The 112328-nt window shown below is 45.8% G+C and overlaps 1 protein-coding gene across 1 annotated transcript; it reads left to right on the forward strand.

The window, feature by feature from the left end:
* The first annotated feature begins 318 nt into the window (after positions 1-318).
* On the forward strand, positions 319-109317 carry M6PR (mannose-6-phosphate receptor, cation dependent). The gene is made up of 7 exons (XM_086932988.1): positions 319-487; positions 23666-23827; positions 47481-47650; positions 47929-48038; positions 56682-56812; positions 57192-57318; positions 104131-109317. Exons 2-7 carry the CDS (start codon positions 23667-23669, stop codon positions 104251-104253), a joined length of 822 nt encoding a protein of 273 aa, XP_086789114.1. The 5' UTR covers positions 319-487; position 23666; the 3' UTR covers positions 104254-109317.
* Positions 109318-112328: the final 3011 nt, after the last annotated feature.

The raw sequence follows: 112328 nt of genomic DNA on the forward strand, positions 1-112328 counted from the left end.
AGATCTCACATAAGAACTACCTTTTAATAATACCTACGAATAAACTATCCCGTTCCAAGATGGCTTCCAACCAGACGTGCCCTGTTTACCGTCTGTGCGCTCTTCTCACTTCCTCATTTCGGTGTCACGGGACGTCCCGTGAGCAGCCTCCTCGTGACAGCCCCTCCCATCACACTTCAGAGTGAAACAGGGAAATCCTGCTGGTAGAAAGCCGGCGCCACGGGTTGGATTGACACACATGTTAACCCATGGTTGACATCCGCGAGCGAATCTCGCGCTGCGATTGGCGCAGAACGCCTCGACAATTGATCCCGCCCCTCTTCTTTCGGATCTCGCTTCCTAGTTCCGGTGACACCATAGGGACAGGTTGCTGAAGGGGCAAGGAATGCATGGGCATGGTGGGGAAGTGAGCAGTTTCTGAGCACTGCTGGATCTGCTTTCCGGGCGGTGCCACAGAAGAATCCAGGAAGGGGACGTTGTGCAGAAGGTGAGTTTCGGGGCATCCTTGATACCAATTTCTTTCGCTGTAGCCCCAGGGCAGATGACATTATCACTTCTGATCTGAGACCATACTTTGGGCATTTTTTTTTATTGGGTGGTGGCTGTTCCCAGGTATGTTATCTTTCAGCATTTACTGATTCACTCTGGATTCCTTATTTCTTGTCACTGTGACTCGTGTAGACCTCGATGCATTTATTCTTTTATGTAAAAGGCTTTAGGCATCCCATCGACCGTTGCTTTAAATTGGAAAAAAAACAAGTGCAGGTACTCCTAAATTGATTAACGGTCTGGGGCGGGGTTACGATGTGCATATCTAATGGGAGGAAGGTTTCCTTGATGTGAGACATTTCTTGTATAGCTAGAATATAATGTATTATTATTGTCCTTGCATGTATAAGCTCTTCATATACCACTTAAAAGCCATTGTGACTTTTTATATTATGCACTGTAATCAGTAGCGTGAGAACTTTAAGAAAAACACACTTTGAAAATGAAACACTTTGATCTCATCTTGTTTAACAGCAGTCTCAACTATTTAACAAATATGTTTTACATATATGTTCGGTGTAATAAAACTATGCCTACGAGAGGCAGGTTAATCCACTCCACAGCCTGTACATTGTACAGTAACCCCTACTTAATCAATCACTTGCACCACCAAGAATGATCTGGTCCTTTTATTTAATATTAAGATAAAAAGTACATTCTTACAGAAACCCCAGCATCACTTCCTTGACAAAGTACCGGGATATGTCTATTTATAGACTTTGTAGATTCCAATAAACAGACTCTGTATTTAGCCTATTAGCGCAGGTTAATCAACAAAATTAACACTTTTAAAGAAATGCCTTATTCAAAAAATGCAGTTGTTGGTGTTGTCTTTACAAACAAGACGTTGCAACTACCCCTAAAATCCATCTATCAAAATTAGAATAGCAAAAGTTTGTGAAACAAAATAGGAATAATCTAAACTTTGTATGCAAGTCCCTGATGCCAGTTCATAGCTCACATTGCTATATTTAAAGGGCTGTAACTTATGAACTGTAACTAAAAACAGACGTGCACATAAAATCTGTGATATCCATGTTACAAGTTGTACTTTTCAGAAGACACATTAAACCTCTGTGCTACTTTATGGCGGGTTAAAACTGTGAGTAGACAAAACACACAAATATTTCCAGTAAGATCATGCGCCACTAGTTATTGTTAATATCACCCCATTAAAATTGTTCGGCACCCAAATGTCTTTGCAGCAGGTGCCTTAATCACTCTAGATATTTTAAAATGCAGCAGGTTTGTGACCAATTAAGCATGCCAGATCACATTTATGGTCTGTTTTGTCTTTGTTTCCAGTTTCTTTGTGGGAGAGTGTTTAAAAATATTTATACACCCTTTCTGCTGTCACACTTTGACCCCCATGTTGTGGGATCCTGAAGTATGTTTTTTTATTAGGTTTGCGCAAGGTATTTCCCTTAACATTTTTGGTAAATAGTTAACTACATGTAAACCCACCGTCGCAGTGCCAACCAATAGACATCACCCAGTCGTTCCGAGCTGGCACATATTTTCCTGAAAGCGCCTGTTGGACCCGGCCCATTAGGCAGGTTCACCCCTAGACTTTTTGCGTTTTCCTAGCCTATTTATGGAACCTGGTATTGGTGATTTTAGGCCTCTGCGCACTTTTTCACTGTGGTACAGTGTAAAGTGCTTGAGCTCTCTGTGGATGAATGGTGAGTGACCTGCCCTCCCATAGGAATGAATGGGGAGTATGTATTCCCATGGTAGTTCCTGATGTGTGGGGAGTGCAGGGGCGAGTTTGGTATGTATCAACTCGTGAGAGTGAATGCTGCAAAATGATGTATGCGACATGACTGTGTCTAGTCTAGAAGTACTACTTTTGGAAGTTGGCATATTTGTGTAGGTTGTTGCTAGCGTGTGATTGGCTGGTGAGCCTGGCCCAGAGTGCATGGGCCTGCTTGTGGATTGACTGTCTGGTTTGAGGATGATTTCACTCCACTTGCTTTACTGCCTCATGCGTACCTGTACTTGTCGGCCAAGGAGATGTTCGCTACTCACAGAAAATCCAAAAGTGCCGGCGAGAAGCGGCCCATTCAAAGCACTGCCATGTACACTAGTTGTAAACCCCTCCATTGCATTTACCGCCCACCTTTCGGATGCCAGGTAGTCGTCATTCATAGATTCAACTGTGAAACTGACGTCCACCTGGAGCTCCAAAAGCAGGTGAGGCTCTGTTGAATTTATTCTCTCTGTCCTCTATTTTAGGAATAAACACTTCTCATTCATTATTTTGTTCAATATTAAGTATAAAAAAAAGTAGTTTGCCACAAACAGGAAACATATGTTATTCACCATAATAAAGATTAGAATTGCAAGGGATTTCCATTTCAGTTCTTTTAATCTCTGTGATTCATATTGGGAAGAAGGCCCAGGCCTATTTTTTTTGTCCGCAGTGGTACATATTGGAGAACACAAGGCCTCGCGTTTCTCTCGTTTCTTTTCCATGAACATTGTCGAAAGCTTGCCCGTTGTCCCACTCATGCTTGGTAGACCTAACTTGAGTAAGAAGCATGTGATGCTATCTGTAGGGACCCATTAAGGTGCCTGACTTCAACTCAGTTGGCCAGAGTTCTCATAAAGAATGGTAGTTTGAATCCTGTATGTTAACCGCGGTTGTAAGAATCCTTACATTGATTTGATACGTGTGTGAGAAGTTGGCCTGATATATAATGTTCACTATTCTAGTGAGCACTTTGTATCAGTCCAAACAACCCTTATGGTGATTGGTTGTAAGTCAACCTTATAGACCAGCTATCCTAGTAGCGTGGATACGAGCAGTCTTTGGGCTAAACTCTAGAGGGCGTGTTAAGCCAGCTGTTATACCATCACATATACCCCTTGAACACCAAGTGAAAGGACACCACACAAGTGTTATGAAAATAAACAGTGGATTTATTTAGATCACAACAGCCCTGTACTCTTTATGAGGACAGGGTACTAAGCACACAACAAAACTCTTACGAAAATACTTTAAGTTGCACAATTTACACAAATGCCCGAGGGGCACGACAAACCATATACTATGGAAGTGGAATGCGAAATTACTAGCAGGTAAGTACTGTACTAATAGGCTTTGGAATCACTAGGACTATGTTACTGAACCTTCAGATTACTAGTAGGAGGCCTAGGGGACTCGGGTGCAGAGTGTGTACTCTCACGCGGGATGCGGGACAAAGTCTATGGTAGCTAGAATTCACAAAGTTAGTGTTCTCGGGCGAACCCGACTAGGTAGATCGAAAACGACAGTGGATCCTGACCCTTGGATAGTGAGGCTATGCTGGGGCACCGAAATGCCGAGTTTACCTAGCCCAGGGGCTGCAGCTGCATAGGTCTCAAAAGACGTCGGGAATCCTCGTAGACGAACCAGGAGCCTGAAGAAAGAAGTTGCTGGCAGGCGACCAGTGAAGATTGTTCAAGTGATCCAAGCCTGGATCGAAGATGGATGACACCTGAAAGCAGAGGGGACCAAGTTCGTAACTACTAGCCAGTAGTCAGGTGGCACCAGGAGGGCACCGGATGGTAGTCACCTCGACTAGGTGAGTGGGCGACGCTGTGCTCTGCAGATCTCACGGACCAGGAGGCGTTGTCGGCGACCAGGATGGAGGTGCGAGCTGTCCCACGATGGATGATGCTGTCGACGTTGCTGGACCCAGGATTGGGGCAACAAGCCTTGGCAAATTCAAGCCCACGCGGTGGACCTAAAATGGTGTCTTGAGTGGACCAGGAGGGTCCGGGGTGCTCCTCTTTTGGAAGGGAGCAAGGGCCAGTCTGGAGCAACCAGACCAGCAGCAGTGATGTCGTCGGGCGTCGTTAAGAAGGCCACAAGCCAGCGGGCTAGTAGCCAAACAACGCGGTGAGCAGCAAAAAGCAGAAGGGCCCCACGCAGATCGTGGAGATGCTGGGAGGCTGGACTTCGGTGCTGGAGCTGCTCAGGGTCGGGGCTCCTCGGACCCCAAAGCACTCACCAGAGGATCCCTCGGCGGTCGTGCTGGAACGAAGTCGTGCAGTTCTGATGATGGCCGGTCCCTCGAGGTCTCGTCGCACCTACGGTTCTCAGCTTAGCTGTAGAGGTAGGTAGAGGTCAGAGGTGCCAGGGAAGCCGGGTCTCGTCGTGCTGGTCGGTCGGATTCCTGAGGAAGGACGTGCAGCAAACCGCAGAGTTCTTAGATGGTGCCTGCGGATGCAGGGTGACTACTCCTTAGCCACAAGGGAGAAATCTTGAGAAGAAGTCGAGAGTTCCTTTCGTAGAAAGTAGTTTTTGATTCAAAGATGATCTAATTTGGAAGGGTCCCCGCTCCTGCCTTTATCCTAAAGAAAGGGGTGGGTAAGCGACTAGGTCCTGCCCTAGGGGTGGGACCAGGAAGGGGGTGGTTACACCCCTCTCCCATGCCGGACTTTCCCCAGGCATGGGGCTGGTGTGCCCCTGGAACTGGTTCTAGCCGGCAGATGCGTAGTGAGCACCGGGGTGCCACTTGCAGTCACCTTCCTGTAAAGCCCTGCCTACCCAGGATACACAAAACCCTGTCTGGGATGGTGCTAGCACCGCCCCTGACAGGAAACCCTTTGTCCAAGCTCTCCTCGCTGGAAGGACTCCCAGCAGCAGGAGGTCAGACTCGTGTCTGTGGTGGCAGCATCCATTTTGTGGAGCTGAGGCTTCAGTTAACTTTAACCGGGGTTCACAGTTACATACATGTCGTGTCCCTCTAGAAGGGTGGAATGCTAACCCCGTCGCCAGAATTGGCGAGGGGTTAGTATTCCAATTCGTATGACACCTTACTCGACATGTTTTGATAAAGGGATACCAGAGATAGCATTTAACCGCGAGGATTATAATGCATTTAAGAGTATATGGTATGCGTTATCATGGAACAGCTATTAGGACTTGGTTCCGCAAGCTGCAAATGGGCTCAGCTCATGCCAGAGCACCATCTCACACAATTCCAAGCACTCTGCCTTCAGGATTGTCAAGGCCTGCCATAGGAGTGACTGATAGGAATCTGTGTGTCCATTTTTAGGGTTAGATATAGGTATACTATATCTATAGCAGGGGTCTCCAACCGGTCGATCGCGAGCTACCGGTAGCTCGCCTAACCCCCATGAGTAGCTCGTGCCTCGCGTTTCAATTTGGTAGCCTGTTATTGTCATTTATTGTTTTTAGGCCTTTTTTTGTAGCCGCTCCTGACGTCACCAAAGCCAGCTGCTCAGATTGGCCTAACTGAGCTCAGCTCGGGCGGGGCGGGGCAAAGATGATGATGCTGTTGTTGAACTGGTTACCTCGCTACCTGCCTTTCAGAGCCTGCCTTTCAGAGCCTGGCACCACAGCCAACACGTGTGCGGAGCAAGCGCCAGGCGGGTGGGATCGGAGGAGCAGGTTTCGTAAAGCCTGGCACAAGCAGTATTGAACTGCTACGAACCCCCACCGCCTGCCTTGTTCTGTCTGGATTCGGAACATATTTTATCAGGAGCAGATCAAACGGTAAGCACTTGCCTGGCTAGTAAACACCATAATACACTGTTCTCTAGACTAGAGCTGCGAAGTGCGCCTTCTATACTTAGCCGCTGGTATGCCGAGGGCTCTTGAAAAATGGGGAATGTCTTTTTCTCTGTGGCCCGGTCACTGACAGAGCACAGGCATGGTCATCCAAACTATACACGTGTTTGTAGCTTTCTAAACTTCGAAACTAGCGATTCACTCTGTGCCGCAGTCACCCCTCGGGTCTTTAGATCACACCATCTTGTGTTACTAACTGCTAGGTGTTATGCTCTTACAACAGTAATTATGAACCTGAAATTACGTGCATGCATGCACAGTATTGTTTGTAAAAAAAAAAAAGAATCCTCCGGGTGGGGGGGAAACGCATGACGGAGCGCTGGGCGGGCAGCACTGGCTGTGGTGGTCTCGAGTGTTGTCCTTTTCCCAGTTTAGCCGGTGTCAGTGTCGGGATGATGCGGCCTAACAAAGGACCCCCGCTCTGTTACACCGATGTGATGACACGCGATGCTTGACTGTGCGGGGCTCTGTCCTGCACGTGTCGCAGGGGAGTGATTTTGCTCTCACGTGGTTCTCATTGTGGGGCATGCATAAGTGAAGTGAATCCTGACTTTAGTGTTACTCACACGGCGCCACAGTGCATGTTTGCTTCAGTCGCATATCGGCTGAGTGACCATATCCAACATTCAGGGACAGTCACGTGTGTTTTCAATATCTAACACAGCAGCAGCTCACTGACATTACTGCAAATAGTCTCTGTGATGCTGTCCCATTTCTAATATGTAATATTCTGTTTCGATCAAAAGAATAATTTTTATGGATATTGCATGAAACAGAACCCGTCCCACACTATGTTAATCTGCACATCCATAGGCCCACCTGCAGCCTTCTATATTTTTGCAATTTTTTCCCACTAGCAAAATTCTGCGCAGGTCCAGCTCTCTGCACTTTGTGGCGGTTGCAAGTTTTCCCACTTATCTCTTCTCGAGCAAAGTTTTTCCCTCGACATGCAGGATAATTTTCATTTCATAAGCCACATAGTTTTCTCTGAAAAGTGCTCTACTAGGGGTAACAAAGCAGAACAGCTGCCACCCACGCGCAGCCTCGTTTTACCCATATCTTGCCAAATTCATCTGCCTCTTCATTGCTGGCGCTCACCACTGACTATTAACCCAGATCACCGCCCACAAACCCCTCTGTACCTCCTCAGGGTTAAAGGTCGCTGCCCTCCTGGCACTTTTTCACCAGAAGACACTTTTTCCAACTTAAGGCTGGCTTAAGGCCTGCTGTATCACCGTGCACCTTCAAACATATCCTCACGCCACACATTCTTCAGAGTGACTTGTCACATCTTCCCTCTCCCCACGATTCTCACCTGATCACCAAAGGGACTGGGGCTGGGCAACATTAATGCGCGTTATGAGCAGAAAAGTAACTTTTAAAACCATGTCCATTATGGGGAACATCGACTTCGGGGAGGTGATGGTATTTATTTAATTTATATTTGTGGTTTAATATTGTTCTAATGAGGCCCAACAAACCATACCAATGCAATGCAAAGTATAACATGTAAAACTTTATAAAAAAGAGTATGTGGTGAAGGAGAAATAATTAAGGTTCTTCTTACTAAAATTAGTCTCTTTTTTTTAAACTAATGACCACATCTAAGTTAGACTTTAATAAATCGCATTTGGTAAGGAATATATGTTGAGGTTTAACTTTTGCAGTGTGTGAACAAGTTGATTGAGGATCACAAAAGGAGTTCATAGACTTGTATCCTGCAGTAGTTCGTTATACTTTCCAGGAATGCTTCCAAGCAAGACAAGCTTTTGCTTCAGGTAGCACAACCTGCATCTTTCTGTCACTTTTAAAGAGGGAGTGCGGCCCCTTTTGTTCAAATGACAGTAAGGGCTCAAAAGAAAGGCTCAAAATCAATTAAACTGGACGTGTGGCGTCCCTCAAAAAAATGCGCGAGTTGCTTGGCCTTTTAGTAGCTCACGACGATTTTCACTGGTCAGAAGTAGCTCTCACTACAGAAAAGGTTGGAGACCCCTGATCTATAGCAAAGGGTGATTACACCACCTTGCCCCAGCTGTCGTGCAGCCAGTTGTGTCAGATTTAGATGGCCATCCAGGGGTGGCATAATACATGCTTCAGCCCCTGGTAGGCCCTGGGTACACCTATGCCCTGAGTTACAGGGTCTGATAAGGTGGCCCAGTACCAATTGGAAATGTACCTAAGGTGCATGGAATCCATTTTAGAGAGAGAGCAGTGGGCCTGGGGTCCTGAATAGCAGGGCCCCAGGTCAACTAAGTCAGAAAACCAGCAAAACACCAGGAAAAAAGTTGGGGGTAACCATAGTCGGGTATCTACCTTCCTACAACGTGCACACCTTCAATGAAGGATATTGGTTCCAACCCAAAAAAGCTTCTATCAGTTGTGAGCACCTATAAACCAAAAAGATTAAAAATGGAGCAAATTGTTCATACCAGAATAATCGAGAGAGATCACAGTGACCTGTACTATTTCAGTGACTCTGACTGAAGCCACAGACCTAGTGATTTCAGGATGGTCTGACAATAAGAGCACATAGCGAAAAGGATGCAAACACCCATCTCTGATACTCCTGGTATCCCCCCGTTCAGTGTTGTGCTGCTCTCTTGCTATCAGTGCTTCAAGTGGTTATGAAAAGAGGGGTGGGGGCTTTAAAGGGTATGGCCAAAGAAGTATGACTTGTAATTCTTTACAGGATGCATGCTCTAAGTAACTAAGGGCGTGGCCTAAGACCAAGCAAACCTAACATAAGATGTGGAAATATAGATATGACCTGCATATTGCATGAACCGGGGTATTAAAGGTACTGTTGAGGGACCACAGCGCACCCATTCTTGGACTGTATAAATCACGGTGTGCTCCATACAAAAGGAAACCGACATAAATGATGTGTTTTCTTCTGGCTCCTCTCTCCCTTGTGAGCTTCTCCCTCGTGAGCTTCTCCCTCATGATCTGTTTTGCTGATACCCTCGTCTGCTGATTTTTTTTTTTTGTTTGTGTTGTAATGAAAGTCTGGTAGCAAGGTGTAATTTATTGAAGATTTATAGGCCTTAGTTACAAATTAGTATATTAATTGTAGGCTCTTTGTTTAGTCCTTAGAATAGCCATGAGTATATCTAAAGAAGGCCCCTAGAATAGCCCCACCACTAGTAACCTCCCTGCTTCTCAGCCCATACTCCAATTGACACTCCCCACCTCACAGGCATCCAAACATTCCATTGCATCACCACCACTCCAACATTCCACACAGCACATTCATATTGGCTGAACAACTAGGTCCAAAGCACCTGGGAAGATGCATAGATAAGCACACAAGATATAACACCTCCTCCCCCTTTGTAAAACACATACAAATATATGAATGCAAGATTCAATTCAGCATTTACATGAAGGAATGTGCATAGTGACACTACACCCAATGTAACACACCTTCCCCCTTAATAAAACACATACAAATATAGCGGATGCAAGCTGGTTACAAAGCATTTACTTTAAAATCGCAAGTTGCTGGACAAAAGACTGAGGAAAAACCCTATCCGTCCTACATCACCATACAACATTAAAAGAAACCGCATAACACAGCACAGCACACCAACCAACAGTAGAAAACACTCCCACAATAAAAAAAACTCTCCAAGTCAAATACTCAATTACAGAACACTCATCCTCACACAAATATCCCCAAGCAAGGGCAGCTAGTGTAAAACGTAGAAACGGGTTGCTACCACCCTATTCAGTCATCCCTCATGTAAGGGCTTCTAGTGTAAAACGTAGAAACTGGTGACTTCCACCCCATACGTCATCCCTTATGTAAGGGCATCTAGTGTAAAATGTAGAAACTGGTGACTTCCACCCCATACGTCATCCCTTATGTAAGGGCATCTAGTGTAAAATGTAGAAACTGGTGACTTCCACCCCATACGTCATCCCTTAATTAAGGGCATCTAGTGTAAAATGTAGAAACTGGTGACTTCCACCCCATACGTCATCCCTCATGTAAGGGCATCTAGTGTAAAATGTAGAAACTGGTGACTTCCACCCCATACGTCATCCCTTAATTAAGGGCATCTAGTGTAAAATGTAGAAACTGGTGACTTCCACCCCATACGTCATCCCTTAATTAAGGGCATCTAGTGTAAAATGTAGAAACTGGTGACTTCCACCCCATACGTCATCCCTTAATTAAGGGCATCTAGTGTAAAATGTAGAAACTGGTGACTTCCACCCCATACGTCATCCCTTATGTAAGGGCATCTAGTGTAAAATGTAGAAACTGGTGACTTCCACCCCATACGTCATCCCTTAATTAAGGGCATCTAGTGTAAAATGTAGAAACTGGTGACTTCCACCCCATACGTCATCCCTCATGTAAGGGCATCTAGTGTAAAATGTAGAAACTGGTGACTTCCACCCCATACGTCATCCCTTAATTAAGGGCATCTAGTGTAAAATGTAGAAACTGGTGACTTCCACCCCATACGTCATCCCTTAATTAAGGGCATCTAGTGTAAAATGTAGAAACTGGTGACTTCCACCCCATACGTCATCCCTTAATTAAGGGCATCTAGTGTAAAATGTAGAAACTGGTGACTTCCACCCCATACGTCATCCCTTAATTAAGGGCATCTAGTGTAAAATGTAGAAACATAGCAATGCAACATGACAGTAAAATAATTGGTGAGTCCCAGGTAAAGAGAACTTGCACACCAGAAATGTTTTTCCACACACTGGAAATGAATGTCACTGCAGTACCTCGGTAGGGACACCAACCCAAAGGAAACTTGTGCTCAGTAGGAAATGACACCTACACTGAAAATAATCCATCACAGAGTAAACACAGTAAAGATATCCACCTGTAAGTATCGCAGGGTATTTTTACAACCACATTCCCACTCAGATAGGGAATCTTAGAAAAGTGTAGATGATAAAAAAAAAAAAACACTAAAAAAAAAACCTTCCAAGCCATACGCCTCGCACGCTCTCAAACAAGGCAGCAGTAGGAAATCGCAGGCACTCAAGAATTCATGGTATAGTAAGCCATACTATTGAGGAAAACAATATTATGAGATTAAGACATGAAATTATGGCATACAACGGCATAATATTGAGCAGTAAATGTATCACGACCAAAAATTAAACAAACACTAGAGCAGCCAACATGTCTTGAAGAAACCGGACTGTATCCAATTGTGACACTAAAAGTCTCCTGTGAACGAGATCTCACAATTGCCACGCAACCTCACTAGTCCAGAAAACTGCTGAACTAGCCAAGTTGAAGTCTGGGTAATAGGTGCAGTCTTGCCAGCACTCACAGGTAGAAAAGTATTCCGGTGGTAGCGTGTAAACAGCAGAATGCTAGGATTGTAGAGGATATTCTCCCTTCATCACATCCGGGTTACAAAGACGTGTGATTTTTTCAATAATGCTGCCAGAAGACCTCCAGTGTGTCCACCAGTTTGATCAAGGACGTATTCCAGTTTTTGGCAAAGACATGTCAAAGACAGCCAATCACAAGAGTGTGGCGTTCCACGTGCGCATTCTCCAGTTACCACTAATGATCCTGCTGACTATGCTCTGCCATGCGGCTGCACTAAACAGGGGTGTGGAATTTAATAAAATAGCTACATGTCCATGGGGCAAGTTGCTTCATAAATCTACTTGTCCTGTAACAAAATTCACTTCTTCCTTTTGTGCCATGTAATGCGGTGACAAATTATGGCAACAATCTCATTATAAAAGAGCTCTGATATAACCTCACTGATTATGCCAGGGCTCATGTCATAGTATGGGTTGAACACTAGCAATTCCCTGATGTTGTCACGTTTCTGCAGATCTACATACTGGGGCTCAAGATAGTAATAAGCGATAGTTCCAGGGTTGGAATGCCATTTTGAGTCTGTGCAAACCTACTAACTTTCATGTTTTACGGATTTTCACCGACTCTTCTCAAATCTTCTCCTATACTGAGAAAGGTTGAAAATTTACTCCAGACAATGACAGACGTAAAACTTCCAGGGTTGTGAAAAAAGTGGTTGGAGAGAAAGCGAACTTGCAAACACTCAGATTTTTGTATGAGCAAATTTGCACGTGTATATTTGCTCAAGCTTAAGTGCAGTTCACAAATATTTTCTAGGAGTACGATTTCTTGGCCTATTTCTGTAAACTCTTGTGAATTCATAAACGCCATGTATCTGCACTTAACACAAGGATATATACCATGGGTTCACTTTTGAGACTTTCTTTAATAATTAGGTCCTGCTTTAAACATGACCTTTTGTGTTTATGACAATCCTGTCTCTCTCTCTCTCTCGGTCAATCGGCTGGCTTCATTGTAACAGCATTCTGCTCTTTCACAAGGAGCATATCGGCACACAAAGTAGTTTTGCTCGGTGCCAGGAACTACTGTGTGGCAAAGTGTGCTTTATGAGACCAAAATGTATTTTGCTTTTTCCTGTGTTTGTTATAATAATTTGCCAATGCTTGTTTATTTTGATATTTCCCATAATCCTATTGAATTTGGTTACACTTATTTTACATTATGAATTTTTTTGGGAAATACGAGTGTACATCATAACATTTTACAAAATGATGCTGCAAAGAAATGGTACCTAAACTTTTACAGTACTTTAGCTATATGTGTTTTCCTACTTGCATTTTTTGTGTGAACATTTTATTTTGAAAGCAAAGTATAATCAATCTTGCTTTCAAGCTTCTACAAATATTTGAATCTTATCAGAGAGCACACTGTGAGCATTATACATAGCCTCATACTGCTAAACTTTGAAAACGTGTGAACACATTTTTATACCAGAACCACTGTCAGTAGGTCAGTCGGCGCTAACATCATTTACTTCGAGCAATCACCCCAATAATAAAGGCTTTGCGTTAAGGAACCATAAAAACAAATCTGAACAGCATTTACACATGGATACAAGTATTACCTTAACTGCAGACAATGCCTTTCCCTGATCCATAATGGGGTACAGTAAACTGGCAGCCAAAGGGTTTGTGCTGTAGGGGGTTGTGCCTACTTGTCCCAAGGACAAAATGCACATGAAAACGTGTTGGCCTTGACCCCAAACAATATGTCCTGGACGTCGGGCTATAGGTTTTCTACATTCCTGACTGAATACCGCTGTTTTGCTGCCACTCACACGCACCAGAAGTGCATGCAGCAGTCTACGTAGGAAATTTCAAAAGTCGCATCATATTACAGTAAGTGGACATCACTCCGCCTATCACGGCAGCCCCGCGGCCCATACAAATGCAGTACAAATGCAGCGGCATGAGGCACACATGCTCCACCCCAGATGGCATCCTGCACAGAGACACGCTCACTCCTCAGCACAGTTTTGGCTAGACACCTACAAAACGTAGCTCAGCAGCTTAGCTTAATCCTTCTGCTGAAGTAGATCACATAAATGTCGGTGGTCTCGCAACTGTTTTTTAAAGTTCAACCCTGAAAGTTTATAACTCTGCTGGTTTCCCACAGAGACAATCCAGTTGAAAAGCACACCTACCACGCACCTGCCTATTCCCTTAAATGAAACAAAAATTCTTACCAAGCACGCTGCCGATGATTTGGTTACAGAATACTTGATGCTGGCGCCTCCTTTGAACAATCGCATCCAAGCACTGACCAATCCTTCCAAAACACAATGTTGCTTGTCAAGCTCAGTGCACTGCAGGTTGTCTCCATTCACATGAAAACCAACTCATGTAAACAAGAGAAGCACATCCTGGCTGGGCTGTCCTATGTAAAGGACACTGGTGGGGTATGCAGGGTGTTCTTCTACTGTCTGAAATCATATTTCTTAGTGCTCTTAGATTCATCAGACCGTCAATCTTCAGAAGTTACACCAGTTTACACGCACCGCTCAGTCTCCAAATCATCGCCAACATGTTGTAATGAGTCTGGTAGCCAAGGTGTAGTTTATTGAAAATGACTTATTGGTTTTAGTTGCAGAATAGTCTATTAAAAATAGGCTCTTGGTTTAGTCCTTAGAATAGCCACAAGGGTCGCTAAGGATGGCCCCTAGAATAGCCCCACCTGGAGCAGCCACCCTACTTCTCAGCCCATACTCCACTTGACACTCCCCACATCACAGGCATCCAACCATTCCATTGCATTACCAGCACTCCAACATTCCACGCAGCACATTCACATTGGTTGAACAGCAACGCACCAGGGAAGATGCCTAGATAAGTACACAAGATAGAACGGGTTGCTCCTGCCCCTTGCACTCCATGTTGTTCTCTCCTGCGTGTTCTTCTGTTTTTCCTCCCAGGCCAGCTGTTGTGGGACGGCCTGACATGGATGTGTTCTTAATTCTAGATTAGATTGTATTACTAAATGCACGCAGTTTAGCCATTTGAAAGCGTATGTAAATCCAACTCGAACATTAGGGGGCGCGTTTAATCATTCCTTACGCCATTCCATAACACTTCAGCGCTTTCTCTTTAAATTGTGTTTATCATCCTAATTATTGGCCGAATGTGCAGCTTGCAAGCGAGGCAGCTGACGCAGGTCTTCCAAACCGCAGATGTAACGTCCTGCTGCAACAAAACCCTAACCTTCTGGGCAGCGGTCCACACGAGTGCCACGTGTGATCCTCGCCATGGGCACTTCTGGGGAAGGCCAGGTGAAGCTACTGTTTATATCTGGATTGCACTGGGCTTTTGAAACGACTCACTTGGATGAAGTGCAAGATTACATTCAATCTTGCAAACGCTGCCGATGACTTGAGTGTGTAAAGCGAGTAGCTCCTAAGTATACATTACTGTTTTTTTGCTCGCTTTATTATGGCAGCCTGCTTGGGAAGAAATAATTCCTGTTGAGACTGTGGAGACCTCTCCTGATTAATTTGAGTGTTACAGCAGACCAAATTGCGGCAAAGCTGTGCAATCATGCTTTTTTGCCTTCCGCCATTCAACGCAAAAGTTGAAAATAACGTCCTGTGTGCATACCCTCTCTCAGAACAAGGTGTTATCATGCGAAGCACGTGGGCATCTACAAGATAATTAGTAATCACATTGTTTCTTTAATTACTTGAGGGCATTTACAATGGTGATCCTAGTCCGGGGGAATTACAAATGCTTCAAGCAGAACAAGAAACATATTCTGAAGCATTACCCACTTACCATGTGCCACTTACATGCTCCAAGCATGTGACATGCTCACACTGCTTCACAAACCATTACAAACACAGCCAATTTAACTAACACCCATCATATAATTCATGCAGCACAATGCCACAGAACCTCTCATGAGCACACTTCTCTCAACACACCCACAATAATGTAACCTTATACACAGCAGAACATGTACCGTTACACATACACCATTATTCTATAACACACACTCTTGCATAAACAAGTCCCATCCCACACAGTCGCACATATACAGGCTCACACACCTTTTAATGGTAGCTTTTAGTCTTGATCACATATTGCACGTACTGTTCTTTTGCAGTATGTGATGAATTGTACACTCACTGCTACCTGAATTCTGCAGGCGGAGGGGTTGGGTGTGTGTGTGTCCTCTTTGGCACTCTTAATGCTGCCGCCTGCCTGTACATCTTTGTTTTAGATAAACTTGTAATGTTGCTGCCCATGGTGTACCCGTGTTCTAGGTAATGCTTGGTAAAAAATATAGTGGGAGGTTACCCAGGAGTATGATTTTGGACTGATTTATTCTGTGGCACTGAACCGGTCTTCACCAGAAAGGAGACAAGACCGTTAAAATCCTTGGATAGTGTCTTTGAGTGATGATGTTTTAGTTAAGTATATTTAATGTATTGTTTACCTCGGAAAAGGTGACCTATGCAATATTTAGCTGGCATATTTTGAGTCTATTTGAGTGGATTTGGCATTTGAAGCACACTAAACTCTTTGCTTGTTCCTGTTGAGCTGAAAGTGCCACTTTGGGTATAATGCTGCGTATGCTCTTTTTTAACATATGTAAAAGGAATACTTTGGCTTTTTTTTAACATCTATAACCAAGGTAGAGAGTAAGGAATTTCGTCCAAGGTAGCTGGACGGGGAATACTCCTGATCCCCTGATCAAGGAATTGTTACAAACAAATGGAGGAGTACCACCCGATGAGAGAAGAGAAGAGAAGCCTTCTCTTATCTTCTCTTCTCTCATCGGGTGGTACTCCTCCATTTGTTTGTAACAATTTTTTTTAACATCGACACAAGTAATACGTACTTGTCAAGTGGCAATTTCCAAACCTATCGCCCAATAACGCACAACAGTTACATCAAAGAACACATACTGCTAAAACGAGGCAGACCTATTGGCGTTGCCCGTGCATGTTTTCTATGGTCCCTGAAGAGCAGATTTTTTGTTACCTTGGTACATATTTCTATATAACATGAGCCACCTCTAAGATGAAGGTCACAGGTTTTACTTCCCACTGACTGTTTTTTTTTAGGTTTCGTCTAGCGTTGCGGTGTATGCGCTGCTCGCTGTGCGAGGCATCCTGTATTAGGGTATTCTTTAGATGTGGTGTGGAAGCCCCGCCCATATTTTTCATTGGCTGGCATCATCCTCCATTGTAATCGCTGGCTTCCGATTGATAATGAGGCTTCTTAGTCCCTCCTTGTTACCGCCCTGTCTCCTTTCGGGACTGCCCAACCAGACTGGATCTTTTACTTGTGGCGTTACACAGTCTCCTTCATAAGTCGGTAAGCACTCTTTTCTTTTTAGTTTCAGCGCGGCCCACTTCGTCCGCACTTGTTTATTTATTTAATCAATTTGTCTTGCAGTCGAAAGGTAGCTTTTCTCCTCACAAATGCAGTCTGCTTTTATTTTCAGCGCGGTCTGCTTCGGCCGCGCTTGTTTATGTATTTAAATATTTTCTCTTACAAGCAGACCACAGGGCATGCCTTCCTAGGCGTTACATCATCCCTTCTTGTTAAGCTGAAGGGGAGAGACTGCTGAGTCAGTCACTGAGCGGGCTTTAATATGTGACTGTATCACTGCCATACGATGTTGCTGGGTCTGGAAGGGCGCTAATCGGGGCCCAGCTCACCCAAGCTCATTTTTAATCCCAAAACATGCACACAAACACATTCACTATCACCCGCAGCTCTTTCACAATACGGGCAGACTGAGCAGCGCTCATTAATCTGTTGTTTCGTTATCAATGGAGGGCCCGCCCTGTCACTCGCCTCCGCCCCCTTTCTAGCTGGGGAGCTGCCCTTGCACTAGGAAGAGGAGGCGCTGGGCTCGTGCCTTACTGCACCATTACCTCCTCTCTGGTGCCAGCGCGCATTCCTACCCACTGTGTGCTATCCACATCTCTTGCGCCCCTTTTCTCCCTGCCGCTCTGCCGTCGTATCACAGTGTAGCAATACCCCAGGCTGGACATGGCCTCAGTGCACAGGCAACGGATCACGGAGAACCCCCACCCCGGCACATTGTTCCACTTCCAGCCCTTACATGCGTGTATCTAGTTACCTGTGTCTGGATGAGGGGGGCGTCCTACAGCTTCATTGACTTGTTTGTACCACTGCCACACGGGTACTTGTCCAATGCATTTCTATGAACAGAAGTATATGCATTAAATAACATTAGGCCTTGCACACATGAGCAGTCAGTCAGGTTTCCTATCTATATGTGAGCTGGGGGGGCGCCATATTTAGATATTGGCTAAATGGTACCTATTCGTAAGCAACGCAGAAATTGCTATATATGCGCAGTCAGCCATTCCTCCGAAAGACACCCAATGAAGTGCCAAAAAGCTCTTCATGCGCACACACCACGTGTTAGGGCGCTATATCGATGATACAATGCAATGTACCACTCGCTGAGCAGGAGATGAGGAGCGACTCTGGAACACCGACTGTAACTTCCAACTTGCTGAGTGACCAATTCACGCTTTCATTTAAAATAAGAATTCATGCAAATAACAATGCCTTTTGTTTTTAGAACATAAATAAAAGACTTTATTTACAATGCCAATAGCTTAAACTCTCATAAATGCGAGACCTATTGCATTGCAAATGCTTGGTTTTTTTACTGATCGATATGATGCAGGAGTTTCGGTTGACAGTCTGACCAGCCTGGCTCCTGCTGGGAGTAATACTTTTGCGTCACTTGCAGTACCAATGGTCCGCACTTCATAGAGTACACTAAGAGCAGGCAAATCACCAGTGAAAACCCAAAGATGCACACCTCTTTTAGGTCTTGGCAAATAACTTACTGTGAAGGAAGCCGAAGCCAAATGTATCACCTGGGAAAACAGTGAACAAGGATCTGTGCCCTCCCCTTTGAGTGCACAGCAACCCTGTTGCTGTCCTGCTAAACCGGTTTGGCAACCTGTTTTCTGTCCAGTGTTTATATGAATATTTGCCACCCTTAGAAACCAGTTCAAATTTCATGAAAAAGTGCTCAAGAAATGCAAACCCGCAGCATCCACGCACATATACAGGCTAAATGCATAAGACAATCGCTCTTTTGGGAGCCTGGAACTCACTTGAAGGCTATTATATTTTATTTTTATTTTTATTTTTGTTTGTGTCAGGGTAAGGCACACAAAACTAAAACTTTCTCTTTAAGGCAATAGCCTGTACCCTAAGTATCTTCTTTAACCTTTATATTGTTGTGTTTTTTTTCCCTTTTTATTTGTGTAGTGCGCCTTCTTATAAAATACTGTTGTAGTGCATAGTTCAGCTTCATAACTATATTTTAACATGACCATTCTTGAGTATACATTTTATTTAAATGTTATTAAACACTACCTAGCTTATTGTAGTTTCTGATGGACCCTGGTCCAAAACATGGACCAAAACATGAAGTAACAAATAGGAGTAGACCAATTCATGCAAAAAAAGAAAACCATCTATAATGTCAAGATTTGTTTTATTTATAGTTATCACAACCCGTTGTTTCAAACACCCTAAGTTTTGATGGTATCTTATTTGCAAATGGTAACCTGTCCCAGTGGGGCATCTTCCCAGTTGTGGCTCTCGGGTGAATGAGGGGAGTCTGATTTTTCACCGCTTTTGTCTCTAGACACATTAGCTCTGGAAGTGAAACAATTAAAGCTGTTGCTTGCCGAGACCTAGAGAGGAGTGCTACTACAGCTTCGAGTCAATAAAATATTTAAACAATCTTATTTGTCTCTTTTACTTCTTTCTCTTCTCATCCTTCTTGCTGAAGGAAGTTCTGCTACTCCCCAAAGATCCACTATCCCTCTAGTGATGTTCTTTTTTTGTTGCAGTTTTCTTTTTTTGAAGTTTTATATAGCGCGAACTTGGCCCGAATGTATTGGAGCAGTTCACATGAGCACCAGTTTCCTTACACAAGGACACATTCATTTTAAGCACGGGGAGATTAAGTGATTTGCCCAGAATCACAGTATGCTTGAGCCTCCTTCATTCTAACTAGAAATGTAGATTTTGGAAACAAAATCTACACCCACCAACAAACGCGCCATGTATGTATCTCCACTTACAGCCATTCCTATTGAAAGTGTGATGGGTCTAAAGAGACTTAGGAAAGTCTCTGTGTGGCAAACCACGTGGGTAAATGGGAACATGGGCACAGTGGCCTTTTCCTGCTGTCGCCATCTATGAATGCTAGTTCAATACTTTGTAGAAGGTGTTTGCTACAGTCTGAAGCCAGTTCTTGGTTTATATATCACTTCATTCTTGGAAACATAAAGTGTCTTGGAAAGAGACCTGGCAATACATAAAATACTAAAACAAACCAAGCATGCAGACCTAAGCACTGGCAAAACCAGCTGGTGTGTCCTGTTTGTTTCCATAACTATCCCAACCCAGGCACCATCACAGCGAACTTCTTAAAAAAGATATGACCCCATTTGTGCTCTCCAGGCCACTGGAATCAAGCTATCCGGGCTGATGGGGTGGTCTGGTGTGCAAAATAACGATGGATTAAACCCAGATCTGGGGGTGAATGTTCTGCCATTGTGCAACATTCTGTTTGTTGTTTTTACCATTTTAATGCAAAACAAATTATCTTATTTGTTTTTTTAAAAAAAAGGTACCTCATGAGTCAGCACCTCCAACAACTGACTCAGCAGAAATTCAGCCGTTGTTTTTTGTAATCTTCCGCCTTTCTTTCTTAAAACTCTCATTTGTATTTTTACTAATCATATCTACATACATAACGGCCATTTGCATGAGAAGACCAATACTTTGCATTTTCTTCGCCTCTAAATTGAATGTGGTTCCCAAACAGCCATTCTCCTTTCTAGTGATGTTACTGCCTCAGGGGGTTCCCGTAACCTATGTGCAAGAACTCCTGCACAAGAAGTCATGGAACATAATCTCAGACCAGCTATGAAAAACCTTCACCTATCGTACTGTTTGTGCTGTATTAGCAATTGCAGCACATTTTTTGTGTGCATTTTACAGTAACTGTTCACCCGTGGTACTAACAAAAGATTAGAGATCGTGTTACAGTGTATTTGTGCCTTGTTCATCTTGTCGCCGTTTCTCTGTGATCCTGTGTTCGAAGGGGGAGGGGGGTTATTTACTGTGAGAGCCGTTCCTGGGGCCACAGTCAAGCAGTTTTATTTAAAAATGTATTTATATTTTTGTATGAAACACTGATTTTCAGAAGTAGTCTTCTCCGTTCATTCAACACATTTGTTGGCTTATAAAGTAAAAATTCTGAAAAGCGTAATCATTCCGTAATAAATAACTGATCGAAATTTGAAAATAAATCCGCAGTTCTCTAGAAGTAATGAAAGCCACTAAAGACCCAGGGTCTTGTTGCTGTTCATAATATATACAACTGTTTGCTTTTGCGAAATCTGCACCATTAGGTAATTCACATGCCTTGGGCCATAGCATATTGTTCCACTGCTAGGTTACCTTCCACTCTTCCGATGTCATTCTAGTTTACTCAGCCCATGATTGAAGAATTAGTAACTTTTCTATGGATCAGTAAAACTCGCCCAATAAATAGTAAGCAGCAAGACCTGGTGTCTCCCTCCCCCACCCTAGTCCTTTCATTCATTACCAAGTCCTAATGCAGCCTAAACTTGTAGGCCAGATAATGCTAAATGAAGGGAAGTGATGTCAATTCTTGTCATTGAAATATATCTTTCACTCTGTCATTCATTTCAGTGTTTGAGATAGGCTATTACCGTCTCGTTAATCAAACGTTTATTAACTTACCATCCCCACCGAGTGATTATGGCGCGTATCCGCTTTGCTTACGACAAAACATTCCCTTATCAAATTTCGGCTACCTGTGGTACTTTTCTTCTCTTCCAGAATGCACACACTCTTTACTTGGGAGCGACAAACGTGTCCAGAAATAGGTGCTTTCTGGACTGGAGGACATTTCAGTGTATGTGAGGCTGATTTACTCATTCATCGTCCCAATGGTATAAAAAATATTCACAGAAGAACATGTGTCTGTGAATGCGCTAGTACACGCCTATTTTGAGACATTTAATTCTATTAGCATATTTAAAGTCACAAGTAGGTAACGTTTTAGTCTTTACAAAGCTCTTCCCTGCCTAAGCTTGCAATTAAATTGCCCAATCAATGTAGAGTAGGTCCTTATAGGTGAAAAATGCATTTAGGGTTTTGTAGAAACGCTTGTCTTCCCCCAAAATTTGGAATGATGAGGGGGGGGGGGGGGGGGGGAGACTTTTTGTTTGCTACCTTGCCTCGCCCCCTCTCCTCTAGTCCATCCTCAACAATGTTACTCCACGGTCTTCAATCAATATCTTCTTATTTGACCCCTTAGGGCTTTGGTGCCCTCTGATTTCCCTGTTGAGCTACTTCTGACATGTCTAGTCGAGCGGGAGTACTGTCTCTTATTCTGGCACTGGCCGCAACTCCTTTTTCTCGTCCTGACCAAAGCTAATTCGTTCTGTACATCTCGCAGGTTCTTGTAACGTCCAGCTTCTTATTAATCTTGTGGTCTACAAACCTACATGTGGCTTCCTCGTCTTGCAAGTTTCCTCCATTTCCTAGCACAGTCTCTGAAAACCTTTCACATTTCAGCCTCTTTGTACCAAGGGCTGTGTATCACTCAATTTCCTCTTTCTACCTTACTCACTTAGCTGTTTCTCCAGCTGCAAATTTCCTTTACGTTTTAAATTTAATTCATGGAAACCCTCCACTTTGTAGACATTTTAGATGCCTAAAGTTAATAGCCACCGGGTGGATCACCCCCCATGTAATGTTTATATGAGGTGACTGCTCTTCATCCAAACTTTTAACTGGTGTGATGCTAATTTGAGTCTGTTGTTTATATGCCTCTTCTACATCCCACACTGCTACACATTTGTTTCTGAGAATCAGGCTATTGTCTTTGATTTCTCGGTGTGAAATGTTCAGTGTTATGTAAAGCGCTATAGCTTTTTGTGCAGGTATGCTACAACACTGTTACATTTGTTTTTAGGTAGCACCGACGGTGGACTATCTTTATTATTTGCTAATCCAGGCCTCCTTTCTCTCTTTCCCAATTCTAAAACAAAAGTACATGGTAATCCTCAAAAGAACATTATACGTACTGATGATTGCCATGTCGTGAGGCAGGTCTTGTTTTGCTCTAACTGCCTGGGCAACAAGCCATGCAAGAGCTCTAGGAGCGGTGTCACTGCATTCAGACGCTAAGATTCAAGGTGTGGGCAACTTTCCCTGGGTACTAGTGAACAATCCAATCATTGGATAGAGGACGGTGAGACATTTGTCCTTCTTTGCCTTAGAAAACTTTTCAATATTAAAGTGGCTTATTTCAGCGGACTTTGTTCACAAATTCATTTTGAGGCAACTCAAAAAGTATTGAATGCTGTGAAACTATGTTTACCTGAAAGATAGCCAACTGGAATATTGTGCAAAAAAGCAAACTTATGACACACACTGCAGGAGTTGTAATGCACCGGTAAAATTCCATGTTATTGGAGAGATGCACCCTCCTTCTATAAATATTCAATGCATTTGAGAACAATAACAAGAAAATTGACAGAAAAAATGCCCCAAAGTAAAAAGACTGTTGTGAAAAAAAATCTGTGCAAGATTACATGCGAGTAAGAATAATGCCCCAAAATACCATATTATGAGAACATTCTGAGGCAAAAGTTTGCACAAAATGCTATATTTGAAATGGTGCCCAAATAATACTGCTCTGTGCCAAATCATGCCAGACTAATTATGTGCCCGAATAAACCTTTCTCCAGACCGATCGGTTCAGAAGAACAGAGATCTGTGGATTCGAGTCATGAACCGAAAGGATAACTTGAAATCAGAGCAATAGATGGAAAATCTCAATAGTTCTGAAATGAACGCCCATGAGTCAGTCATCTGCTCATAATTGTTAGTTTTTCTAATTCTCAAACAGCTTTTTGTTTTCCATTGTACTCTTTTATGGCGTGAAATGGTGCGGGTGGATGTTTATCTTTCCAAAATTGATCCTTTTGAAGAACGAAGCGCATGACAGGTGAAGTCGAGCTATTGACTGAGTTGAACCTGCTCTTCACCTTGAGGTAGGTTTTCGTTGGGCTGATGGATTCATTTTCACTCCACTGATATTTTACTTCTCCTCAGGATGGCGCACTTTGCGTGCTACAGCTGGTTGGCAGTGCTGCTCCTTACGCTAGCAGCAAGAGCAATGGGAGCCATTGACTGCAACTTGGTAGGAGAAGGCGAGCAGGAGTCCAAGGCGGAGAAGGCGGTGCTGGCATCTCTGGCCCCCTTGAGAAATAGAGTGTAAGTGGCATCCGTCTTGGGAGAACTGGTAATGAGGAGGGGTGGAGGGGCAAGGTTGTCAGTCGGCAGGATATGACTGGAGTGAGATTACTGCAGAGCAGGGTCACTTCTCCCTCAAACCTTTGGCGGGCTGTTATTCTCTCCCCTTCTTTGTATTTCATGTTTAGTCCCTGCAACCACATTCCTTTCCCATTCCATACATTGCATATGTTCTCCAGAATACACAGCACTGAGTGTCCTTTTCTAGAAAGAATTGTCACTAGATGACTGCCCTTTTCCTATTGACCAGTAATAGGTCTGTGACCAGTTGCACTTCATGTGTTTGCTTTCATGTTGTTTTTGGGAGGTCCTGAGGAGGGAGGGAGGTGAATGATAGTTCTGAGTTAAAAATGAATCCTAGGGTCCTCCCATTTTGTCCTAGTTTTGAGGTTTTTTTCCACTGCTTGTGCCCTTGTCAATGGAATTGTATTGGTTTTTACTCCACCCAATAGTAGACGTTCAGGTTTTTTATATATCTTAATTTTATTGGAATTTTGTAAAAACAAGGTACCCAAAGTAACATTTGTATCACTGTGACATGTAAAACATTTCATTACAAACCCAAATGTTATCTCCCCATCAGTTGGCTTAAAAAGATATTTAAAAAAGGAAAGGGCCCACCCTTAGCGCTAACAGTAATCAGTCCAATGGTCAGACTTTCAGTTTTAGTGATGCATGTGGTTCATGCTTTCTGTGATGGTGGTTTTCTTTCTGAAATTTTTATTCAAATCGAGGGGGGTTTCGGGTTTTCTGTACAGCTAGATTAGAATGCAAATGTTATTCAATTCGTTGAGTTATTGGGTATATATATATATATATATATGTATATGTGTGTGTTGAATATTGATTGTATGAGTGAGAAGTGAGGCTCTGTGCAAGATGTTCTTACAATTAACTGCACTTTGTGGACTAAAATTGTGTTTGACTCAGATTGTAGATGAAGAATTTGAACAATGCCAGTCCTCTGTTTTTAAGGGGCAGATCATGGCCTACTGTGCAAGGGCAAAAGAGTAGTGAAACAAATGGCGTCTGATCATATTTGTTAAGGGTAATTAAATTGTCCTCTTTCTGCTACGCTGGTTTTTGCGGCCCAAATGGTCTGAATCTGGTCTAGTGTTGTAGAAGTTTGGGGTTTTCACCTTTCATTTATTGTAGCCATCTGAGAGGCCTGTTGTCTGTCTCAACTAGGGAATGGTGCCAAACAGGTGTGGCCTCAACTTCTTCAAGGCACAGAAGGCTTCCCCCTCTATGGCACTCCGATGCTGCTCTCTGGGGAGTAGTCTCCTGCTTATTAAAGCAACGGGTTGGTCATGTCCATCATTTGTTTGGGCTAGGGGTGCACCTATCCCATGCCCAGGGTGTTATGTCTACACAATGAACTACTTGGAGTAATCTGGAGCTCTCAGGACTTGGGCAGAGCACATTGCACCCTTCACTGTACAGTTCACTTTCTTTAGCATCTTCTTGGAGGTGAGTTCTATGAGGGGGGGGACACGATGGACCCATTATCCTTCAAGAACTTCCTGTAATACCCAGTCAAGCCAAGGAATGCCCTGACTTGGGTCTGGGTTGTTGGAGTTTACCAGTCCAGAATTGTCTGGATCTTGGATTGGAGTGGCTGAACTTAGCCTCCACCTACCAGCCCTATCTGGCAGTTTCCTGCACCTTTCAGAGTCTCAAGAACCTTCCCAAGGTGGATCAGGTGATGCTGCCAGGTGGAGTTATAGACAGCAATGTCATCCAGATAAACTGCACTAAAGGATTCCAATCCAGTGAGGACCTTATTCACCGACCTCTGGGAGGTGGCAGCAGCATTCTTTAAGCCAAAGGGCATCACAGTAAACTGAAAGTGCCCACTTGGAGTGGAGAATGCAGATTTTTCTTTTGCTCCAGAGATCAGAGCGATCTACTGGTACCCAGATGTGAGATCAAAGCTACTCGTATATTTGGCTGCCTCTAGCATGTCAATCAACTCATCTGCTCTAGGAACTGGTGTCATATGTATGTGTCTTGTAAAGCGCACTGCTGCCCTGAGGCGTCGTGGTGCTGTAGCCCGCTGTTTCCTGGCTATCCCTGTGAGATGGTCCCTACTGGGTATCTCCAAGGTGAAACCAGGCATCCCCGGCGAATGTGGGGGGCCGTTGTAGAGATGAGGCAAACTAATGCCCAGATTTGCCGAGTGTGATCCCTGGTTAGAGTAGGCACCAAGGCGAGAATTATCGAGTCCGCTGACCCTGGTCCACGACCATGCCGTGTCGGGAATTGAACCCTGGTCCCGGGCCGTTCTCTGCTTCCGGGTCTGCCGCCTCTAACCAGTGAGCCACACCACTCTACTACTCTATATAGATATACTTTGCCTATATGCTGTGTTAAGTTAGCATGAGCTTATTAGGAGATTAAACGCCATTTTACCTTTCTGCTGCTTCTGCACACAACACATATGGAGAAGTGTGGCTCGCTGGTTAGAGCGGCAGTCCCTGGTGCAGAGGTCTGGCCCGGGGCCAGGGTTCAATTCCCGCCTCGGCCGCCTCAGCTGATTTCGGTGGTTCTTGGGCTCATAATTCCTCAGACCTGATTTCTCGCCTCGGCGCCTACTCTGAACATGAGTCCCACGCTGCAACTCTGGGCAATAGCTTGCTTAGTCTCCACAACAGCCCCCAACAGCGCTGGGGATGCCTGGTTGCACCCCGGGGGTGCCCAGAAGTGGACATTTCACGGGGAAAAGCCAGGACGGGTTCCCTAGCGGTATGAGTACAGCGCCAGGATACACTGGTTTCCGGGGTAACAGAGCACTTTACAAATACGTTTACATTTATATTTACATATCTGTTGCTTTAGCTTTGAGCCTAGTAGGGTGTTTTGATTTACGCAAGAATAATATGTTGTTACTCTGATATCAGCCTTGCTTGGTGAGCTGTGTCTGTACAGTGAGTGCTGAAACCTTCCAGGATATCTCAACACAGTGGTTGTTGTGAGATCTGATCTTCGCACATTCCTAGACATAACATACATGCAGCTGCGGCCAAATTCTGGCTTTAGGCTTTAGGCGCGTTTGATGGTGCTTCGCATGCAGAGAGCTGGTGGAAGATGATGTGATCCCTTAGCACTAAGATCTTGAGGTATGGGGCCGCCCTGCTAAAAACTCAAAGAGACCTTCTTAGATATAATATAATATACTAGCTAGGGAGGGTGAGAATTAGGTAATACTGAACCCTATTCGTTTTAGCATTTTACCATGCTTTCACCTTTTATATTCTATGGACTAGTGACTATGCTGATTACTTCGTTTCTTATAATATGTTTGTTTGTATTAGCGAAGATACTGCGTTTGAGAACATTGCATTAGTGAATAAACATTTCAAATATGCACGCGTCCTCATTTACTCCTTGTTCTGGATTGAAATGATTGTATAACGAAAGAGTGTTCATGTGTTCCACGTTACCTGAGGTGTACTAAGTCCATGTTCTGGTTTGTCTAAGCATTGGGAGTTTGTGATAACCAATAAAACACTGTAGCTAGTCTGGTAGGAGATTTTGGGTACTAAGGTGAGTTTTGGCACACCCTAATTCACTGAGGTTCCAAGTCTCTATGTACAGTTCTGAATGAGAACGGAATCCGTGCGACACTAGGTGTGCAACAGTTTTTGTCACAGCATTGAGACCCCTATAGTCTACACAAAAACGTCTTTCTTTTCACCCTTGGAGTGAGGTTTTGGAACTAACACAATTGGGCTGGCCCAGGGGCTCTCTGAGGGTTAAATGACGCTCAATTCCAGCATCTTGCTTACCTCAGTTTGGATGCTCTCTTTGACATAATCAGGCTGCCTGAATTTTCTTTCTGATAGGTTGGCTGTCACCAGTGTCCACATCATGGGTACACCAGCTAGTCTGACCAGGGGTCTGCGAGAAGAGCTCAGCATACTGATTTAGGCCTTGCCTGCTATTGGCCAATGAGGGTGTCTGACAAGACTCCGCCATAAACCGACCCATCTTTTAGATTGGTGGAGAGGAGATCAGGGACAGGTTCACTCTCCGCTTCATGTCCCTCATCTGTAACCATGTGCATCATCACATCAGCTATGTCATAGTAGGGCTTCAGGCGGTTGACTTATATAACCCTTTTAGGATATTTGCTACTGCCAAGGACCAATAGATAGGTGACCTCTTCTTTTCTTTCAAGGACAAGATAGGGCCCACTCCACTTCTCCAGGATAGCACTAAGTGCCACAGGCTCCAATAGCCATACTCTCTGCCCTGGTTTAAATTCAACCGTAGCAGCCTTTTGGTCATACTATTGCTTCTGAGGCTCCTGGCTAGCCTGAAGGTTTTGCCTTGCTTTTTCCATGTACTCACCCATCCTGGGGCGAAGGCGAAACATATACTCCACTATGTCTTGTTTTGACTGTCTGAGAGGTTTTCCCCCATCTTTCCTTCACAAGACTCAGAGGGCCACTAACAGGATGCCAAAACAGAAGTTCAAAGGGGGAGAACCCCACTCCCTTTCGTGGAACCTCCCTGTAGGCGAAAAGCATGCATGGAAGTAAAACATCCCATCTCCTTCTGAGTTTTTCGGGGAGTCCACCAATCATGCCTTTTAATGTCTGGTTAAATCTTTCAACCAGGCAGTTGATTTGTGGGTGGTAGACGGTAGTAAACATTTGTCACTCGGCACTCCTCCCACATGCTTTTTAAAGTATCCAGTCATGAAGGTTTTTACTTCTGCCTGATAACTCCTCCTTAGGAAACCCAACCCTGGTAAAGATACCAAGGAGCGCTTTGGCCAATGCAGGGGCAGTGGTTGTCGTAAGGGGAATAGCTTCAGGATACCTGGTGGCAGGATCCACTGCCTCCAGAATATATATGTTACCTAAGGCTGTTTTGGGATCTGGGGCCCAATCCTTTCAAAGAGTACCCCAACCACTGGAAGTGCAATTAAGGGGGCCCTTCAGGCAGTCTCCTGTATTACCTCAGGCTTGGCAGGAGACTCAGGACTGACTATGACAAAAGTCCTACACCTTCTGGGACATCCCTGGCCAATAGACGTGATTGACTAATCTACTCCATGTTTTATCCCGACCAAGGAGCCCAGCTAAGGGGATATCATGAGCAAAGGTGAGGAGAAACTTTCAAAACCTCTGAGGTACTAACACTCTTTTGGTGGCACCAGGTTTGGGGTCTCTGGCCTCAGTGTATAGAAGTCAATCCTCCCAATAGACCCTATTGTTGCCACTGATATCAACTTTTTCCTGTGAAGCAGCTTGCTGCCTCAGGCTTTCACGAGTGAGACTGGTTTCTTGTTCCTGGCACAGATTCTCCCTAAAGGGCCCCCCTGGGCCCAAGAGCTCTGCCGTGTAAGGCCCAAGCTTCTCAGGCTCACTTCCCTCCTGGGCTAACCGGTCCTCTTCCCGAGAAGAGGGGTTCTGATCTGGTATCTGTGTAGAAGCTGCCCCCAGTCTTCTTGCAGTTTCTCTTAGAGGGATTGTCCACTCTTTCAGGATCTAGCACCTCTTTTTCACTCAGGGCGCTGAACTCTTGTTTTACACAACCACATTCTGGGATCCCTAGCATTCTTGTATGGGTCCTCAGTTCGACTTCAGCCCAAGGGGAACTCTCCAGATTATTTCCAAGCAGACATTCCACAGGGAGGGTTGTGGAAACTGCCACTTCCTTCTAAACAAATATTCCTCTCCCTCTCTAGTCACCCCTAGTCAAAATATACCAGAACCATGGATGGATCTTTGGGACATTGTCAGCATTGGTGACTGGATAGGTCCTTCCAAGCAGATACTGTTCTGAGTTAACCAGTTCCTTTGTCATCAGGGTGACACTAGCACCAGTATCCCTCAGGGCCTTTACTCTGTAAAATGTAAAAATGTAAATTGATACCTGTACCATTAATGAAGGGGTGGTGCCTGTATTTTCTCATATTAGTGAGCCAGGCAGCCCAGGATAAGTGTACCCGTCCCTCAAAGTCTAGAGTTGCCTCAGTGGGGTTACTTACATGGTCAGGCCACACATGGGATCCCATCTGGACATTAGCAACTGCTTATTCTGAAGGTTGGCTTGATGCATTTTTCTTATTTGTATAGCTAGGGTCTCCCGTTCATCTTCACAATGAGACCAACCCTTCTTGGGATCCCAGTTCCTTCCCTGGTACCTTCCCTTTGAATGTCTGTCTCTGGGCCCACCCTCCTAAGGAGATTTTTAAGACTTTTTTTGGGGGGGGTTACCCTCTCTCCTTTAGGGAGGCTATTTGGCCTCTTTCGTTTGGTCTCCCCCCACCAGTGGTAGCCTTGGTCACCCTTTGTCTTGACCCAGTGGTCTGCCTTCTTCCCCAATTCTTGAGAAATTGAACCTAGGTCTACCAGGAATTGATATAGTTCCTCTTTGTGACAATTACTTTAAAGATACTCCTTCTTTATCAAACTATAAATCCCTTCAAAGGCATGTACATTATTGCCATCTAACCAACCTCATGGTGATTTCACTGAGTAGTCTACAACATCTACCCAGGTCTGGCTCTGGGTTTTTTTAGCCTCCCTGAATGTGATCCTATGTTCCTCAGTACTAAATCCAAAGCCCTCAATCCTCACCCTTCATGTGGTAATGGGATGTAGCATATTTGTCATTAAGTGTCAGGAGTCTATCCCTGCAATTCCCTGAAAACAATTTCCACAGGATAGCACTCCACAGCTTCCTGTGGTCCTTTCTGCCAAAACAGGCTCTCTCAAATGCAATGAACCACTTACTGATATAATCACATACAAAGAATTTTTGGACAATCCCTTTAGGGATGTTAGAGTCAAAAGATTGTACTTGCTCCCTATTTATTATTTTGCTGACACCTGAGATGTGTCCCAATCCCATCTCGGCTCTCTCTTTTTCTTTGGCATGGAGTTGAGCCTAAAAAGTTATCCCCTTAGCCAGTTTCTGAAGATCTGCACATTCAGTGTCTGCCTCTTCTAGAACACTGCTCTAGTCACTTCCAATGGTGTTGCTATCTGAAGGGGTAGTGATGAAGTCCTAGTCCTACTGCTTCTCCTCCACCACTTGGGATTAATCATCCTCTTTAAAAGTGGTGGAAGTTTTACTTGTCATTGACTGCTGCAATTGCTTTTTTTGTGGGTTTAGGACCTATGGCAAGGTTCCATGCCTTGCACAGCTCTTTGAGTTGCTGAACTCTCACATGTGCATAGGGGGTCAGGATGAGCTCCTGACAGATTCCTGGGTTCTCAAACATGGTGTTTTAATGTAGTTGGGAGCCTACAAAAAAGATGCTATGGACCTAATTGCTTTACATTCTTTTGATTTCTAAACGATGAGGGACTCGACCAAGGCCCCAACACTAATTTAATTAAATTGGGAAAAAAACGAAAAATATTTAAACTTAAGACAATTTTGTATTTCCGCTTGTGAAATCACTTCTTTAATCAAGGTGTACAACAGATGTTGGGTCTTATAGCCCACTGATGCACCACCAATGTAGGAAGCTGGCTGTATATATGTTATACCTGTGAGTGGCTGGCCTAGATATGATATCCACTTATGTAAGTGGGCACCCTGCACCAGTCCAGACAGCCATTATGGTGAGTTAGAAGGTCTTAGACAGCCCTAGAAAGCTCTCGAAGTGGTAGCTGTGGAGAGCAACCTTCAGGCTTAGTCCAGAAAGAGTGTAAAGCAGCTTGTTTTACCAGAATGCAATGTTATAGGTATCAATTAAGTGAAGAAGAACCACACAAGGTCTATATAAAAATATGCATTTATTATACAATACTCTCTAACACATACAGATATCTCCTACCTGGAGATATGCACAATGCACAGAACCATTTGCATAGAAATCAAGTACATAGCACGGAATAAACAATGGACCCCGGTGGGGAGGGGGGCAGACCATATAATAAAAGTGGTATAAGAACCACAACTCTTGTCAAGACCTTGTCTAGAGGATGTATAAGTGCCGGGGTCCCAAGTAACCACCCACGATGAGTGACTAGGAGCCTCACAGAGATCGTGCGCAGTGTTGGGGCACAACCTCGTTCTCCGTACAAATCAACGTGTAATTCATGGTTGGGTTTTTAAAGATTAAGAACCCGTCCCAGTGGACCCTGAAGAAACACGTGGGAGACAGAAGGTTGGAAAGCCACCCTACCTGTGGATAACCTACTACCCATGTTACCTACACCAAGGAAGCCGGGTGCATTGGTGTGCAGTAGTGCAGGAAACCGCTGTCAAACCCTGTGGAGGACTTTAGGAAAGTGCTGATGCTGGAGAAGGAGAAAGTGTCCGGTGGAATCTGAAGGTGGATTCAGGATGAAAAAAGTACCTGCAAGCAGAGGGGACAGAGTATGTTATTCAGGAGTGACCAGGAGATCTGCAACACCCGACATCGGTGGGGATTTGTCTTTCAGGAGAGCCAACGTGACCTTGCAGCTGTGTGGACCAGGCGATGCTGAGTAAGACCAGGAGACTTGCACAATCTATCCCACGTCTGATGTCGAGAGCTGAGGGGTCGGTGACGTCGGGAGCACCAACAAGCCTTGGCAACTACAAACGACATAGAAGTCAAAGAAGGTGCAATATCGGTACCAGCAAGGTCCAGAGGACTCGCCACTAGGAGGGGAGTCGGGGCAGGCCCAAGCAATCAGGTGAGCCCAAAAGAAACAAAGGTGACCCTCAACAGGACCCACAGGCTGGAGTTTATGGAGTCACAAGAGGACCTCTAGCAGCTCACGAAAAGATGCAGGCCACGATGCAAACCATGCGGTGTGGACTAAGATTCTGCGGTGCACAGGGGTTCGGTTCCTGCGGCTCCGACGAGGGAAACTGGCCTCCAACTTGGTGAGAAGGCAGTCCTTGAGAGCTGTGGAGAACCACCAACTGTGTTGCAAAACCTTCCTAAGTCCGTAGGAGCTCAGCATCAGCAGACCGGTCAGCTTAGTTGCAGTGTCTGCTAATGCAGGGAAGTGACTCCTTCTCTTCAAGGGAGCTTCCTTCAGGTGTCTTGGATGTCCGCTGGCCTTGGGAAGTTGCTGTATGTTGCACAGGCACGGACGATGCAGCAGACTGGAAAGTAGACTCAGTAGAGTCCAAACGAAGTCCAGCTAAGTCCAGAGTGCCCAGGCGCTCAATGTTATCCAATGGAAAAGTTAAAAAGTGAGCAAAGGCTGCAGGCTCGGGGACGGAGATTCTTCTGGTGCGGCCACCACTTCGAGAGGTAAGTTGGGATCTTGGACAAGAGGTAGGTACCCCAAAGTAGGGCACAGGGGGCAGCAAGGCGCCGGGTGCAGGGATGTCTTTTGGGGTCGAGAAACCTTACCCTCTGCTGGTCGCGGTTGGAGGGGTCCCTGGTTCTGAGGCTGCAGGCGTCATCTGGTTCGTCGAGGAGGATCTTTGGGCACTGGACTTCGGGTCCCAGTCGCCTGGGGGACGTCCTCGTGGTCTTGAGTCACTCAGACACAGGCTGGGCTTGTCTGGTGCAAAGTGGGCTGGATTCGCAGTTCCCGGCTAGCACCAGGGCTATTGCTGTTGGAGCAGGACCACTGCTCGTGGGAGTCCAAGTCTTTTGGAAGGTTCAAGGCAGGCAGGTCCTACGGGGTTGTCGAGGTTGCTGTCCGCAGGAAACGCGGAGTTTCACAGGAGCACGTTCAAGGATCAACAGGCCTGTAGGTTTCTGGGGCCAAGTCAGTGGGCGTCGTCCTTTTGTTAGCAGCTGCGCGGCAGGTCTTCATGTTTCTTGGTCTTCTTGTTGTTGCAATCTAGATCTGAGGAAGGATGGTTCAGGGTGCCCTTAAATACTAAATTTAGGGGCGTTACATGTGGGGCAAGGGCAGGGTCCAATGTGTCCCTTCCCTGTGGCGGGTACACCCCCTAGCCTGCTGCTCTCCTGTGGGAGGAGGGCAGGAGCCTAGCTGTGATTGGGCAGGGCTCCCCATCTTCAAGATGGCCGGAGCCCGGAGTCGTGCTTCACCTCTCCCACCTGAGGGGTGGCTTGGCATAGGCTGGCACACACCCCCTTTCCTCACTTAGAGTTTGCTGCCGTTCTTCCCGACTGTGTGGGGTTCAGAACCAGTGGGGGCCAGTTGCTAAGTACAGCAAGAGGCCTGGAGACGCTCACAAGGGTGGTATGCCTTTGAAGATTCCCTGTCCATCCTGGGGGAGGAGGCCTGGCACCTCGTCCCAGGATGTGCATTGTTTCAGGCCCCCGAAAGCGGCAGCCTCTAGACCCAGGGGTCTAGAAACGTCTGGTGGTGGCAGCCTTGGTAGCCACACAGTCAGGACACTGGGAGTTGGTTAGGTTTCAGGGGGCATCTCTAAGATGCCCTCTGTTGTGCATTTTACATTAAATCCCACACTGTCATCAGTGCGGGTTTAATATGCTGAGAAGTTTGATATCAAACTTCTCAGTCTTCAGTGAAGCAATCATGGTGCTTTAGAGTTCGTAATGACGACCTCCCAGCGCCATATACTCTTAATGGCAGCACTGCACTTACAGTGCCCAGGAATGGCCCTGGGTACTGTAGGGGCACAGGGCTTATGCACCTGTGCCCACACCACTGGCATAGGGCATCCAGCTAGAGGGGTGACTGATGGATGCCAGGGCAGTGAGCTTGTGGGCATGGCACACAGGGATGTGTGCCATATCGACTCTCTGTTTAGTTTTGTACTTGGACACTCAGCCTGCAAAGGCAGTGTGTGGGTGTCGGGGTACAGGGCCCCTAAGGGTGGCACAGTAAGTGCTGCATCCCTTAGGGGCCTTCTCTGGTCACCATGCCCTGGGTACCTAGGGTACCATTTACTAAGGGCTGACAGGTGGTCAGAGAGGCCAATTGGGTTTTAGTTTCAACACAGTTTTAGGGAAGAAACACAGGCCCTGGGCACCTGGTTGGCAGGAGCCCAGGGCACACTCAGTCCAGGCACATCAGCAATTCAGCAAAAAGTGGGTACATACACATGCAAGAAAGATGGCACTTTCTCACACATTGGTCAAGCTCCTCAAGGCTCAGGGGCTTCGGGTGCAGGGGTGCCCTTGAGCTTACCGTGCAGGTCGCGGTCAGGGGGAGTCTTTGAATTCAGGCTGCAGGCGTCAAAGTAGAGTCCAGCAGGGGCCAGCCCACGGTGGATTCGGGCTCAGAAGTGCTGGGGAACCTTTTCAGGACCAGTGGGCTACTTGGACCCGGACTGTGGATGTCTGGTGCAGAGGTGGGTCTGGAGGCGTTTTCGCGGTCCCTCAGAGTTCCTTTTCTATAAAGTTGGTTTATGCTAGACAGGTCCGCTGTACACAGGAAATGTTTATCTTTGTCGAAGACAGGCAGTCCTACCAAGGCTTTGGAGGTCGCTGGGCTGCAGGACAGGTCATCTTTTGGCGCAGGATCGTCAATTGCTGCAGACAGACCGGTAGGCCTGGGACCATGTCAGTTGGTGTCAGCAGTCTTCTCTGCTGGGGAGACAGTGTAGTGTCTGGGCCTTCATAGGTTGTCAGGATTCTGATTTCAGAGTCTGGGGGAGCCACCAACATACTAGATTTAGGGGTGTTACAGGGGAGTAGCAGGTAGAGAGCAATGGGTTGCTTACCTGGAGTGTCTACACCCACTATTATGCCACCCACTTGTGGAGCTAGAGGATCATAGCCCTAGCCCTCATTGGATAAGTCCCACCACCTTCAAGATGGTGGGTACTGAAAAATGTGCTTACTTTCGCCTCCAGCACCCTTGGAGTGGAGTTGGTGAAGGGAGGTGGCTCGCCTCCTATTCTATCTTGGTTGTCCTGCCGGTTGTTCCGCCAAAAGTGGGGGTTTGAATGGAGGGTTGCCATTTGCTGCTAGCCAAATAGTGACCCTATCGAGCTCACGCTATTCGTTATCAACTCAAGAACATTGATAGTGACCCCAAGTGGTGGTACATCATTTTTTAGAACACTTCTTTAGTCAATGGAAAACTGTTGACACATTTCGAACCCAATTAAATTTCTAAAAGGGTTCTCCTCAGGACACAGAACACATGTAGAGCTGAAAGATTAAACAAGCATTTGTAATGCAATAGGTCTCGCATTAGGAAAGTTTGAGCTATTGGTATTGTAAATGACACATTTTTTATTTATGTGTTGGTTTTGAAAATAGCGAACCTAATAGCTTTGTCATTTACAATGCCAATAGTTTTAACTTTCGCAAATGTGAAACCTATAACATTTGTAATGCAATATGTCTTGTATTTACGTGACTTAGATGTATTGATATTACAAATAATGGCTTTTAATTTTTTTAATTAATTAATACTTAAATAAAAGTGATTGTAATTTATAATGGCAATAGGTTTAAACTTTTGTAAATAATTTTTGTGAAGATTGTTAATTATATTTTATATTGACGAAAATCCAAGAACAGAAGTGAAATATTAACATCTTTTTGTGACATTTGTAATAAAGCTTGAAACATTGAGAGAACATATTTGAACCAGTTGTTGAATGGTTGCACAGATTGATGCTGTGGTGGCGCTGAGTGATGTTGTGGTGGCGATGAGAGATGCTGTGGCATTCAGTCTGCTGTGGTAGCGCCTAGTGATGTTGTATTTCCCATGAGTGATGCTGTGGTGGTGCTGAGTGATGCTGTGGTGAAGCGATAGATAGATAGATAGAGTGAGGGAGATAGATAGATAGAGGCAAAAGATAGATAGATAGAGGGTAGGCAAAAGATAGAGTGATGGCGATAGAGTGAGTGCGATAGATAGTGTATTTATGTTGCATTGAGTAGTGTAAGTATGAGGTGTGTAATTATATGGCACTGAGTGGTAATATGGGGAGTGTATGTTGTATTCAGTAGAGTAATTATGTGGCACTGAGTGGTATTTGGAGTGTATGTTTCATTGAGTGCAGTGTAATTATGTAGCATATCATTATGTGGAACTGAGTGGTATTGTGTGAAGTGTGTGTTGCATTCATTAGAGTAAATGTGTTGTGTAATTATGTGGCACTGAGTGGGATTTGGAGTGAATGTTGCATTTAGTGCAGTGTAATTGTGTGGTGTGTAATTGTGTGGCACTCAATGGTATTTGGAGTGTATGTTGCATTTAGTGCAGTGTAATTATGTGGCACTGAGTGGTATTTGGAGTGTATGTTGCATTGAGTGCAGTGTAATTATGCGGCGTGTAAATATGTGGCACTGAGTGGTATTGTTTGGAGTGTATGTTGCATTGAGTGCAGTGTAATTATGTTGCATATAACTATGTGGCACTGAGTGGTATTTGGAGTGTATGTTGTATTGATAGCTGTGTAATTATGTGGCAGTGCAGTGTGTGTGTGGCAGTGCAGTGTGTGTGAGGCAGCGCAGTGTGTGAGGCAGCGCAGTGTGTGAGGCAGCGCAGTGTGTGAGGCAGCGCAGTGTGTGAGGCAGCGCAGTGTGGGTGTGGCAGCGCAGTGTGGGTGTGGCAGAGCAGTGTGGGTGTGGCAGAGCAGTGTGGGTGTGGCAGAGCAGTGTGGGTGTGGCAGAGCAGTGTGGGTGTGGCAGAGCAGTGTGTGGGTGTGGCAGAGCAGTGTGTGGGTGTGGCAGAGCAGTGTGTGTGTGTGAGGCAGTGTGTGTGTGTGTGTGAGGCAGTGTGTGTGTGTGGCACCGCAGTGTGTGTATGTGGCACCGCAGTGTGTGTGTGTGTGGCAGCGCAGTGTGTGTGTGTGTGTGTGTGTGTGGCAGCGCAGTGTGTTTATGTGACAGCGCAGTGTGGGTGTGAGGCAGTGTGGGTGTGAGGCAGCGCGGGTGTGAGGCAGCGCAGTGTGGGTGTGAGGCAGCGCAGTGTGGGTGTGAGGCAGGGCTGTGTGTGTGTGTGTGTGTGTGTGTGTGAGGCAGGGCTGTGTGTGTGTGTGTGTGTGAGGCAGGGCTGTGTGTGTGTGTGAGGCAGGGCTGTGTGTGTGTGAGGCAGGGCTGTGTGTGTGTGCGAGGCAGGGCTGTGTGTGTGTGTGAGGCAGGGCTGTGTGTGTGTGTGTGAGGCAGTGCAGTTTGTGTGTAACAGTGCAGTGTGTGTGATAGGCCAGTGTGAGTGACAGACAGCAGTGTGACTACATAGTGTGTGACTACTCAGTGTGTGAGGCAGCGCAGTGTGTGTGTGAGTGAGGCAGGGCAGTGTGTGTCTCACAGTGCAGTTTGTGTGGTAGGACAGTGTGAGTGATACAGCAGTGTGGGACTACGTACTGTGTGACAGCGCAGTGTGTGTGTGTGTGTGTGAGGCAGCACAGTGTGGGTGTGAGGCAGCGCAGTGTGGGTGTGAGGCAGCGCAGTGTGGGTGTGAGGCAGCGCAGTGTGGGTGTGAGGCAGCGCAGTGTGGGTGTGAGGCAGCGCAGTGTGGGTTTGAGGCAACGCAGTGTAGGTGTGTGGCAGGGCTTTTGTGTGTGTGTGAGGCAGTGCAGTTTGTATGTAACAGTGCAGTGTGAGTGACACACAGCAGTGTGTGACAGCGCAGTGTGTGAGGCAGCGCAGTGTGTGTGTGTGAGGCAGGGCAGTGTGTGTCTCACAGTGCAGTTTGTGTGATAGGACAGTGTGAGTGATACAGCAGTGTGGGACTACGTACTGTGTGACAGCGCAGTGTGTGTGTGTGTGAGGCAGCGCAGTGTGTGTGTGTGTGTGAGACAGCGCAGTGTGTGTGTGAGGCAGCGCAGTGTGTGTGTGTGTGAGGCAGCGCAGTGTGTGTGTGTGTGTGTGTGAGGCAGCGCAGTGTGTGAGGCAGGGCAGTGTGTGTCTCACAGTGCAGTTTGTGTGATAGGACAGTGTGAGTGATACAGCAGTGTGGGACTACGTACTGTGTGACAGCGCAGTGTGTGTGTGTGTGTGAGGCAGCGCTGTGTGTGTGTGGCAGCGCAGTGTGTGTGTGTGTGTGTGTGTGGCAGCGCAGTGTGTGTGTGTGTGAGGCAGTGCAGTGTGTGTGTGTGTGAGGCAGCGCAGTGGGTGTGAGGCAGCGCAGTTTGTGTGTGTGTGTGAGGCAGCTCTGTGTGTGTGTGAGGCAGCTCTGTGTGTGTGTGAGGCAGCTTAGTGTGTGTGTGTGAGGCAGCGCAGTGTGTGTGTGTGAGGCAGCGCAGTGTGTGTGTGTGTGTGAGGCAGGGCAGTGTGTGTCTCACAGTGCAGTTTGTGTGATAGGACAGTGTGAGTGATACAGCAGTGTGGGACTACGTACTGTGTGACAGCGCAGTGTGTGTGTGTGTGAGGCAGTGCAGTGTGTGTGAGGCAGCGCAGTGTGTGTGTGTGAGGCAGCCCAGTGTGTGTGTGTGTGAGGCAGCACAGTGTGTGTGTGTGTGTGTGAGGCAGCGCAGTGTGTGTGTGTGAGGCAGCGCAGTGTGTGTGTGTGTGGCAGAGTAGTGTGTGTGTGAGGCAGCGCAGTGTGTGTGAGGCAGCTCAGTGTGTGTGAGGCACGAGAGAACCTGGCGCAGAGACCCAACACCGGACAACATGACTGCCCTCAAGCTCGCCACCCGAAAACACCACCAACTCATCCACGCCACCAAGAAAACTGCATTCAAGGAACGACTGGACAACAACGCACACAACAGCAAGGTACTCTTCAACATCGTCAAAGAGCTCTCCAACCCCAACGCCGGAAACTACATCACCCCTTCGCAAGACCTCTGCAACTCCCTCGCCTCCTACTTCCACAACAAGATCGCGGACATACACAACAGCTTCAGCACTCAACCGACGAACGCCACGACCGAACCACCGCCCCCCACCACCACCCTCCGCGCCAGGACTCCGATCAGCACCGAAGACACCGTCCGCACGATGAACTCCATCCACTCCGGATCTCCGACCGACCCCTGCCCTCACCACGTCTTCAACAAGGCCGACGCTGTCATCGCACCCCACCTGCGGGACATCATCAACACCTCCTTCGACACCGCTACCTTCCCGGAGAGCTGGAAGCACGCCAAACTCAGCGCCCTACTCCAGAAGCCATCGGCCGACCCCACCGACCTCAAGAACTACCGCCCCATCTCGCTGCTCCCGTTTCCTGCAAAAGTCATCGAAGACCGTCAACAAGCAGCTGGCCACCTTCCTCGAGACGAACGGATCCCTCGACCCCTCGCAGTCTGGCTTCCGGGCCAACCACAGCACCGAGACCGCCCTGATCGCAGCCACCGATGACATCCGAGCGCTGCTAGACACCGGAGAAACAGCGGCCCTCATCCTCCTCGACATTTCCGCGGCCTTCGACACTGTCTGCCACCGTACCCTAGTACAACGCCTCAGCAAAGTCGGAGTCCAGGAGAAGGCACTGGAGTGGATCATCTCCTTCCTCGCCGGAAGGACACAGAGAGTCCGTCTCCCCCCGTTCAGATCTGAAGCCACCGAAGTCATCTGCGGCGCCCCTCAGGGCTCCTCGCTCAGTCCAACCCTCTTCAACGTCTACATGAGCCCCCTCGCAGACACCGCACGCCAGCACAACCTCAACATCATCTCCTACGCCGACGACACCCAGCTGATCCTCTCCCTTACCAACGACCCCGCCAGAGCCAACCTTCACGAAGGGATGAAAAAGGTAGCCGAATGGATGAAGAACAGCCGCCTGAAACTGAACTCGGACAAGACGGAAGTCCTCATCCTGGGATCCTCACCCGCCGCTTGGGACGACTCCTGGTGGCCCCCCGCCCTGGGCAGCGCACCCCAACCAACAGACCACGCACGCAACCTGGGCTTCATCCTGGACTCCTCCCTCTCCATGACCAGACAAGTCAACGCCGTCTCCTCGTCGTGCTTCAACATCCTGCGCATGCTATTCAAGATCTTCCGGTGGATCCCCACCGAGACCAGAAAGACAGTCACCCAGGCCCTCGTCACCAGCCGCCTGGACTACGGCAACTCCCTCTACGCCGGAACCACCGCCAAACTCCAGAAGAGACTCCAGCTGATCCAGAACGCCTCAGCACGACTCATCCTGGACATCCCCCGTCGCAGCCACATCTCCCGGCACCTGAGACCTGCACTGGCTCCCGGTCAACAAGAGAATCACCTTCCGTCTCCTCACCCACGCACACAAAGCCCTACACAACCAAGGCCCAGGATACCTCAACAGCTGCCTCAACTTCTACGCTCCCAAACGCCAGCTTCGATCGACCAGCCACGCCCTCGCCGCCGTCCCCCGCATCCGAAGAGCCACCACAGGGGGACGGTCCTTCTCCTACCTCGCCGCCAAGACATGGAACTCCCTCCCCACCCACCTCCGCCTGAACCAGGACCACCTCGCCTTCAGGAAGCAACTCAAGACCTGGCTGTTCGAGCAGTAGCGGACCCCCCTCCCCCAGCGCCTTGAGACCCTCTGGGTGAGTAGCGCGCTATATAAATGCGATGATTGATTGATTGAGGCAGCTCAGTGTGTGTGAGGCAGCTCAGTGTGTAGCCGGGCAGTGTGTGTGTGATGCTGCGCTGTGTGTGTGTGTGTGAGGCAGTACAGTGTGTGTCTCACAGTGCAGTTTGTGTGTAACAGCGCAGTATGTGTCATAGGACAGTGTGAGTGACACACCGCAGTGTGACTACGTAGTGTGTGTGTGAGGCAGCGCAGTGTGTGAGGCAGTGCAGTGTGTGTGAGGCAAATGCAAAATTGTGTAGTAAACCTCTAATTGCTGCGGAGTCAATTCCACTGGCCGTGTGTGTGAGGCAGCGCAGTGTGTGTGGGTGAGGCAGCGCAGTGTGTGTGTGTGTGAGGCAGCTTATTGTGTGTGTGTGTGTGTGTGAGGCAGCGCAGTGTGTGTGTGAGGCAGCGCAGTGTGTGTGTGTGAGGCAGCGCAGTGTGTGTGTGTGAGACAGCGCAGTGTGTGTGTGCGAGGCAGCGCAGTGTGTGTGTGCGAGGCAGCGCAGTGTGTGTGTGCGAGGCAGCGCAGTGTGTGTGTGCGAGGCAGCGCAGTGTGTGTGTGCGAGGCAGCGCAGTGTGTGTGTGCGAGGCAGCGCAGTGTGTGTGTGCGAGGCAGCGCAGTGTGTGTGTGCGAGGCAGCGCAGTGTGTGTGTGCGAGGCAGCGCAGTGTGTGTGCGAGGCAGCGCAGTGTGTGTGTGTGCGAGGCAGCGCAGTGTGTGTGTGCGTGAGGCAGCGCAGTGTGTGTGTGTGTGAGGCAGCGCAGTGTGTGTGAGGCAGCGCAGCGCAGTGTGTGTGAGGCAGCGCAGTGTGTGTGTGTGTGTGAGGCAGCGCAGTGTGTGTGTGTGAGGCAGCGCAGCGCAGTGTGTGTGAGGCAGCGCAGCGCAGTGTGTGTGAGGCAGCTCAGTGTGTAGCCGGGCTGTGTGTGTGTGTGTGTGTGAGGCAGTGCAGTGTGTGTCTCACAGTGCAGTTTGGGTGTAACAGCGCAGTGTGTGTCATAGGACAGTGTGAGTGACACACCGCAGTGTGACTACGTAGTGTGTGTGTGAGGCAGCGCAGTGTGTGAGGCAGTGCAGTGTGTGTGTGTGTGTGTGAGGCAAATGCAAAATTGTGTAGTAAACCTCTAATTGCTGCGGAGTCAATTCCACTGGCCGTGTGTGTGAGGCAGCGCAGTGTGTGTGTGTGTGTGAGGCAGCGCAGTGTGTGTGTGTGAGGCAGCGCAGTGTGTGTGTGTGTGAGGTAGCACAGTGTGTGTGTGAGGTAGCACAGTGTGTGTGCGAGGCAGCGCAGTGTGTGTGTGCGAGGCAGCGCAGTGTGTGTGTGCGAGGCAGCGCAGTGTGTGTGTGCGAGGCAGCGCAGTGTGTGTGTGCGAGGCAGCGCAGTGTGTGTGTGCGAGGCAGCGCAGTGTGTGTGTGCGAGGCAGCGCAGTGTGTGTGTGCGAGGCAGTGTGTGTGTGCAAGGCAGCGCAGTGTGTGTGTGTGTGTGTGAGGCAGCGCAGTGTGTGTGTGTGTGTGAGGCAGCGCACTGTGTGTGTGTGTGAGGCAGCGCAGTGTGTGTGTGTGTATGTGAGGCAGCGCAGTGTGTGTGAGGCAGCACAGTGTGTGTGTGTGTGTGAGGCAGCGCAGTGTGTGTGTGTGTGTGTGAGGCAGCGCAGTGTGTGTGTGTGTGAGGCAGCGCAGCGCAGTGTGTGTGAGGCAGCGCAGCGCAGTGTGTGTGAGGCAGCGCAGCGCAGTGTGTGTGAGGCAGCTCAGTGTGTAGCCGGGCAGTGTGTGTGTGATGCTGCGCTGTGTGTGTGTGTGTGTGAGGCAGTGCAGTGTGTGTCTCACAGTGCAGTTTGTGTGTATCAGCGCAGTGTGTCTCATAGGACAGTGTGAGTGACACACCGCAGTGTGACTACGTAGTGTGTGTGTGAGGCAGCGCAGTGTGTGAGGCAGTGCAGTGTGTGTGTGTGTGTGTGAGGCAAATGCAAAATTGTGTAGTAAACCTCTAATTGCTGCGGAGTCAATTCCACTGGCCGTGTGTGTGAGGCAGCGCAGTGTGTGTGTGTGTGAGGCAGCGCAGTGTGTGTGTGTGTGTGTGTGAGGCAGCTTATTGTGTGTGTGTGTGTGTGAGGCAGCGCAGTGTGTGTGTGTGAGGTAGCACAGTGTGTGTGAGGTAGCACAATGTGTGTGTGAGGCAGCGCAATGTGTGTGTGCGAGGCAGCGCAGTGTGTGTGTGCGAGGCAGCGCAGTGTGTGTGTGCGGCAGCGCAGTGTGTGTGCGAGGCAGCGCAGTGTGTGTGTGTGCGAGGCAGTGTGTGTGTGCGAGGCAGTGTGTGTGTGCGAGGCAGCGCAGTGTGTGTGTGTGCGAGGCAGCGCAGTGTGTGTGTGTGCGAGGCAGCGCAGTGTGTGTGTGTGTGTGTGTGAGGCAGCGCAGTGTGTGTGTGTGTGTGAGGCAGCGCAGTGTGTGTGAGGCAGCGCACTGTGTGTGTGTGTGAGGCAGCGCAGTGTGTGTGTGTGTGAGGCAGCGCAGTGTGTGTGTGTGTGAGGCAGCGCAGTGTGTGTGTGTGTGAGGCAGCGCAGTGTGTGTGTGTGTGTGTGAGGCAGCGCAGTGTGTGTGTGTGTGTGAGGCAGCGCAGTGTGTGTGAGGCAGCGCAGCGCAGTGTGTGTGAGGCAGCTCAGTGTGTAGCCGGGCAGTGTGTGTGTGATGCTGCGCTGTGTGTGTGTGTGAGGCAGTGCAGTGTGTGTCTCACAGTGCAGTTTGTGTGATAGAACAGTGTGAGTGACACACAGCAGTGTGTGACTACGTAGTGTGTGTGTGTGAGGCAGCGCAGTGTGTGTGAGGCAGTGCAGTGTGTGTGTGTAAGGCAAATGCAAAATTGTGTAGTAAACATCGAATCGCTGCGGAGTCAATTCCACTGGCCCCGCCCAATGTTTACACATTATTTATGAAAGGTAATAGAAAGAAATCATAATTTCACGCAACGCAGGCCTCTGAATATTTCAAAATTCAAATTTTAAGAGCACGTCACTTGGAAATGTTCTTCCCAGGAGGTAACGGTAGCGGTCCCAAAATAAACAAAAACACTGAGCGGGAACATGCTGCAATCGCCTGTCATTTCCAAACCGGGCGAGCCTGGAGGGGGCACATTCACTGCAGAAATAGCATTCATCTGGCGGGAGGCGCTGTGCAGGGAGGGAATGGCGGGTTAGGGGTGGGGTGATCGAGCTTCATTAGGGTGCCCCAGAGGAGTTCTAGACACTGCTGTCCCAATCCTTTCATTCTCGCAGCGCCTCAGGCAGACAAAGGAATCCGACGTAGATCGCACGAGGCGCTCTCCTTGACCTCAACCTATGACGCGAGGCGCGGCAGCAAGCCTCCTCTGCCCCAAGATCCCACCTATGCCAATAACATCGATTGCTCAAGCGCCTAACTACGGGTCACAATGAAGCACTATATCAATGGCCTTATAAAAAAAAAAAAAGCAACCCATTGGTGCTCCGCATGGAGATGGGGTACCGTGAGGGGCTCTGATGCCTCCTGTTGCTGCTTGCGTTCTGCACAAGGCTTTCCCGCGCCCACCCCTGCTATGCCCACAAAGCGCGGAGCTAGTGCCTGTGACTGAGTAGTCTATTTGTGACCGTCCCCACTGACCCCCTCAATGTATCAATGCCAGCTGTTCAGGCAGTTTCGGATCCACATCAAGAAAATGTATAAGCCTCACAGTCTTCGATATTTTTAGCACTACGAAGCAATGCGCCACTTGCAGCCCTGTCCCGGATGCAATCGTATTCTGTGGACTAACTGTGGCTGTAAGCCGCCCCCACCCCGCGGTCCATTACTGTTAACCAAATAATGGCCTGTGCTCACCTCGTGATAACCGTTTCTGCCCAATACTAAACAGGGCAGGGGCTCAGAGATAATCATTCTTTGCCGCGTTGAGGCCTAAATAATGCCAAACTGGATTCTCCTCGTTTGAAAGCTAGAGCCTCCTGGTAAATCTCATGCTCTAGCAACTCTTCCAGCGCCGGAACAACTATACCCGGTACGCCAAAGCATTAACCCATGGTAACACTGTGCTCCCGTGACCTACGTTTTTAACTGGACCCTTGCTGGTGTGCTTACCTTCATCACATGATGTCCGGAGACATTGTCCTCAACCGTTTCGGGGGCACCAGCGCCCGCACCGACCTACAATGCATTGGATGGCCATCCTAAGGTAATGCCGCCCTCTTTTACTGTCACTGCCATACTCGCTACAGGCGCTGGTATGTTCCAAGTTGTGAGATCATGAGCCTTCTGTCCATCCATTCTCCCAGATCACATGAAAGGGCCATCCTTCAGGTTCAGCACTGACACGCATCTCTCCTGAGCTCGCCTCCATGCCGCTGCCCTCACCTATTGTTGGCTCTCCTCCTGCCCGCTCTTGCATCCGGCTCAGTGGTGCTCTCCCCGCCGGTTCTTTTTCACGCGACCAGGGCAGTGCACGCACTCACGCCACTGCCCGCACCTCACAAACCACGAGAAAGTACAAAATGCAAGGGCAACGGAATAATATTAAAACAAGGGACGCCCACCACGTCGGACCAGCGCGCGACCTCACAGGAACACACACGCTGTCCTTACGCACTGCGCATGCATGCGGCCAACTTTGCCTGGGGCATGGAGCGCGCGGCAGTGTCCGGAGCTCCCGTGAGTTGAGGGAGCCCCGCGTGTTGTAGCCCGTGTGATGGAGGCATGGAGCACTCTCATGAGAGCGTGTGCCCGGTGATGTGACGGAGCCTGTAGCGGAAAGAGCCCAGTGAGTGGGGGGGGGGGGGCGGGGAGGGTGTGTGCGCGTGTGTCTGCGTGTGCGCGTGTGTCTGCGTGTGCGCGTGTGTCTGCGCGTGTGTGTGTGTGTGTCTGCGTGTGTGTGTGTGCCAGTGTGTCTGCATGTGTGTGTGTGTGTGCGTGTGTCTGTGTCTGTGTGCGTGTCCTGATCCATTATGAGTGTCAACAGCATGCTGGAATCGGAGCGCGTGTTCACGCGCGTAACCTGATCCGATTCCGCCATGCTGCGTGTGCCCATCTCTTGTCTCCCTTTTGGCTCCTTGTAAGCAGAGCCGACAGCAATAGGTCTCGCTGCAACAGGGCTTTCGCCCTGTATCGCAGGTGCGAGACCTAAAAAGGAGAGCTATAATTAACCCCAGTCTTTAATCTCTTTCACGCTCATTGCTCTCATTCCAACATCACAAAGCCCAATTTATTTACCTCTGCCCTTGACTTCTAATAAATGCACCTTCTTCCCCCGAAAACCATCAAAAAACAGCGGAAGGCTCCCAACAGTAGCATCAATCTAAAATGAAAATTATATGACATAATCCGTAGTCATTGGAGTGCATGAAAGTGCTTAGAAAGAGTTAAAAGAAACAATTGTGTGGTAAGACACTTACTTGGAAGAGAGCCCAATCATGAACCCGCGCCTCTTCTTTTGTTCTCACGTATTACTTTTTTTCTGGAGAGAAAATAGAAGAAGAAAGAAACCTTTTATGACCCATGGTGCCTGCTTCATGCTCTTGTGCACTAGTTTTGAAAAGGAGCTTAAGTTAATAGGCTATCTTGTGCGTAACAAATGGACCTCACAGGTGTTAAAAGTATAGCGCCCTGAAATGACTCCCACCCATGTCATAATAAATCCCATGCAATTTTGTGGCATTCTCATGCGTGCGTAGCAAAGACACTTGAAAGCTTATACGCAGGGGCAGCACCTCGCCATCCCTTTGCATAGTTTTACTGTGAATGATATGAAACTTAGCTTAAAGGCTGTGCACCTAGTTGACTAATAATTGTTCCTTGATCATGTGAAATCCTTTTATGAGTCATGGTAAACTGTACGGATAGTTATGTGAAGGGCCGCTATGAAAGCTGAGCGAGAACTATTTTTAGAAGCAGCAGTTACGAGAGCATGGCTGTCATGAGAAAAAGGATTTGGGAAAATTCACGATCTAAGCGGATCCCCCTTGGCACCGGGGGTGTAGTCAATTCACTTATGTAGCGAATAAGGCAAAGTCTGAGCGTTATTCATCTCAAGAGTAGCTTTTTTATTCCTTCTACTGATATTATTTCAGCATGGGTCTTATCCTTTATATTATGCTGTATTTGTAGTAGGGACTTCCAAGGTCTGCTGCAAAGATCTCACTGTAAACGAAGACCAGACTGCTAGTTGTCACTGTGATTAATCTGCTTTTATAAATAATCAGCTACTTGAAGCCCCTGCATTATAAGGTTCTGTCCTGTAGCAGCTTACGCCAGTTTTTTCACATTCTATTTACCTTTCAGGTTCAGTCAAAGAATCCATGGAACTGACAATGACTACACCTACAAATTCACAGTGTGTGGCACCGTTGGCAACACTTCTGGGCCAGGAGCCGGTTTGGTCCAGATTGACAATAAAAATGGAAAGGAAACTGTAGTGGGGAGAATTGACGATACCCGCATCATCAAAGGGAGTGAGTGTTTCTTTGTTTTTGTAAGGAGATTGAATGAGAACCCAGATTTGATTCCTGAACTGATCTTGGTTAATAACTGTGTGAAAATCTCATACAGTGGCATGAAAGCCCCTATGGAATAAGTATGTTAAGATCTCTTCTGTGATCTTCTCTGCCACCAATAAGGTGAACTGGTACTGACTAACTAGAGGTCCCTACATCCAGTCCAGCATTGTTGTGTTCTTGTCTCTGCCTTCAATCTCTTTCTCTTCCCAAACTTTCCTTCTATTCTTTTGTAGGTGACTGGATAATGCTTATATACAGAAAAGGTGAAAAGTACGATACCCACTGCAATCAGGAGGAGCGCACGGCCAGGGTTATGATCTCCTGCAACCGGAATACGATAGGGGTGAGTCCTCACACTGGAAACTACTTGAGATGATGTTCCTGACACTTCAGGAATGGGATAAAGTAGTTTAATTCCCTTTGATACACTTTTATTTAGTGCATGGTGTCTGGAATCATACCTAGTTGGTGCCTAGTATATCTTATGCCTAGAGTGTGATGATGGTGGCCATGTTCTGTCCTTTAGGAGCTTTGGTTGCGAGTATTTCAGTTGCAATCTAGCAACGCTGGTGTTTCTCAAAGATACAGCAACTCCACTTTGATGCTCTAGAACATCTCTTTACATCGCAAGGAAATGCCCACTCAGCTACACCACGTTTAGTGTTGGGAATAGAAGCTTATCATTGTCCGAGAGTGCTTCACTTTCAGTAAGTTTACACCAGACACATTCCTGTTTTTAAACGTTGCCAGGCCCAGTGATGATACATTTACTATATATCATTATTATTATAAAAAACTGGATAAATCGCAAAGGTGCACCACTTAATAACAGAAAAGGATAGACACATCACAAAACATCAAGTCCGTGTTCAAGGTATTTTTCAAGTAGTATCTTCCTTTATTCACAACAAATATTTTTTTCTCATAAAAAGACCACAACTGACGCATTTCATCCAGTAACTGACTTCTTCAGGACTGTAAATTCAACAAACATATACATACATATAAATATATAGATATACAAAGACAATACAAACATGAATATTCATAATCCTGTTCAACTGATATAAAAGTGCACATTGTGTACAAAATATGTGACCTTGAAGACAGAACAGCTATATACAAGGATAATGTTACAACTAATAATCCTACAAAAATGTACTTAACAATACAAAACTACTTAGCAGGCATCTTACTTCAAAACAACCTCCCAATTTAACATAAATATACAACATTTAAACAGCCATACATCACATTCCATATACATAGTGGACCATCTACAAACAAACTTAAAAAAAGATAGACTAAAATGGAGTACAGATCAGAGAGGAATACAAAAAGCATTTGAGATAGAGTATATGAGGTAGCATAATATCTCCTCATATGTAGACAGCAAAAGATATAAAGGGAACAATATATTAATTACAAAAATAGTGTGTAGCCTGAAGTAAATAGCCAGAATAAAGCCAACAGAGGAAAAAAGCAAGCTATACCCAAGAGACAAATGAGGGGAGAGTCATTGCCTGCATATCATCAAGAAATACCCACCATTTGAGCAAAAAGAGCGGATACTCCTAGAGAGAAGTGAACATCGGAGTTGCCACAGTGGGTATGTGTTACAGGCAGGATTATACAAAGCTCATATCCGCTATACACTGTACCAAGAAAGAGGTTAAATAATATAAACATTAAGTCCTACTAAGATAATTTGACCATGTTATAATAGAAAGCGATGTGAAGTTACTTGCTTAATAGGGCCAGGATAGTTACTTCCTATTGGGCAAAGCAAGAGTCCCAGGCATGATACCCTCTGTGTATATTATTCAAGAGAGCGCCTCACCACAATAAGGTGGGCAAACAGTAGAATAGGGCAGTTTCTCATTTAGCCTATAAGGGAAACCATACTCAATATGGCAGGTCCACAAATTTAATAAAACTACCCTATATTGTCAGGGACACAATATGGGTTTATCAAATCAGAATATAATTAAAATTTCCTATGTTGATAAAGGCATAATATCCTCCCTAATATTAGCCTGATAATTCAACATCGCTTTGAAAAAATGAAGCACTTGCCGCAGGTTACAGTCTCCAATTGTCTTGAAACCATCACAATTTTGATTTAGGTATGGTGTATCACCACCGGTGGAAGCGTAACACTGCACATTCAGATTTAATGACTGTGGTAAATGAAGCCAATGATACTGCATTCAGCATCTTCGTCACATACATCCCAACTCTGTACATGGCAGAGCTAAGATGTGGTACCTCCAACTCATCACAGTGCCCAAATGAAGAGCAAGGAACCAACACACAATTGTGTACTAAAACACGAGTCCCCAAACAACATTATATAGATTAAGTACAAACCCCCCACGCAGGGGGGATTGTGCCCAGTTAAAGATTATAACTTCAAGACCAAATGTACGGTGCCTCCTTACCTTAATGTGGCTGCAAATCGACATAGGGCGACCTCCTGCCAAGCGAAGACGGTATGGAATGTATCCACGTACCGCTTCGTTTAAATAGCCCATGTTGATGCCCCAAATCATCTCCGCTGCAGATTTTTCGGAGACTCGGAAGTCTGTGTTAATTGCCCACGGGGGTGCCGTAAATCATCGCCATCTTAAAATGGACAATGTTTCAAGTAGGTCTATTTAATGTTCGAGACTAAATGGGCTCAAAGCCAGATACTTGACTGATTATTGAGACTTTCAACCCTGATAAAGTCGTCTGTTGGATAAAACATGTTGGCTGAGCTGAAGAATCAGTTCTAATTTATTGGATTCAACAATAAAAAAAAATTATGCATAACACTAAGGAGATCAAGACTAGACCATGAAACTTCTTTTGCACACTGATCAATCCGTGCTTGAAGGTTAATGCTCAAGAGTAAGAAATATTGAAGTATTTTTCTATCAAACCATACATGTAGTTTGTAGTTAAAGGTTAACTTTAAATAAATTATGTCATAGTGAACGGAGCATGGATAGTGAACACAAATTTTGTAGACTATTATGTACACAGTTAGATGTCAGGCTCTATGTCCTCAATTACCTTTTATGACTCGATTGCAACATTATCATATGTAAAATTTGTATCTTTGTTGGTTGAAAATAGGAGTATTTCATAATTGCCAAAGGGAATTAACGTTGTTGTACTCCCAAAGAAGGCCATTAAATGCCAGAAATGCACTGAGAATTAGAACACGGACACCAGAATTAAGAAGTATTCTAAATTCTGTGAAGTTAAACAAAACCGTGATGTGACTCCGGGTTCGTGGGATTTTAAGCAATTCAGCTAATACTGCTCTACATTTGTAATAAATGGAGTCATTAACCATTTGTGTTCTGATGCCTTGATACTGTTGAACTTTTAACTGAAATGGCAAAGTACCACTATTTAGCAGTGGACTTTTAGTTGTAATGGGGCAGACCAGCCCAAGCCTTACTTAAGGAGGTAGAAAGATGTAGATGCTTAGAAGACTGTTAACACAGCAATACCACAAAACAAGGCTACCCTTTAGTAAGTACTAACATTTTTGTATTATGAAAATTGTTTAATAAACTCTAACCATAATTCTGTACAGAGAGTAGCACTAGCCAAAAAGAAAACCGAACTCTAGCTGTTTTGTAGTGAGATCTTGTCCTAAGTGGTGTTATAGCACGTATACACTAAGCGCTAGAGGCTTTGGGCAACATTAGCTTAAACCCTGCTTCGCAATTACCATTTCCAGCTTTACAGACCGAAAGATCGATGTCAAAATGTTAAATCGGGACGATGTTGCAAAGTCGCATAAGTCCTTTACTATGTATTTGCATACCATATAGCTGTTTTTAACCTCTCGCAAACTATACTTGTAAAAGGGATTACAGTTCACTTTGCTATTTGTCTAAGTCAACTGTATCTTTGCTTGCAAAGCGCAGATTAAGTTCTAGATTTTGGTGTTGCAGTTTTTACGAGGTTTGTTCAGCTGCCACAAAACCTCTCCATACATGCCGACCTTTCATAAAACTTCACGTTCCTACCTATAGCCTGGCTAGTAAAAGTGTCCCATCAAGGGGCTGCACCAAATGCCAGGGCACATCTCCCTGAAGGCCACAACCCCTTGGCCATTCCTTTTGGGAACTTTGTGTTCTTCTGGTGAAAGTATACCAGAATGCACTCGACTTTTTATAAGGTCATCCGATTTGTACATTACTCAGTGTGCCCATAGGTTCAGGGACACACACTGAAGCCAGTGGACTGGGGATTAAAGTGTGCATATCTCTACAACTGTTTGGTAGCTCTCTCACAGAGCCTTCAACCATTTCATATTGTCACACACTGGTAAAGTTGAAACTGGTATCACCATGCACCCTGTTAAATACAGAGTCCAAACATTCCACCAGAAATAAAGACCTGCATATACATCCCATACATTTCCCTCACATTTGATATTTTGATATTTGATATTTATTGGCATTTGTAAAGCGCTACTTTCGCTCCGGAGGGAGCATCTTGGCGCTGAGCACACAGAAGGTCGACTATGGGGGGGCGTGGATCAGATAGCTGCGAGAACTGAGGAGTCAGATTGAGAGTAAATCCAAGTTTTCAGGGATTTCCTGAAAAGGCTTTCTGAGGGAGCATGCCTAAGGTTGGGGGGGAGACGGTTCCATGCCCTAGCAGCCAGAAACGAAAAGGTCTTTCCGCCCTTGGATTTTAATTTTATTCGGGGTTCAGAGATGAAGTTAGCGCCTGATGACCTCAAACAGCGAGTTGGAATGTAACGCTGGAAGCGCTTGGTCAGGTAGGATGGACCCGTGCACCTGGTAGCTTTAAAGACAGTAACTAGAAGCTTGAATAAGATTCTCTTGTGGAGGGGCAGCCAATGGAGGGCGTTGAGGGCTGCAGAGGCCGAGGACCTGCGGGGGAGTTTCAAAACAAGCCTAGCAGCTGCATGTTGAACACTTTGTAGTTTTTTAAGAGAGGATTTCTTGATGCCTGCTAAGAGGCCGTTACAATAATCCAGCCGGGAGAGGATAAGCGCCACCGCGACTGATTTCCTGGCTGAAATAGGCAGAAAATTAAAAAATGTCTTTAATTGCCTGATCAGGCTGAAACAGCGCCCTGCGGTAATGCGCACATGCTCATCGAAGCTGAGGGAAGCGTCAAATTGAACGCCCAGATTGCGGGCTGAAACGACCGCGCTCGGTGGTGCTTCGGAGTTATGAGGCCACCAGTCTTTGGGGGAAAAGAGTGTGCCTTTACCTAGGGGTATTATTTCTGTTTTGGCGCTGTTGCATTTTACATGATTCAGGTTGAGCCAGGAAAAGACTTCTGACAGGCAATTTTGGAATCTGATGGCAGCATCAGGGAGTCTTTTGTCGATAGTGACGACAAGCTGGGTGTCGTCAGCGTAGGATGTCACCAGAATCCCATGTGACTCGATCAACGTGAGAAGGGGGGCCATGTATACATTAAAAAAGAGAGGGCTCCGGATGGAACCCTGGGGCACCCCTGAGATGATGGATCGTTCGCCAGAAAGAAAGGGGCCTAAGGAGACCGTTTGAGAGCGGTTGGACAGAAATGAAGTTATCCAAGCAAGCGCGGAACCCGAGACACCAATCTCACGCATTCTATTAATTAGAATAGCATGTGAGATGGTGTCGAAGGCCGCGGTTAAGTCGAGCAGGATGAGGACAGCCTGCCTGCCCTCATCCTGCAAGAACTTGATGGTGTCTGACAACTCAATCAAAGCGGTTTCTGTGGAGTGGCCGGGGCGAAAGCCGGATTGCTGTGGGTGCAGGATACGTTTATTTTCCACAAAATTTTTTAATTCCTCATGGACTAGTTGTTCTGTGATTTTGCCTAGCGCAGGGAGAAGGGAAATTGGGCGCATATTAGACAAATCAGTAGGGGATTTATTTTGCTTTTTCATGAGGGGCTTGACTATGGCCTTCTTCCACTCAGTAGGAACAATACCGGAGTTGAGGGATTCATTCACAATCGCATTGATTAGAGGATTGACGGACTCGATAAGATGGTGCAGGATGACTGGGGGCAGGAGTCAGGGGCACCTGATTTGCAGGCCAGGATAGCTTTTTGCGTTTGCAGTAGGGAGACTGTTGTGAATTGATTTAGTGAGGGAATAGTTGTGTCAGGCTCTTGGGTTGGAATGGGTAAGGGGGGGGAAGTCCTTATGAATATTATTAATTTTCTCCTCAAAGAAATCAGCGATTTGATCGCAGAGAGTTTGTGAGGGGGGGATTTCAAGTGCCAGTGCTTTGGGATGAGTAAAAGATTTTACGATATTGAAAATCGTTTGTTGTTTCTGTTTAGCTGAGTCTATTGCTAAAGTGAAGAATGCCTTTTTTGCTTTTTTTATATTAGAAATATATTGTTTTCTCTGGAGAATGTATATAGATCTGGACGTAGGATCATAGGTTTTTCTCCATTCTCTCTCCAAAAGCCTACACTTAAGGTGACAATCAGTGAGGGCCGGAGTATACCAGGGGGCATTGGGTTTCTTTTTTCCTCGGACTGGTTTTTGAGTAACAGATTTTGAATTGACAGAGACTACTCTGTCAATCCACAGATGGAAGTTTGTGGAATCTAGTGAAGCGTCACCCATGATGGGAGGGGGGCGGACAGCCGGTTGTGGATTAAGTTTGATGTACTCAGCTACCTTCTTCCAATTGACAGGGAAGGGGGTGTGAGAGTGTTTAATGGGGGGAGGGGACAAGGTTTTGGTATTGATGGAGAAAGGAATGAGACAGTGATCTGTCCATATTTGTGGCAAAGGGATAGAAACATCTAGGGAAGTCAAGTTTGTGCAAATGCCGTCCAAGGTGTGCCCGGCACAATGGGTAGGATGGGAGACTAATTGGGAGAGACCAAAAATCTCAAGGGAGTGGCGGAAGTTGAGAGTGTGGGGGTCAGTACCGGATTCCAAACGAAGATTGAAGTCCCCAAAGAGGGTGAAGGTGGGGTAATGAGTAAGAAGAGCTGCCAAAGTTTCATCAAGGGAGTCCAAGAATGGGGTGGCGTTTCCGGGGGGGCGATAGACGAGTGCTCCTGAAAAGGCGGAGGAAGAACTGGTTTGGATAACAAATCCCAGGGACTCACAATCCTTGAAGGAGGCCAGGTCGAATGTATGGCACTTGAGTGCTTTCTTTACAATGATGGCCAGCCCGCCTCCCCGACCAATGGGTCTATCCCGCCTGAAGATGGTGAAATCAGGGGGGAGGGCGGTAGCAAGATCGGGGTTTGAGGCATCATGCAACCAAGATTCAGTAATGAATAAGGCATCAAGATCGGCTGATATAATAAGATCATGGATGTCTTGTCCGTGACGCGCTAAGGATCTGGCGTTGATGAGGCCACTATTAAAGGAGGTTGTCTTATGACGAGGGAGAGGGGGAAGGGGAGGAATAGGGCTGACGGGGCTGGAGGATGACCAACCACATGATCGGCAGTTGAAAGGGCCCCAGAGGTGGTCAGAAAAGGAATGAACACAACAGGAAGGACTAGGTAAGGTGGGGCGCATAGAAAGCAGCGCGGAAGAGTCGTACCTGAGTACTGGGGATGTAGGAGCAGCATGGCCCACGCCCGGCGCGGTCCTGGCGCGGACGGGCGCAGACGGGCTTGGCTTAGGCGCGTATCCGGCGCGCCCGCTGCGCCGTCTGGCTGCTTTGCACATTATATAGGGAGATAAGAGGGTGGGAGTAGGGCGCGACTAGAGCGCTCTCCCCGCCTGCCTCACTCAAGATGGCGCCCACCGCCGCCGAGTGTCGGCTGAGGAGCGGTAGGGCGGAATTAAAAGAGAATGAGAGGTGTTAAGGTGTCAGAGTGCCTAAGGTATCAATTCCCCTTCATTTTAAAGCCCCCAAAGATGAACTTCAAGCAATTTTAAAAAAATGTTAAAAACGCTCCAAATGCAATATTCACAATGCTGCTAAAATTGGGAATCCAGATGGCACGTTCGTGTACACATCAGCCGCTCGCAGCCCCAGTTCCCCTCACTAGGGAGAGCTTCTGAAAGGGGCCACATAGGGCGGTAAAGAATTTTTAACAAAAATAGACTGGCAGACCATTACACTGGTGAGGCCGTTAGGCCGTTCTCCCAGAAGATAATGGGTACAAAGGCCTGTTCATTCCCCACTAATAATGTTGCCTTCACCTCTAGTCCCACCAACGTTGTAGAGAGTGCGTTTGCCAGTCTCTGATAAAACATTGGATGTTGCCCCATGAACTCCAACTTCATCACTGGAGTCCCAAGCCATAAAACATAGAGGGCCTTCTCTGGACTTGAATGATTTCTGAACATGCTGAGGAAAGTGACAAACCACCAGGAGAGTAACACAGGATAGGCAGCACAGGTCTCCACAGGCATGCAAGGGCTTTCTCTCCCTGTAATGAATGTAAAACGTTTAAAAGAAAAAAAGATTTGCAAACTTGTTGGTATCATAATGAATTATGAAAGGCAGCATACTCTCGAGTAAGGCCCACATTGGACAAGGGAAGCCCTTCCCCAGCAAAAAATAAAATTAAAATCACACCCTACAGCTCAGCTCTGGGGAGTAATCAGCTGCCATACGTAGCTGAAGCTTGCGAGGGATGTTTACTACTTAGACTGAGGGCCACATTGACATCTTTATCCTTGATTTTCTTGTTTTTGGCTGCATTGCCATAGTGTACCAGAGTTTCCAACTGCTTGCCCTTCAGCATTGTTCATTTAATTTTATGTGTTTTAGTATTTTAAGTATAAATTATATTCTTACTTCAGAGATGCCCCATAACTGTATATAGGGAGTCTGTGATAGTGGCCATAAGGGCAATCTCCCCATTGAATCTACAGTGCTAGCTGCTTCTTTTGCAAGTACGGTTGACTGGGCCTATGCATCCCAGTGCCCTGTGAATAGCAGATGACAGTAGTGTGCTAGTCTGTTGTTTTGTCCTGCCACTAGTTCTCTTGCACTGCTGTTGTGATTCTCTTTCTTTCTAGGACAACTTCATGATATTGAATGAAGAGCGAGGCAAGGTCGAGGACTGTTTCTATTTGTTTGAGATGGACAGCAGTGTGGCCTGCCCACCTGTGGACGTGCGGCTGAGCGTGGGCTCTATTTTACTCATAGTGTGAGTTTGTTACATACAAATGTAAATGTTTGACTCTGGTTCCCTACTGCAATAGCCGTGCATGTGTGAATTCTGCTTAATTATTTTCTTTATTAGGGCCCATCCACCATGCCTGTTACTTCTTGGGTGCTAGACCGAAACCTTTGTTCCTGTGTTTGAATCATCATCTTGTCCTGTCTTTCCCCCGTACAAAAACCTTCAAGCTCCAACTCGTGATCCGAAGTTAACGCTAATTTTTGCTCACTTCCTGTCAAGACTCCCATCTTGCCCTTCATTTGTCATGCAAAGGTCCTTTTTCCCTGCCATTCGCCCTGACTGTGTTACCTTTCCCTTGATTTTTGTTTTGTTAACACCCGTCTTTCTCTCTCTCTCTCCATAGGTTTGTCTCGCTGGTTGCGTTGTACCTCATTGTAGGCTTTCTGTACCAACGCCTAGTCGTTGGAGCCAAGGGGATGGAGCAGATCCCCAACTACAGCTTTTGGCAGGACCTGGGCAACCTCATGGCCGTATGTATATAGGGGTATACATTTTAGGTGCAGATGTAGTAAACATCAACTGTGTATACTGCTTTTTTTATTCAGCTGGTCTTTTTTTATGCAGACTTCCCACCCCCTCCAATTCCTCAACTTTTCCTTTGTGCATATCTTGTCTCTCCTTCTCCCTCTTCCTGTCCTCCTTCCCGCTACTGTGCCCTCATTTACTTTCTCATTGCCCTATCTGTGTCTCTATTGCCTTTCATGTATCTTCACTCTGTCCTTCTGACTCTTGTTCTACTTCATCTATTGTTATGTATTCCCATCATCTATGCTCATCATTTTGACTTTTTTGCTGCCCAACTGATTTGCCCTTACTCTTCTCGTGTTACTTTCCCTCACTCTTTCAGCCCGCATGGTATGTCTCAACTTTCTCTCTACCCTTTTGTGAATTCCTCGTTCTCTGCAACTTCCCCCGCCTTTGTCTTATAAGGATTCAGATGTTCCTACTAGGAAGGAGTATTTGGTGGTTTGGAAGGGCGAGTGATGCCCTAAAAATATGTGTAGAGTTAATATAATAATCTCCAGCGTTTTCCATTTTGTAGATTCACATGATTGAATAATTCCCAGCCATCAAGCTGCTCGGGTGGAATCAGTTGAATAGCCAGATCTTAAGTCCCCTTCTGAACTCCTGTAGGGACGGTTCAGTCCGGAGATGGAGGGGGGGGGGGATGTTCCAGGGCTTCAGCGGGGTAGGAGAAGGAGGGTCATCCACTGCTGCTTTGGCGGATGTGAGAAAGGGAGACGGAGGTGTATCACAGGAAGGTTGGTGGAAGCTGAGGCGGGGGTTGATGTATGTTAATCTATAGTTGTTCAGTGCTTTGTAGGAAGCTGGCTTTTTCTATGATATACCAAAAAAAGAGGAATATTGTGCAAAGGGTCCAGGCATTTCCTTACTAGTGGGCAAAGGCGTGCTCTAGCAATCCCTAGGCGCTCTTCTATGGGGTAGTGTGGTCGAGCAGCCTTAGGCTTATCAGAGAGGTGGTTTGGACATCTGCAAAATAGACACGCAGTCAATAAATGATGCACACGCAGTCAATAAATGATGCACACGACTCAATAGGGGATCCACACCAATTTATAAAAATAACACATATCTTTTATATATATTTAGGCACTAGATTCAATACGATCAGGTAAGTACATTTCGAGATAGTCGTTGGTGCATTTTTCAGACGTTTGAATGTTGACCTATGGGATGAAAAACAAATATGGCATACAGGTAGAGTACAATGACTCATAAGACCAACCTCCTGGACTTAAGGTGAGTATGAGGCAAGGTCCAAGACAGCCCCAGCAGGTCACTTCCAGTGGCACTAGGGCGACCGGGTGCAGTGGTGCAATACAGCGTAGAGTGCTTCATGTTAGTCCATGAAGATCGGTCTTTGTGAAAAAAGGCTGCATGTTTTGACTGGGAGGCTAGTCTGGCTGAACCAACATAGGGGCTTAGCCCTCCTGTTGCTCAGACACACAAGGACTTCTTTGTTCCTTTTCTCCACAGGCCAGGGGCGATGGGTGCAGAGGTGGCATTAGGTTTTTGTCACCGGGAGCGATTGCGGTAGAGGCTGCCTACAAACAGAGGCTGCAGGCGGATCAAGAAGTTCACAGTGGGAAAACCCAAGGTGGGATTCAGGTCAGGAAGCTTTGGGGATCACTTTGGCACCGATGGCCCATTCCGCTAGGGCTAAGCGGTCTGGTGCAGTGGTGCCTTCTGGCATCATGTTTTCACGTCCTTATAGCTGTAAGATGCAGGGGAGCAGTTCCGCTATTCCACAGGAGTTCCTGGTTCTTGGAGTGCTGGCAGTTCTCGCCAGGCTTTGTAGATGCAGCAGCTGCAGGACAAGTCCTCTTTTGGCACAATTGTCACTCAGCAGATAGGCTCATGGGTTGGCGCTAAGTCAGTTACTGGTTCTTCTGTTCTTGCATCTCTTCATATCCGCCTTTTTCTTTCAGGCCGGTAGGATCTGATTCTCTGGTGCCAGGTACTTTCTCAAATACTGAATTTAGGGGGCTTTTAATGAGTGTAGGGTAGTAGCCAATGGGCTACCTATCGTTGGGTTCTCTACAGCACTTACATGACCATATCCAGTGGGAAGTGGGCATACCATGTCCCAATATTCCTTAGTATGCCATCACAAAGATGGTAGACTCGGAAATTTCAAATTCACTTCAGGTAGCCCACCATAGGGGTGGAACTAGCCTGAAAGTGAACACACCACTCTGACTACTAATTTCCTGCCTTGCCCAGGTGCCAAACAGGGCCCTGGTCAAGGGCAGTTGACATCCTCTTCTGTGAGGAAAGTCAGATTTGCATCCCAAAGACGGTGGGCTCTTTGAAGCTCCCTGGGTTGGAATACTAATTTGCAGCTATCCTGTGGGACGAAGTGTAAACATTGTTTGCCCGAGCAGCCTTTGTTCCTGACCTTCACAGAACAAAGGCCCACACACCTGGGGGACATAAACTTGTCTCCAGTGGCAGGTTGGCTAATACCAGTCAACTGGCACTCAGTAGTTGGTAGGTTTTCAGGGGGCACCTCTAAGGTACCCTCTGAGTGCTTGTATTAATAAAACCAACACCTGGTATCGGGGTGGGCTTACTGACACAATATGTTTGACAACAGACATCCCTGTTTTCAGTGAAGCCATCATGTATCTGGGGAACTCGTTTTCCACCAGTCTCTGGTACTGGTTCTTAAAATGGCTTTCCTGATCACTTGTACTGGCAGCAATTGAACTGACCAGCACTTCAAAATCAAAGGTGCCAGAAAAGTAGGCATCTTCAGAGGAACTGACATCCTCCTCTAAAGAACCATTTCAAAGAAGATTCCAAAAGACGAGTCAAACCTACTACTGTTGGGGTTCTCTCGGGGAAAATCAAAATTTGCCTAAAGTGCTGTTGAGAAGTTCCTTGTCTACCATGGTCAGACTGTCCAAAATTTATGTGACATTGCCATTGACAACCTAGTCCAACTGTACCTCATCTATAGGTAAGCAATCTTCTTTATCAGAGTTTGTTGTAACTGGAAAAAGGCGAAGAGTGTAATTATGGGAGTGCAGAGGCTTGTGATGTTGCTTAATCAAAAATAATTCATGCGCATTGGGCTTGAGCTCTTGACTAAGCACTTCAATTGGTGGCTCTGGAGTATTCACTAGAAGTTGGAAAATTCCCTGATCCATTTTAAAAGGAAGGAACTGAAGAATCTACTTACGTTCTTTGTAGCCTGTTCAGTTAAGGTGTTTCTATTTATCCACCTAACATATTTCATAGTATGTTCAAGTTATACTGCTTTCCATTCTTATTAAAGCATGGGAATCAATAAAAGATGCACCATGGCACAAGAAATAAGTTCCTTTCCTGTAGTTGCAGTTCACCTGCTTTTGTATCTTTCATAGATTCCCAGGTTGCCATCCCTCCTCCCATCAGTGAGGCTTACCCACTTGTGCTGCACAATTGAGGTGAATGTACCAATAAACACACCCTTTTGTTGCCGGAGGCATGTCCATGCTGTTTTCTGTTTTACATAGAATTTAAGGGTACAAAATGGAATGATTCAAGCATGTGAGTCTGTGAAAGATGCTGTCATGTGGTTACAATAGGCCTGAATCGGAAACCCGCCATGTTCATGCTCACGTTTTTAGGTTGCCTTCTTTTCTTAAACACGATGATATTTAACACACATTTCATTGTGTACCTGTACAGGATTATATTCTTTGAAACATCATTGCTTAATGTTCCATTTCGTAGGTATATTATCACAATACCTTGAATATTCTATACAAGGGCCAAATTCACTATGCACAATGTTCTTGTTGTCCATTCGGCGACAGAGCTATCACAATAGAATCCACTATAGAGGCCTAACTGGAACCTCAGCATGGTAACATGGGTGATGTTTATTATATAACCTGCATCACTTCCTTGTTTGGTTAGAGGAGCATTTAGCTGGCATTGTGAGGTCGCTACGTGCCGGAATTCCAGTCCTCCTGATTCCGGACTACCTCTTACGAGGGATCCTGCCCAAATTTTCACCAAGACGAGCATCACAATGACACTTAACTACAGGTAACGGGGAAGTTAGATCTCCCTACAGGGATTTGGCACATTCACCCACCCTAGGCATACTCTGATGGGTAGCGCTAGCTAGGAGTACAAAATATTTCTGTACTTGTATGCAAGCATATATTCTGTAACAGCAAAATGGTTGAACTGTTTCTTTTCACCATTCTCATAATGGTAATTATGTTAGTCTGTTTTTGTCTATTGATAATCGCAGCACACCTATTTTACTCAAGAATCACAATGCTTCAATAAGTATTGAAACTGCAGGCTGTATATTTCCGGTGTATCTCTTTGGGTATACATTAGTAACTAAACGAAAAAGTTCTAGATCTCCTACCGCAATTTCCTTGTGGAGTCAGAGTTCTAATGTTGCACAGTCCATTTATTACCGTGTCAGGTTAGGGGTACATATGGTGCAAAACTCCTACTATGCACGGGAAAGGAGTTAGCCAGCCAACCCCCCACTTGGCACGGTTCCTGCTTCTGAACCCAGCCAGGTCCGGAGAGCCTCCCCTGGCCTGATTGACCCTTCCATAGGCACCTGGACACTCGCCAGGCCGCAGGTCGGGGGATCCCGCACCACAGGGCCGCCGCGGTGCACTGTGAGCTAGCAGGATTACAGCCAATGTATCCTGAGGGTGTGCTCAGAATCAGTCTTGGACAATCCTGATGTTTGTTGTCCAACAAATGCAGAGTTTTACTTGGGAATGTATAAGCCATATGACATAGCCCCACCAACGTTGTAGCTTGGGTTCTATTTAGTGGATTGCCCAAGTTTTCTTTTACTTACTCAAAGACCCCTATTCACCTACTAACCAGAGAGATAGTGGCACCCTCTCCAAATTCCACATATTCATGTGGCTGAAGACAAAGGAGCAATTAACATAGCAGTAAACTGCAGACATGCAGTTACTCAGATGCTCCAAAAACATGTTGGTTGTTAACTTCATGATGGAGGCCCACAAATCATTTTGGACAGAGGTATTCTGTTCATGGGTTACATGAACGAACAAGACTTTTTCATTCCTACACTGTGCTGCAGTTCCTAACAACTACACAGTTTACAAGGTACTAGAAAGACCACTAACTTACCAAGAACACCAACATTGGTTTAAATGCGCCCTACCATACACAACTGATTAAGTTAGACTTGGTCCCCTCCGCAATAAGGGACCAACATGGCCAGACTTAGCTGGTTACACACCATACCCCAACATAACAAATCTGACCGGACCACAATTACCTATATTGTACACAGAATATATGGATGGATGACTATATGGATGTTTGACATAGTTAGTCATGCGAACCATGGCAATTAATCTTGCAAGGGCTGCTCAGGCTGCACATCCACAATTGGCTCCACCTGGAATTAGTCTAGTAACAATAAAAACAGTTATGGGTATAATCAGACCAGAGAAATTTCTTAAACAAACCGAGCCCTTGCACTGGATTTTGGTATAAACTGATGGGTAATTTTACCGCAACTCCCCACCATAAAGTTGAGTAACATTAAAGGGGAAGCAGCAGTGTTGGCTGTACACCAGTGACTCATACATTTAACTCTGGGAGCCCAGGAGCGCGAATTGCCTAAAATTGAGGAAACCTATCAAACCATAGGTAGAGACAATTTGGGAGCCAGGCTTAGTAAACCACAAACTAAGAGTAATTCTGAAAAGGATAACCTCAAGCAGGCATCAGCGTCTTATAAGAAGAAAAAGTGCGATAATAAAAAAAATTGAGAAAAGAGTAAAGCACTGGGTGGATCTCCTCAACAGAAGTCCACTTGAAAATGCTATAATTTTCATATCCGTGAAAATAATAAAACGCCTCACAGATATTAGGATACTGATACACATTCTTCTAGTTCCTTTCAGGAGTCCTCTAAAAAACTTTTGGAGAGAGGCTGTCAGGCGGAGCGCCCATCAGAGGAATATGTGAAACCAAAGAAGTAACTCACAACACTCTTCTGACTTTATAAAACAGGAAGACAAACCTAAAGTTCAAAGAGGAGACTGTAAATGAGTTTGTAGTTAACCATGCCAAGGTTATTGAGGACACTGCTTCTGAGCGGGGTGTGGGCTCTGACCATGCTGGACACCACAGCAGAAGCCACAATAGTTCGCCGGAATCTTATGGAGTGTCTGGTGGCACTAGCAATGAGTGACTATATCCAGGTGGAAACACCTGATAGGAGAGTGAGTGTCCCGCATCAATTATATGAAATGCAACTCCAAATTGAGGGGGATATACAATGACCATTACATGTTCTCTTTTGGGAGAACTTGTCATTCAGCTATGACATTTTCTTGGCTGAAAAGGATTGGCCACTAGAGTTTGCCATGGATGGCCCAAAGGGGGAGTAGGTAATTTTACCAGCCTTTTCTGAGCTCGTTCCAGAGGCAGCAAAACATTCATACGCTGAAGAGTGGTCCTTGGTGCAAGCTCCAGCGTTCTACTGCAACCATGTGGGGTGGGATGACGGTTCCCGTTATCACATCATACCTGAGGTCAACCCCACAACCTCAAAGACAATACCCCATTAAAAATGAGGCCAAAATCATGTCAGAGAGATTCTTACACAACTTGAATACCAAGGTGTAATATAAAGTAGCACCTCTTCTATGAATACAAAACAAGCTGGTGGAATTAAGGTGCTTCCATGTAATGTGACCAGCACAAAGTATCTGTAGAGTCCCAACTCAATAACGTGATAGTCCTAAGCTGCGACTGCCCATGTTATAAAGAAGACCTGTCACTCTGTGATGTTAATTGCAGACGACAGAAAGTTACCCAGAGAGTATATCCTGCTGGATGAGGTGGTCATACCATTGTCGACTACTGCCAGAGCCCATTCTAAAGTTGCCCTGTCAATTTCACACAGTCTCTCAGCAGCTTCCTGCTGTGAAACCTTCCACTCTTCATTGTATGTATCATATAGAAAGCTCTTTTGAGTTGGTTTTTGAGGACCTATCAAACAGTCCATCAGTAAGAATGGACAGGTGGTTTTTCACCGGAGACAACATGGAACATTTAAACCAATCAAGGCACAACTTCCCAATGCTGTAGGTTGGTACCACCCCCGAGTGTCGTTACTTCTTGTAGTGCGGGTCATGCCTACTAATCCTAAACCCGTTGTCAAGAAAACGTGCCTGACATCCGCTAGCGTTTAATGGCCACACCAACCATCCTTCCTGCTTGTTGCATAGAGCACTGTATGTGCCATTTCTAATTTTTCCTAAGTGTAATTTGTGAATTGTTGCCAGTTCGCAAAAAAGTGCAAATGTGGGAATGTTTGGTGCATTCAAATCTTTGACCTTGGCCAGGCCAAGTTAGGATGTCTGTTTCCCAACTTTGTTCAAGTAAACCATTTGATATGATATAAGGTTTACTCTGAAGAAAGCCTCATTCCCCTGAACCTTCCTATCTTTAGTTCCCCATAAAGATTTCAAATCTGCATTGTCTGTCCAAAAGTCAAAACCTTGTACAGATAGTTGGTGGTATAGGGCAGTGTTCCCATCGTGTGTAATTAAATACTAAACGTGGAGTACCTTTAGGCAGTAAATGGTGACCATTATAGTGAAAACAGAACATGTCATCATAATTGGAATTCCCATCATACATTTTTTCAGAATTCTAAACAGTTGAATCCTGTAAATCCTCTAGCATTTCATGCACTGTATCAATGAGATCTTTAGATATAAATCTCTAGTTTTCGCAGCCAGCAAGGGGTGGTAAAAATACAGCTCTGGTACCTTCAACTGCCAGGAAAGTGACAGACAGGATGGTCTGATTCCTTAGTGCCCACAATATTCTTCTTGGATCACCTATCTTTGGAATCCAACCAGGAGTAGCTGTTGCTTCCTTCGCTTAGTTATTTTGCTTCAGGCCATTGCTCTGTGCGACTCGGAAGTCGTTCAGTTCCTGTAAAACATCTACATTTATCATTGATGTCAAAGAGCGTTTCTGCCGCCACGTACTGAGACTGTTGAAGTCTGGAACCCACGTCTTAACCCCAAACAGGATCTCAGAAGGAGTCAGACCACCCAGGGGTTTTCTAAGCAAATTATTGAGGGCTCTCTGGCCCCATTATAGGTGGTGAACCCAATTGCGCCCTAAACCTAATACCCTAGCTGTCCAAGAATGCTTTAAATTTTGGTTCTTCTTTTCCACTACTGCGTTTTCCTCAGGATGGTAGTGGGAGGAGTACTTCAGTCACACCTAGTTTTCCCATGGTATCTCTGTAAACCTTGGAGGCAAAAGCTGGTCCTCAGCCCGAGTGGAATGTGGCTACTGTGTATGTCCCAATAAAGATTAGCACATCTCATAACCATTCAGGTGTCAGCCAATCGCTGTGACCAAACCCATAGGAATACAGAGTAGTAATCCACTGCTACCAAGATGTATTTGTAAGCTCCATCTGAGTGTAAAGGGCCATAGTGGTCCAGGTGGACACAAGTGAGAGGCTTTTCTGAGATCAATAGAGGTGTCTGTGGTAGGGGAGCTACGATGGAAACCTTTTGTTTGTTGGCAGATGTCACATTTAAGGACATAATCTTCGGTCTGCTTGCATAAACTCTGGCCACCAGTAGCGCTGCTGCAATAATAACATTGTAACGCTACACTTGCGCGAGCAGATGGTAGACCCTCATGTGCTGCTAGGATTAACCGTAACCTGTGATCTGAATTTGGTAATGCTCCATCCCCCCACTCCGAGAATATGAGCAAATAGTAGGTATTGCGCATTTAACTGGTAGGAGTGTTTTTTGGAAAGCCTTTCGATAAGTGGGTGCCATTGCGTACAGCATTGACAACTGCCATAATGTCCATCTATCCACATACTAGAATGAGTAATTGCACAGACTGCAGCAGATTGCACTGTTGCTTTTGCGGTTTCATCTGCCATGGAATGCGCTGCAACGTGTATCCCTACACGTTGATGACGTTTACGTGTGTATCATGAGTCGGTGGCAAACATGCTTTTAGTTTGGCCACCTGTCCCGAAAGCAGCTTGGGCTTTACTGCGTACACTTTGTAATCTCTGAATCAGTTCTGGCTCCAGTGCTGTAGGTACTAGTTGTAAGACTAGACATAATGATACAAATCACACACAATAAGTGTGGGGAATACAGGATCCTTAGGTGCCAGAATTAGAGCTTTCTGTTCAGCCAGCTGTGCCAAGCAGTCACCAAGAGACTGTGTGTAGGTTTTATGGAGATGCAATTATCCACCCTTCATACTACCCTTCACCGCAGCACACGCAGCAGAGTATTGATGTTGCGTCCCTACAGCTGACTTAGAAGAACCATCAGTATAGATGACATAATCCTACTGATCTAGTGACTTCATTAGGCAGAGGGTATTTGTGTTCATATTGCAGATATTCTTGTGCTTGCAGTGTAAAGTCAAAAATATAACGAGAATTGGCCACTTTTAACCATCTGGAATGTAAAGCTTTAGTGTTTGGAATGCTGGCCTTTGTAATAGCCTCTAAGGCTGGAACCGGAGTCACAACAATGAGTTTCCCCTGAGCCAATGATCATTCTCTTACCACAGCAATTTGTACCGCCGTCATAATCTTTTCAGTCGGTGCAAAACACATTTCTGCATTTGTATACAGATGCCATTTATATGGAATTGGTACTGTGTCCCCTTCATTGAATGTGACCTAAGTGTACCCTGATCTACCCGCGATTATAAAGATCACCAGGTTTGTGGTGTTAACACGTGTGTGTGTGTGTGTGTAAGTGTTTTGAAGCTAGCATGTCAGCCTGTACTGAACGTAGAATGTGTGTGTGTTCAGATGTCAAATGTGAATCTGAAAGGTCTGGACGTATCAAGTCTTAAAACAGTTTTACTGTCTCTGCATAATCTGGAATGTGAATTCTGGCAAAATTTAAGAAACCAGTTTTATATTAGAGTTTTTTCAATGTGTTAGGTGGTTGCAGAAGTGCACACTTTTTCAGGAAATGTGTCGCAAGGCGCGTGCCTTCCCACGACACTGAGGTAGGCTATTTTTGATTTCTTGAAATTAAATTTGTAGCCCATATGAGCAAATCCCAAAACAATGCAGTCTACTCTTGCAAAGATGGTGGAAAAAGTCATCATCGTTTAATAATATCAACAAGGCAAAACCTGGTCATTAAAATCGTGTAAAAGTTCTGTAACTCGTGCTGAAAACAGCCTATGACTGCTCTTATACCTTTGCGGTAATCAACAGAACTGCTTTTCAAAACCGAGCTTGCTAAATGCGGTCAAGTAAATGCATTCAGGCACTATATTTTGGCATAAAAATTCATTTGTGATATCTAGTGTACTTTTGTATTTTTTACGCACTATATTGTTTATAAGCGCAAAACGTGTTTTGTACAGCAAATGCACATGAAGCGGTGTTCAGGTCTCTGCAATCTAACACTAAATTATATGAAGGGTCTGCTTTCATTGTGGAAAGAAAGGCTATTCATAGGGGAACAATCTACAGTGCTGGGATGTTGTGCCTTGATTGGCTTAAACATTTCACGTTGTCTCCGGTGAAACCACACTTGTCCCTTCTTTCTAATGACATGGTACTTCAGGACTTTTTGTTAGGTCCTCGAAAACAATGTCAAAAGCGCTTTCTACATGCTACAAGCAATGAAGTGTGGAAGGTTTCACAGCAGGAAGCTGCTGAGAGACTACATGAAATTGACAGGGCAATTTTAAAAATGGCTCTGGCAGTAGTAGACAATGGAATGACAACCTCATCCACCAGGATGTACTCCCTGGGTAACACTGTGTTGTCTGCAATTGACATCATGTAGAGTGACTTCTCTTATTTTCAACATGGGCAGTCACAGCTTAGGGCTATCATGTTACTGAGTTGGACTCTACAGTCACTTCATGCTGGTCACGGTCCATGGAAGCACCTTAATGCCACTGGTTTGTTTTTACTAAACAATCTTAAAAAACAACCGGCCATCTTGGCTAAAAGGGATGCACCAAACACTGTTACATACAGAGACGTTCGAGAAATGACCAATCGCTCTTGTAGAAGTACCTTCCGCGGATTGGATAATCCATGTGTTTCACTTCCAATACTGCTTACAGCACCATTAAGTTGGCAGAAATGAATTGCTAAGAGAGGGGTAATGTACACTAGCCATGGATCTTGCCTTTCAAATACCGCTGTAGAAATGGTGGGACTGAGGGTTTTCTTAGCTGGACTGACTGCGAGAGTACCTTGGGACAGTACTTAGTTTTTAGGTAAGTGCATGCAGTGCATCTAAAGCACATTTGTTGTGTTACCTGAAGGGTTCTCCGGTCGCTGTTATCTGCCTGATTTTCAGATTACTTTCTAATGGGAGGTATTTGATATTGAATGATCAGAGCTGCTGTGGAATTAAACTGGGAATTGCTTATCTGGTAACTGTTTCTGAGGTTGTGACCAATTGTACGCAAGTACTGTTTCTACCTGCCTGAAAAGTTAGGGATGCAACAAGTTTGGCCTTCGATAAAACTTTTGAATGTACACTTTGATGCTTTGAGCAGACTGAGAGCCTTATTGTTCCCCAAGAATGTGGCCTTTACATCTGCAAGGGAGACGTTTGATCTTCAAGTTTCAAGGTCTTCTTCTGAGATGCAGTTGCTACTCCGCACTAATTTCTCACACCATTTTTGGGAGCTTGTGCACCACATTTTTAACATGTCTGGTACTGTGTGGTATGGCAATTTTTCCTAAAGCATTTGGCGCCAGGTTGTTTAGCCCCTTCCAGACCAGAGTTATTACCATCATTTATACACCCGTGCTTGGAAGCATTTTTGGAGGCTTACCGCTTGTTCTTTTCCTGGTTGTCGGGTCTGTGTTTTATTCCTTCTGCTCCGTAATAGATAACCCATCACGAGGCCAAATAAAAATGGCACTACCACACGTGCTCCTGTATCATGCTACAGTCCTTTGGCATACCCTTATTTCCAGAACTGAATGACCATTGGCTCTTGTCTTTTCGGCCTGTCTGGCTACCCTGTGTTCATCCTGTTTTCCGCTGTGTGCTGTACACTTTCAAGTACGCCTTGGACATATGCCTAGGAACGCAACTGGTTTAATCTCTGGACATAGAACCTATGGTGGTTCCCCATAAATGGGCAATTACACTGTTCTCCGTCGTGTTTGCTATTGCTTCTAAGCGCATACTCTGAGCCTTACTGGGATGCTTCGGCACCTGATGAGCTGAATCATGACTCCTCTGCAGCGGGTTCAGTGCCGGCTGTTCCTCCCTTGACAGACGCTGAGGGGACTGGACTAAGACATATTTGCTCTATGGATCTGATGCGTTGGGTGCCTCTGGGAACATCGTCTGCGGTTACTGAGGTACTAGGATAGTTAGCGCTAGGTAGGAGTACAATATATTACAGTACAGCATATATTCTGTAACAGTAAAATGGTTGAACTGTTAGGCTTTTTTACCATTCTCAAAATGCTAACTACTTTAGTCTGTTTCCTTCTATTGATTATTGCAGCACATGTATGTTACTCAAGAATCATAATGCTTCAATAAATATTGAAACTGCAGGCTGTGTATTTCTTGTGTCTCTCTTTGGGTATGCATTAGTAACCAAATGAAAAGGTTCTAGATCTGTTACCACAATTTCCTTGGGGTGTCAGGTTTGTCATTTTCTAAGGTTGCACAATTAATTTGTTACCTTTTTAGGTTAGGGTTACAAATGGTGCACTGTAAGCTAACAGGACTATGGCCAACATATCCTGAAGGTGTGCTCAGATTCAGCACAATTCTGCCGTTTGTTGTCCTACAAATACACAGTTTTACTTAGGAAAGTGAAAGCCTTACAACTATACCAAGGCCGAAAAACATCCAAGTTACAGCTAAGTAACTTATTTTATTTGGGGCGCATTATAGAGGATGTTTTGGGGGTTCACAAAAATGGGATTTGTGGGGGGGGGGGGGGGGCGGGGGGCGGGGGGTGTCTTGGACGGCAGAGCTAATGGCTGCCTGATCCCGTCGCATTGCGTGTGGAGGTGACAATTAGCCGCGTTATGAAGCTAAAGAGAGCGGTGAAAGACAGAAGAATAGGACATCCCTCTTTTAAGAGCGGCGGCGTTTGGTGTGCCAACTAGTGCCGGAGGAGAGCCTCTCCTTCACAAGTTATTCAAATGTAAAACATGGCAGGGTAGGACGGCTCCAATCCCACAAAATGGCGATGTCGGAAACCCGGATGAGGGATTGGTGACATTGATTACTTCTCATCAGCCGCAAGCGAGATATTCAGTCGCCTGAGAATCTACAGCACCCAGCGATCGCCGTAACATGAAGGTGTGTTTTTAATCCTCTCTATTGGCAAGTCTGCTATAATACCGAAACGGAGAGTCGGATAATCTCTACCTGACACCAAAATGGCGCATACTCCGGTCGTCCCAAAAGTTGTGATTTCAAAGTATTAAGGCGACGAAGCGTATGTTACTGTAGTTTATCGGCGCATCTGTTTCGAATTGCCAAGTGTCGCCACAAGATATCTGTACTCTGTTATGGTTGGATGGTGCTGATTCTGGTATCGGCGGTATCAACGCTGTAGACTTTCTCTCAGGGGTCCTGACCTCACTACAAAATGGCGGCGCTTATAGCTTAAACCGAAGAAAGCGGAAAAAAGCGGAGCTCGTTACATCAACTACTGTGTCACCACTAATTGCCTCCCAGGGCTAGAACAGCACTCTGGAAGGTGGGGATTGCCTCGCTGCAGCGCAACAGCAGGAGTGCATACTGTCTTTTGGAGAGCATGAAGACAGAAAGTGACCAATTGTTCCCTCCATACTGTTGCACGGGCTCCCAATACTCCCAACACTGCGATTACTATCATTATTATCATTACTGTCACAAGTTGCCAATACTAATACCTACCTACCAAGACCTCCCAGTACCTGCCGGTGCCTACCAGTATTTATCCACCTGCCACAGAGTGCCCAAAGGCAGAGATAACAAACCTTTCACTACCACTGCTTATGCTACCTATAATACCAATTTTGCCAAAAACTGACACAGCTGCCAATACCTGCCGGCTAATATAGTTAGTGTCTGCCAATACCAGACGTCTCCATCTAACAAGCAAAGCGATACCTGCCCACTCACTGGCCTCTAGTGGCACGGGCTACTGGTGCCCCACAGCTAAATCGTGGTCTAGTGGGCACTTGTGCTATCCCATCTATCGCTAAGCTCTGTGCGATATCCTTGCTGCACAGCGGCGGATAAAGAGTCCAGGGCACAACATAAAAAATCTAAGGCTGAACGTGCGCTTTCTGATTCACCGATCAAAGCCAAATCAGACATAAATGGCACCATGGACATGATCCTAAGGAAATTAGCCGATGTCCACGACCTGGCGAAGTCGACAAAGCGGAACACTGATTCCATGCAACTAGAACTCACCGCCATACGTGCCGACATGAGCACAATTAATGAAAACATTAATGACGCTAAGCAAAGAATACGCGATATCGAGGACATCGCTCCTCAGACCAACAAGAAAATACTGTACCTTCTGGATACTACCAGCGTTCTCAAAAAACATGCTGCTGAGTTGGAGGACCGCAATAGAAGAGGAAACATACGAAGATTTGGGATTCCGGAGGGCTCAGAATACTCTGCAGGGTCTTGCGTGCAGTTTCTGGAATCCTGGATACCTATGAACACAGGAATAAAGTTCCATCAAAACTTGGAATTTGACCGGGCACATAGGCTCCCAACATTTAACACCTCAACCAGGAAACTGACTCGCCCTACCACTGCGGTATCAACACACAGAAGCCATCCTTAACTTTGGCAGGAAAAAATCACCAAGTCCCCAGGGAAGGTCAAAGAATAACCTTTACGCAGGACTATTCAAAACACTGTGGATATACGAAAAAGGGATTTCTCTTACTGAGGGACAAACTGAGAGACAAGAACATCCAATTTTCATTTGCAGGTCCCGCAAAATTCTGAATCTGTGAAATTGGTAGACCACATTTCTTCACAAATCCCAAGTACCCGGCAAAGCACCTAGAGACATCACCAATTCATGAGATGGACCTATCGTCAGCAGACTCAAACAAGAGGAAGACTTGATACCCTTTTAAGTTTTATGTATGATCCAAGTTAAAATTCAGGGTTGGAAGCACCAATGTGGGTGAATTGGCACTATGTTTATTTAGTATATTTTATTTAGTATATTATATTGGTGCAAGATTAATACATTTTGTCAGTATATTGCTGTATATCATACTGAGTGGGTTTCTACCTTAAGGTACTGTTTTCCAGACTTTAACGGATGGCTCCATATATCTAGGATCCATGGAGATTTTGTTGCTCTGCTTCATGCTGAATTGCGCAGATTTACGGTTGTTTAGTAACAGGAGCAATTCTCGGATTGTCACAGAAGTGAACTCCAAAGTTAAACAGGTTATTTAGCTATTAGGTTGTAAATGTAGTTTTCTAAGTTGGTCAAAATGGGTATTGTTGGCCATGGAGATATTTGCCAATAACAATGTTCGGTGCGCATGTTGTTCCCTATTGATCGTATACACAGCTGTAAATAGTATACATTTAATGTTTCTGCGTTACTCCAGACTGCTATATACAATGTTATTACCCTCCATGCTGCCAGACCGACGATCCTGTCGTCGGAGCTCCTACACTCGAATCATTCCGGTAGGGGAGGGATGGGAGGGGGCAGAAGGATTGTGGGTAAGTTTACTCTTGGTTGTTTTTGTCTTAGTCTTTTTTTGTTTTCTTTACTTTTTCCAATATACTCTATTATGACTATCTTGATTCGACAGGTATGCACTGCTCTACATATGTTAGCAGAGCCACAGATTTGACTGGGTTCAACAAGAGACTCCTATATCGGTATAATACCCATATGGAGTTTAACACATCAATCAGTGGAATACCGATGGGGATAAACCTATACCTTATGAGCACGATTACTATCACCAACTCTTTCTTAGTAAATAACTCAGGTTAGATGTAATAGTATTGCGCAGGACCTTAACATTGTTTCCCTAAATGTGAAGGGACTCCATAACCCAATTAAACCTAGGAAAATCTTTGACTACTTGACCAAAACAAAGGTGATATATTACTTCTACAGGAGATGAAGCTATCTGAGAAAGATACAGCCTATATCTAAAACAACTGGATTTCACACGTAGCATGTTCGCCGGCAGACCATAAAAACAAGCATTGGCATAGCCAATAGGTCTCGCCTTTGGGACCTTATAAGTGCTTACCCATGCAACAGTTGATGATGTTGCACCTAGGATATTGTGCTGGATAACTAAACACTTATAAGGTCCCAAAGGCGAGACCTATTGGCTATGCCAATGCTTGTTTTAAAAATCATAGGGAGAGAGCATGTCTTGAGCAGGAAGGACAAAGCTATTTAGGAACATAGTTTCCGGAGGCTGTAATTAAAGCCTACCGGGTAACAACACACTTTACAGGGGGGGGTCTCCATGGGAGGTTACAAAATGAGACAAGACTGTACTAAAAAGACTACTGAGGCCGTTTGACCAATGAACAGCCATAGTTTACAGTGGACAATGACCCAATCCAATGAAAAAAATATGGCTGGAGAGTGGGTAGAGCTTCAAAGTCCCTACCTGAATACAATATGCCTCGCAGAGCAGCGCATACGGTGCCCAGGCTTGTTCTAAAAAGGCGCCGTATACCAATGTTAAAAGTGGGAAAGCACATTGCAGGTCTAGGAATAAAACCCAAACTCTTATTTAAAATAAATAAATATTGTGTTGCAAAAGGACGAGATGGAGCAGTTGAGTAAGAAAACTGGTGGTCCAGGGAGGAGCTAACACTAGAAAGGAAGCGAAGTCCACAGGAGCTTATCAATTTAAAGATTTCAAATGAGTGACAACCAAAACAACTAATGGTAGGCTGTGGGTTGGTTGTAAGCCCACTGATTTGTAAGCATTAGGTCTCACAGCACAGTGCAAGAGCTATGTAGGCAAGACCTAAAAATGTGGGGTCACTTTCTTGCTTTCTAATTCTTCCTTGCATGGGGCTAACTTTGAGAAGTTTGGGCACTAAACTTGGCAGCTAAGTAATGTATCCTAAGAAATGCAAGCTCACGGTTCTCTTGCAGCCTTCTGTTATTGCATCAGCAGGAAAGGCTCAGCCAATGGGGGAATGAGGCATAACTGTGGGTGGGACTACTAATAGTTTGCTGCCTGTTTATATCCTGTCCTCTGGGGCTTCCTGCCCATTCGCAGGTGTTTTCCATAGAGTTGCAGTGTGCAATATCACTGTATCATCTGTGCAGTTTTGCACCATGTTTTTTGGCAGGCGTTCCCCGGTACACCCGCGTACCACTAAAACAGGCCTGTGCTTCCTAGCGCAATGTAGGGCTCTAGGGGGAAACTGTAGGCTACCCGCTCGGGCTGGGTGTTAGGACGGTTTGTGGGAGGGAGGGGTGATTCTGGGTAGGAGGAGCGGGTGAAGTAGTGTGCATGTTTTTGGGGAACGGTGTGGTTGTGCATGAAATTCAAAGAAAAGTGTTGGTTAGTGAGACTTAAAGTAATGGTGTGAGAAACAGGAGAGGTGGTCTACCTTAAGCTTTCCCAGCACATAATTGAGAAAAAAGGGGGCAAAAACACTCCACAACGCCCTAATAACATTAATCCAAAGTGTCTTTTCAGAACAGTGTTTCATGTCGTTGTAGACCTATTAGGTAAAAGGCGTGGTTTGAAGAAGCTGTATAAGCAACCTGGGGATGCGCTGCTTCTTGTACTGGTAGTTTTGGGGTGAGAAGTTGGCCCTGGTGCACTGTCTCACCTCCCAGCCTCCGTAATCTTAATATTGAGAGGCGGAGCTGTGGGCGCCTCCAGAAAGCTCCCAGGATCTGGAGGCCTTATCGAACCTTGCAGTGGTCGCCGGGCCATTGTTTCTGATGTCTGTTATTTTCCCCTCTAATTCGGCTTCCCAGTTGATCCCATCTGAGCACCTAGAGTTCGCCTGTGGCCGGGGCCTCTGCCTGAAGTTGTGGGTCGGATGTACACGGAGGGCAGAGCTCACTGCTGAAGTGTTCTGCAGGCGCTTTACAACAGAAGGTTTTACAGCTTGTTGTTTTCTTAACCACAGATTAATAAAGCTGAATAAATGAGACGGTTTATCACAATAGTGAAGCTACGGGGAATATTATCATTAATTATGCAAATCTTGGAAAAAAGAGAGCAAGGCTGTTATCTCATTTTTTATATAGCGCAAACCAGATCCCTCGGGCACTGTTCACTACGGGGGCCTCGGGCCAAGGTGAGCTTGTTGTCACAACACAGAGCTACTCGCAGAAGTTTGCTTTGACACGTGGATAAGGAGGGCACTGTGGCTGCAGTAACACAGGGAGTGGAGGGTTCTAGATGCGTGTAGACGCTAAGGGCACCACTCAAGCGGGTTTGAGTGGAGCTGGCCGGAAACGCCATGGTAGGGAACGAGGGCGCAGCTTGGAGGCTCGGTCCATGTACAGCATTTACCTTGCGGGAGCAAGCAGCGGCGGGCGCGATAATTGCAAACAGATGGCGCCGCTGCTCGCTCCCACAAGGTAAATGCCGTACATGCACGAGTGCTCATTGGAAACAGTGCAGTACATGCACGAGTTTTCAAAAAAGTGTGGAGTGATTCCAAGAGGTCACTCCAAGGCAGCGTTTTCACGCTGCATAGGTGAGACCTAAAAAAGGAGTTATTACCCTTAGAGCTAGGAAATCTAACATTTCCATTGAATCGCAATCACATGACGATGAGGCAAGGGTTGTAGTTACGCATCTGAAAAAGGGTGAAGATCTAATACATGTGATTAATATATATATGGCCCTAATGCCGATGAACCCAATTTCTGGGAAAACATTTCAAAAACCATAAAAAAAATTATTATAGTTGGGGGAGACTTCAACTTGCCACTAGATCCCGTAATTGACCGCCAGTCCAAATGTAAATTCAAAGTCACCAGATCTCACCGTATTGTTCAACAGATCTGCTCTAAATTCAATCTCAAGGATTCCGGTGTCTTCAACACCAGGACTCTCAAGACTATACGTTTTTAACTGCCCCACATAATTCCTAAACTAGGATAGATTACATATTAATATCTGGCTCCTTCACACACCTAATTGATCAAACAGACATTACACCCAAACTAGTTTCTGATCACTCGTGCATCAACATCAAACTAGCTGGTACCCACACCACACATTCTCCTAAAAGGTGGTAGTTTCTAGAACATTGCATGCGATCATTCAATCTACGGGGACCACATATTAACATGGTCATAACTATGTATTAACCGCCTACTGCCCGTATTGCGATTAATGGGACACTCTAGGAAGCTTTTACACTTGAACAAGGTACAAGACAGGGTTTTCCTCTCTCTCTCTCTCTCCATCGCTCTTTCTGCTAGCCCTTGAGCCCTTAATACAGGACATCAAATGTAATAATGAGATAAAAGGAATGCGATTTAAGGACACTCTTGTTAAACTAGCCGCCTCTGCGGATGATATACTTATAGTTACGGAGAACCAGAGTCCCTCAATTAGTGCACTGATGCTAACCATAGAGCAATACTCTATTTTCTCGGGTTCCAAGCTAAATAGAGATAAATCAGAAATGAAGCCCTTAAATGTCCATAGTACTATGGAAGTCTTGAACGATCGGGCCTTACGTGGCAACCTGGCTACATCAAATATCTAGGTATAGAGTTTGGCGGTAATATAATTGATACCCTACATCAAAATGAAACTTCTACACTGAGAAAAAATTAAAACTCTTGTGCACATGGTCGCCAAAATTTATTACATGGTGGGAAAGAAATGAGACCATTAAGATGAGGATCGCACTATTAGTGAATTATCTAATTACCATGTTTCCACTTCTATTAACTGAGGATTTTCAGCGAAAAGAAGATGCCCTTATAGCTGCATTTTTATGGCAAGGTAAAAAGGCCAGAATTGGGCAAAAAAATTTAAGACTGGACAAATCCCGTGGCGAGATCAATTTAGCCGACTTCAAAATGTACCAAATAGCTTTCCTGGCTAAACAAGGCTCATATTGGATTTTGCTTCGTTAATTACACTCCGGTATGGCTAGAGGTTGACAAATCTCTACTTAATAACCCGGTTGCCCTTCTTACCTCCAATCACACAAACCTCAGCTGCTCAAAATCTATATTTAAAAATACAAAAATGGCTCTACTTAAGCTAGATAAGAAATTTGACTTCAGTTTGAGACGTTCAAAATCTGAGATTGTTATGGGACAATCACAATATTTTATATAAGGGGAAAACAATACATTATGACACCTGGATAGCCAAAGGGATCTTTTTCCCTTATCAACTAGAAAACCCAAAGCTCCCAATCACCTTTAATAATCTCCAAGCTAAATATAACTTGGACAACCTAGAATTTTATAATGTTCTTAAGATTAGGGCAGTGCTGACAAAGGCTAAACTACACTCCTCAGCCCCATCCCGACCAAACTTTGTAATGAAGATCAATAAGGTAGACCACCAAGTCTCTTGGATCTATAAACTAATTCGCCCCTAGATCTCAACCCGAATCCTATATCCTTCTGGGAATGGCACTCCTCTAAACTGATCTCTGCATCCGATTGGTCACAAATATGGAGCTCTGTCTCCAGAAATTAAATATCCCCAGTCCTTTCACAGACAAAACACAAAGCTTATTGGACGCCAGCTCACCAACATCTGCAAAATATTCGAGATGATCCTAGTTGTTTGAATTGCAATGAGGAAACTGGTAACTTGGCCCATCTGATACTGCAGTATAAATGTGTTGCGTCCTATTGGGACAAGGTATTTGACTTTATTTCCAAATCATTTTCTTGATCCCTTTAAAAAAGCTATCCACGCTGACAACAGGATTTTTAGGGGTAGATACACTAAACGTAGATGATAAAGCCCTACTGGATCTTCTGCTTACGTCTGTGGTTAAGATTATCATGAATAATTGGAAAGACACGCAAAAGGCGACATTTAAATGCTGGTTGAACTGGATTACCCACCTTAGGTGCGCTGACAATATTGCTCTCTAAAACTCCCTATGGAAAACCCCTACTAGACATATGTGTATTTTATTATGCCTCAGTGTCAGGAAAAGCTGACTGATAAACCAAAGATGAGCACTGAATCATTAGGTTAAAAGCCAGATCAGCATTCTGGATCCTCCATTGATGTAATCAAAACAATAAGAGAGAAAGGGCTAGACAGAAACGCTCTTAAGCCCCTAAGATAAACTGTATCAAACAACAAAAGAGCGACAGGAGTACAGAAAATAACAAAAGTCCCAAAACCTTATAACCCACATCCAGCTTTCAAAATGGGGAAACAAGGAGAGGGAAAAGGAAGACACTAGTGTGAAGAGCTGTGAGTTGGAACTCACAACTCTTCACACTACTGTCTTCCTTTTCCCTCTCCTTGTTGTTTCCCCATCCTCCATTGATGGTCATAAATGGTGACTCGTCCCTATTTTAAAAAATGTTTTTAAAGACTGTGTATGGGTTACATTAACTGAAAGTCAAATACTTTCTCAATTGAAGCCAAATATGAAGCAGCACACTGGAGCTGAAAAGCGATATTTAATAAGTTAAGTTACCAGATGTCTAGTATCCCATCTGTTAGAACTGGGGATTTATGTTTGGCAGAGATATGCACCCTATCCACGCAGGAACCACCACTCTAGTCCAGGTAAGCTAGATACACACTAAAAGATAACCTGTGCTCACTGTAGGAAGCTGGCTCTTTATAGAGTAGGTCAAAAAGAGGTACACTGTGTAAAGGGTCCAGGCAAACCCTAATTGGTTTACAGAGGTACAAATGAGAACCCAAATGCTCTCATTTATGGTAGCGTGGGCGAGCAATTTGGCGAATCAAAGGAAAGTGTTAAGTATTTGTTGCACACAGAGGCAATAAATGAGACGCACACTAATTGCAGTGACACCTCTACAGTGCCCTGACAAAGCCCAGGCCAAGGACAGACCCCTCAGCGCTCATGGAGGCTGGGCCACCCCTCCTAGTGTGTTCATTGAAGAACATCAAAAAGCTGCGGAACATTCAGCAAATCTTGTTAAATGAGTAAGAGAACACAAGCAACGTGGCAGGTCCAGCGTACGACCAACTGGGTGCTGGGACCATTACAAATTGCCTTACCACTGCTATGTCTGCTTCAATTCTGTAACTGACTGTGTGGGAGAGGCTGGGAGCAACCAGTAGATCTTTGCTACTTATAATTATTAATGACCAGACCACTAACCCCCAGAAACTGATGCAGTTGGAAGTTTGTGTCCCCAGGTGGGAGGAGCCACAAGCAACACTACATCAGGCATTAGTAATCCTTGCCTATTTCAGGGGAAATTTGATATTATTACAGCATGTCATGAGAATCACTCTTTCATTGGAAAGCAACCAAATGCTGACAAGGCAGCTTTCCTGCCTAATAAAAGAAGGAATAGCACTTCACACCCGGCAAATGTTCCAAAGTGTGGTGGGGAAAAAAAACGTCCAGCTGTGGAGTTGACTGAGAGCAGGGGTAGGTCTAATGTTGCTAAAAAAAACATTCTGAAGCTTTGCCTGGGGCACACAGGATGCAAATGTTATCCATATTTTTGGGCAGCTGGAAGGAGTTCTTGCTAATCTAATGACCCCTGTGATGACAGTTCTGCAGAGTATCAACAAATCCCTTAAAAAATTGCCCATGCAGACTAAACACGAGCCACCTGGTATGACCAGACCTACAATGCAGCACTGTTGCCATGCCAAATTCGGCCCCAAACTCCTAAAACGGACACGGTGGATCAAACCAGGCGACTCAAACAACTCATGGTCTTGTACTGCGACATGGAATCTGTGGCCCGGTGCGATGTGCCGTCAGTAAAACCGCCTTTGAGTCGATCACCAATACTGCTACTAATGGAATGGACGGTAGCAGAAAGACATCTCCGATTTTACATCTACCTCCGGAATGCACTCCGTATGTTGTAGTTCTGAAAAACATCTCTTCTCTGCGACCTACACAAACTGAAACAGATGTTTAGCTAAAAAACAAAGAGACTTACTAGTTTAGTTTCACTCTTGGGTGTATTAACTCTTGGGTGTATTAGTAGTGATATTGTCTTATACAATATAATTGGAGTTCATAGGGTACAGTGGGTTGGCAATACTTTGAAGAAGGATGCCGATGACTGTTTTCATGATACAAAATTGGTGGGTTTTATCCTGGACGGACTTTCGAATCTTCAAGGGCTTCCACAAGGAATATACCCGGTTCCTTTGGGCTTTTTCTATAGGCTCAGTTTTGTAGACATTTCCGTCCGATCTGGCCCTAAGCTAGAAAAAGGCTGAAACTTTATAGTTCCAACATTCAACCGTTTTGACGTTCTACAAGAAGTAGACTGACTGCTTTGTGACTCAGGGACTAGTACTTTTGCAAGGGGCTTCTGCACATAGTATCATACTAGATGAGGCAAAAGATGCTACAGCTGTGCTTGTGGAGCTCTTATAATTATAGTACCGCTATACACAGACTTTCCCACCATGTGTCTACACTTGAATTGATGGACCAGACTCTAGTTACTACCCCCTATCCTCTCTGACTGTATTGACGCTATTGTTGCTGCCCCGTACCTCATTATTTCACCTAGCCCTACCAAATCTTCCAAAAATGATCTGGTACTGTCACCTAAAAAAAACTATTTTGCCATTTTAACCTCTGACTGGAGTCTCCTTTACTGGAATATTGCTGGACTAGATGGAAAACCAGCTGAGAGAAGCTGGACAACATTAATTAGCAATCAGCAGATTATCTGTCTGCATAAAATGTGGGCTCGGACTAACGCATGCATCAATGGATTTTACTTCGTGTTTACTCCTGCAGTCAAGTCTTTCTCTGGACATCATAGTGGTTGCCTTTTGACACGCATGAGCGTTAAAATTGGAGTAAAAATACTGAAAACTTATGTAGATTCTCCCTTCTCTCAGATCATGTTTGTCCTGGGTGAAGGCTCCCTTAGTGGTACTTGTTAATTTCTATCACAATAATTTTTCCAGTAATAATGTTCAAGTCGTAGTCACTTGCCTGTGTTTTAGACACATTAGTATTAGGCCAGAAGGAGGACTCTGTCATACTGTGGGGGGGACGATTTTAATATGAGATTGTGTCCCATTGCGAGGACAATGCGTGTAATGGGGATGATGATGAATCTTGTGACCTTTCAAATTTTGTTCATAATCCCAGTGGTGATAAATTTGATAGGCTGTTGAAGGCCCATGATCTTGTTCTCGGAGTAGATTTGGCACCCAATGGGGTTTCTAGCCAGGTATCTCATTCGGGCAGAGCCAAAAGGTCTCTGATCGATTTTGGGAGAGGAAGTTGGGAGAGGAAGTTGTGTGGGTTTCAGATTTTGACAATTCTGCTGAGTGATCATAATCCCTTGGCCTTAAACCTTAGTCTGTCCGTAGCAGAATACAAAATAGCTGGCCAGATAGTGCACAAAAAACGGGTGTGTGAGAAAAAAATGGCAGGATGTGGAAACCAATGCCTTTCTTGGCCAGCTCCTGGAAACGAAGAAGGAGCAGTTTGAAATTTGCCTTCATTCTGAATCCGATCCTGTGAAAGTGCTGGGGGCTTTTGCCGATATTTGCAACCAGATATCTGATCACTTAATGGCTCCTAAGTGCCAACTGCTGTTTGTTTGTGATAGTAATGAGTCTTCACTTTTTTGGAGGGTAGTTAATGCACCTTTTTTTTGCTAATAGCCCAACTACTAGCATTGATACGAACATCCCCGAGCACTCATGGGTTCGCGATTTCACCAAGCTGACCGGTCTGCAGCGAAAGTGGCATTACAAATGTCACAACTAGCCTGGACAGTGCAGAGCAATTAACATTTACTATCAAGGATGTCATCCTAGCAGTAAAAAGTTCCTGTTCAATAAAGCTCCTGGGCCAAACGGAGTCCCTGTCAATCTTTATACGGGTAATTTGGCATTTTGGGCCCTGTCTTGATGAGCGTGCTCACTAGCGTGAGTCACTCTGGCCACATTAAATCTTGGTCCAGGGCGACTATCTGGATGGGAGAGATCCTCACTGCTAACGGCCCCTATATTTAATAGATTCTACAGCCAAGAGCTTGGGCAGGGTACTGCTGGACCACCTAGAAAGCTGGACAATTGAGAAGAATATTTTAATCTGTTCAGTATGGATTTAATTCTTATCTAGGGACAGCTGACCAGTGCCTAAACCTCCATTTAATTAAGAGCAAATATGTGCTTACCAAAGAAGTTGCCTCTACTTGGGCTTTAGGGGTCTCTGCGCAGCCGTCGACCATGTTATCCAAACGAAGCTGTGGAACATGCTAATAAATAAGGGTACCAGTACAAAAATCATCCACCCTTTCACCTTGTTGCACGTAGATGTAGAGAGAACAATTGTATTTGGGCTAAGTGGGAATGTACCTCTAATGTAAAGATCAGAAAAGGAGTGAGGCAGGGGTGTGCACCTTTTCTTTTTAACTCTTATGTCAAACTCTAAGAACAACATATAGCTGCACCTATGGCAGGGAGTTGCCCACTACCAGTGTTGATGTATGTGGAGGATTGTGTTCTTATGACTAAGACAAGTCAGGGTCTCAAGGAACTGTTAGATACTTGTGTGTCCTTTATGTCGGACTTGGGCCTCCTCACAAACACAACTAAGTATTTTGCCATGGTCTGTGGCTGTCCCCGGAGCAGGTTGACTCCTTTCTACATTGATGGTACTGGACTTAATTGTCTGCCCACTTTCACCTATTTGGGGGTTCTGTTTGACAGGAGGATCACTTGAGGACCGTGAGAGCAACCACATTTGAATTAGCTACAGCCTCCCTGTTTATATCTGCTGCTAAGCTAGGCTCTACGCCGCTGGGTGCCCTAGTGACAATTTATAAAACTAGACCTGTGCTGATTGCTGCGTATGTTGCAGAAGCTTGGGGGTACATGGATCATTCCCAACTACAGATTGATGAAAACAGATTGCTGTGCAGATTGTCGCTTCTCAATTGTGTTCCATCTATAATGCCTATACAAAAAATTGTCTGTACAAAAAATTGTCGTGCTGTTCCTAAAGGAGGAAAGAAAATGATAGTCTGATGCAGATGATTTAAGGCAGGGTATCCAGGAGGTAACCATGGGAATCCATTTTGTTGGATTTAATGCCCTCACACACCCTTTCAGGTGTCATGCTTCATCATTTGGGCCTGCTCCTCGTTGGGTCGACGGTGCAATACCCAACGGGCAACACCTCATAGAGGGGCTCTTTAGCGGAGATCTTTTTCCATCAGCCGTATGGATGAAGTGCGGGTATGGGGCCAGAACTAAAGGGTAGACATGGTGTAGTGAGTTAAAATAAAGCTAGTGGTACCGGGAATACTTTATTCAGGAGGGCCACTGCTTTAGGTGAAAACGATTTTCCTAGAGGAGAGTGATGGAAAATAATGTTTCCAGCTCTCATCTAGAATTTATTGTAGTCCGGTCAATAATGCCACATGAAGGACTAGGTCTGCAGTATTTGGGAAGGGTCTATTGGACGCCTACTCTCTTAGGGCTGTCAATTTAGTCTAGGCCAGAGGCATCCTTGGCACAGTGGTTGTTGATTACCTAAAATTGGCATGGGCCCATAAAATCAAATGGCTTACGCACATTAGAGAAGATATGCTGGCAATCAGCAGGATGGACATATTTGACTCCCTAATGTCCACTTGTCAGATAGATAAAGCATTAGTGAAAGGCAAATTACTAAAACTTATAGTATAGAAGAGATGGGAGGCTTACTTGAAGACGTCGGTTGAGTTGTCCCTTCTACTGTGTACTACTTCACCTATTGAGCCATACCTGCTCAGGACACCTCGTAAGCAAAGGTTATACCTAATTAGATGTAGGCTTGGAATAGCCCACTTTTTGGGGTCCTATCCCTCAAATGTGTATATTAATAAATATCTAGTTTCGTGCCCGTGCAACTCAACTGTGCCTCAATCAAAAGGGCAGGAGAATTGTTCGGAAATAGCTGTTTACAACTTTCAAGTATTCTTTTTAGCAAAATCGATTCGTCTGGTTTTATTTATTACTATCTATATAGTATTGCAGCTAATAGGTTATGTATTTTAATCAAAAGGAGAGTAAAAGATTTGAACTGATTGTCCGAATGTACAAAGCCACTTTCTTTTTTCATTGTATGAAAGGCTTTTGTACTTATACCATGCCAGTTTTAAAAAATCTTTTTATGATTCCATTTTGCTTGTGTTTTCATTTGTGCTTTTATGGTTATATATAAACCGAATAAAGACTTTTGAACTTGAGACATACACTCAAGAATAAATCCGAGACTAATTTAGAAAAAAAAGTTGTATTTTTATAAACATTTTATTGTCAAGTAAGAACTTTCTAAAATATCGATTTTAGCAGGTAATCAAAATGTTCACTTAAATGTATCTTGACGCACAATGCTTTCCTATTAGAGAAAAGCCATGTATAGCATAGTTATTTGCGTTTTGGTTTCTGGTGGTGGTCTCCTTCTGGACTTAGGGTTGTAGGGGCAAAGGTCCAAAGTATCACCAGCAGTTACTAGTCACCTGCCCTAGGGCTTCTGGTTACAGAGGTGCTGGTCGAGTTGGTAGCTGTGCGCGCTACTCTTGTAGAAGGAAGGGGGACTACCTAGAAACAGGTTGCAGAGGGGAGCTTGGGGACTAGTCCGGGAGCTCCCAATGGGGGGCTTGGGTCAGAAGGGTCTTGGGGACAAGGAAGCACAAAGTTTGTCCACATCAGGTAGCGAGGGGAACACCCCTACTGGCAAGCTAATTTTCTTACCTGTTCTGGTGCCGAATGGGCCAGGGACAGAACTTGGGCTAACTCCTGCAGGGGGTCAGAAACCTGTCTGTTTTGGCAGGCTGGTCTACACCAGTCGGCCTGAGCACTAGTAGTCTATAGATTTTCAGGGGGACTCTAAGGTGCCCTCTGTGTGGATGTATTAATAAATCCATATTGGAGTCTGTGTCTGCTTATTAATATGAGATGTTTTATACCAAACCTTTCTGAAGTGAAGCCACCATGTAGCTGGGGAACTCGTAACCACCAGTGTCCAGCACATGTTCTCAAAATGGCTTCCCTGTTCACTTGTAATATCTATGAATCGACTAAGACATCACAGGGGCACATCTGCTTGTGCAGATGTTTCCACACATATAGAATAGTGCACCCTGCTTTCAGGCTGTACAGCCTGCTGCAGGGGTAGCTTACCTATACTGCATGCAGTATCTGTAGGCATGGAAGACTGGAGGTGTGCAATGTTGTGTCTTCACTTTTCTCTGCAACAAGGCACACAGCCTGCAATAGCAGTTTGGATGATGGTGCTGACGGGTCCCTTAGGGTGGCACAATTCATGCTGCAGTCCTTAGGGACCCTCTTTAACCTCTTTGCCCTAGGTACCGGGGGTGCTAAAGGTATTGCCAAAAGGGTTAACAATTGTAAACTGCTAGGGAAAGAGATCTGCACTGGGGAGCTAGTTAGCATGAGCGCAGTGACCTTCTGTCAAAATCGTGTCGGATATCAGGCAAAAAGTAGGGCTGACCATGTCAAAAAGGTTCACTTTTCCTACAGACCCCCCCCACTCCCCCTCATGAAAGAGACTAAACTTTCCCTAGAGAGTCCTGTTGTCTAAGTGGAAGAACCTGGAAAGGCCAGCCGCATTGACCTAGTCAGTCCCAGTTCTGTGTTCCACTGTAAAGTCCATACCCTGTACGGAGATGGACTATTTAACAGTTAGGGGTTTTCACCTTTCATCTGCATTAGCTATCTGAGAGGCCTGTGGTCAGTTTGGACAAGGAAGTAAGTACCAAACGGTATGGTCTCAGCTTTTTCAGGGACCAACCCCCAGCTAAGGCTACCCTCTCAGTAGCACTCCAACGCTGCTCTCTGGGGAGTGACCTCCTTTTAATGAAAGCAGCAGGCAGGTCATGGCCATCATCGTTGGTCTGGGAAAGGACCGCTCCAATCCCATGTTCAGAGCCATTAGTCGGCACTATAAATTGCTTTGAATAATCTGGATCTTTAAGAATGGGTGCTGAGCACATTGCTTCTTTTAGAGTGTCAAAAGACCTTGGACAGCTCGCTGTCCAGTTTACTTTCTTCTGCCTCTTCTTGGGGTCAGGTTCTTTGAGGAGTGCCACAATGATGCCATATTTTTTCACAAACCTCCTGTAGTACCCAGTCAAGCAGATGAATGCCCTGACTTGGGTCTGGGTTGTTGGAGCTTCCCGGTCCAGAATTGTCTGGATTTTGGCCTGTAAAGGTTGAACTGGACCTCCCCCTACAAGGTGGCCCAAATATGCATCTGTGCCTGCCCTACCTTGAGGAGCCTTCAGGACCTTCCCAAGGTGGATCAGGTTATTCTGCCAAGCCAAACTGTACACAGCAATATTGTCTAACTATGCTGCACTAAACGTTTCCAACCCAGCAGGGACTTAATTTCACCAACTTCTGGAAACTGGCATTCTTTAATCCAAAAGCATAACCGTGAACAAATAATGCCTATCTGGGGGTCGAGAATGCTGATTTTTCTTTTGCTCCTGGGTTCAGACCAATTTGTCAGTACCCTGATGTTAAATCAAAGGTACTGAGAAATGTGTCTACCCCTAGCCTATCAAACTCATCAGCCCTAGAAATTGGGTGTGCATCTGTACTGGTTACTGCATTGAGGCCTCTGTAGTCAGCACAAAACCTCAGCTCTGGTTTTCCTCCCTTGGATGAGGTATTGGGACTAACACAACTGGGCTTACTCAGGGGCTCTCAGGGAGTTCCATGACTCCCAAATCCAGCATCTTCTTGACTTCACCTCTGATGCTCTCCTTAACTTAATCAGAATGTCTGTATATTTTGTTTTTGACAGGTGAATTGTCTCCAGTGTCCACATCATGGATATACCGGGTAGTCTGACCAGGTGTTGTGGAGAAGAGCTCAGCATATTGCTCCAGGACTTGCCTACAGTCAGCTTGCTGTTGGGCAGAGAGGGTGTCTGAAAAGACAACTCCGTCTACTGGCCCCTTTTTTGGGCTGCAGAAGAGGGGGTCAGGGAGAGGTTCACTCTTTGTTTCCTGATTCTCATCTGTGACCATGAGCATAGTCGCTCTCATCTGTGCCTATGAGCATAGTCACATCAGCCCTGTCATAGAAATGCTTCAGGCGGTTACTGTGAATGACCCTGTGAGGGTTCCTGATAGTGCCTAGGTCTACCAGATAAGTGACTGCACCTTTCATTTATAGGAACCACTCCACTTGTCCTTAAAAACCCTAGCTGCCATAGGCTCTAATAACCATACTTTCTGCCCTGGTTGGAACTCCACCAGTGCAGCCTTTTGGTTATACCAGAGCTTCTGGAGCTCTTGGCCAACCTCAATGTTTTTGGATGCTTTATACATGTACTCTGCCACTCTTGAATGTAGACCTATCACATAGATCACAGTATCTTGTTCAGGCTCTTTGAGAGATCTCTCCCACCTTCCTTAACCAGACACAGTGGTCCCCTTACAGGGTGCCCAAACAGATGTTCAAAGGGGCGGAACCCCACTTCCTTCTGAGGTACTTCTCTGTAAGCTAAAAGCAGGCATTGCAAAAGGAATCCCTGAGTGTTTCGGGGAGTCCCATGAACAAACCTTTCATGGTTTTGTTGACCTCACAACTAAACCATATGTTTGTTGATGATAAGGGGTATTGAACATGTAAGTAACACCACATTCATTCCACATTGCCTTAAGATAGCCAGACATGAAGTTGCTATCTCTGTCTGACTCCACCTCCTTAGGGAAATCCACTCTCATAAAAATACTTAAGAGGGACCTGGCAACTGCAGGAGAAGTGGCAGTTTTAAGGGGTATAGCTTTGAGGTACCTGGTGGCATGATCCACTACCAGCAGCGTGAATCAGTTCCCTAATGCTGTTGGAAGGTCCAGGGGGCCAACAATTTCAACCTCTAACCTTTCAAAGGGAACCCCACCCAGTGGAAGTAGAATTGAGGGGGCTTTGGGTGGTTACCTGCCTTTCCACTGGCTTGGCAAGTAGCACATTAGTTACAAAACTCATTCACCTTCTGTCATCTGTTTGGCCAGTCTTGCTCTGGCCAAGATGCCCAGCCAGGGCGATGTCATGAGCCAATGAGCGTAAAATTCTCTGTACTGCTGAGGCACTACCAGTCTCCTAGCGGGACCAGGTTTGGGGTCTGTGGCCTCAGTCTACAGGAGGCCCTCCTCCTCTAAGTTCCAATGGGAGCCAATGACCTCTCTTTTCCTGTGCAGCAGGTTGTTGTCTGAACACTCTGAAGAGTAGGACAGATACTCTGTCCCAGGCACAGGTCTTCCCTAGAGGGTCCCCCTAAACCTAGGTGCTCTGCTGTGTGATGCCCATGGTCCTGGGGTTCAGTTCCCTTTGGTGCTGACAGGTCTTCTCCCTGAGGAGAGGAGACCTGAGATCGTGGCTGATCAGAAGCTGGCTTCCCAGATTCTTACCTTTTTTCTTGGAGGTTTAGGACATTCTTTCAGACTCCAACATCTCTTTTTCACTGTGGGCTTTGCTCTGGTTTCGGGTGTGTATACTCCTGCAGTCCCTCGATGGCTGCTTTGTCTTGGAGCCCGACTGGACTCTTGCAGTCTCTGCTTGTTGCAGAGGTTCCAGTTCGCCGGGTATTGGTCCTGTGCGGCTCCGGTCAATCCTGGTGTCCTCTCACTTGTTGGGGGGACAGATCTGTCCTTCAGGAGCATAGGTCCTCTGCCTAGGGGGCTGCGGCTTCATGGTGGCCAGTGAGCGGCAACTCTGTAAACCGGAATTTGCTTTTCAGTGCCTGCGGACTGCAGGGTATTGGCTTTGTTACGCCAAGGGAGATTTGCTGGCAATTTACAAAGGGATGGCAGTCTCCCAAGGTTTTTTGAAGGTGGTCCGCTGCAGTTTGAGTCGCTGGGTCGCAGTTGTCGAGATTTAGTGCGGCAGGCAGGGTTTGGTGCCAAATGTCCACAGCAGTCTTCAGTTCTCACTTTTTCTTGCGGCGCTCAGTGTCCTTTTCATCTTTGTTCATTGAATCGGAGTTCTTGGTGTCAGGGGTGCCATCTAAATACTCAATTTAGGGGCTTTGCGAGGAGTGACAGGCAGTAGCTAATGGGCTACCTACCTTTAGTGTGCCTACATCCTCTTTCTGACCACTTCCTGTGGATCGAGCGATCCTAATTCTGCCAAAATGAAGATGGTGAAATTTTAAAAGTTGTGTCCATATTCGTAGCCCACCTTAGGGGTGGTACTAACCTGAGATAGGAACACGCCTCCTGACTAGCTAATTGCCCCGCCTGTCTTGTTGCCGAATGGGCCAGGGGTTGGCATTTCTCCTTTCGGGGAAAGCCTTGTGTCTCATTACAAAGGCGGCAGAGGCCTTTGAAGCCTCCTGCCTTGATATGCTGATCACGTAGTCCTCCTGCTTGTACGAGGTGACAACACCTCCGGCCAGAGCAGGCATTGTTACTGCCCTGCAAGAGGGCGGCTCTCACCTGAATCAGGTCAGATACCTGTGTGGTGGCTGGCTGATTTACACTAGTTGGCCAGACCACTAGTAGTCGGTAGGTTTTCTGGGGGATCCCTAAGGTGACCTCTGGATGCATGTATTAATAAATCCATCACTGGAATCATTGTAGGCTTATTAATATGAGATGTTTGATACCAAACATTTCTGATTTCAGTGAAGCCATCACGTAGCTGGGGAACTTATAACCATCAGTTTCCAGCATATGTTCTCAAAATGGCTTCCCTTTATACTTGTAATATCTAAGAATCGACTTGGACTTCCCTGGGCACATCCGCTTGTGCTGATGTGTCCACACATATAGTAGAATGCACCCTACGTTGAGACAGTGTGGCCTGCTGTAGGGGTGACTTACTATGCTACCTCCTGTCTTCACTTTTCTCTGCACTAAGGCAGATAGCCTGCAATGCTAGTTTGCATGTGGGTGCGGAGGAGCCCTTAGGTTGCACACTTAATGTTGCAGCCACACACTCCATCGAAGCGAGATCACCGCTCCGGCGTCGGCGCCAAAGGGCAATGCATTGGTTGAGATCAGCGCAAAGTTGTCACTGCGATGGTATTGATGGTTCTGTACAGCGGAAATCACCTTTCGAGGGCCCAGGACTGGATTGGCACCACTTGGCAGGGCAAAACTCAAAGGTGGCAGAGTCCAGGGGCTGTTGCAAGATTAAAGGTAGTCTTTGATGGCCCTGGGACTTCAGAACAGGGATCAAGCCAGCAAGCCCTTGGAGTCACTTGTGATTCAAATGAGATGGTTCCAGCCCTTGTCCTCAGCAGGGAAGAGATCAGCAGGGTAGTACAGCAAAGCAGAAAAGCATTTTTTCCAGAGCAGCAGTCAAGCAGAGAGGCAATCCTTGTAGCATAGCAGTCTTTACTCCTGGCAGTGTTCTTCACAGGTCCAGTAGTGTACTGTCTTAGTAGAGTCCGAGGCCCAGTACTTATACCCAGTTGTGTCTTGGAAGTGGGGGTCACTTCAAAGCATGCCCTTGAATTGGACAGGTACCTCTTAATTCCCAGCACTGGCTGCAGACTACTAGTAGGGGATAATAGCCATTTGTGTGGGAAACGGTACACTGTCGCATAGGGCTAAGGGTTAGTTTTCTGAGTGGCAGATAGGTCTAGGGTGTCTATTAGTTCCCGGGGCTAGGGATTCTTTTGGACTAGGGCTTAGGGTTTCATTTCTGATTGGCTGCTGGGACTAGGGCTGTGATTAGTTGTAAGGGCCTGGTCTCCTATAGGTCTTGGGGCTTAGGGCTAGTGGTGTGATTGGTTAGGGCTTGGGTTCCCATTGGCCAAAGGTGTCACCTGATCACTAGGGTTATTTAAACTTGGGGTTCAGGGCGTCTTAGTTGCCTGTTTTGGCCTGGTCAGGACTGTTCGGGCCTAAGGCTAGAAATACTGCCTATTTTCTCCTTCACCAGCTCCCAACGTAACCCATCCACAAACATATTAACATACTCACAGCAAATGTACTCTAATCCTTTACTGCCAACAAACACTACACACATTTCAGGGTCTCACCAACCACTAAAAACTCCCACCAACTACCCATTTACCCCCTTCTACCTCCACTACCACACATTTGCACCTTCCATCACACACACCACCCTATCCTATACAACTAACTAATCTGCTCATCGCCAATATAACCTAAATCCACACCATACATAACTATAACCTGTCCAAAACACACACTCCCTGATCTAATTTCTCCTAACCGATCCCTTTCTGACACCACCAAACCTATACTCCGCCTTCCATCTTTTCATCCACCAGCACCCTCCTCTTCTTTTTGCCACAAAATTAGAGCCACACAGCCCTTGCACTGTACCACATATAGTACCTCTTCCAGCAATTAAATGTAACACAAACATTCTTAACTCCTATCCCCTCTTAAACACCACATATATTCTTTCCCAAAACTCATCACCACACCTTTACCTTGCAGCTTCCACTCAAAAACTAAAGATAACACACACACACCAGCACACGAAAATCTCATGCACACACTACATAATGTCTGTAACAAACTAGGATCATACACCCATCCTCCTGACTACACACATAGTGCACTCCCTAAACCACTGCCAAGCTTTCTCTCTTCCCCACACATAGCACATACACACAACGCCACCACCACCTCAAGAGTCTGCTCTTCCACACCTCACCCCCATCACCACCACCACCACCACCTCAAGAGACTGCTCTTCCAGACATCACCGCCGACATCACCACCACCACCACCTCAAGAGTCTGCTCTTCCACACATCACCGCCACCACCACCACCTCAAGAGTCTGCTCTTCCACACATCACCGCCACCACCACCACCACCACCTCAAGAGTCTGCTCTTCCACACATCACTGCCACCACCACCACCTCAAGAGTCTGCTCTTTCACACATGACCACACCCACCACCAGCATCTCAAGAGTCTGCTCTTCCACACATCACCGCCGCCACCACCACCACCTCAAGAGTCTGCTCTTCCACACATCACTGCCACCACCACCACCACCACCTCAATAGTCTGCTCTTCCACACATCACCACCTACGCAAGAGTCTGCTCTTCCACACATCACCACCACCACCTACTCAAGAGTCTGCTGGGGGAGAACTAATGAGGCTTGGAGTAACAATTTGTTATTGTGGACAAGGGACATTGCTGACCTTTTTATAGTGTGGCGAGGCGATCAAACATCGGCTGAGGCATACATCGCTGCTTTAAATAACAACCAGTGGAACTTAAGATTTACCAGCACAATAAGTACTACCAGTGTATGCTATTTAGATTTGAAGGTTTTTGTAGAAAACCAGACCCTCCAAACACGACTCTATAGGAAACCTACAGCGGGCAACGCCGTACTTCATGCGGCTAGCTACCATCCTAAGAGCCTTATAAAAAATGTCCCTTATGGAGAACTCTTACGATTGAAAAGGAATTGCTCAGCAGACAAAGATTTTCAAAAAGCAAAAGCTGAAGCAAGTGAGAGGTTCAAGATTAGAGGATACTCTAGCAACCTGTTTAACCAAGCAGTGAAAAAGGTGTCAACGATTAATAGGAGGGATCTCCTGGTAGCCAAAGATAAGCTGAAAGAAGATGACCATGTAAGAGTGATCACAACTTTTAACAACAAATCTGGTGATCTGGTCCACAGCTTTAAAAAGAATTGGCATATTCTCACCACTGATAACGTTTTGAGAAAATATCTGACGGACAGGCCCTTAATAAATTTCCGCCGCTGTCAATCGTTATCAAACCACTTAGTCCGCAGTCACTTCTCTTCCAAACCCCAACCTACAACTCTAACCAATACAAATGGGTTTTTTCCCTGCTTAAGGTGCAAGGCCTGCAAAGGCAGCAAAAAAGTTTGAGTTCCCAGGTAGAACAGGTGAAGACAGACCAAACAGAAAAATAAAACATCTCCTCAATTGTAACTCAGACTACACTATTTACTGCCTTGAGTGCCCATGTAAGAAAAGATACATTGGGAGCACCATCAATGCCACAAAGCTGAGGATCCTAGAGCACATGCGAGCGATCGCAAATAAGGATAAAAACTACCCAGTCGCTCGCCATTTTGCTAAATATCACCAGAGCAATAGGGATCTCCTCAGTTTTTATTGCATTGACCAAGTATCCAGACTAGAACGAGGGGGAGATAGAGAGAAGGCACTCCGAATTTTAGAGTCGAGATACATCATTGACTTAAAGACCATGACACCTTGGGGTCTGAATAATGATGAGGAGATGTGGGTGCATCTCTAAATGGACACATGGGATCATGTGTACCATGGATCTGTCCTTGTTGCAGATATGGAGAACATATTGAGTGAACAGAAACGGGCGACAAAGTCTCTAAACCCCTATGTCCGAAGTTACTCTGCAGCTCTATAGCATTTCTAAGAAAATGTCTAATTTGGCCATACATGGCTACACAGAAAAACAAAAAAGGCAGGAAATGAACTGTTTATGTCACTTATAAAGATTATACTTGGGGATCCACCCCGTGATAAAACAGTATAACACAGACAAGATCAGAACAACTGATTAATAAGTCGCTATAGAAATCAGGACCTGACCTATGGAATGAAAGTATGTACATAAATTATAAATGTTTGTTGTTGTTAATAGGTTTTAAATCACGCACTTTAAGCACTTTATTGATTTGCCATTCAAAGTCATTGTGAATGTATGTATATATATATATGCACTCCAAGATGGCCACCGCCTTTTTAATGTATGAACCTTCTTTTATGTTGATGAATTAATTCAGGTCAGGTGGGCTTTAAAATGGCAACTGATCACAAACACAAACTGACACTGACGAAGCTTTGATAGCGAAACGCGTCTTTCTGGGGTGAGGGGGTTTGTAATAAAGCATTTCTACACATCGGATTAGCAGTGTGCTTGCCGTTTTTCTGACGACACAAAGTTGGAGCGTGTTACAATATATGTATTGGTCCAGTTGAAGGCAAGGAGCCGAAACGCGTAGACCGTCCGTTTTTGATGCCCTTTATTTTGCACAAGGTGTGTAATTAAATATGTGAAAACTAACCTGTTGCTGTGCTGTGTCTTCATCTGCGGGAATCGTGGGAAGAAGAAACAAAAGCAATATATAATATATTCACTGAAAAAACCATAGGTTTCACACCAGTTATAGTTAGGTGGAAATTTTACTCGCATAAAACCATTGAAATTCCCACGTTCTAGTTAGTTGGACTCACTACAACTTGCGCGTGCAATGCACTGCTGAACGATGTCACATATTACATCACTCATGACATGGTCAGTGACATCACTCATGACCTCTCAAATGACATCACTGATGACAACATCCTTGTGACAAAGTGGCAGACCTCCTATCAGCATAAAATAACCTTTGACACACACATTCAAAAATAGAAACTAACTGTCCCGAGGTGGTCGGAACGTTGGGATTTGAACTGGGTACAGCCGGTTCTACAGATGGGGCTGATGAAAAGAGGAACACAGGCGCCTTCAATAGCGGTTTTAACGAAGGCTTTATTGGAACGTAAGTTCTTTTCATGAAACACAGTCCTGGACAAATGAAGCACAGAAATATGTTTTCTCTTGTCGTCTCCTTGGCTTCTGGGACTTCAGGTCGCCGTATTCCACACCGGGCGTCGTCTTTTTGGTTCCACTCCGGTACCGGCAAATAAAAGGAAACGAGGGTCAGGACAAAGAAATGAAGTGATACTTCTCAAGGGACCGGGGGTGAGGGAGTAACCGCCGTGAGCTTGTGCACTAATTCAATCTACCCCTAAACAGGTGGGGAAAGGAAGTGCTCGTGCAGGGGCAGAGGGTTTCGGGTTTTTATACAGAAAGAAATCACTGCTGTTTCCTCCGCCCGACCCAACCCGCTACCCGGCCCGTACCTCTTGGAGCCACGCTCCTCCCGTGGGAACGTGGCGGGGCGATGTGTGGAACCGTTGGCCTCCAGGCGTGTCGTTCTCCTTCTGGTTAGAGTCCTGGTAACTCCCGTTGTCTTCCACGTGTACCTCCACTCCTGGGGAAACGCCGTCCGACGAGGTTTCTGTTCTTCCGGCTTTTGACGCCGTTACGCTCTCAGGGGGTGGAGACTCGTGTCCTTGGTCCGAAGTGTTAAAGGGACCGTCTGAATTACTGATCGGGATCCAGACTGAATCGTCCTCTTCGGTCCATGACGCAGGATTATTCTGTGGGGACAAGGGGCACAGTAAAAGAGGTGTGGCTGTCCACCATTCTGTAGCAGTCTGAGGTTCCGACTCCCGTGCCCCGTCACACTAACATTTTCTTAAAAAAGTAGAAACCAATACCAATTACAACAACTTATTGGGTAATTCCAACATCTACATACACATCCACTCATTCACCAACAGTTCTATATAGTCACTCATGCATGTACTTACTCATCATATGTACTCATACACCTATACATCCTGTTACACACTAATACTCATCCATATAGTTACTCACACACACATTCACACATGCAAATAAACTATCAAAAAACCATTTACTTGATTATACTGCTATATACACACACCACTACACATACTTCTACAGAAACGGAAACCTATTTACTCTCTTAAACAATCAATTATAAAAACACATACTCACTAACCCACCCATACACACAATCATCCACCCATTTCAGTCTTGCACACATGCTGTCTTCAAAATACATACAAATAGTGAGTCACTCATTCATGCATATGTGCTCTAAGTAATATCCCCCACCGAACCATACAGACACTGATACTGATACTCAAAGAAACAACTTATAACCCATATACACACTCATGTAGCTACTCACCAACCCATGCAGCCAATTATACACAAAGTGAGACACAGATACAGATATTTAAATATTTAAACATTACTCGCTAATATATGTATTCACTAAGATACATTTAATAAGTCAGTTAACCAATCAATTTTACACAAAAAAACATCCATTTAGACATTTATTTACCCATTTATTCTTCCATCAACCTTTAGATATACATATATAAAAAATATTTATTTTTCAGAGATACACATTCACTGGATGATGTCATCAGTGTCATTTGAGGTGTCATCAGTGATGTCATGTGTGATGTCACTGACCATATCATGAGTGATGTAATATGTGACGTCATCAGCAGTGGATTGCACGCGCAGGAAAACATGTCTTTATTAACCCTTGGCATATATTGACTGTCATGTTGCATGCCATGATTCCATATGAGTGTAAGAAAAGTTGAAAAACAATGTGGGAGGAAGAGGCGAAACCTATCCAATGCCACAAAACTCAGTGACTACAAATAGTGAAAAGAAAGGATGGTGGAAAGCATGGTTACAGGTTTCGGTAAGGTGTTCAGTAGTGTAATGGTCATCCATGTTGAATGCTGTTGAACAGTCCAATAGGAATAAAGAGCAGATACCGCCAACTTTGTTAGCACATTAAAGGTCCTCTAAATGGCAAGCCAGTGCAGAATCGGGAATAGAGAAGGATTCAAGAGTGATTAGAAGAGGAGGATGGGTGAAAGGTCAATGGGTCAAAGATTGATAGGACCGAATGAAGAGGTTTGTTGAAAGGAATAGAAAATGCTAGTCATGAGGTTCTTAAGTAAATGGCCTAATAGCAGTAAAGCTTAAGCATATGGTGTAATACAGGCGGCAATGTTGGTACCTTTCCTTTCTAGATTTAGGCTATGTAGAAGCCAACTAGCAAATGTATGTATCCCTTGTCCAATAAAACTTCAGTCCTCCAGGAGCATGTTTTTAATCTGACTGCAGACATGAGTGTGGCAAGCTAATGTGATGCCCACACCGGATGCCAGGGGCCTCCCTGCACCCTTAGGGACTTCCATTCCTTCCTCGACATTCAACACCAAAGAATGCAGACCAGAGTGAGATGATGGAATGTTTACCCTTCCAACACTGTCCCCAGTGAAACTCCAAGTATATTTAGTCCGATTTCCATGATGTATGCCATCTACCTGTCCCCGGAATACGATTCCATCAGGGAGCCCTGACTCGACAGCCAGAGCCAAAGAGTTGGAGGTACTGATACTGCCAAAATGCGGGAGTAACTGTACTCTAAGCAGAAGCGGCTCTGGAAATATCTTGGAGAAACCTCCTCCGCTCATGCCCTCAGACTCGCTCACTTCATAAGAGAAGACTTGTCTTAAAAAAAAAAAAATAAGCAGCCCTGGAAGATCCTTTCAGCCATCTCCCACGTTTTCAACCGCTGCCTCCTCTCCCTCCCCTACATCCACCACCCCTCTGAAGCACACCACTTGTCTACCTCCCTCAGAGTCGTGCGAGTGGTCCACGCATACTTATTCTGACCCTGACAGTAGATATGAGCCCACTGACCCATATGAACAGCTCTTGGTCACCACAGACTACAATATGTTCATCCAGAGGGCAGCTAGACTCCACAAAGTGGACATGCATGTGTGGTTTAAGCAGAAGCGGACTTCCTAGCGGGCCCTCTTTGAAAGTCTGAATGCAATCCAATTTCTACCCATGCTTAAAGGCATGCTTAAATCTGCCCCATATAATTGTAAGGAGTCGGTGAAGTCTAAGGTGATGACACCTAGGGTAGAACAAGCATTTGCAATGCAATAGGTCTCACAGTTACACAAGTTTAAGCTATTGCCATTGTAAATGACAAAGCCTTTTATTTATCTTCTTAAAACGAAAAACGAAATAAAAGGCATTATTATTTTCAATGCCAATAGCTCAAACTCACGTAAATGTGAGACCTATTGCATTGGAAATGCTTGTTATCTCGTGTGTGTGGAACCCTCAGTGGTATCGACAAGCTGGTAAGATAACTTGAGTGGGGATGGTATTACACCTGCCTTAGTATAGGTATGGAACATACAGAGCACAGCCTCGAATTCCTGGCAAGCAGATCTGCCATTCATCCTTCTGAGGTTGGTAAAATGAGCAGCACTAATTGAAGCTATAATACCACTTGCTACTGCAGTCTTTTGAGATGTAGAATGATGCCAGAACACTGGTGCGGATTTAGAGCATTAAAAGAGACATATAAATAAATGACTAAAAATGCCAGTGAGTTGTGTACTGCACGGCTTTAACCAGTGACGCAGGAAGGGAAAGTATAAAGGTGTCAAAATTATGGCATAAATGGGTCTCCTATCTCAGTAACATCCAACTTTGCTCGGGATTCCCAAGCATTGAGTGTGGAAAAGTTTGTAAACCTACAGTTGATAATATTATAAAGTGAGCCTACTCACGGCACGTCGACGTCATACTTCATGGAGGGAAATTCAACTAAGTGGTTTCTTTAATAATATCCATTAGAAATATTGATTTAAAAATGTTAAGAAGAACTCCCAATGTTTGTCTTGACAGTTTTTACGCTTCAAATACGCATTTATTCTTTTTAACGTTGTTAATTCACAGCTCCTCCGAGCCAGCATGTCTGTGCTTTATTTTAGATTTAGTTTGCATTTTTCGGACTTAAAAGGTCAGATAGTTCTAAACATCGGGGCCAAACTGTATTGGGGAACCAGCTGAAGTTTGAGCTTTGCCTGTCTGCAGATGCCCTTGTTAAAGTTACACATTTTGGCTCCGCCCTAAGCAATCACAAACGGGTAAACGAGCCTGGACTCTGAAACCAGGTTTAAAATTTGATTTAAACTTTATTGGAAATGTACAGACATACTTCTACCTACATTAACGTACAAGGTATATTGACGGAAAAACATGCACATACTCACACTCGGGTAGGCACGCAGGCAAACAAACACACTCGGGGACAGAGATGCAAAACAATTCAGCCGTCTGCTTAAGATCACGACGAGCGCTCTGTGCAATTTGTACCATACATGCATGAGGGTCTCAGGGTCCAGCTTAAAACCCAGGGTCGAAAGGTTGGCAAGGATGGGGGCAGGGGTTGCTCCAAGAGGCAGTGCATCCACATTAGTTTCATAAACTGCAGAGTGATAATGCACAGCAGCAGAGCCCAAAAAAGCGGACCAACGAACAGGCGCGCCGTCCTAACATACCCTCTTGTGTATATTGGAATATTCACAAACAAGCATGGCCTGAGGTGACAAACTGTACATATTTACATTTTCTATTTTCCCCAAAACACATAAATTAAAAGTATGTTAACATAGATGATGGGGCGCAGCATCTCCCGTTATGAATTGGCTCTGTAAAAAAAAAACTCCACTTAAAATACCTCTGTCAGAAGCATTTAATCTTCACACAGATCCTTTTTAAAAATAAAACTTATTTCCCGTTTACAGACAGCTACTAAATGATATTAAAAACTCACTGCCGCAGCCCGGCTTGAACAGGAAGCCAGGCAACCTGTGTTGGGAAGGGGGCGGGGCTGCAAAAAGACAGGAAGCAGACAGGAGCCTACCCCGCGCTCCTGTGCTGAAGCGCTCCTGTGCCCGTCAGCCGGAAGATTTGCGTGTCAGCTAGCGGGGCTCCCGTGATCGTGGAGAGCCCCGCCTGCTGCTGAACATGACCCGCTGCCTGCCGAGGGAGAGAGGGACACACGAAAAGAACTCTGTGAGTGGGGGGGGATGTGTGCGCGCACGTGAGTGTGTGCGAGTTTGTGCGCGTCTGTGTGTGCGCACGTGTGTCTGTGTGTGTGTATGTATGTATGTATGCATGCATGCGTGTGTGTGTGTGTGTGTGTGTGTGTAAATAGAGTGTGTTTCAGTCTGTGTGGTGTGGAGGCTGGCAGTGTGCGCACGGGAACATGGGCACGGCGCCGTGCGCGCCCACGAGGAGGAATCTGAGACAGCGAGGCGCTTGGGCGATCGCTGTATCACATTCCTCCAAACACGCCAACAAAAGGTCCATCGCTACGCTCGACCTAAAAATATATAAGGAATCACCCAGCAACCTCATTTGCACCTGGGCCCAACCCCTTTGCACCTGGGCCCAACCCCTTTGCACCTGGGCCCAGGTTCCACCTGACTCAGTGGTTCACATTGCATGCAAGGATGCCTCCTCCAAAACAACGGGTCCTGACCCTCCATCGGTGAGGAGATCACAAGACTAAATGCTGTGGGCAAAAGAGTAGCAGAAGGGTCAGCTACACACACTGGTTCATATAGATATCTGTCAGACTCCTCTCTAGGTACCCCTGGTTTCCACGAGAGGGGATGCAGGACCTTGTCAAACTCCACCCAGACAATTACAGAAAGAAGGTGGAGGGACAGTGTCTGAAGGCAAGGCCATCTCGAATGCCAACATTTAGTGCACGTTCAACGCTGCAGACACATGCTTACGGACATAAATTCTAGCGTTCCCTCAGAAGATACGGCTGACTTTGCACATCTGGTTTCAACCCCAAAGTCCAGAAGCATCTTCTCAGCCTCCCGTTTGATGAGGAGCATCTCTTTGGCCCTCAGGTTGACAAGATGCTAGACAAAATAAGAAAAGACATGGAGATTGTGAAGTTCAAGGATGCCCTGGAAACTCCAGCTGCATGAGGCAAGTTTTTGCAAATAGCCAAGCAGAGGAGCCAATGCTACATCCCCAGACAAGTCAGTCGTATCAAAAACGGTAGGAGAGTGGGGGTTACCCCAAGGGTGAATACAGAGAAAGAACCGGGGAAAGGTGTGCAATGCCGCCAGTAAAAGGGCTTCCATTTCTATGCAGTGACTCTCCCACACTTCCAATCCCATGACACGTTGCGAGCGAATACAAGATTTCCTCTCTCTCTCTGAGGAAATCACGGGAGACCAGTGGGTTTTCACAGTCAATCATCTGACCTGTGGCCTAGAACATCTCACAACCCCTCCCAACATTCCACCCTGTAAACATGCCCTCAGCCGAAAACATCACCTCTAAAAAGGGGCAAAAAAGAGGAAGCCCCCACACTACCAGGGAAAGGTTGTGTACTCTTAACTTACTCCTTTTCGAGAAGGACAGGTCCCTCAGTCCCATCCTGTACCTTTGGCCTCTGGAAAAACATCCAAATGGAACCTTTCTATATGACAACCCTGCAAGATGTAATTTCTCTGTTCTGACAAAGCAACTAGAGGACTGCACTCGCCCTCAAGGATGCCTACCTTTACAGGCACACCCTACCCATCGCTGGTACCTTCGCTCTTTGGTAAGTGAACATCACACCTAATTCACTGTACTTTGTTTTGGGGGTCACAATGGCTCCAAGGGTGTTCATGGAGTGCTTACCAGTGGTGGCTGCCCATAAAGAGGGGTGGGGCAGTCGCATCTTCTTCGGTCTAGAAGTTTGGCTGATCAACAGTGGCCAAAGACTGCAATGGCTAGTGCCCACCCAATCAGCAACTTTCCTGCTCCACAGCTTGAGATTCCCCATAAATGTTAGCAGGTCCCAAATCCAACCAAGCAGATCCACCCCTTCCTGGTATCTGTGTTGAATGCTGTTAAAGGGAAGGACTACCCCAGCCACCATAGTGTGTTGGCATTCCAGCAGCTGCTGCCCCTTTTTCTGCCCATGAGGCACAGGGTCAAGACTGATTTGCATATGGCCAGGTCTAAACTGTAGTGATGCAGTGAGCAAGAGAATGATGGATTTAACCCAGATCTCATGACTGGGGGAGAAAGTTTTGATTTGTTTTGCATTCCGTCCATCAATTGTGTGTCTTTTTCTGCCAGTCATCAGGTCTTAGTCAGAATGTGACGCTTTTCCTTCCCTTTCACTGCGCCCGATGCGTGGTGAGTAAAATGAGACATGTCCTAGACGCTCATCCTGATGACTCCCACTGGGTCCACAGAGCCCTGGTACCCCATGCTTCTGGGAATGTCCATCTGCCTCCATGATAAGCATCCAAACAAGCCAGACCTTCTCACCCATTGACCAGGCCAGATCAGACACCTAGACTGCTTAGCCTTGTGATCTGGCACCTGAGGTCCTAGAGTTTGGCAATCTAAACCGACACCAGGAATGCATAACATTTCTGCTAGAGGCAAATAGGGCTACCATATGCCCGTTAGGTGACAAAGAGGAAAAGCTTTGTCCATTACTGCCCTACCAAAACTACAGACCCCCCTGAAGGCGAACGACCAGGACTATATTCACAAGCTAGATTTTAAAGTACCTTTTTATGTACTACATTGACAGGACCAAGCCTACTTGCAAATCCGATTAGCTCTTTGTAGCTTTCGTGAGATCTTTACAAAATCATCCCATTTCTAAGGCAGGTGTAGCAACTTTGATAGTCAAGTGCGTTCACAGTCGAATCCCATTGCTAAGAGATTCCTACCTGTTCCCCTAGGGCACACTCCACCCATAGGAAAGGGACAACCATGGCTTTCTTAGGGACCATTCTTCAAACTGACACCTGCAAGGCTGCTCCTGCTCAACACCACACACTAGTAAGCACCGTGCCAGAAGCCTGTGCTTGGCCAAACAGTTCTAAGAACGTTGTGGCAGACATCTGCAACCTCCACTGGCCAGCGAGTGCTGTGCTGGGCATGACTTTACAGTCTATGCAGAGCATGAGTATCTTCTTCTTTTTTTTTATTGTAGTTTTATTGGTATTTACAAATTACATATTACGAAAGACACTAACAGATAACATGTAACAGATTTCACAGACATTCGTATAGGAAACCGGTCGAAGCTGAACATGAGTATCTTCAACCACGCGTGCTACGATTGGTTAATGTTGCTTACCCCGCAAGGATTTGTTGATTGCATGTAATGCTGTAGATTCTCATGCACCTACACTTCTCCCCAGAAGCTTGTGACGATTGCAGATCTCTACTTGAACTACCCATCCGAAACCGCACACTACACATGGTGCACCATGCTAGTCTCCCTTGACACTTCATATACATTCTCATCCATTGTGCAAAATGTTAACATCGAGTCGCTGCCCATGCACATTGTGGAGTAACAACACACCTCATGACTCAAAAACTTCTTCAAACAAAAACCACTTGTCAATGTCTCAGCCCTACACTTGATGGCAGGAGAACAGATATTAGGGTGCGTAACATATACCTTTCCTAGATACTGCGCCCACATTAATTATTCATCAGAGTGGTGTGTATTGATGTATATCCCCGAGATAGTGAGCCTGGATAACTATTCCCCTAGACAGTGTGCCAAAATAGAACATTTCCAGTATAGTATTTGTAATTATTTATTAAACGGGAAGTTCTCCATTGAAATATGTCAGGTTAGTCGCTTCTATAATAGGATATCTGAATAAGTATTCCTCGCAATCATGTGCCACTACAAGGATTCCCAGAATGTTTTTTTAGTGAATGTAGATCAGCATGCTATGCCAGCCTGGATTTATACTATGCAGATGGTGATGCCTAAATGATGGTTTCCAGAATGGCATGCCCAGGATGATAATCCAGAACTGAGAGCCACCTCTCTAAAACATTTACTGACAACTTAGTTTTACTTTCTATCTTGCTAGTCTCTATTCATGATGCTATTTACCCATGTCTTTCTCCTAATGTGTAATCCCTTCTGATTGCCCGATTGTGGATCTTTACTTCTTTCGAATGGTTCTCCTCCCCTCTTTCTCTGCAGCTCCCATCTCAAGTCTGAGACTCTTCTACTTTATTTTTCTCCATGCAGCTGATGTGTGTTCTTTCTTTTGTAGGATGGGTGCGACTTTGCTTGCAGGTCTAAGCCTCGCAACGTGACTACAGCCTACCGTGGTGTTGGAGATGACCAGCTGGGAGAGGAGCAAGAAGAGAGGGATGACCACCTCTTGCCTATGTGATATCCTAGCACATAAAGGACCCGATCACTCTTTGTCCTGCTTCTCGTCTCCGCTGTGATGGGCTCCTGCAGGACTCTGATTCCGCAGTCACGCTGCAGTTATTTCTTTCAGACTTCTACCCGCTTATGCCCCATTTTTGGTACTGTTGAGCACTTAAGTACTAGTATGAGGACAGCTGTCCGAATGAAGCCATCTTTTGACACTGATGTATTGCAGAGGAACAGTCAGTGCAGTTCATTTGTTTCTGGCTGCAAGGAGATTGCAGGTGGTGTGTAGATTTACACTGTGCTGCCGGATCTTCCAGGGATTCAGTGATGCACCAGTTTTTCAGAAAGCAGTGGCAGCTGACAGCTCCCCTCAGTCTCTTGCACTCATTGTTAGAAAGGTCTGCCACTTGCAGTTGTGGACTCATCTCCTCAAGCATTGTCGCCAATGACCTCAGGGTGGCACATTTTTCAGGAGCGCTCATTATCCAGACCTTTGTAAGCACCACCACTGTTACAGCGCGTAAACTCCCAGGATCAGACCCATATTGGCCTGTCCTGACCTGGTTTGCCATGCTCATGGATGCAACCTTTTTTTTCTGTTCCAGAAACCTCTGGGCCAAATCTCTTTGCTACCTTTTAAATATTGTGCTTGTAGACTTGTTTAAGCTCTGCATTTAACTTACAGTTTGGGTTCGGTTTCATGTAAGTGAATGTTCAGGAGAGACTGAAGGCTGTTCCTTCCAGAATCTGTGATGCTTTTGTCTGCCCAGAAACCTCTGCCCCAGCACCAAGATGTGGGTTTCATCTGTTTGGGATCTGGGAGCAGGATGTGCAATTATCAGCGACTAGCTTTTTACAGGATGTGCAGGTGAACATGCTGGCGCTCACTGTTGGCTGTCCACAAGTCAATCACTTACATTCCTTAACCCGTGTAAGCATGGAACCGTGGATTGCCAAAGTCCAAAGCATCCGCTCTGTTGGCTTCGGTTGTTTGGTATGAGAGTTGGTAAGAGTAGGTACCCATTGCATCGGCATCGCAGTCACGGGTGGATCTGAATATCGTCATGGCTTCCCAAGCAAGCGTAGTCTAGTTTGATTTACAAAGTGTGGTTCTGAGCAGATTTTTATTCTTCTCCACCAACACCTATCCTTTTAGCTGGTTTTAGGTTTTCAAGCACATGAAGTTGACTTCTCCCCTGCATCATTGGCTAGGACGGTGATGCAGATAAGATGTGAATGAGCAGTTGTGAAAACGTTTTGAAAGAAGGCATGTTCAGTCCATGGACCCAGGGTAAAAACATGGCATAGTCATTTTCAGTCAGTCCAATGCAGTTACCCTGAAAAACTGCAGTTTTGTCTGTCTGTCTTTGGGGGGGGGGGAGAAAGGAGGTCGGTACTGAAAAACTTTTTCAGTACAAAGATAAAAACAAGTGATACAATACACCATTACAAAACAACTGCAGAAAATGGAGAAAGCTTGATTTAAAGCTAATTGAACTGCACTGGGCCACTTCATTTTGGTTGCCAGCAGACTGGTCTTCAAGCCCTTAGGTTTGGCCTGTCTGATTCTGTATATTCACGAGGATGTGAGCATACATTTGGTTTATTTCTTGTTAACTTGCCCCCACTTCTCTAGTATTGCTTGCCAAACCGGCCCAAGCATTGGCTGGCGGTTGGTTGCTACTGAGCCTTGTAAAGCATCCTCCTTGAAGCAAACATCAAACATGTTGCATTTTCAGCAACTGAGTGTCTGAGAATGTGTGGATGGCAGGACCTCTTGTTAAGTGACAAATGATGGTATGCCCCAATGCTTCCTTTCAGCGCAATTTAATGTCATCCTAAGTTGTATTCTTCTTGAACCCCTTCCGTCCCCTGCCACAGTGAGAGCAGGCCCTCTCTGGTCCGCATGTAAATGTGTCGTTGGGAAATCTCTGATCTCTTTTGCCCCTGCAGGAAAGGAGTATTCCGCCTCTCGCCATCTGCCAATGGAGACCGATACGACCCTGCAAGCGGGGTGGGTGGTTTGGGAAGCAAAGGTGTGACACCTAGGGGCGTTAGGTTGCCCTCTTTGTCGCGATCTCCATTACAGTGAGCCCATTGCCCCTCAAGGGGACAGGGCAATATAACCTTCCATTCTTCTCTGTATTCTGCATGACAACAGGTTGTAGCAAACACCAAGGTTAAAATCTGTCTCTGTGTTCCCTTATATTTAAAGAAAGAAAAAACCCTTCCCAGGATGCTCTTCAGGGTTTAAAATGCACCTTTGGACAGTGGCCGATGGAGGGGGGGGCTGCAAAGGTCAAACAAAGGGGAATGATTTCCAGGGGTTTGGGGATAGAAAAGATAGACAAGCTAAGGTAGAAGCAAGAAGAGAGCTGGAAAAAAACTACAAGAAAGCATGAAGTGTTGTAAAAATAAAAGGGCAAGTGGGAGAGAGTATGTGAAGCCAAGAAGAGGAATGGGGAGCAAGAACTGCTCATAAAAATGCAGCAGCAAAAAACGGAAACTGTAGGATCGGTGCAGAGGGGCATCAGCTGAGGCAGATTGTTTGAAGCAAATGTTAGGGGACTAGCAATTAGAGCAGTTACTGTTCTAGACCTTGACTCCTGTAATGCAAACATGGGGCATCAACAACCTCACACTGCTATGAGGAACATTTCCAAAGATTGGACTGCAGTCATTGCTGGCTTTGGGGGTAGGTGATGGTGCACAGTGACGCGACTAGTCCAGATCCATCCACTTGAACTGATTTGTTTGGCGTAAACATATAGTATAGAACAGTCGCCCACTCTGCTTCATTTGCTCAGCTTTGGCTGTTGTAGTGTGTTTGCTTTAACTTTGTATATCGCACACTGGTTATGGGAGCTGGGACTCGTTTTTTCCCCCCTTTATTATTGTTTTTTTTGGTACTGTGTTGGGGGTCCGGCAGTGCCGGTTTTTGTTAATATTTCCAAGATGTACATAATAGTTTTTGCGTCAAACTCCTAGACTTCTCTTTAGATATTTGTGCATTAAATATGTTGGTGAGCACCATGAAAGGAAGAGCTAAATTCTGGCTAAAAACAACACACATTTTAACTATGACGACCCCCTTGCCTCACTTTTTGGCATGCTAACCCTGTGACTCTGCAGCGCATTACCATGGCATGTGATAATGAAAACAGATGCCCTTTTTCCTGCTTCCGCTTGAGCATATAGTCTTTGCCAGACTGTCGAGATTAGGGAATCATTTCTAATGTAAACAAGCCTTTGCCCATACTTTCTAATTCTCATTTGCTTTTCTTCTGCTGCCTTTTTCTTTTTAACCTCAAATTTTATATTTTTATCCTATTTTTGTATACATGCACCATGTGTACATATTTTTGCCAACCTTCCCCTTCCCTTGGATATTTATGAACCCTCAATGTGGCCTACTTTTTTGATTTAACCAGAATATTACTCAGACAATTTGAGGCAAGTGTGGTGGCAAATTGAGATTTAGACTGCAGTGATATTTTAAGAGGCGTACGCAAATGTGCTCTGCCCCCTGTGTATTCTGCATCATGTGCAATTTCACTGTAGTACATGGAACAGATGCAGAGCGACATGAATCCCGAAGCCGGTATTAAAGAAGAAATTTAGAGAAACATTTATATTTTGGTAGGATGCTGTAAACATAAAACTTGTGTTGTGTACCCCTTGTCCCGAAGAGACCCCCTCGTCATGCTTGAAGAGATTTACACTATTGGCAGCTGGAGATCATACTGTGTGTCCTTTTATAACTTTGAATGGTCTTGTGCCAGGGTTCATTCAGCGGTATTATGCACTTGAAGGATTAATTGGCAAGAATGGATTTGTCACAAATGACATCCTTTCGTCGATAAGTAGATATTATGAAGGCTGTAGAGCATGGGCCCTGCACTCATGTTTCACTTTGGGGTGCAATTGAGGATTTCAGGTAGAGGTTTGCTAGAAAACACATGAGGTTTTCAGAATCCCAGTTAAAGAAGAAACAATTGCTGAATACCAAATTAAAGTTTCCTTCAGTAAACAACCCAATAGGTTTTATATTGAAAGGATTAAGAGAATGGCTCCTAACAAATGAATACCATCTAGAAGCCATTTGGAAAGAATCAGGTTATGACATTACTGAATGAGCCTGGGCCTACATAGAACCTATAAAGATGAGAAAGTCCAGACTTTAGGAAGCGAAGTACATTTTTACGTGGGTCAGTTTATCCTCACGATCCATTTTCAGGAATTAGAGTTTAAGGTGTTGATGTTTCAGCCCATATTCTGGATTATTTTGTCTTGTATATAAATGTTTCATTGGTCAGTGTATGGCATTACATACATCCATCTTTGAAGTTCCACCCGAGGGACATACGATTGTGCGGTGTAGGCATTGGTATCTTGCATTTTGAACACCATGTGGAAGGAGAAACAAGAGGAGACTTGGGTAACTGTGGATAGTGAATGGAAATGTTGCCCATCTTTCTATCCGATTGAGATTCAATGCAATGAAAGTTTCCCAAGTTCCTCTGTGATGTTCCTTTCTCAGCTCCAACTTTGGCTTATGCAGGTAAGCCTGCCCCCTCTCTTTAGATGGCCTTCATAAACATTGCTACTTTTTGGAGCTTTGACACTTTCAACTCAGAAGTACTATGATGGTTGTTTACCGAACTTTGCGAATTTTGGGATTCAAGTTGCAGAGGTTTTTTTTTTTAAAAGGCGAAGAAGAAAAGAAAATCAGGTTTTCCTACAACATAAGTGTCCACACAGACGCAAGTGCCAGAGCGGCTCACAGAGGCCCACATCCTTGAACGAATAGAAGAGCTGCACATTTAATTCCTCCAGAATGGCTGAATATGAACCCTTAACAAGCTGTGATGTGGTAGGATGCGTGCCCCCCCACAAACCAATGTCCTTCACATGTTTGGACTCGGTTAGTGGGTGAATGGGGAGGGGCTCAGGGAAATCTTTTGGGGATAGGTGTGAAATAGAGAACACAAATCTATTTTCTTTGTTGTTTTTATGATTAAACTGAAATTGTGTTCATTTTTTTGTACAACACAAAATAAAAAAATGGTAAAAAATCTGTCTGTGCTCATTGGTGATAATCAGTGTGCTATTCTGCAGGAATGTTTCACAGGAACAATCCTGTGAACAATTGCTGACATCAACCAATCAATCAATCAATCATAGCATTTATAAAGCGCACTACTTACCCGTGAGGGTCTCTAGGCGGTGGGGGGTGCTGCTACTGCTCGAAGAGCCAGGTCTTGAGGAGTTTTCTGAAGGACAGCAGGTCTTGGGTCTGCCATAGGTGGATGGGGAGAGTGTTCCAGGTCTTGGCGGCGAGGTGGGAGAACGATCTGCCGCCAGAGGTCGCTCTTTGGATGCGGGGGATTGTGGCCAGGGTGAGGTCGGCGGAGCAGAGCTGGCGGGTGGGGGTGTAGAAGCTGAGTCGGCTGTTGAGGTACACTGGTCTGGTGTTGTGGAGTGCCTTGTGTGTGTGGGTGAGGAGCTTGAAGGTTATCCTCTTGTTGAAGGGGAGCCAGTGCAGGTCTCTCAGGTGGGGTGTGATGTGGCTGCGGTGAGGAATGTCGAAGACTAGGCGTGCAGAGGCATTCTGGATGCGTTGAAGCCGTTTCAGGAGTTTAGCCGGGGCTCCTGCATAGAGGGCGTTTCCGTAGTCCAACCTGCTGCTGAAGAGGACTTGGGTTACCGTTCTTCTTGTTTCGGTGGGGATCCGCATGTAGATCTTGTGAAGCATGCGGAGGGTGTTGAAGCAGGAGGAAGAGACGGCGTTGACCTGCTTGGTCATGGAGAGGGTGTAGTCGAGAATGACCCCTAGGTTGCGGGCATGGTCGGTGGGTGTTGGAGCTGTTCCCAGTGCGATCGACCACCAGGGGTCGTTCCAGGCCGAAGGGGTGGATGAGGACCTCCTTCTTGTCTGAGTTCAGTTTTAGTCGGCTGTTCCTCATCCATTTGGCGACGGCTTTCATTCCTTCGGAGGTTGGTTTTGGCGGTGTAGGGGTCCTTAGTGAGGGAGAGAATCAGTTGGGTGTCGTCGGCGTAGGAGATGATGTTGAGGTCATGCAGTCAGGCGACGTGAGCGAGCGGTGCCATGTAGATGTTGAACAGCGTTGGGCTCAGAAGGGATGATTTGTGATGGTCCCCATAAAAAAACACACTGCAGGCAATGTGCCTTTTTATTGTCGTATGGCATTCATTTTTGCAATCATCAGATTTACATGCACCAGTCTCATGCCATTCATGTATATAAATACTCTTCATATTCTTTATTTATGACATCTCTGGCAACTCGTTTTGGAAGGTGGATAAGGTTAAAGGCTCTTTTTATGAACGCTTTAATGTTTGTTTAGCTACACAATTAAGTATTCCAGCTGCAACTGTGCCTTTTTTTAACACATAGATTACTGGATATAAACAATTTTCTAATTTGCCTTGTAGGCAATCAATCAATCAACCATTTCTAGAGCGCGCTACATATCCGTGAGGGTCTCAAGGCGCTGGGGAGGGGAGGGTAGCGACTTCTACTGATCGAACAGCCAGGTCTTGAGAAGTCTCCTGAAGGTCAGCAGGTCTTGGGTCTGTCGTAGGCTCAGTGGGATGGTGTTCCAGGTCTTGGCGGCAAGGTGGGAGAAGGATCTCCCGCCAGTGGTTGTTCTTCGGATGCACAGGACATGGCGAATGCAACGTCGGCAGAGTGGAGATGGCGGTTAGGGATGTAGAAGGAAAGTAGTCTGTTGAGGTAGGCTGGGCCGGTCTTGTGGGGTGCCTTGTGTGCGTGGATGAGGAGCTTGAAGAATATCCTCTTGTTGACGGGCAGCCAGTGCAGGTTTCTCAGGTGGGGGTGATATGGCTGTGGCGTGGAACATCGAGGATCAGTCGTGCCGAGGCGTTTTGGATGCGTTGCTGTCGTTTGATGAGCTTGGTCGGGGTTCCTGCGAAGAGGGTGTTTCCGTAGTCGAGTCTGCTGCTGACGAGGGCCTGGGTGACTGTTCTTGTATCTGTCGGGATCCACCTGTAGATCTTGCAGAGTATGCGGAGGGTGTTGAAGCAGGAGGAGGAGACGGCGTTGACTTGCTTGGTCATGGAGAGCGTTGAGGATGATTCCCAGGTTGCGTGCGTGGTCGGTGGGTGTCGGGGCTGCCCCCAGTGCCGTCGGCTACCAGAAGTCGTCCCAGGCTGATGGTTTGGAGCCGAGAATGAGGACCTCCGTTTTGTCCGAGTTCAGCTTCAGTCGGCTGATCTTCATCCAGTCGGCGACGGCCTTCATTCCTTCATGGAGGTTGGCTTTGGTGGTGATGGGGTCCTTGGTGAGGGAGAGGATCAGTTGAGTGTCGTCAGCGAAGGAGATTATGATGAGGTTGTGCTGTCGGGCGACGTGTGCGAGCGGGGCCATGTAAATGTTGAACAGTGTCGGGCTGAGGGAGGATCCCTGGGGTACGCCGCAGATGATCTCGGAGGCTTTGGAACAGAAAGGGGGGAGGCGGATGCTCTGGGTTCTGCCGGAGAGGAAGGAGGTGGTCCATTCCAGGGCTTTGTCTTGGATCCCTATGGCGTGCGCATAGTGTGCGGTGGCAGACATTGTTGAAGGCGGCAGAGAGGTCCAGGAGGATGAGGGCTGTGGTCTCACCGTTGTCCAGCATGGTCCTGATGTCATCATTGGCGGCGATGAGGGTGGTTTTGGTGCTGTAGTTGCTGCGGAACCCTGACTGGGAAGGGTCCAGGATTCTGTTTTCTTCGAGGTATCGGGTAAGCTGTCTGTTGACGATCTTCTCGATGACCTTGGCTGGGAACGGGAGCAGAGAGATGGGCCGAAAGTTCTTGCGGTCTGTAGGGTCTGCCTTGGGTTTTTTGAGTAGGGCTTTGATCAGGCGTGTTTCCAGCTCTCTGGGAAGGTCCCGGTCTCGAGGGAGAGATTGATGATGTTACGCATGTGGGGTGCGATGGAGCTGCTGGCTTTGTTGAAGATGTGGTGCGGGAATGGGTCTGACAAGGAGCCGGAGTGGACTGTGCTCATGGTTTTGATGGTGTCATCGATGCTCACGCTGGCCCAGGCTAGGAGGGGGTCGTGGT

The sequence above is a fragment of the Lissotriton vulgaris genome, chromosome 7 (genome assembly GCF_964263255.1).
Source record: "Lissotriton vulgaris chromosome 7, aLisVul1.2, whole genome shotgun sequence".
NCBI classification, from domain to species: Eukaryota; Metazoa; Chordata; class Amphibia; order Caudata; family Salamandridae; genus Lissotriton; species Lissotriton vulgaris.

Coding starts and splice junctions, on each gene's coding strand:
- M6PR (XM_086932988.1), top strand. CDS start 23,667: ATGGCGCACTTTGCGTGCTACAGCTGGTTGGCAGTGCTGCTCCTTACG. Junction 48,039..56,681: donor GCAACCGGAATACGATAGGG/GTGAGTCCTCAC, acceptor CTTTCTTTCTAG/GACAACTTCATGATATTGAA. Junction 57,319..104,130: donor ACCTGGGCAACCTCATGGCC/GTATGTATATAG, acceptor TTTCTTTTGTAG/GATGGGTGCGACTTTGCTTG.